This window comes from Lepisma saccharinum, chromosome 2, assembly GCF_977018435.1.
Source record: "Lepisma saccharinum chromosome 2, izLepSacc3.1, whole genome shotgun sequence".
Lineage (NCBI taxonomy): Eukaryota > Metazoa > Arthropoda > Insecta > Zygentoma > Lepismatidae > Lepisma > Lepisma saccharinum.
The window spans coordinates 41,420,466-41,564,644 of NC_139230.1; the positions used below are offsets into that span (position 1 = coordinate 41,420,466).

General features: G+C 37.4%; 1 protein-coding gene across 2 annotated transcripts; it reads left to right on the top strand.

Moving 5' to 3' along the window:
• Positions 1-12,751: 12,751 nt before the first annotated feature.
• Positions 12,752-113,958, top strand: LOC145984013 (cyclin-D-binding Myb-like transcription factor 1). Of its 2 annotated transcripts, none has more exons than XM_083117321.1 (14): positions 12,752-12,948; positions 47,695-47,883; positions 57,818-57,910; positions 63,576-63,727; positions 64,253-64,435; positions 66,738-66,865; positions 72,992-73,164; positions 81,585-81,813; positions 82,226-82,377; positions 85,797-86,000; positions 89,481-89,707; positions 94,503-94,623; positions 100,644-100,805; positions 109,597-113,958. In XM_083117321.1, exons 2-14 carry the CDS (start codon positions 47,703-47,705, stop codon positions 109,659-109,661), a joined length of 2,070 nt encoding a protein of 689 aa, XP_082973447.1. In that variant the 5' UTR covers positions 12,752-12,948; positions 47,695-47,702; the 3' UTR covers positions 109,662-113,958. The 2 variants fall into 2 exon arrangements, with proteins under 2 accessions (XP_082973447.1, XP_082973448.1); XM_083117322.1 differs by lacking the exon at positions 12,752-12,948 and adding an exon at positions 13,538-13,606.
• Positions 113,959-144,179: the final 30,221 nt, after the last annotated feature.

Here is a 144,179-nt window from a genome sequence, read left to right on the forward strand (position 1 = left end):
AAACCTATTTACAAAAAAAAAAAAAGTAAAGGTAAAGTGTTCCCCTGTGCTTAGCACCACGCCATGAAGGCGTATAGGGGGTGTGGGGTAATGCCCCACACTTTCTTCCCTTAAATACCTAAGCTTGCATTTATTGTCGAATAACATATAAAGCTGTATAATAGTTTTTTTTTTTTTTTACAGAAGCCTAACTGGGCAAATGAAATGCTTTGTGAACGTGACGTTGTGGTCAAGTCGGCATGATGTCGACCTCCGTGGCGGAGTGGTTAGCACAGCGCGCTACAACGCCAGGGGTTCCGGGTTCGCGTCCCGGGTAAGGCATGGGTATTTGTGTTTGTCCAAACGTGAAAAACTGAGAATACTGTAAAAATGGAAAAGTGTAAAAGTTGAAAAATGTGAATGGCGGGGAATACCACCGCGTAGGGATATTCCTTTTTGAAAAAAAAAAGTATGATAACTTCCCAACATGCCGATGGTCCTGGGTTCGCCTCTCGTCAAAGGCAGATTTTTCTACAGTGCAGTGCCAACTAGTAGGATAGAATTAATTACACATATCGGCACGACTGTTCTTGTTTATGTAATGGTGTCATCCCATATTGAACACTGTAATTGGACATGCGCCTTTGTGTCTCAATTAATTAATTAAATAAATGAATAAATATTTAAGCAATATATGTAAACTTTAGGTACTTTAGGCTCTCTTTCATGTTTTCTTACATAAAATGTACTGCTCAGGCTCACTGCTATTGTTACTGTACTGAACCTTATTCTTAACAGTTTGTCTACTTGATTAACCTTGTATTTATGCGAACAGCACGTCTCTCCTTTCCCAACCAATTCTAAAGGCATAAGAGGGGGTGTGGACACCCCTGATGCCCAGGCCGGGATTCGAACCTGCTTACATAACCACTCGGACAGGAGGTCGGCTATTATAAATATAATGTTGTTTATTGATGTTATACTTTTGGTTTCAAATCGGCAATCGTTTATTTGCAACTACAATGTGCAAAACTGTAAATATCAACAATGGTAACACTACTTTATCGGTCTAGGTTTGACATGAAAAATTCCGACCTCATTGTTTCATATCGAGGTTGTTGACCATTTCTTTTATTAGAAAGTTTCCGATACAACACATGACAAATATACGGCAGGTTGTAAGCCTAGTTTCAAGGACCCGATTGTTACGCACATTGTGTGAAACGTGGGAAAAAAATAGGGAGTAATTTTGTATCGTTTTCCGTAAAGGAAGAACAAGGTCGTTGTTAATCTTGATTCGGGGCTAGATATCAATAATGATTTTTCGGTAAAATTTTCATACCCGTCAAACGTATTTCTTCAGTTTTACAGGAGAAAGTACTTACCGAAATGAGTTTCTGTATACTTTACGAAGGTCTCGGAAGTGTTTTTCTCCTCGCTTAATTTATTTTGCCGGTAAATCATGTATTTTTCAACATTAATGTCTCTCCGATGCACGAAAGCTTTTTGATTTAAGGATTTTAATTGATGCAACGTGTTTGAAAAAGGTCGTTACAACTAGTGTTTATGGATCAAATTGTATTTGTGGTTAGTCTCCTATTTAATTTTTATTTCATTTGCTAATTGTAATTTGGTTGTCTTGGCCAGTTTTTTTTCTTAAATTTATTTTACTCGGTTTCATGAAATCGCATATTTTGATCAATGCTTTACAAGCAGAATTCGGAGGAAAATATTGTGGGATTTGTTTTGCTCAATCAATTTTATCATTACTTGCCTTTTTCTGTGTTTTAATAGGTCTTTGCCTTCTGACGGTTCATCTTCTACGCACAAAACTGGGTTACTCATCCTCTGCAACGGGGCTGAACTGAAGACTGCTACTGAACCGTATCAGACGTTCACATCAACGATCGAGCTTCGCAAAGTCAAGCTCCGCCCCCTCACGCTCCGGTCAAATATTCTTTCCATCCGATCGTGAGCGGACCCCGAGCTGAGCGCGATCCAACGAACCTTGACCGGAGCGCCAGGTGTGAAAGCTTCTCTTTAAAAAACATTCAACGATATTTGACCGAACCATTGGGGGAGGGTGATCCGAGCGTTACTGGAGCGTATCAAGCTTAACACATCTGGTGAGCTTTCCTCGGATCTTCCTCCCCTCTCGTCCCGGCTCATTAGTCGTGAAGGAGGAAGGTCCGTGAAGAGCCGACTGGGCTCTCCAGGATTGCCCTGTCTAGAAAAGTGTAAAATGAATTAATTAATTTTCGGGACGTTGATGCCGCAAATGAAAATATTATTCAGTGGTTCACTAGAAACATCCTTTCTTAGTATTCAGTTAAAATTGGATTCTTTTTTGTCGACTTGTTCTCGAGATAATCGTGACCAAAGTTACCCCCCAAAACCCCATAAGCTTACATGGAAAATGCTTAAACCTTCGCCGAGGTAGGAGATCGCCTTAAGCAGCCCCGAGCCCTTCCCCTGGCTACGTGCCTGTAGCAACAGGTCCACCAATCAGATTTTGTAGATACCCAGGCTAAAGGTCAAGGCCCTTCCTTCGCCTGCGCGCCCTAAAAACTACGCAGCAACCCTCTCAAGAATGGCTTGGCTTCATCTTGTTTGTGGTGGCCGCCGACAGGATGTCGGTTAGCCTTATGTACATATATCATGGAAAGGAAGCCAATTTTGCGAATGCGCCTTTCTTGTGCCGGAAGGGACCGCATAGAAAACCAGGCGCTTCTTTAAGACTTTTACCGCTAGACAAGGTCCAGTGTCGTCAATCGATTATACTACGAAAGACTCCTTCAAGTCATCTGCAATAAAACATATTACTAGGCGTGCGCAGACCCTCTGATTAAGGGGGGCAAAAGTCTTGAAGAAAGTTCAGTCGCAGATAGAAAAACCCCATTCCATCTCACTTATATTGTATTGATGGGTATATACAGGGGCGTATATAGTGTGTGTCCGGACCCACCGAAAATATAACTATTAGAATTCGAGCTTTCGTGGCATAAAAGTTCTCTGTTCGCCTTTATTTTCCTTCTCTGTGGTTCACACTAATTTACATATAAAAAACATGATTTCGTACAGCAACTACACATCATTTAATCATTTCCAATGTGTGACCAATTTATTCTGGACCACATAGGTTCAACACAACTAGGCTAACGAATAAAATACCTTAGTCTTAATAACAAGTAATTTGCTGGAGAACGAAGTAATTACATATGCCACCCCGATGGCGTAGTGGTAATGTCGTCGTCTTGTAACCAAGGGGTCCCGGGTTCGATACCCGGTGGAGGCACATGGCACAGTGGTTCCGGATCTCACTTTAAACTGTAGGTCCAGTCCCAATTAACCTTACTGTGCATAAAGTGGACTTAAAACACTAAATCAATCAATTAATCAAGAAAAGATTAAATGGGTAAAAATGTCGAAGCAAGTTATCGTGCTTTTTTGCGTAAATGTTTCACATGAGAAACACGGCGATAATTCTTACTTTCCTTCGGGCTTCCTTAGTCTTAGCAGGCCCGTAGCCAGGAAATCTTAGTAACGGGGGGCGAAGTCAATCCTAGAGGGGGCAAATTTTTAATATATTGTGTTGCATTGGCAGATATAGCAGGGTACAGAGGGACACTTGCCCCCCTCCTCCACAAGTGATAAGTAACAGGAAAGGGATTATATCTTGAAACACCAAAGAAAAATAACAAAATAACAATATTTTGATAATGACCTTTCGGATTGGACTACCAAAGAATACAAAGATAAAGTTTAACATAAATAGGCTAATCGGGACTGTATCTACTTTATATTTACAGGTCAATAATTTTAATAGACGATTAATATGTACCAACAGTTTTGGGCTTCTCTGCAAAACTGATTAAGGAAGTCTTTTATAAATCGTGCTTCCAGTATGCAAGAGTTTTACGCACAGAGGAATCTAACGAGAATCCTACAACACCATTGTGTTGTGTTATGCAAGAAAAATCGAAATAAATTAATAATAATGGTTACATATTATCTACACATTTTTTGTAGGCCTACTTGCTAAAACATTAAAACATGGGTCCCTTACTCCACCACGGATCCTATTTGCTTCAAATGGAAGACTCATGCATCACTACAGACAATGTTTGCCTACTGGTTACGTTAACCATTTTGCAACATATTGTATTGTTGAAATACATGTGTTTGACACCCTAAAAATAAATAGGAATCCCTTGATTGATCAATGACTTCTTAGATTACAGTGTCATCATTAATATTTCATATCAAGTTTTATAGAGGAAAATGTTGTATCCTCTTTACATTATGAAAAATTCCTTCCTTAATGACTATGGTACGAAATCGAACGATATAAGAGGGTCTTCGCCTTACCCCATTTCCAAAGCACGAGGTCTCTGGGCCGCTTATTGCTACCACTTTTTGAGCAGAAGCGTACAAACCCCAAATATCAGGGTTTTTTAATGCTGATACTGATTTCTGCCAGTCACAGAATGGCTTAAGATATATGAATAAAATTAGGAGAATCCACTTCATAGCAGAAGAGTTAACATAATTATTTGTCAAAAAATTAGGTTCTGCCTGAGGTACCTTAACAGGCAACGTCTACTACACACACACACACACACACACACACACACACACACACACACACACACACACACACACACACACACACACACACACACACACACACACACACACACAATGTAATATTATAAATATAAGAAAATAAATAGAATATAATTTGAGAGATTTTCAATCGTATTTATTTCACTGCAGCTTTTATCTACTTGTTATTTTCTTGAACCTATATTCATAGGGTTCCGCCTGATAATACCGACAACTTTCACAGTGTGTACAGGACATCAAGGCAAGCAACTTTTCTCAGTCACTATTTGCTCGTCTAATTATTCTTTCGATGTTACAAGCAATCGAAATATGGCATCTTCTGTCCTTAATGTATGCAATCCCATTGATAGCTTCCCAGTTGTAAATGTCATTTATTTTTATTGCCGTTTATAATTCTGAGAACAATATATAACATGCTATGGAAACTATATAATGCAAACAGTTACGGTTAAAACTTAACTTTTCCTTTATAAAATGGATATCATAACACACACCTACATATGTTGCTTATCACATTTGATGCGTTTGCATAGAGAAATGATTCCTAAGATTTGAAATTGATATTTACACTCCATAAGATGCTTAGTGTAACCCGTATCAAACTACACATTTTATCGCTTTCTAACCGAAATAATAAATGTGAAACACATTTATTATTTCACACTTTCATCGTGTTTGATAATAATTTGAGCCAGTAAGCTGTCCAGGGGAAGCGCCAGAAATTTCCGACCGGGTGGGCAGAAGCTCCTTATTGATAGATTAGGGTGGGCAGTATAAATGTAATACCATATATAGTATATATGTGTATGTAAGACGTATGTATCCCCTTCTCTCTTACACTCCCGATTTTCCTCTTACTTCTTTTCCCTTGCCTTTTCTTGTTTTCCTCTTTATTATTTTCTAATCTATTGTCGCATCTTGTTCCATTTCCTTTCGCTTCGTCTCTTATGGACACAATTATTTCAAGGAAGTGTTTACTCTTGCGCAGCCATACCCCAGCCATACATTCTAATCACATTATTTCATGCATGTTAATACAGTGAAATAAATGTGGATTAGGTTTAAGCTTGTGTTGCAAATACAAGGCACATACGTGATTTTATGTATTCGGCGACAATGATATAAAGTGCGATGGTAGACAATCGTGAAGTTTCTCGTAATTTAAATGCATGTTCCTGAGCATAGTATTTTCATCGTATGAGTTTTTAACTGAAAGAGTTTTCTTACTCCTTGGGGGTCACTTTTCTTAGCTTACAAGGTTTGTACAACTGAGAAATCTATCTGAATGTTTTTAGTAGCGGCGATTGAGTGCCAACATTTGAGGGGCAAGGACAATATACTTTTTCTTGGCAGAAAAGGCTTAGCATATAGAGGCCATAGTGCGGGGGCAAAAAGTGGCAAAATGTGGCGGGGGAACTGCATCCACCACTTGTTGGTCTTCCTAATCACCGCCACTGAATGTCTGGATTAAAATGAACGTCTTATTAGGAATGATTTAAATCACACACGGAAAACAAATTTTTTGTTCATTGTCCATGAAGTATTCCTAGGCTAATGAAAGGCTATTTTGACAAAATATCACTCATAAGTAATAAACAAGTAAGATTGAAAAATCTGTTCAGAATTGAAGAGATTATTAGCTAAGTTGCTATTCGTTTTCTGAACTGTCATGTTACTAATGCGGGAGAAGCAAAACACGTATGGTTACAGGAACATATTTTTTGAGGTAATAAAATTATTTAGGACACAAGGAATTAATTCATCGAAGTTGATCACCGTGCCAGTAATAATTCATCTAATTTTCATAGATGACTTGGGTTGTATGGCGTGGCCATTTCGAACACACTAGAATGTTAACCTCTATCCTGTGCAGCATACCCTTGAAACTTTTTTCTTTCAGGGCAACGAGTCCCTGGCGCTTGTTACCACTGTCGAAGTAATAATTTATGAGGGTTCGTATTTTGAGTGTCAGCATGTGTTTGTTTTCGTCCCTTCGTTACTTTCATCTAATCACCATTGAACCTTATCGTCGTCATTATCAAAATTAGGGGTCCCGGGTTCAATACCCGGTGGAGGCACAAGTGGTTCGGATCCCACTTTAAACTGTAGGTCCAGTCCCGATTAGCCTTACTGTGCATAAAGTGGACTTAAAACACCAACTCAACTCAACTCATTATCAAAATTAGCAGAAAAATGACTTTAAATAAAACAAATCAACCACAACTTACTCTTCCAAAAATGGAGTCCATAGCTCTTAGAAAGTCGAGGTAGTAGTTTCAATTGCACAGCGTTTCATTAGTGGATCAAGGCAGCTAATTCCGTGAACAATGACGTTGTTTTCCGAAAGTCTCAAATATTTGTCTCAGGCAATCAATCACCCTCTTAAAATGGACGCATGTTCTGTGGTGCCACGTTTGGTGCGAGTTCTTTCTGTATATTTTCCCCAATGGCATAACGCTGTCGCATTATAATGAAGAGGTCATGTGTTCGACTCCCCCCTCCTCTGTGGAAGCACGATGCACACTAATTCGGACTACACGTTAAACTGTATGTTTAGTCTCGAGTAGCCTATCTGAGCATAAAAGTGGGCTTAAGAACAAACTAACAAAATCGTCTTCTGGATACTTCGTGACATAACTTTTTTTTTCTTTACTTCAAGTGCATCTACAGATTCTGTTGACATTTTCGGCTGATTCATATGGCAAAATTTATGTGTGGGACTAGGATTTCTAAATAGGATAAGCCACTCATTAGCAATTGAATAATTCTGTAGCTTTTTCCATACATAACTGGTTTATTAAAATTTATTCACTTCAGTGTTGTAGTTATTATTGTGATTCCTTCTTATTACTAGAATGAATTTAAAGTTGATATTTCGCATGCCATATTGATATTTGAAGATAACAGGCATATAAAAATTGCAATGAAATAAAAAAAGGGACCCTTCTTGAATTTTAATGCAGAACTAATTAAAACTATATTATACTCTCTAGCATACTTAAACCCAAAAGTTTATGGTTGCAGCAACGGAAGCCTTCCATCTGTCCCTATTCGGGTCAAGATCAATCCAATCTTTCCGATCCTTGCCGATTTATTTTAAAGTCCGCCCCGTCTAAAGAATGAACTTGAGGAAAGCCAGGCTTCCCGCCTCCAGTTCAAGGGGAGAAAAGCAGTGTTGCTACCGGTTGCTACACGCCTGATTTTTGTCCAGTCGTACACAACACCTCTTCCTGTCAACATGCCCTCTTCGCTCGTATTTCAGGGAGAAGCAGGAAATCTGACACCTTTTCGCTTGCTGCGCTGCGGCAACCATTAGGCACCGCTATGCTTGGCCTTGTTGAGGATGCCACCTATTTCGAAAACGACTCGAAACGAAAAATTTGGCAACGCGTCACCACGGCAACTGGACAAAGCCGATTGGTTCAGCGGTCCATGTGACCCTCTTTGGCTTTCAACAGAAAATATAAAAATAGACTTTCCAAGTCCATTCTATAGCCGGAACAACTGTAGGTCCATCTCAACGTTATCCTTCCATCCTCGTCTTGGCCTTCGTACTGGTTTCTTACCATCAGGTTTCCCAACAAGAATCCTGTAAACTATTCTTTCCTCTGCCATTCGTGTCACATGGCCTGCCCATCTAAGTCCTCTTGATTAAATTATTCTAATAATAATAATTCAAAAGTCGAAATAATGTATTGTGTTGCCGGAGGAAGCAACGCTAAGATGATGTTTTTCTTTGTTTATTTTGAGATTATTTTAAGCATACCCAAGCCGGGATTTATGTACGTATGTGGAGGCCCAGAGCTGCAGTCCTCAAGTTCAACCTAAATTCTGGTCTAAACTTGATCATACCCTGCATAATTTTGAGTCTCTTAAGACTACTAGCAGTTTTTAATCATAGAAGTATTCATTTGATCACAGTTTTTGTTTCAATAGCTCTAGTAATTACTTTCACTTTTTAATGACAAATTTGGCTTTTTATGGGTTGATAATATGTGAACATTTCTAGTATATATAATATTCACAAGTAAATATACATGTTATGAACACCAGAATACATTTATTTATCGAACCATTGATATACCTCTAAGTATATGTACTTCTTGAACTTGATTGGGTGGGCACAGGAATTTTTGGGTTTGCGCTTGCCCAAGCGTGCCCACCCCTGTCGCCGTCCCTGAAGCTGTCCTACATCTTTCACTAGCCGATCTCCATGGTGGGATGGTTACACAACACACTACGAAGCCAGGGGTTCCAGGTTCGATCCTGGGCATGACTGTTCTCTGTGAGCAGAGGCGAAACCACAAATTTTTATCTGGAGAGGGGGTCAAGTACCAGGACAAAAGTGCCAATAATAATAATAGTAATGTAATGGTGGTAGTGGTAGAAATAATAGAAGCATTAAAATACGTTATTATCGTCGTAAATTATGCAAAAGGGGGTAGAAGTCAGTACTAAAGTATTTGTGTTTGAACAAATGATTTGAAATATTTTTCCAACACGTTCAATTTCATAGCTAATAATGGAAAACAAAGCACACAAACTGTATTTTTGAAAGACAGAATATGCATGACGAACATTATTATTTTTGTGTACATGTGACACGTATAACTTCCATGTACGTACAACAGATATTTTACACATATGCAACATGGAGCGACGTAAAATAAGAAAATACATATGCAACATGTTAACGCTAAATTGTGTACGTATTCAAAGTTTCTTTAATATATATATATATATATATATATATATATATATATATTATTTAAATACATTACATGATCAATTGATCCCCCAAGTTGTCTCTCAATGTGCGTATTCCTTTTCTTCAAAAGAATTGTTCATGCATTTAAGCAGCAACAATCTGAAGTATATATCTGGCCTTACTTCTCTCTCGGGTAATTTAGAATGCATTACAGAAAATAATCATATTGGGATCGAAGCGAGCAGAAAAATCTTTAGATCCAAATATTTGCAAACTGAAAACAATATTGATTTAATAGGGCGCAAATAATTTCACGGGGCGCCATGGCATTCTCTTTAACATTCTTTATTTTTCATTTAGTTCTTTCTGGCTCCCAGGGCTGACTCCCGCCCCCCCCCCCCCCGCCATGGCTCTGAACTTGGATTATAAGAATAGCAGATATTGCGTTTGCTAGCGAAGAGAGCAAGAACATTTTACGAAATGTACTTTTATTTGTATAATATTTGAAATTGAGGGGGCAATTGCCCTCTGTGCCCCTTGCAAGTGCCTTTAGCCTTCTGGAAGAAAAATGCAAGAAACACTTGAAAACTAATTCCATTTGTCCTGCTATTCTTAGATTCTGCTAGTCATGTTTCTTTATTTCAATTTTTGCCCCCCCCCCTAGATTGGACTTCCGCCCAAGATTGGGGGGGGACAATGTCCCTGCCCCCTCTGTGGTTGCAGTGCAGCACTGTTTGTGAGTGTCTTCATCAATTTCACATCATCTCTCATTGTCACGATTAGCTAGATGTGGCAGAAAAGCAACACTAAGTAACAAAAATAAAATATCCACTCCCTTTCTCTATCACATGAATCGCTATTACCTAAAGGTAGACTTGGGAAACAAAGAATTAAGCAGTTCAAACTTCATAGCAACACATCAAGAAGTCGTATCAAGAAAAACATCCAAACACATTAGGCACCTTTAATACAAGACTACTTAAAATGTCGCAACTGTTCTAGATACTGAAAATTGCGAAATCATTTCCCGAAGTCTGAATCTGGAAGGGAATTTTTCCCCCAAATCCTGATACGTCATTATACGGAATTCCCCACACATTCATAAATCACAAAATCAATAAATGTCTTTATTATGTTGCTAGAGTAATACAGGATATAATTGTAAAGATTAGTGAGAATTCCAGGTAGGAATGTGTTCTGTATTTTTTTCACAGGGGGGCAAGGCAGGCTCTCAGGGGAGTTGCCCCCCCTGCCCCCCTCTAGCTACGGGCCTGAGTCTTAGCCTGCCTGCCTGTATGTTACGCCCCTTATTTGAAGTATTCATTCAAATTATAACGTTTAAGTAGAATTTGAAACCAGATAAAAACAAAATGTTTCAATTTTATTGCCCACAAAAATTAGCCTTTTCCATATTTTTCTCAATTCTATTTATTACTCGTATATTACATTTATTTAAAAATATAATCCCCATGGAACGCAAGTCCCTGGGCCGTCGACCACTTCGCCCTCCCCTTGCTACGCCACTGTGTACTAATATTGAGTCTTCAAATTTCTCTGAGATTTTGGCATTTTTAATTGAATTTCCCTTTCAGCTTAAAATTCGGTCCCTGCAAAAATGGAAATTTCCCTTCGTGTGGCAACACTGGACCCGGGTTCGATACCCGGTGGAGGGATATAGTGGTTCGGATCCCACTTTAATATCTAGGTCCAGTCCCGTTTAGCCTCTCTGTGAATAAAGTGGACTTCAAAAAATAACTCAAACAAACAAAAACCCTGAAATTGTTCTCCTGTTCTCTCCCCATCCCAATTAACAATAAGAAATTTTATAAATCAACCCAGGACACATTTCTTACACTCAGCGACTAAGTGTGCCAAGGACACGCGCCCCACCTGCTCCGTCACGACGCCCGTGACAATAAAGCGGGCCATCCATTTGCAAGGAAGCTCATCAAGCTCATTCTCCCGCTCAAGGTCGCTGACCCTCGCGCCAGGCATGAGAACGGTTTATTGCTATCCCATGTGACAGTGGATGGGGGGTTGCGGTTGGGATAAAGTTCCAAGATCTCATCAGTTTTCCTTATTATCCATTTTGCCCTGACTCATCTCACTCAACAGGTCGCTAGGTGCCGTGGCTTGCCGCGAGTTGATAGCTTCCTGGAGATAAGGTTTATTATCCACAAAATTCATTCAGGCATTCCAAACATTTGGAAGTTTTGCACCAGTCTATTTAATTTATATTTCATTTGTATATAAGCTCTAGATGGTTATTATGCATATTTTATAAATATTGTAATACCGATTTTCAGTTATTATTATTATTAATTATTTGTTCCCATGCTTGTATTGAGTATATGAGCTAAGAATATACATTCTAAATCAAAATTATAAAAATAAGTAAATAAAGACCCTAATGCTTGATGCATATTTTATTTATACATCTTTACATCAACAGGGGCGACATGATTCTATAGGAGAGGTCCTTGTTTCTTGATTTCCCCATTTCTATTTACATCTTTATGTCATTACTAATTAGGTTTATCACGGCAATGGAAATATATAATAATGATTGAGAAAATTAATTAGCATCCTTATCCTTAATTATTTAATTAATCGTGTGCCATTGCATCACAAACAATTGGATGAATAATCTCGGGAAAATGCCATGCAATTTATTGTTATGTAAACAGAGTATTAGAAAGTGTGTTCATTACTTTCGCATTCACGTATTTTTCTAGACCTGTTATAGTCATAGGCGATTTTCCCGCGAAAGTCTATTCTAACCAATATTTACAACGCTTTTACATAAACAATATGTAAGAACTACCCTGTGGTCTACAGGGATTAACGCGCACAGCTAAAAACAAGGGCACTGGGTCCGAATCTGGGATAAGTAAAGGATCCTAATTAATTTTCTCAATCGTTTTAGGGCCTCCCGATGGCGCAGTGGTAGCGTCGTCGCCTTGTAATCAAGGGGTCCCGGGTTCGATACCCGGTGGAGGCACAAGTGGTTCGGATCCCACTTTAAACTGTAGGTCCAGTCCCGATTAGCCTTACTGTGCATAAAGTGGACTTAAAACAACAAATCAATCAATCTCAATCGTTATTATATATTTCCATTGCCGTGATAAACCTAATTAGTAATGACAATTTTGGAAACTTTCATTAGGTAAATTAAAGAGAATAAACTTTGTGATGGACAATTTGCTTGGCAATACTTACGTATCCTCCACTACAATAATTACATTTATTGGTAAACCTTGAAAATGAATGCAAAGCAAAGACTATCAAATAATTTCTTTAAAAAATAAACGTGTTCCTCTACCTATCACAATTCCCTTCTGGCTCCAACCTCCTCCCCCAAATATAATATTTATCTGTAGGTCGCCACTAGCTGCCACAGGGAAAACGCCACTTTTTACCCAAGTTCAGATGGACTACGTTAATTTAGCTCTGCATTTTGTTTCGCAAAGTAATGCAAACTGTTTGGCAAAACATATTAACTTAAGCTCATCCTTCGTTGCGATCAACCTTGTGGCATGTGACTTGACGTCGTGTTCGTCTCTATAACGACTACATCCTGGTGACAGCACATCCTGGCATTTTCAGAAAAACCCGGACGAAAATACTGACACGAGGTTAGATTAACACGTGATACCGAAATGTACATGTGATTATTGCCTAAAATAGATGCGTATATTTGTTTGAAGTAGTGCAATAGTCGTATAATTTATCTAAAAATTACTTGACATGTTCTGCTTGTGTGCTTCAAAACAGCACAAGCAAAATGGCGATCCCGTGTAAAATATAGATGTTAGGACAGTGGTGTTCCACAATTAATCACCAATAAATAAATTATCAGTGTGCAAACGATTAGGGGTTATTTTTCCTTATGTTTAATAAGTTATATAGCAGTCAGTGATGCCTAGAGTAACCTGAAGTCAACGCTGTAATGATGTGATGGTCAGATTTGAAGCGTAAATCGGGGAGTAGTTTTACATGGTTTCCTCGACAAAGTGATTTCTTTTCTGGTAACTTCAAAATTAACTACATTACCTCAGTGTTTATGTGCCGACAAATAGCTCATTAAAATGCAACGGAAAAACTATAACTGTGGCAAGAACTATATGCGATCTTTTTATAGGTGTGTTTGGGGCCGTTAACCCACTGTACTCCCTCGAGAATTATGTTCATTTTTTTTTTAATCGACATATTTCGAAGTTTTACGTAATATAAAATTTGTTCCAGCACGCGGAAAACACAAATAACGGAGATATGAACCAAAGTATGACCCGCGTAAGTAAACACCTGTCATTTCGGAGTACTTCCACCCCTTTTTATTTGTAAATACCGTTTGTATGCACACTCAAATAGCGAGAATACGTCGAAAATAAGTATCAGTCACAATCCTAACATAACAACGTAAAATATAGCTTCTGTTGTAAAATGCCCTGTTGGGTGCTATATTCGCTTCCGCGAAACCTTCGGGCTGTTCTGCTTCACGGTAAGGTAACAGACTTACTTTACTTCACAATAACACATTTCTGTGAACTAAAAATAACTGAAAACGTTCATAATCAAACCAAATCGGCCCAAGTTCTGATTGTTTAAATCAGATTTCATCATGGTACACAGGCATTTTTGTATTGTTCGATTCCTATGTATGTCTGTTAACACATATTTCGGAGTTTTAGCAATTACTTGTTGTGTGTTTGATTGAGAATGTTTTTTGTTTTTTTCCACTTTCTATACTCCTATACGATTCTTCTCTTGCAATCAAGCCATTTGTTTATTGTCGTCTTGATCACGGATTGCTGCTGCCATCTAGGTTCACTTGGATGGTGCGAAGGGGTTTCATAGTTAGGTTAGGTGAATCCCACTTAGAGCTATTAGCATTCAAATAACGTCTCTCAATGATTTTGTGGTTAGGTTAGATGTACCATGTTAGAGCTCCTAGCATTACAATAACTTACCTAAATACTTTCAATATCTTATCATGTTGGCGTTGGTCTCAAGCACGAAACCTCTTCGAGCCTCGCTGTGGCATTAGTTTGTACAATGCCTTGTTGATAGAAAGGTGGGTTATTTGTGTAAGGTACCTGCTACATCTTATTTATAAATATGACTTTTCAGTACTGCAAACAGTGCTAATTACTTTCAGAAAGCTTCAAATTTACTTCCACAATCATTTACACTATTCTGCGATACTTTATCTTTCTTCTATGAATGAAAAATGTCTTCTCAGTGGAAGTGCGGATGTATGCATATTTTTAAAGTCTTTTTCCATCAATAAATTGCACTTTTCCGAACTTCAAACAGTGGTAATTACTTTCACCTAGGTTCGAATTTACTGTAACAATCATTTATACAATTCTGCAACACTTCGTCTTTCTCCTATGAAACTTATTTTTTTAAAAAAATAATTAAACATTCGGAACCGATACCACAAAATCTTCATAAACCATGCAGAATATTTCACTTTCTCGAGGTGTTACAGAGGGTCAAGGGTACTAGTAGAGTTTCAGATGTTTAACTAAAATATAAAAGTATATCGAGTATAATGGATGTAATGAATTGGAGAATAAAGTATGTGTTTGTTGCATATTTTTAACAATATTTTTGATGGTTTTAAGTCTACATGCCTTTAAACCATTTTGTGAGGACATGATTATGTAACAACTGCTAACATACCAATAGGATTAATCATGATGTAACTGCTACTAGCATATCATTAGGATGAACATTTCTTGCGTGATGGTAGTTTATCTAAATTTTTGCTTGTGGTGGAACATAGAAGTTTATTTTTAAACACAAATTTAAATTTGAGTTAAATTTTATCCTAATATTAAATGCAAAATGAAATATCTTTAATAAGACTTTAGTACAAGGAAAATATTTGGTAACTATCCGATATCGCCCGAACAGTTTTCTTCAGATTTACAGGAGAAACTACTTACTGAATTCAGTTTCTGTAGCATTGTCGAAGTTTTCGCGGAGACTGAAAACTTCACCATAGAATGCTGCAGAACAAGAAATAATAACTTGTTACGTAAGGAACTTGCATCTTCTGTAACATTAAGCCGTTGTTTCCATTATGTATGTGCAGATGGCATGAGCGTCGAAAGTCATGCGGTCTCGCCAGTGTTTCCAAACATGCCTTTTTTTTTTACGAGATTTTTTTTTTAACTATGCTTACCTAACCTAACCTTGCTGGAAATGGTCCGTGGGGCTATCGTGAATGGTATTTGTGGCTATCCGTCAATGGTTTGTGAGGACATAATGAACACGGAAGAAGGTATTTTTCGGTTAAGAAGGTTGAAACTGCATACCCACTCCAAATCGACAAAACACAAGCACGACGCGCGATGATCCATAATGAGTACACACCATATTGTCTGTTACCCAAGCATAACAAGGAAGATAAATAATGACTCGTAATATGAAAAGTTCACACTATTTTATGGAAAAAGGCATAACTACACCTTAAAGAATCTTCCGCAATGCAGAATAGGTAAGTATCAATGCTAAAATTAAGGAAATAAACGAGTGAGAGGTGTTCGGGCCTTATCGGATAAGGCATATGAATGTACAAGGAGAGACCCAAGTTCCGATTGTTAAATTCTGAATTTGTCATGGTGTACAGGCTTTTTTTAATTATTTTTTTAACTTGTTTCGATCTCTAATTATGTATGTTAACATATACTTCAGAGTCTTCATGATTACTCACTGTGTGTTTTCTGGAGAACAACGTTTTCCTTCCGTATACTCCTATATGATTTTTGATTGTTTACTGTGATTCTTTGTTTGCGAGCGGCTATTCACTATACTTCCAAATGCATGGGGTGTGAAGGGGTATTTTGTGGCTAAATGCTTTCGTTGTTAGGTTAGGGGAGTCAGGTTTAAGACTTTCAGCATTAAAATAATGTCCCTAAATGCTTTAAACACACTATCACTTAATATTTGGTCTCGAACACGATAGCTGACATGAAAATCCACAAAAAATCATGTCCTGGTTGACCGAAACTAAGAACGCCTGCTTGATCAAGCTACATTTCAAATCATAATTTATCTGGAAACTGATACTTAGTGAAGCTTTTAACAGTACAAATTAGTTTCTAAATGCTTTGATCTTACTCTCACAATCATCTAAAGCACTTCTTAATACTCTATAAAACTTGGGAAAAATCATTACACAGTTGGAACTGTTACCCAAGGAAGAAATAGATCTGCAATTGAACTCTAGTTTCAGTAACGGGGTCAAAGTTCCGATGGTTTAATTCCAAAATAATCATGGTACACATGCATTTTGAATATTGTTTGATTTTTATTCATGTCTGTTAACACACAGGCCTACTTATTGACTTAGTGATTACTTACTGCTTATTTTTTAGAGACTGATTTTTCCCATCCATTTTTGTTTGCTAGCAGCCATTTGTTTAATGTTGTCTTGGGCTGCTGCTACTATGTCATGTAATGAGGTGGTACAAAGGCCTATTGTATCCCAAAGTTCACTTGTTGGTGCCGACCTTCGTGACGGAGTGGTTAGCACAGCACACTACAATGCCAGGAGTCTTGCGTTCGAATCCCGGCATGGGCGTTCATTGTGAGTGTTTCTTCATCAATTTCATTGTATCATCACTCATCCTCACCTTCGCTATTAGCCAAAAGTGGCTGAAAAATGAAAAATAAACCAGATCAATAAATTCTTCTATAGGTAGGTTATGTTTAGGGCATTCAAAGAACATCTATAAATGCTTCCAACACCTGATCTCATAACATCTCCTTCAAGCACTGTATTTAAATATGGCAGTACTTCATATCTGAGATGACCATAAGCCAAGGGCGGCAGACAGACTTGGGAATGGCTGCTTGCTGGAAAGCATGGATGCTCATGTAAATTATTTTTCAATCATAATTTCTCCGGTAAATAGCCTAATACTTAGTGAAGCTTTTAAGTGTGCTAATTAGTTTCTCCAATTTCAAAATTTACTTCTGCAAAGGTTTCAGTATTCTGAAACACTTCCTAATACTTGTATAAATTTTGCAAAATCTTGATGTGTCTGCAGAACCATTACCACAATGGATAATTGATTTCACAGACATATGTTTTCTGAGCAACTGTGGTACAGTTTAAATTTTAATACTTCATTTCACTTTGTGGAAATTTTCAATATGATAAAGGGAATGAGAATGCCCATAGAGTGTATTGATAATAGTGCACAAGTGCACTTCCCCTTGCACCTCACATGTGTAAAAGTCTTTTCACTTTTTACAACAAAGAAAAACTGTAGCATACAGCCCAAGTATTTATTGCCTTATTCTGGTATCATCATTATACACAGTACTGTTTTTTTTCTGGCACAATGTTTCACCATACCTGCACTTTTCCATAGATGGAATAAAATTAATAACCTTGTACTTTAATGAAAGAAATGTGTATGTGCATGTGTAACTACATTGATTCATGATCATTTATGAACACGTGACAATATTTTGAATATTTCTTATGATGAATTAAATAACAAATCAACTTGGAAGATTACTGGAACCTTGGCCCAAGTTCTTTTTGTTTAATTGCAATTTCATTGAGCTGTGGATGCATTTTTTGCATGGATTGATTTCTATTTATGTCTGTTAACACATACTTCTAAGTTTTAGTGTTTACTTACTGTGTGTTTAATTGAGAATGCTTTTTCACTCTGTATACTCCTACTCGTAATACTTTTCTTGCCACCAGCTATTCAATTACGGTCATCTTAGATACAGACTGCTGTTGCCATCTAGATCAAATGTGTGGGGTGTGAATGTTTTGTTCTGATTTGGTCCATTTTTATCATACGTTGAGCTATTGTGTAGTTTCCAATAGTCAAAAAGTCCCTGAATGTGTTTGTAGTTAGGTTAGGTGGATCAAATGCTCTTAGTATTAAATTTGCATCCCTAATACTTTCATAGCTAGTTTTCAAGCACGACACTTCTTCAAACATCATGTGGAGAGGCAGCAATAAGTAAATACGAGAATAGTCTATGGAATGCCTTGGCGGTTGCCAATTACCTTTTACATCATCATCTCGCCAATAAATAAGAATTTTTAGATTTACGAATAGTGCTATATACTTTCAGAAAGCTTCAAATTTGCTTTCACAATAATTATCAATATTCTGTGAAACCCTTTCTTCTGTTAACAAAAAAATGCGTTGTTGATGGGAAGCACGGATGCTTGCATTACATAGTTTTTTGGCTGATACATTTCACTTTTCTGAACTCCAAACAGTGGTAATCACTTTCACCAAGGTCGAAATTTATTGTAACAATCATTTCCACAAATCTGCGCTACTTTGTCTTTCTTCTATGAAACTTTGAAAAGATTGTTAAACATTCGGAACAGTTGCCAAAACCTTTCTTTCCTGAGGGGAAAAGAAAATACTGGTTACACACATGCAATTTCTACATCAGTTGAGATGCATACTTGTTTAGAGTGGAAGCATACTGATTTGTGATTGCATACTGTGCTACATCAGTCCCTGATTTCAATAGATTAGCTTACAATGTCACCATTGAAGGTTGCAGCTTTACCACCATAACATCAGATGTGAATGAAATAACAAATTGTCAGACCCACCACAAACAATAACAGCCAGCAGTGAGTGGGCTATTGAAAAATCATAAAGTTTGGTACCCTACTAAACTCACGTCCATGAAATTAGGCAGGTGGCAGAGGTTCATGCTGTTGCCACATCGGAGCACAACCCCATGTATTTGGAGTTTTAATAGCAGTCTGACGTGTAGATATGGGACTACATTTCTGGGGCCTGTAACAAACTTTCAATTCATACGATCACCAGCTCTGTATGAAATGAGACTCAGAGGTGGTCCGGAGAGAGATCAGTCTGATGCTCGAACTAGGCAATGCAACCCAGTTGACATTCGCACACAGTCCACGGAAAGCAGCAACTTTTGTCCCACTCTCGCTTTGCTTTTCTCATATGTGGCATCAGCGCAACTGCCCAGCTGCCTATTTTCATGGCCGAGCATTTAGGAAACCTTAATATTGAAATTAAAAATGTAAATAAATAAAACAAACAAAATAAAAGTAATGCACCCTTTGGATAATATTGAGTAACCCAAGCTGCCAATTTTTGACCACAATAATTGCTGTAGAATGAGAGGTTTAGATGAGCAAATTTTGTCAACTAGATTTCTTGGATGACTGATTTTTAATTGCATTTAATCCTGTTTTCTTATTGGGCAACTTTCGAACCACTTCACACACTTCTCACTTTTTTTAAAATGCATATTCCTTTTTGTTTATTACTGAAAAGTGTTGAAAGTAGTGTGTTCTTTGATGTTTTTGTGGAATCAGTAATAAATTCGGCCCAAGTTCTTATTGTTTAATTCAGAATTAATCGTGATACACAGGCTTTCTTTTTTTTAACATGTTTTGATTTCTATTTATATGATTACTTGCTGCATGTTGTTTGCAGAATAATTTTTCCCTTACATACACACCTGTATGATTATTTGTTTGCAAGCAGAGCCATCTATTTCTCTCGTCTTGCCAGACTGCTGCTTCTTGTATGCAGGGCACGAAGATGTATTATGTTGCTAAATACTATTTTGTTACATGAGGTGGGACAGGTTTAAGATTCTTAACATTAATACAACATCCATAAATGTTTTTGTTGTTAGGTGGGCCAGGTTGATTGCTTTTAGCATTAAAATAATGCTCTTAAACGCATCCAACACCTGATTACATAAAGCTGGTCTCGAGCACAAAACCCCCTTCAACCTCCCACTCAAATCTGCCAAAACCCTCTGAAACAACTGTAAACAAAGATTGCTCGCTGCAAAGCACAGACACTCCCATAAGTTACTTTTCAATCATAATTCCATCATAATCAATAAATAATATTTAGTGAAGCTCTTAACTGTATTAGTTAGCTACTCTAGGTTTCAAGCTTACTTCCACAGTCATTTCCAGTATTTGAAAGCTTGTCAAAAATAATTAAACATTCTGAACTCTTACCATGAATTCTTCAAACTGTCCTTCGTGGTTGACATTTTAAAAAATTGCATGAAAGGCAAGATCACATGGACATACCTTTGTGAAATGTAATGCAATTATAGCCCATTTTTCATTATTTCAACATATTTTTTTTAGAATAATGTTTATTAAGGACATAAAAGATTATATGCAATTATAGTTGTGTGTCATGTACTGCTCAACACACACAGTCATGATTAATAGAGTGTATAACCATTATATTTTTTTCTGGACATTTCCCTCATGTGGAATCTGCATTTGTTGTTTCTACAGTTTTCATACGTGGATCTAAATTTAGTAACAGTTTACTATATCGGAAACACATTTCTTCAATTTTACACAAGAAACTACTTACGGAAATGAGTTTCTCCAAGGTTTCGTCGAGGTATTTTCTTTCATCGTGGAATATATTTGACCAGGAAATCATGTATTTTTCAAGAGAAATATCTCACGGACGCACAATTGCCATTGCTTTCATTTGCTTGCCCTTTGACAACGTTTGATGACGTAAGCCCCTGTCAGTGTTTCCAACCCCCCCCTTTTTTACTATGCTTGCCTTACATAACCAAACCTAACCTAACCTTATCGGAAATGGTGTGTGGGGCTATCCGTGAATGGTTCGTGGGGCTATTGGTCAGCTACCATGCATATGGTACGTGGGGCTATCCGTCAGCTACCCGTGCATAATGTACAATTTGCACAAGTGACGAACACAATAGTAGGTATTTTTAAGTGAAGGAGGTTGGAAACACTGAATGCCCACTATGGTAGTCAAGATTTGCCTGCCATATTGTGTGTTATGGAAGCGAAAAAAGGAGTCAAAGAATTTACTCTCTATGTAAAAATTGCCTTTTTCATGTAAAAAGCATAATGGCAACTTGAACTATGTTTCGCAATACACAATTGGTAAGTACGAACAATGCGAAACACAAAATATTCAATTTTAATGTGTTTCCGATATAGTAAACTGTTACCCTAAATTTTTATTAATTTATGTTTTATTGTTTTCTTATCATTGTAGTATGTATTCCTATAATTCATATCGTTTGTCCCAAACTAGAACAGGTGCTTATCTGCTGTTGGATAAACAGTCCAAATTCAAATGATGCCAACCTTCATTGGATTTTACACAATAATGAAAATGTTCCTGATAGGTAAATTGTTACAGAATTTCAACAATTTCATTTCATATCTTAGGTGACCAGAGGACTCAGACAGTGTTCACATGAATGCAAGTAGACATGTGTGTGAATGAAGGACAGTTTCTAGCTGACTTGATTGTCGAATATGTTAGGTGGTCATATTTCGAACTTGCTACCTGAAGATATTAGATTCAAGTCCCGTCCTTTGTGAGTCCCATCATGAATTTCGTCTAATCATCACTCATCCTCAATGTCATGAGTAGCCAAAATTGACAGAAAAGTGACAATCCATAACACAATATATATGTGTGTTGTAAAAATCTAACACACATGATGTACACTATGATACAATGACAATATAGTGAAGGAAGGCACCCACCATAAGTTCATTTCATTATGTATATGATCATGTGTTATATTTGTAAATATGTAATTCCAGCATGTACTGTGTTTAATTTACATCCACAATTTCCCATTGGGTCGTTTTCGAGCCAACTTCCTATGGACACAATGCTGTCTGATTTCCAAATAATTTTCATTATTTTGTGATCTATAGTCGTTTTCACATTCAGAAGACACAATGGGCTCTTATGGACAATGCTTTTCTTATGGGAAATAGGAGCGCGATGTTGTGAAATTTCTCGATTTACAAATTTAGCTTACGTAAAATCGGTACCTGCAGTTTTGCAGGAAATTTTGTAGAGAATACGATGGTGAGCACAAAAAAGTGGTAACTTGTTTACATATTTTTAGATAAATTAAAAACTCAAATTTTCTGTGAAAACAAAATTTTTACATTGTTTTCATTCCTAACATTGAAACATGCCGTAAAATTGAAGCATTCATTATGAAAAAAATTGACACGGTTTTCTAATTGTCATAGGTGATGGTGGTGCTCAGAATTTATCAATACTTTAAAGCATATTCGCATTAAAAAATATTTAAATAAAGTATGTGGAGATTTTTTATATTCATGCAGTAGAAAATGTCGTCACTGGCCATTTTTTGTTCTGTAATTCCAAGTAAAAACTTCCAGTGACAAAGTTGTGAAGAAAATAATGAAATTATTTTTTATAACCACTCAAAGGTTCCCAGAAATATTACTTCCATGCATTTGGAGTTTCTTTTTAACCCGAACTGTGCACAAAGTAAAGGGACGTTGTCTGGTCATCTTGAGCCGACTCACCGCAGCATTCCGGCTAATCACCACCAAGTTTTTGAGTTGTTATTTTATTTCCATTCAGTAAAAATATTAACTTCATTCAGTTTGTCATAATAGAATTGCAATTACTTTAATTTAATAATTGACAATTATTTCCAATGCTGCTGTTGTGAGCAACATTAGTGCTGTCGCAAATACACGTTGTTTTGTTTACATTAAAAGTAAAAGGTAAAGTGCTCCCCTGTGCATAGCACCACGCCATGAAGGCATATAGGGGGTGTGGGGGTAACGCCCCACACTTTCTTGATCCGGTCGTGAGTGGGGGTGATGTGATCAGCATCATGCCCTGCCTGCCTTTACCCCCCAGGGTTTCCCCCAGGTACCCATGTTATTCAATGCTGGGTGGGCGCCGGGGCCGCTTCCATCGTTAGAAAAGTTCCCGGATTTGAGCCGGCCGGGGATTGAACCCGGGACCTTTAGCATGGTAGTCAGACGCGTTACCGACTGAGCCACCGCGGCCACTTTTGTTTACATTACTGTCTACATTAATACTGAAATGAAGATCACCTTTCAGTTTCCAACGTACACATAAATTCATAGACAACAATTTATATATATATGTGTAACACATTACCATATCTCAATGTTATTCTATGAAATAATTACAGAGAAAGGCGAATGAATATTAAATGTGCCTGTGTATTAAATTAAATCTAATGGGAAAATGACATGCTAATGAACTGTAATGTTCACAGTATAATATTAATATTAATAATTACATATAATTATCATTATATATATAAAATATGTAACACCTACATTGTGAAGGAAGCTCATCATTTCCCGGCGACATGAGCTAGCGCTGTATTGGCAACAATGTACGGTTTCTCCATAAGTGCCGTTGTGTCTTCTGAACGTGAAAACTACTTTAGAATAAATAATATTTTAAAATATATGCAAATATGATGAAAATTGTCAAAATGAAAAAAAATAAAAGAAAATTCAGGAACATATGGAACATAATCAGTGAACATAGAGTGTAGATGATTTGCTGAAGATTTTTATTTTATTTTATACCTCACCGGAATTCAAACTCCAAACTGATAGTTTCATATGACAGCTTGAGAGGTGCAAGTTAATATGAACTTGCACTGAATGTAAGCATATTGTCATGCTAAATGTCAAAGTAAGTATGCTATTCTCAATGTACAAGAAATACACGTTTCCTAACACATCAATAACTCGTGAACTACAAATGTACATCAAGATGTTTTTAGTAGAGCTGAGCCAATACCACATCGGTATCTGTAAGTATCGGTTGGAATTTTTCCACCGATACCATTGTTTTTGAAACCAAATCAATCAATCATTGTTTTTGTGTTGCTAAAACCACGGCCAAGAGTAATATTTGTCATTTTCCAAAGTTCGTTCAGCCATCTTTGTGACAGGTTGGAAGGCCAGCATAAGAAGTTCCTCATGTAGTTTTTTCGAGAAATACTGGACAAACCACCACCTCCTGGGAAGCAGATGATTGACAAGTTCAAAGGCATGGACAAAGTGCTGCGAACAAATGTCTTGAAGGCATGTAACTAACTGGTAAAGGCTATCTTGGAAATAAAATAATTCATTTCCAATTTCTGCTCCCAAACTCGTGGGGTAATGGACAGACAGTTTTGAAACCAGCATTGCTATCATGCTTGGCTGTCACTGGATTGCAGTGTTCTTGGGAAAGATTGGTAAAGGTCACTGTAGAATTAGTTGTGTTTTATCTACATTCAAGCTTGGAGGGAGGGTTGTGGATTCAACAATTTCTTGTAGTCTTCTCTTCTGCGTAAGTGACTGTTGGTATTGGCCGATACCACAGTGATTTGTTTCTATTGTAAATGACAGACAATGATGGACAGCATAGCATAAAGAGAGCAGGTCAGATGAGTGTTTTAATAACTGTATTTGCATATTTTTTACATATCTTTTCTCTCTATACAGGTTAATCCAAACAATTAGAATGAATAGTGTTTACTTGAAATTGAAGAAGACACACAATCCACAGATTTTTTTTTATTTTTGTACTGCAGTACTGTAAAAAGTCTTGTAACATTTCAAAAACCTCTTTCTTTGCATCCTCTGGGTCTAGAGAGAAGTTCACATAAAAAAGAAAATACCAAATGCGTCACAAGACATTTTGAAGTGTTATAATGCTACATGAAAATAATTTGGGAGTGATGTCAATGTCAATAAAGGAATGTGATGCAATGAGTTGGTTTGACTCGGTAATTAGCCTTTGTTATTTTAAACCGAAATTATACAAGTATCAATATTGGAATCGGTGAAAGTATTGGCATGGGTTGAAAGTGGTATTGGCTCAGCCTTAGTTTTAGATATATTTTGTAGCATATGCCCTACATTAATGTAGACTTCAAAAATTCTTCCATCACAATTACATGCTTAGATGGAAATATATGCATTTGATAAGTATAATAATAATGGTGCAGGAATCCTGTTTTGCAATTGAATTCCAGCTTTTAGATTTTTAGAATATAAATTGCCCCACAATTGTATTACTTATTCTTAATATGATATTTACATGGAATACAAATGTAAACATGGAAATCAATGTATGGACATAATCCCAAAATAAAATGTCTACTTTAACTGGTGAAAGGTTATTCCATATCAAATCATGCATTACCATTAAAAAGTAATTAAGTTTGGGCAGTGTTTAAATATTTATTTGTACATAACTTTCCTGGGACTGCCCATCATCCAACATGGTGCATGGAATTGTTTCCTTAGATAACTGTTTACGAAAACCGATAGTCCTGAAAACCTGAAATGAAATTAGTTTCGTTGCATTGATCTGTACTTTCTAAGATAATTGAGGAAGTTTTGCTAAAACAAATCACTTCTTCACTGCTAGAAGTTATGTAGAAATTTGGGTAATAATTGTTAAAATATTGAATTTTTAAGCCAGATTTTTAAAATGAAGGTGTCTTATACTCAGTAGTAGGTTAAAAGTATATATAAAAATTTATATCACAAAATACTTACGTTTCATGAGTATCTGTTTTACGAAAGAATGACGTTTCGGGGCCAACTGTTCCCTTCTTCAGGTTCTCATTCTAGACCAGTATGATCACTACAAAGCCACGTCAATTAAGACAAGGACAGAGGAAATAGGTAAAACAGTTTTGTCTTTGCCTTAATTGATGTGGCTTTGTAGTTATCATACTGGCCTAGAATGAGAACTTGAAGAAGGGAACAGTTGGATCCCGAAATGTTGTTCCTTCGTAAAACAGACACTTACGAAACGTTAGTATTTTATGATATATTTTTATATATACTTTTAATATACATAACGTGAATAAGTCGTACACGCCTTGAAAATGAGTCAGCAGTAGGGCTGAGCTGATACCAATGCCAATGTATCGGTATTAGAAAATGTCTGTTGGAATTTATTTACCTATCCTGGCCGATACGTTTCTGGCAATTTGGTCTTTGAAAGGGTCTGCTAAACTGCCGCGTGACACTTTTGTAGTACTCAAATTTTCGTGGGAATTGTGCAAAATTTAGAGTTTATTTTTATTTTGCACAAGTTGTGTGTCAAATAACAGGATTTGGTAATTACGTAAGATGTAATTTAAAGTCTGATGTAATTCTTGATATTTTAAGGAAAAACTTGGTAAATAGATGCATATGTTTGGAGTGGAATACTTACATGCCAATATTAATCAATACTTTGAACAACTTTTAATTATTACATTTTTCAACCTTCGGTATTGGTGGGAATCAGTGAGAGTATCGACATAGGTATGGGTATCAGTGGTAGGTTTGAATTTTTTGTCATGTGCATAACTACCGAAAGGGGCTTTGAAATGCATCCCTTTTTTTGAGCATGGACTTAATCATGGCCGTTTGTGGAATTTTAACAGTTTTTAGAGTTGAATATCTCGAGAGGTCCTAAAAAAAATAAATAAATTTGGCATAAAGGAAGCCTTACATGTACCTAATTATAAGTAAAAATCTAAACTTTTGGACTCAACCAGTTTGGTCAATATGGAGCATCACACGTGACTTAAATGTGAGTAATTTTTTCCAGTGGGGAAGCTGGCAAATATGTGATACTATGTTGCTTTTCATGATGTTGTTTAAGTCCACATCATGCTCAGTTATACTAATTAGTACTAGACCTACAATTTTAAGCGTGATCTGAACCACTGCACAATGTATCTACATCGGGCATTGAATCTGAGACTCTTTGATTGCATAGCAATGGAGTTACCACTCTGCCATCAGAGAATCCAGAATTTTCTACTTACATTTTGCCAGGGAAAGAATTTGCATAAATAGATATTAGCTGTTAACAGTAGAGGATTTGTACATGTTATAATCGGATGTTAATCATGCATTGACTGTGATTTGTATTTTTACTAAAAAAATTATATTTCACGGTGCAAAATTTGATGCTGAGTGTAGAGCAGCTGGCCTCTGAGCCAAGCATTGGGTGAATTTTGTTACGGATCTTTATTACATGGCAAAGCAAAGTCACACTAGCACAACATATTACGTAGCTCACTCTGTCCATGGAAATGTACCTTTGCACAAACTCAGAAACCAATTATAATATTAACTGATGAAATGAGGGGTTTGAAAACTTACAAGCTGAAATGTTTATATCAGTGGTTCCCAAAGTGTGCGCCGTGGCTGGCTTACAGGGGTACCTCGAAATGTTCCAATATTTTCACTGAAATGACACTTACTTCCAAATATGTACTAATTTAGTACTTTTTATATATATGATAAAATGTTTCTGAATTTGAAACCAGCGAGGGGAAACGGTCCCCCCCACCCCTGAGAGCCTGCTTTGCACCCCCTGTGAAAAATACAGAACACATTCCTACCTGGAATTCTCACAAATCTTCACAATTATATCCTGTATTAATATAGCAACATAACAAAAACACTTATTGATTTTTATGTGATGTATGAAGGTGTGTTGGATTCCGTATACTGTCCTATCAGGATTGGGGGAAAAGATTCCCTTCCAGATTCAGACTTCGGGAAATGATTTTGCAATTTTCAGTATCTAGAACAGTTGTGACATATTGAGTAGTCTTGTATTAAAGGTGCCTAATGTATTTGGATGTGTTGCTATGAAGTTTGAACTGCATAATTTTTTTGTTTCCCAAGTCTACCTTTTAGTAATAGTGATTCATGTGATAGAGGGAGTGGATATTTGATTTTTGTTACTTAGTGTTGCTTTTCTGCCACATCTAGCTAATCGTGACAATGAGTGATGATGTGAAATTGATGATGAGACACTGGCAAACAGGGGGGCAGGGGCATTGTCCCCCCACCAATCTTGGATGGAAGTCCAATCTAGGGGGCAAACATTGAAGTAAAGAAACATGACTAGCAGAATCTAAGAATAGCAGGACAAATGGATACTCAAGATGGAATTAGTTTTCAAGTGTTTCTTCCATTTTTCTTCCAGACGGCTAACGGCACTTGCCCCATTGATTTCTCTTTTCTTACAAATAAAAGTACATTTTGTAAAATTGGAGAACACAATATCTGCTATTCTTATAGTTCAAGTTCAGAGCCATAGCTAGGGTGCGGCGGGAGTCAACCCTGGGAGCCAAAACGATCTAAATGAAAAAAAAAACAAAAAAAAACATGGCAAAAAAAAAAGGTAAAGGTAAAGTGTTCCCCTGTGCATAGCACCACGCCATGAAGGCGTATAGGGGGTGTGGGGGTAACGCCCCACACTTTCTTGATCCGGTCGTGAGTGGGGGTGATGTGATCAGCATCACGCCCCTGACCGCCTTTACCCCCCAGGGTTTCCCCCAGGTACCCATGTTATTCGACGCTGGGTAGGCGCCGGGGCCGCTTCCACCGTTAGAAAAGTTCCCGGATTTGAACCGGCCGGGGATCGAACCCGGGACCTTGAGCATGGTAGTCAGACGCGTTACCGACTGAGCCACCGCGGCCACACTAAAAAACATGGCGCCCCATGAAATTATTTGCACTCTATTAAATCAATATTGTTTTCAGTTTGCAAATATTTGGATCTAAAGATTTTCTTGCTCGCTTCAATCCCAATATAATTCTTTTCTGTAATGCATTCTAAATTACCCGAGGGAGAAGTAAGGCCAGATATATACTTCAGATTGTTGCTGCTTAAATGCATGAACAATTCTTTTGAGGAAAAGCAGCGTGCACATTTGAGAGAGAATTTGGCAGATGCATTCATCATGTATAATAATGTATTTAGATAATATATATATATATATTAAAGAAACTTTGAATACGTACACAATTTAGTGTTAACATATTGCATACCTAGGTATGTATTTTCTTATTTTACGTCGCTCCATGTTGCATATGTGTAAAATATATGTTGTACATGAAAGTTATATGTGTCATATGTACTAAAGGAATAATGTTCGTCATGCATATTCTGTCTTTCAAACCCGGTGGAGGCACATAGTTTTTCGGATCCCACTTTAAACTCTAGGTCCAGTCCCGATTACCTTTACTGTGCTTGAAGTTGACTTAAAACACCAAATCAATCAACCAATGTCTTTCAAAAATACAGTTTGTGTGCTTGTTTTCCATTATTAGCTAATATGAAATTGAACATGTTGGAAAGATATTTAAAATCATTTGTTCAAACACAAATACTTTAGCCCAGACTTCTACCTCCTTTTGCTAGATTTACGACTATAATAATGTATTTTAACGCTACTATTATTACTACAACTACCACCACTATATTACTAGTATTATTATTGGCACCTTTGTCCTGGTACTTGACCCTCCTCTCCAGATAAAAATTTATGGTTTCGCCTGTGCTCACAAAGAACACTCATGACCAGGCTCGAACCTGGAACCCCTGGCTTCGTAGTGTGTTATGTAACCATCCCACCATGGAAGTCTGCTAGTGAAAGATGTAAGTCAGATTACTGGCTCAAATTATTATCAAACACGATGAAAATGTGATAGTGTTTCACATTTATTATTTCGGTTAGAAAGAGATAAAATTTGTAGTTTGATACGGGTTACACTAAGCATCTTATGGAGCGTAAATATCAATTTCAAATCTTATGAAACATTCTCTATGCAAACACATCAAATATGATAAGCTACATAGGTGTGTGTTATGATATCCATTTTATAATGGAAATGTGAAGTTTTAACCCTGATTGTTTGCATGATATAGTTTCCATAGCATGTTATATATTGCTCTCAGAATTTTAAACGGCAATAAAAATAAATGACATTTCCAACTGCAAAGCTATCAATGGGATTGCATACATTAAGGACAGAAGATGCGATATTTCGATTACTTGTAACGTCGAAAGAATAATTAGACGAGCAAATAGTGACTGAGAAAAGTTGCTTGCCTTGATGTCCTGTACACACTGTGAAAGTTGTCGGTATTATCAGGCGGAAACCTATGAATATAGGTTCAAGAAAATAACAAGTAGAAAAAAGCTGCAGTGAAATAAATATGATTGAGAATCTCTCAAATTATATTCTATTTACTTTCTTATATTCATATTACATTGTGTCTGTAGCAGACGTTGTCTGTTAAAGTATCTCGGGCACAACCTAATTTTTTGACAAATAATTATGTCAACTCTTCTGCTATGGAGTGGATTCTCCTAATTTTATCCATATATCTTAAGCCATTCTGTGACTGGCAGAAATCAGTATCAGCATTAAAAAACCCTGATATTTGGGGTTTGTATGCTTCTGCTCAAAAAGTGGTAGCAATAAGCGGCCCAGAGACCTCATGCCGTTGAAATGGGGTAAGGCAAAGGAGGCCCCTTATATCATTAGGTTTCATACCATAGTCATTAAGGAAGGTATGGGTATGGATACAACATTTCTCTCTATAAAACTTGATATGAAATATTAATGATGACACTGTAATCTAAGAAGTCATTGATCAATCAAGGGATTCCTATTTGTTTGTCGGGTCTCAAACACATGTATTTCAACAACACGATATTTTGCAAAATGGTTAACGTAACCAGTAGGCAAACATTGTCTGTAGTGATACAAAGGTCTTTCATTTGAAGCAAATAGAATGTGTTGTGGAGTAAGGGACCCATGTTTTAATGTTTTAGCAAGTAGGCCTACAAAAAATGTATTATAAATTTTTACACAATTCATCAAAGTGTAGATAATATGTAACCATTATTATTTAATTAATTCAATTTTTCTTGCATAACACAACACAATGGTGGTGTTGGATAATCGTTAGATTCCTTTGTGCATAAAAATCTTGCATACTGGAAACTAGAGGGAAACTTTATGAAGCACGATTTATAAAGGACTTTCTTAATCAGTTCTGCAGAGAAGCCAAAAGCTGGTGTTACATATTAATCGTATTTTAACATTATTGATCTGTAAATACGTATAAAGTAGATACAGTCCCGATTAGCCTATTTATGTTAAACTTTATCTGTGTATTCTTTGGTAGTCCGAAAGGTAATTATCGAAATATTGTTACTTGATGTTGCTCGAACTTTATTTGTTCGTTGGAGTTTCAAGATATCATCCCTTTCCTGTTACTTATCACTTTTGGAGGAGGGGGACAAGTGCCCCTCTGTACTCTGCTATACCTGCTAATGCAAGACAATATATTAAAAAATTGGCCCCCTCTAAGATTGACTTCACCCCCCCCCCCCCTATTAAGAATTCCTGGCTATGGGTCTGTTTGAAACCTAACCAACCACACTAACTGAGCATTGCAAGTGTTAGATAGGCCTACATTCTGACTTAGGTGCTGTGGAAGAATCTTGAAACATTAAGGGTGCTATGAAACGAAAATGTTTGGGAAACCTTGGTTTATATTATAATTACAGGTTTATGAATACTACAAATTAAAGAAAATATATGGAAAGAGCCATTTTGCCAATAGTGAATATTAATCATTTCAAACTTGAAAAGATATATTTTTCATAATGGACTGCATGGATGGATATGAATCCATTATGAAATGGCAAATATAGAACCCTTACAGTTCATTCCCCTGTCATTTAATGTATGTGACCATGACTTGGGTGGTTTTACCCCATTGAAAAACAGCATAGTTAGAGACATTTCTTTTACAAAAACATTGTACAATAACAGGGTGGCTACTCACTGGGAATTCATTGAATTCCAGGAATTATGCATGAATTCTGCTTAAATGTTTCTCCATAGACGTGAAAAATTGCAACTTTTATTAATCCAGGTCCCATTGAATTTATACATATTTATGAATGCCTTGAGGCGAGTTTTTCACAGTTCAACTTTTATTTTTGTTGAGGAAGGAAAGGAAAACACTGTGGAAAATAAAACAGAATTCTTTCAGTCTGTTTACTTTGTTGGTGTCCATTGCAGAACAATCTTATCTGACAGACGGAACATTATTGCAAGATATCTGAAAGTTGATTAGGTAAATTTGAGTTTGAAATTCTTATACAATTAATTATTTGTCATAGATTAGTATGTTCTGTAACATTTGTGTCTTGTTTTTGTAGATGTACAATTCGAGTCTGAGTATGTGAAATGACAAATGTCAACTCCAAACTTTAAATTAAGTATTTTAAATTTATATATATATATATATACCATTTAATTGAATTGAATTAGAATTTTTGGATACATTGGAATCATGCAGACACTTTGTGTTGTATGTTGTTAATATATTTGTGTATGTGTGTGGGTGGTGAGATGCGGTAATACATAAGGTTGAACTATAGTGGAACCACAAGCAAAAAAGCCTGCACAGACCCGCGACTCCTGTGCACCGTACTCCCCCATGGAGGGGAGGGGCAGAGTGGAGCATGCTTCCTTATGACCCGAGTTGAACGGAAGAAGGGGGAGGTGCACGGAGACTTTTTGCTGAAGATTCTTTTGTTTGTGGTCGCTCTATGGAGAAAACATGTGCTGCTTGTAGAGTAAAGGTAAAGTTCCTCGTGAATATGGCATTGTATCATGAAGGCACATTAAGGGGATGTGGGGATAGAGCCCCACACATTCTCGATCTCTGCCATTTTGGAGGTGATGTGATCAGCACCATGCAACAGCCACCTTCCGGTTAAAGTGGACTCCTTTCCAAACTATTTATAATATCAGATCAGCAGTTATACTTATGAAATGATTCATCACTGTTAGTATTGATAGTGCACCCGTTAATAGGTTTATACCTATGTTTTTTCTTAATTATTGGCTACGATAAACTCTTCACCTCATCAATCATTATTTCTTGTATTACTTTTCTAATTATTGTGTGTAATTAGAATAATAAAGCTTTGATGCAATAGGGAAATTATATATTTTCCCTTTATCTTGAAATTTGTGTATCATTTTCTTCCTCGATATCTCTTTTATTCATGGACAGATAAGTAAAATATGCCTGCCCAGTTATATTTGCTGTAATATTTAATTGGAACAGCAAGAAAACATTTAATTATAACATTTAGCCACTAGTAAGATTTTTTTTTCTTTATGGTAGTCTCATTCATTTTTAGTTGTTAATTGCAGAGCATTTAAGGAGAATATGAATTATATTTCCCTATTTCCTACAATGTCACGCACCGTGGCTTTGCGGTCTAAGGCATCATGCTTTCGCATCTGGTTACGGCAGGTTTGAGTCGCCTGGGGGAAGCTTAACAAATTTTATTCTTGAGATTTCGGCCTGTGTATGGGACCAGTTGCCACCCACCATTGTGAGGAAATTGGGGAGTTACGAATGAGTAGCTAACCTGGTCATGGAAACCTACAACAACAACTGGGAGTTCATCATGCTGACCACATGTCACCCGGTAACTGGTTGGATAATTTCCTACCTCAGCAGTCAGTAGGTGGGCCGTGCGGCTGTTGTGTCACATGATATTATTTCCTACAACAGATGTTCCTACCAGATGTAGTGCAGGTTCATCCCAGTGTCAGGCTGTGTCAAGGAAATTGTGTCCAACCAAGTAGATGCTGTACGCAAGAATATCAGTGTAGATTCAACAAATGCCTGTCTTCTGCTTTAAACATGTCTGTCATTGGTTAGCACGCGCCACATGATCATACACCACACCATACACCACTCTGGAATGTAGTGCAAACAGTGCAGACACCAAATACATTACATGTCACCAAATTGACAAAGTAGATGTCTTGGTGTTGCACTTTGGAACCAACTAGATGTGAGAGTGCAAAGAGAGTAAAAAAAGTGCAGTGAACTAAACAGAGCTAGTGTAACATGATCTGGACTCCACTCCTGGTATTTCTTTCTTTGAGCTTCTGCTGTAATTAATTCATGTGATTAATCAGCATTCAATTATTATCAGCAGATATTGGAATATTTGTAAATTTACCGTTATGTCCAGAAAGGAAATGTGCTGTGGCCAAATCTAGAATTAAGTAATTGTTTGGGACATGTAATAATGACACTTCGCATTTACAATAGATACAATATGCTACATTAGAGTAGGGGGGGGGGGTGATAATTTGTTACCAGAGAACTTTAGTTCAGAGTTGCATACTTCAAAGTCTATTCAAGCTTGTAAAATAAACTAGTGAGAAACAGCAGATAGGTTTAACCAAATTTGCAAGATTACTGATGACACTTAAGACAAAGTTTTAACTTCAGGCCGAATCACAATGAACTGGATTTCCAGTAAGAATGTCCTAGTTGGTGCTGGATTGGCTATCTGGCTGAAAATGATGGCTGCCAGGCTGGCTGCTAGACTAGTTTTGATGACTAGACCATGTTCTAATTGCAACTGGCTTCTTTTTCTAGATTCTGTGGTAACAGCCAATCAGTGTGTAAGTTTGCTCATGTATAAATAATCTGTAAGTGTGGCAAAGAAGAGGTTTTTTGTCTGTGGTTTCCGAGTGTTGGTTGTTTTTGTTTGCTGCTTGAAGAAAGAAAAACGTAACAGAGATGAGATACATTCATGTTCATTAATATTTAGGAATTTTATCCAAATCGATGAGATTTGCACACAACAGATGTAATTAGCTGATAATGAAAATCTTCATTATTACCAGTGTATTAAAGGTTTAACATGTTTAATTCAACAGAATATTTTTTTATGAATGAATCCTTTGAATCTCTCTTTATTTTTTAATAATGACAGCATTAGCTATTCTCCTACGACATTCTTCATAAAGTGGCTCGTCCATCTTTTTAGCTTGTCTGCTCTGTGCAATGCCTTGTGGGAACAAAAGTAAAATGACAAGTATGGTAACGAGTTTCATGTGAGGTGAAAAAAGAGACAAAATAGGAAGACTAATCTTTTGGTAAATCTTGGAATCTGTTTTTCCATGCAGCTTCTCCAATACTAAATTAGTTTCTACAGGAAAGAATAAGGTGGAGAGAGATATTTGTGAAAATCAAAACCCTCTGTAGTCCAGCTGAAGGTAAAACATGGGTAGACTTTTTTTTAAAACCATAACAGCTCTTTATGTTCATATTCATAACCCTCCCTTTAGAAATTCTTGGGTGGGCATGCCACTGCAAATGTAAGTGAACTGAGAATGACATCACACTGCTGATAGAACCTTCACATTGACTGAAAATTGTAGTCACACACACACATATATCACCAGCTTGCGAACCACAGACTGCACCGAGAATGCTCAGTTCACAGTCTTCTGTAGGTACATTGTTGAATCACAGGCAGAATTCTACCTGAATTCTTACATTTCCTCGTTTTAAATACTAGGTTCGCCCATGAAAAAAACCGAACTTTTTTTTTAGGAAAGAAAACAAGTAATTACCTTCAAATGACTTTATCACCTTCAAAATAATCACCAGAGGAGGCAATACACTTTGGCCAGCGTTTGCACAGGTCTTGGAAACACTGTTGATAGTCATTCACAGTAAATGTTTGCAAAATACGCATAACATTTAATTTAATGTCCACTATGTCGTAAAATCTTCGCCCTTTCATAGCCATCTTAAGCTTGGGAAAAAGGAAACAATCAGCAGGCGATAAGTCCAGAGAATATGGAGGGTGATTGATCACTGTCACGAATGCTTAGCAAGATATTGTTGTACAGACAATGCACTATGAGGCCGAGCATTATCGTATAACAGTAACCATTGGCCAGAATCACAGAGGTTCTTCCTAACTCACTTCATCCTGTTTCTGAGTTGACCAAGCACTTCCTTGTAATACCACTGATTGATTGATTGGTTTTCAGGAACAAATTCATGGTGGATCAGTCCTTGGGAATCAAAAAATGTGATCAGCAGCACCTTTGTCTTTGATTTCGACATCCATGCTTTTTTCTTTACGGGCGAGCTGTCCTTTCCACTGCACACTGTCTTTTTTGTTTCGGGGTCCTATTGTAAACACCAGGTTTCATCTCCCACCATCTCCTGTAAGGTTTCGGTAAACGATTTATCCAATTTGTAACAAAACTTTATGTTGTAACGTTGTTCCATCTTGGTGCACATGTAAATAAAGTAGTGGCAATACTATCAGGAAAAGGTAATGACACAGTGCATGTCAGTTTGGAACCATGCTGATGTGTGGAGTGTCAAAAGTGATTGGTGCAGTGAGTGCTGTTGTGTATGTGGGAGGTTGAGATGAACACCATTTTCTGTACTGCTCTAAAACATGTTTATGAAGGTAGAGCAGTGATTGTGGATCAAAATCCAGGTTTGATCATGTCAAAACTGCACAAGAATGTGATCAAAACTTGCATGAGGCCTGAAGCAACAATAACTAGCCTTACCTGATGGTTGCATAATGGTGACAATATCAGGAACCCAGCATGATGCAATTTTCCTCATGTTGAGGTTGTTCTCACGGATGCATCCCAACCTCATAAAGAAATGCACTTACCCATTATGCAACCATCAGATACGGCTAGGTATTGTTGCCACAGGCTTCATGTAAGTCTTGCTGACATTGTCCTGCATATTTTCCACAGGCAACCTGGATTTTGATTCACAATCAATGTTCTACCTTTGTAAACATGTTTTAGAGCAGTACAGAAAATGGTGTTCATTTCAACCTCCTACATACACCACAGCACTTGCTCTACCGACCACTTTTGGCACTCCACACATCGACATGGGCCCAAACTGACATTGCTCACTGCCTGATAGTACATGCACGGTGTTATCACCTTTTCCTGACAGTGTTGCCACTACTTTATTTACAACCCACGTATTTTGTATGCCGCCTGCACACAACCTGCATCTGATGCATGCTTGCCCTGATACCGACTGCCCGTAACAGGTTGAAACATCCACTGACGGGAAGCTTAGATATAGCTCTTTGCAGTGTTGCCAGAATGAGGTACCTTTTTATTTGGTTTGGTTCTTTATTTTTGACAGTTCGGTTTCTTTATGGGCAGACCTTGTATGTTTCCTAATTTCGAAAAACTCAAATTTAAATGCAATATGCTAATGACTACAGTCTGAAATACTGTCTATGAATAGCAGATAAAGTAGTGCAGTATGGTTTCAACACAACTACAAATGGGTAAGATCATACAAACACTTGAGAAAAAAAGGAAGTTGGGGTCCAGTGAGTATGATGTCCGTATGGGGTCCCCGGTTCGAATCTCTCCTGAAGCATTTTTTTTTAAAGAGTAGAATGCCCACTAACTTAACTCTGTGAAATATTTATTGCATATTCGTGGACAAATGTTTATTTTTTTAATAATAATGACCTGTGGCACAACAGCCCATGAGGGCCAGGGCCTTTCACACCATAGTGACAACTGTCAAGAGCACCACCAGTCTCTGAAAGAGAATTAACTCGCTGGTAGAACATACTACCAGATAGTGCAACACAATGCACACTATCGAGAAAACGATGTAATACATGCAACACATAAGTAATATGTGACATGTGAAGCTTATTGTGTCTTTTCGGTATGAAAGATTGCATGTATTTCTGTGGATTTGTTTCCAAGTGATAAATGTTGCTTGTATAGTGGAACCATAGGCACAGACCCTCGACTCATGTGCATCATACTCCCTCATGGATGGGAGGGGCAGAGTGGAACATGCTTCCTTCTGGCCCTAGTTGAACGGATGAAGGGAAAGCGTGGAAGTTTTTGGTCAAAGGTTCTTTTGTTTGTGGTCGCTCTATAGCTTGTCACCTGTTGTGTGTTGCTTCAGTCTGAAGCTCCCTAAGAATGCTTTGTTTCTGGTCAGTAGATATAAGATGAAATTCATAGTAATAGTAATTCTTATCATAAGAAATTCAAGATGTTTTACAAATTTATGTAATCCGTGAAATTATTGATTTAAAAAGAGGACATATTTAAGGTATAACTAATACATTAACTATTCAAGAATCTATATACTTACGTAAAAAAAAAAATATTGGTCTGTCACATTGTGGGTTTGAAAGGATACATATTGGAAATCTCTGGCAAGTGAAAAAAAAAGCAACTTTCTTGCAGCTACAGCTCCTAATCTATGCAGCATTGTTTACAATTTTTTAAAGTTGCTTCAATTGTTTTAAAATTGGCAATGTGTATTTCTTCTCTCTCATTTCCTTTCAGCCTCTTTAAATGTCGTAGTGGTAGCGTCGTTGTCTTGTAATGAAGGGGTCCCAGGTTCGATACCTGGTGGAGACACACAGTGGTTCGGATTATGCTTTAAACTGTAGGTCCAGTCCCGATTAGCCATTCTGTGCATAAAGTGGACTTAACAAATCAATCAATTAATCATTTCCTTTCAGATGTAGTTGTTTTTCCAGACCGCTATAACTTTTTACCTTCTGCCACCCTCGGAAATCCTTCTGGAATACATCATTATTATAAAACTATGTTTTATAGATGGAAATGCTTAGGAAAACAGTATAGAAGACTAGGACAATGCTCCTTAAACAATGGAGCATGTTTGCTGGTGAACCCATGAAGTAAGGACATGTTGTCAGTGGGAAATTTAAACTTCTGCGTGCTTTTAAATAAAATTTTACATCTCTAGAACTAAAAATGCTAGTTACAAATTATACTTCCTTTTCCTCAGTACACATTGGCCTGCAGTAGAAAAAACAAATTTTCTGTAATCAGTTATAAGAAGAAGAAGAAAGAGAGAAAACATTTTTTTTCATGAAATTTGAAATTCATTGAGTCCCACACAAGCAAAACCAGGATGTGAAGGTACAAAATTGTACCTGCATATTGCTTGATATGTTTTCCATTTTCATGGATAAAATTGCACACATATTACTTTCCCTTGGTTAAAGTGTGTTTCCAAACACGAGAATTGAAAAAGAGCGATGTCAGAATCAAGAAAAATATGCACATAATTTTCAGGTCATCAACCCCCCCCCAAATATAGCAAGAATAAAATTAAACTTTACTAACTGCTAATTACATAGTTACTAACTGCTAATTACATAGCTTAAGACTCCTACAGAACTCAAAACATGTATCACCGACTATTATCGAGTCACAGTATGTCCTAAAAGGCACATATTAGGGGAAAAGATTCCTTGTTCCATTATGGAACAAGCCATAGTTAATGGAAATACTTGTGGACACGTTATGGAACAAGACATAGTTTAAGGGTTAAGAGCATATTGGTGATTTCAGATACACAAAATGTATATTCATACATAGGGACATAAATAATTATTTTATAATGCTTTTCTACTGATTAAGGTTAATCATACTGGTGAGGATTATTCAATGAAATGGATGAAAGAAGATAACGAAATAATGAGTTTTCTGTCCTTACTTACTCTTAGTCATTTGTACTCGCTGCAGAACTTGAGTGACATAATTTCCAAGTTTTTCAGTATATAATTGCTTGGGACTTCAAAACTTTGTTAATTAAAATAAAATAAAATTTAAATATTTTTCAAAGAACACTTTCGATTTAAAATCTGATTTATGGTCAGGAATAAATGTGTGCCATTTTGTACCTTCATAGCAAGATTAATGCAGGGTGGCTACTCACTGGAAATTCCTTGAATTCCAGGAATTGTGCTTGAATTATTGGCTCCACAAATTCTGCATGAACGTTTTCTCCATAGACGTGAAAAATTACAACATTTATTTTATTAATCCAAATCCTATTGAATTTATACATGTATTTATACATTCCATGAGGCAAGTTTTTCAAAGCATACCTTTCATTTTTATCAATGAAGGAAGAGCAAGCTGTGTGAAAAATAAAACAATTCTCTCAATTCATTTACTTTGTTAGTGTCTTCTCTAGAACAATCTGACAGACGGAAGATTATTTTAAGATATCTGGAAGTGATTAGGTAAATTTAAGTTTGACAATTAACAATTTTTCATAGATTAGTATATCCCGTAACATCTGAGACTTGTGTTTATAAATGTATTTGAAGTCTGATTGTGTGAATGGTAAATGGAAACTCCAACACCTTAAATTGAATATTTTAATTACATATACCATTTAATTGAATTAGAATTTTTGGATATGTTGGAATCTTATTGTTATATTGTTAACATATTTGTGTGTGTATGTGTGTGGGTGGTGAGGTGGTAATATGTAAGGTTGATAGTTGCCTTGTAATCAAGGGGTCCTGGGTTCGATACCCGTTGGAGGCACATAGTGGTTCGGATCCCACTTTAAACTGCAGGTCCAGTCCCGATTAGCCTTTCTCTGCATAAATTGGACTATCAACTCAATCAACTGAACGTAAGGTTGAAATAGAGAAAACTCCCACTTGAATTTTTGAGAAGTTTGCCTGGAAAACCAGGAATTATACCTGAATTTTATTATGGTCCTAGAGTAGCCATCCTGTAATGGGAAAAGGATAGTTAGCCAACTAATGAATTTGGAATTAGATTCACAAATGAGGAATGCAGTTGAACCAATTGAGAATTACATTTTCAAGTACTTTGAACAACTTGTACTCTTAAAGAGATTAAAAATAGTACAGTTAAAGAAATGGAAGGTACCAATATATGGCAAGCAACCCTGCACAAAAAATGAAACAAGGCTGCAAGAATGCAAGCAGTAAATTTCCAATTTTCACAGTATTTTCACAACCTATATGCAAAAACTGCAGATTGGACTGTTAAATTAGGGCCTCCTTGATGGTGTAGTGGTAGTGTTGTCACGTTGTAATCAAAGGGTCTCGGGTTTGATTCTGGTGGAGGCACATAGTGGTTCGGATCCCACTTTAAACTGTAGGTCCAGTCAAAATTAGCCTTACTGTGCATAAAGTGGACTTAAAACACCAATTCAATCAATCAATCAATCCATCAATGGATTATCAGCATAGTAACAGACCATAGGCTATGTATGATGATGTTACTTATTTATTTATTTACTTATTTATTTATTTATTTATTACTAAACACAACAGGCGAATGCCCAATTACAGTGTTCTACATTTCTTATTTATCTTTACACTCAGTATTTCAGATCTTTACCACCATGTACAATATATATAAGATACTGATATAATATATTATAAATTACATAAAATATGGAAATAAAATAAACAAGGATAAATCAAGGATAGAAGTTATTTACATTAAAGAAATATATTAATTATGTGTGTAATAAATGACCTGTAAATAATTGACACACTAGAAAGGACGTACATATATGTAATTGAGTATAAACTATGAAAGAAATATATATTTACAAATATTGCGTTTATGTTTACATTGTTGACATTTATTCTTCCATTCATTGAATAACATTTTTGAATGTCCCAATAGGCATGTGAAATATGTCCCTTTATTTTGGACAAAGGACCAAAAGTGTCTATAATCGAGTTTTATATAATTTTCTGTTTCTGCTATGTAATTCCTGTAAGCTTTTTCAATTTGCCTTTTGGTTATTTTGCGGAGAGTTTCAAACTGTGCACGATGAAAGTTGGTATTACCAATTCCACGTTTCCATTTCTTATGGTGGTGGGATTTGCTTTTAATGTTTTTAATTATGCCACTGGTGAACCAACTAGGATATCGTGATGTTATGGATTTCTTTCTGTACGGGACGGTGACTTCGAAAACTTTATCAAGATTTTCGTAAAAGAAATCAAGCGCGTCATTTACATTCTTTTGATTGGATATTTCTTCCCAGTTGATGGTAGCTATTTTACGGTACATTACTTCAAAGTTTGCTTTTTGGAAATTACGCATGCTAATTCGTTGCTAAGTTGGGGGTGATGTTCATCCTCCGGTACTAACGTTTCAGTTTCTTTACAGACCGACACGTTTTGGATGTTAGTCAGAACTAAATCTAGTGTTTTGTTGTTGATGTTTAACACATTGTTTACACTACCTAAATTGTAGTAAGACATAAAGTTGGAGAGAGTTTTAGATTTTTGCGAGCGTTTGCTGAAATCATAATTAGAACCTGTTAATTCTGGCAAGTTAAAATCACCTACGAGGAGTATGCGTGAACTGGGAAGACATACAGAATAAATCGCTTCATAAAACGCTTCATAAATTGAAATAGTACACGATGGTGGGAAATATACTATGCATATATACAGAGACATAATATCGTTAATTACAGTTTTTTCGAGGACACATTCAATTGGTAGGTCAGCTAATTCTATGGTGGTTGATCTGAATTTGTTTTGTATTCCTAAAATAACCCCCTCCATCCTTTTTTCCCAAGGTTTTCATTTTCCGGTCACATCTAGTTACGCCATATCTGTCATCAATCAGTTCACAGTCCCTGATGCCAGGTACCAGCCAGCTTTCAACTACAGCCACTGCAGCATAGTTGTTGAGAGAAAGTCCTGATTTTTGTACGGAGTCCTCAGGTATTTTGAAATGCTAGATTAAATAATGCTTTACTCACCGTCTCTTTCCCTTTTTCTGGGGATGACCGTTGACTGCCTCTCCATCATTGGGTGGAATGACCTCTCTCCGTATTGTTGTTCCTCACCCTCGGGTCCCGACGGGAGGAGAGGGTGGATGTGGATGGCGAACGTTGCTTCGGTCCCTACCCTCCTGCTGCTCCAGCTGCCGTCGCGGCCTCTGACGGTGTGGAAGGGGTAGGTGGAATTCCTTTGTCACGTTGACGAGAGACAGGTACTTCGTCTGGTTGCATACTCTCCAGGTCGCCGAGTGTGTAACGCCTCCCGTCGATGAACACATACCGAAACTGCAGGTACGCATACTTTCCTTGTTTCCTGGCCATGATCATGTGGTACTGCAGCTTCTTCCATTCTTCTCGAACCTTTGCATAGTAGTCCTGCTCCAAATAAACACGGCTTCCTTTCAGTTCTTTGCTGGTGCGTAACACTTCTTCTTTTTGTCCGACAGAAATTTGCATATCACAGGTCTGTTCTTGTTTCCTTGCTTCTTCCCTAGACGATGCACACGATCGAGATCGAGCTCACCGAGGGACACTTTGAGCTTTCCTTCAATCAGTTCCCGGATTTTTGCCTCGGTCATGGCATACGATTCGCAATCTTCTTCCTCGAAACCATGAAACATGAGATTTTGCCTTCTCGACCTGTTCTCTTGGTCCTCAACATGCCATTGTAAAAACTTACAATATCCCTGCAAGTCACTCACTTCGTCTGTCAACTTATCCATATCCTGTTCCATGCTTGTGACTCTGTCCACCAGCTTGGTGACAGTATCTTTCATTTCCTTGATTTCCTTGATTTCATTCATAATAGCGTCGTTCGAACTTTGGAGAGACTTGAGGATATCACGGATTTCACTTAACTCGCTTCTGTCTACTTTCGTAGGACCGAGGTTTAGCTCGATGCCGCCAACAATTAATATCGTCAGTAACACCAAGCCGTAAGCTTGATAACATTTCGACGGTTTAACACTGTCACTGGAGGATTCTTGTCGTGTCTTGAGGAAAGATCTCGATGCACAGAAGAGTCCGATCCGTGCTCGGTACATGGCCAACGACACACCCATTTCCGCCAATGTCAGGTAGTGCACCCTGCAGCTAGGACCTCAAGAAAACACATCCGCACTCTTCGAAGTCGGTTCGGTACATTGGTGCATTACTGATTGCTGTTATATCAGTGTTCAAAATATTGATTAATGTTAGTGGGTTGAGTATTCCACCCCAATTTTAAGCATCAATTACCAGAGTTTTGCTTTAAAATATTAAAAAATTACATTAGAATATAAGAGATACCTGCTGTGTAATCAGAAAATCAGTTGTTTTCTTTTCACATAATATTGGTACAAAATCAATGGAAACTTCAAAATTTGTAAATTCTAAGATAATTTGACTCCGTGAAAGTATCTCGTGCCATTTTTGCAGACTCTGTGAAAGACTAAAATGCCGGAAAAGTATTGGCTGGTATTGGTAAATAAGTTCAAACCGATGCTTTCTGGTACTGATACATAGGCATCAGTATCAGCTGAGCCCTAATGTTGAGTAATGTTACTCAATCAAACTTTGATCTGTATGGCAAGAATGCAAGTCGATGTGATTGACTTGCAGCCTCCTCAATAGCAGAGAATGTTCAGTGAAAACTTGCGATCTCGGATAGTACATTAAACTGCATATCAGCCCTTTTCTGGTAGTCCTATGTTTTGTTTATCATCAGCATATGAAGTGGAAAAAAAAAGCAGTACACATTGTTTGACAGTCAGTGGTGTGCCCCTCCCCTTTGGTCCAGTATTTCTAAAAAAGGCACGAAAATATGGCAAAATGAGGACTGACTACTTAAAAAATGTACACATAACCCCTCCCTTTCGAAAATCCTGGGCACGACACTGGACACAGTGTCATATTTAACCTGGATTACCACATATTTATTATATATCAATTAAATATAACTAAAACACCAATGCAGGCATGCAAGTAAAATGAAAACAGAAGTTGGACAACTTCAAATTTTCTGGCAATTTCTATGTATGGGAAAAAGTTGGTTTACCGTAAATGCAGTAAACCAGATAACATGGGAGAATACGCCACTGGTTTGACAGTACTTTCTTGTTCTTGATTGATTTGGTTTTATTTTACTTCACTTTTCTGCCACATTTTGCTAATTGCGAAGTGATGATATGATGAAATTGATGAATGGAGACTTACAAACACTCATGCCGAGGCTGGGATTCGAACCCAGGACCCCTGACATCATAGCATGTTGTGCTAAGAACTTTGCCATGGAGGCCGGCACTTTTCTTGTTCTGAAGCTTTGATTTCTCTCTCTCTCTAATGCAAAAAAAAACCCTTTTTTTTAAATTTTAATACAACTTGCAATTAATTCATAGCTAAACAAACATAAGGAATAATGGCATCAAGAAATAAACCCTGAACAGACAACTGTCTGTCCTATGAAATCTTGATTTTATTTAAAAAATTGTATTTCAACCAATCAAAACTAGGGACCTGTAATCCATATCCCTAGTTTTGTAAAATAAATATGTAAATACACAGTATCTTCTTTAGAACATAACTCATTACAGTCATGCATTTATTACTGAATCATTCATGCTCTTCAAATAACATTTGAATTTTATATCATATTTGTAGAATATTGGTTATTGTTATTGGTAAATTTTATATTGGGACTGTGTTGCTATCAGAAAAAATATCATATTGGTCCATCCCTTTATATAACTAAGTTTTATTTACTACCAGTGTCATTTATTATTTCACTGTGAAAAGCATTGTGAATCACATTTTTTAAAACATAAAATGGATAGTGATTTTGTATTCTGAAGTGTTGCTATCAACATCAGGACATTATTAACCTTTTAAGTCCCGTTTGGTCATGTGCTGACCGATGGCATTTTTGGCCACAGTCCGGGTCAGTCATACCTTGACTGATGGAACAGAACCTTTTTTCGTCCCCTTGCAACCCTGTTCATTTTCTATGCTCATGACTCAAAGTGCGTGGAACTTGAGACCAAGAGTTGATATGCATCGACAGCGACACTGGTGCTCTTCAACTGCCTAATGACGTCAGCAGCAGCTGCTAAATTTACACCTCCTCCTTGTTTGGTTTGAGTTGGTGTTATAAGTCCACTTTATGCACAGTAAGGCTAATTGGGACTGGACCTATGGTTTAAAGTGGGATCCGAGCCACTCTGCCATGTGCCTCCACCGTATATCAAACCTGGGACCCCTTGATTGCAAGGCGACCTCCTCCTTGTTGATGCATTAAAAGAGCCATCGAATGACAAAGCTTACAGAAGTGAGTTGGTGCCATTGTAAATGCTTGGTTACAATGGTTCTTTACAATCTCATGTCTTGCAGGAAAATGACGTATGAGGAAATGGTTTGTCTATTGTTTTTCTTCTCAACATGCTGAAGCAGGTCATGGTTGGAGGGGGAGGGGGGCCATTGTTGTCAAAAGTGTTTGCGGCGATAACTTTTCAGCGGGTGAAATGGACTTTGCACAATGCTTGCTTCAGAAGACAATCACTTCTTCTTTGGAAGGAAAATGAAAAGGGGGGGGAGGAGTATGAGGTAGGATCGGGGCTAAAAGTAACTCGTGCAATTCTTCCAGCTGACTATCCCTTTTATTTTGAAAAGGAGTTCACAGAGTCATTGCAGTAATGTCGTGTGCATAATTTTTGCATGTTTGTGAGTGGAGTGAGGTATTTTTTCATGTTTTGATCATCGTGGGAGTGTAGTGAGAGGTATTTTTTTACTTAATTTGCGTGTGTGTGTGTGTGTGTGTGTTGCGCGAATATGAGTTCGACTATACGGCTAGAGGATTTGGAGTGGGAGATAAACAATATACTAGACGGTTTTGACACAGATGTGGAATTGGAAAGCGACGAGGAATTGCGGGAAATTGTACATGATCGGGGTGAACGTGTTAGTGACTCAAGTGAAAGTGAATCAAGCGATTCAACTTCTTCCAGAGACATGGCAGTGGCCAGGCTTTTTCTAAAAAATATATTGTGCATGTTGCCAACCCTTGTCGAAAATAACTCATGCACTTCATTTCTTTTTCATTTTTTCTTTGGGTGGCAAAAGGCATTAGGAACAAAATATATATTGAATTATAATGTAGACATGTGGTTGCAAATAGGAGATAGAATTTGTTCCTGTCCCATGTCTCAACAGGGAGGCGGGGGTCAAAATTTTCTCTTTTCTTTTTTTCAATTTTCACATTTGAAGCCACGAATAATAACAAATACATACAGATAGCAACACGTCGTCTTTTCTATATCAAATACATTTTATTCTTAGTAAAATGTTTCCTGTTTCACTTAGTTATCTGCCATAGGAAGGAAGCTATAATGATTTTTCCAAAACCTTACAAAACACGTTTAAATGGCCTGGGACAGAGGTAAAAACTGCATAAGCGCCATGGGACTTTAAAGGTTAAAAGTAGAGCAAGAACATATCAGTAATTTGCACATATACTAACTTCAACCACTAAGTACATGATATTCTTGTAATAGCAGCCATGATAAACATTGAGGATGGACTGATATGAACTTTTGTAAATACCAATAACGTTCCAGTACCCACACCAATACAAACTGGCAAAATTGCATGACGGATGTTAATAATTACTTTGCCTCCTTATTTAATTAAAGTGTTCAATGATTTTTGTCTGAAAGTCAGGGTACATGCTACATGATTCATATAAAATAATAGAATATCAGATTTTTCATTAAATTGTAGACTTATAAAAGCATTGGATTGGTAAAATTGTTGGTAATTTTACAAATAAACTCATTTTATCGATATGCCTATATCAGCTGATACTGATACATTCTTAACAATTGTTTTGCAGAAAAGCAACATAAGATAAGAAAAATACAAAATAAAATATGCTGAATTTGGATTGGCTCAAATGTAATAAAAACTTGATTTATGTGTGGGTCCAAACTTTTGTTTCATGTTTTTGTAAAAGCTAAGGAAAGTTAGATAATAGTTATTGAAGTATAGAATGACCACAAACAAAAGAACCTTTGGCCAGAAGCCTGCTCCACTCTTTCCCTCCCTTCCATGTGCAAGTATGATGCATGCGGTTCTGTGCAGGTTCTTTTGCCTGTGGTCCCACTATAGCACTTGTGTGAAGGCACCCTAAAATATGTTAAGTATATTACATCACAGCTAGAACATAAATTCTTTTTTTTTGTTTGTTAATAATACAGTACAAATTGTTTATATTTATTTCAGATAAGGTAATGGACTGCTCGGATGAGGGTCCGGACATATTGGCTGATGATTCTGATGACTTCTCTCTTGCCTCTGATGATGTGAAGAAAGAAACTATTGTATCCGACTTCTCACTTGCCTCTGATGATGTGAAGAAAGGAACTATTGTATCCCACAATGTTGTAGAGCAGTTCTCAAGAAAATTATCAGGTACTTGCATTTTGTGTGGACCTCTTTGTTTGCTATAATTGTATGGTGTAAAGGCAATGATAGTTTCTAAAGAAATAATATTGTTTTGGAGTATTTGTAAATTACAAACAAATAGCGAAATGTATCTGAATTATGTTGAAACTAAGACCAAGTTTTCAAGCTACACATCCATACTAAAGTCCACTATCAATCTATTGGTCTCCTCTGAAAGCATATCTATTAATGCTACGAGGCCCATCCAGAAAGTAAGTTTCCCTGGGGCTGTCTACAGAAAGAAAGACAATTGCAATGGGAATTTTTATTGGAACAGATACAGCAATTGTTCAGCTATTTTTCAACATACTCCCCACCGGAATTGAGACATTTGTCGTACCGTGGGATCAAATTTTGTTACCCTGTCGTAGAAGTCTGCCGCCTAGGATTTGTTATAAACAGTATTTGTTTTTTTTGTTTCTTTTTTGTGATTGTGTATGAATTTGTATGCTTGGGTTTCTTCCATGGTTCTGTGTAGCTTATAAGAGCCAATAAGGTTTGAACTTTCAGCCCTCCCCCATGCGACGCGGGAGGAAGTATAAATATGGTCTGTGTCAGAGGACAGGGAGAGTGTGTTTTTGAACTGGATAGCAGAAGGGAGAGCGATCTTCGGTCTCCAGTGGCCTCCCTTGAGAAAAAGCATCCCGAGGCAGTTCTGCCGAGGCTCAGCTTTCCACTTGGCAGTTCTGCCGTGGGGCTCACGTTAGAGGAATGTAATTAATGTAACTTAGAGAATTATTGGAAGAATCCGAGCCTTGTTTTGTTAAATTGTAAATAAATGTATAAAGCCCATTTCTGCGAGTTTTCAGCAATCACCCTGCAACATTAATTTCAGTAAGTTCTTGCCTGTGATTTATTCTTTGGTTCCGAGCGCTCTGGTGAGGAACGGGATGGGAACCCAGGACTAATGAGCCTATTTAGTTGTTTATTTGGGTTTTTCCTGCCAGAAGCAGCCCGGTAAGGGTGGAGTGTTGCGGAACAGAGTGTTATTGGGGTCTCGTCCTTGGATTTTTTGTGTGAAAGGACACAGGCAAAGAAAGGGAGACGGTTGCTGTAAAAGGGTCGAAATGTTGACAAGGGCTCAATCTGCGTTGTCGTCAGTTAATGGGGAAACAAGTTCGACGCGAACAATGGGTACAGAAAATAATGCAAGAGTAACAAACAGGCCGAGGATTTTTCCAGATGACATTAGAGTACAGTTACCGACTTTTAATGGGGAAACAAAAGGGATGGAAATTTATAGCTTTTTGGATGAACTGGATGCATACAGGGATCTTTTGGGCATAAATGAAGAGGAATTATTGCTTTATCATCTTCCGTTAGCGTTGAAAGGAGAAGTGAAGGAATTCTTTCATTTTGCAAGCCCGTTTGAAGGATATGTGCAATTCAGGGATTTGTTGCTCAAGAATTTTCATGGGTTGGACCACGAACGAGAATTTGAGCGATTCTTGGATTCTCGCTTTCAGCTAAAGAGAGAGTCATTGGCAGTCTATATTCGCAAGATAGCTAGATGGTTCGAGAGGGCAAAATTCACCACTACAGTCGAAGAGAAGGTTGATTTTATTTGGCGTAAATGTAACCCTGTGTATCGTGAGAGATTAAGATGTGAGAATTTTAACAGCATGAAAGATCTTCACGCGTATGCTTTGAATCTACGGGGAGAGATGTTGGAAAACGCTACGTTTCGTCAGTATGAAACAGAACAGGAAATCATTAACTTTGCCTTGAGAGGCGCCACACCTCCTCAGTCCGAGGGACTGGTGGCCGTTAGAGGGGCAAGTAGCGCTGCGGGGGATGATCTGTTATGTGTGCTCGATCCTGCGAAATATTCTAGGTTAGGGAAGGAACCCCCTGCTGTTTCGAGGGAGACAAAAGCGACTGACCACCCAAGAATGTCTGGCAAAGAACGCAAGTGTTACGTTTGTCAATCAACTGCACATCTGGCAAGCTTTCACAAAGTTGCAAGGAAAGATAATGTTTCAGAGTCAAGAGAACGTCATGGACAGGGCATGACAGTGAGACGCGCCTGTAATTCGACAATAAAGATGTCAAATAGTAAATTTCAGGAACCTTTCGTTTTTGGAGAAATAAATGGAATTCAGATCCCTATGTATATGGATACCGGGGCTAATATATCCTGCATGAGTTTGTCTTTATTTCGGAAATTGGAAGGAAAGGGGGCGAAATTACGTCATAGCAAGCTGAATGTACAGTTAGCTGAAGGGAAAACAACCACTGTGGGACACGTCTTTTTCAATGTAACTTTCTATGGTAAACGGGTCCGAGAGAAATTCTTTGTTTTGGAGAATCCCCAGAATGACCTGATCGCCGGTAGAAGTTTTATGGCGAGGGCGAAGATTTTAATTGCACCCGCGTTGAACGGTTGGGCTTTTCTGAATGAAAGGGACGATATTATTCCTTTTGACACAATTGGGAAGAAAGAGAAGAAAACTAGTAACCTCCTGTCTTCCACTGTCATTCACGTAGAAGAGAACCACGACAAAGAAGTGTTGCAAACCCCCAGAGCCGAAAAAGTCAGGAAAAAGAAAGGGTTACCGCGGAGGAAAGCAAATGGAAAAAAAGATCATATTCCTATTAGCGACCTGAAGGATGTGAATGAGAAATTCAGTAAGTTCCAGAAAAAAAGGAAGAGGAAAAAACCTACTTACCTGGGAAGAGAGGACTCTGGTTCGAGTCCCGGTACTTCGGCTGCGCAGGGAGCGGAACGAAAGAAAGTAACCTTACGTCTTTTGAGAGACAACCCTGACACCGCTTCTGTTGAACTACTTGGTGATGTAACACCTGAGCCTCGTGGCGAAATCAACAGTTGCACTCAATCAGCAATAGAACCTAATGCAAAGAAGTTTGAACTAAACGAAATAACAACCGGAAATATAAACATGGAAGATAAGCGATTATGGGCAAGAGAGCAACAGAAGGACCCATATTTGACTTTGTTAATTGCGTGCCTTAAGGGAGAGGAAGTTCAATTGGATGAGAAATTGAACAGGAAAGTTTTCGATTTTCATCTGAGTACTTCTTACCTGGATGAAGATGGAATTCTCTACAGAAACATAGAAGAAGGGAAGGGGATGTTTCCCGTGTTTGGACAGCAGCAAAAGATTTGGACACCGGATTCGATGAAACCGGAAGTGCTGCGAATATCCCATGATGAAGTTCACGACGCACATCCAGGAGCAGCTAAGACTCTGTTCAAGATTTTGGAACAGTTTACGTGGAAAAATGTCTACTCTGATGTTAGAGATTACTGCAGATCATGCCTCAAATGTTTGAGATACAATCCAGATGCTTGTAAAAAGATGGGATTCATGAGAAGTCGCAATCAGCCACGCCTAGGAGCGAAATTGTACGGAGATTTGTTTGGACCATTTCCGACCAGCTCTAGGGAGCGTTATCGCTACGTATTTCTCATTGAAGATTCTTTCACAAGGCAGATATTTTTGGCACCCTTGACAACAGTGACAGATAGGACTATTTCCAATGCATTACTGAAATATTATCACCTTTACGGCTTTCCATCGATATTTACCAGTGATAATCGAAGTGTGTTTCGTAGCTGCCTGTTTCGTCAAGTACTGAAGACTATCAACTGCAAACCCGTGTACATTACTCCATACCACCCACAAGCAAATCTCGCAGAAGCAGCAATTATGACAGTAAAGAGAGCGATAGCCAAGTTTTGCACGGAGCACAGCAAGTGGTCAGAGAACTTGGATTTGATCGCATTAGCAGTGAACAACCAGGTGAAAAGATGCCCGAAGCGTGACGTACAGTTTCTGGTGGAAACGAAAGATGCCGGGAAGAACGGTCAGCTGACCCAGAGACACCCCATGGAGTTTCGGGGGAAACAGCTGGGTAGACCATAACAAACCAGTCTTCTCTCCTTTGCCGATCCCTTACAAAATAGTTTCTTTAAAGGGACAGTTCTAATTGAAATCTCCATTAGTTAAAAGTTTCTTTTTATTCGGAGGCACATATTTACTCGCGAGTGTTTGCACTTTCTGTAGTAATTAAGCAGAGAAGTGCCGCGAATTCACGTGCTGGATATTACTCCTACCCTAGGAGTGGATGGGAAGAGGTTCGATCCCAGAAACTCACAAGAAGGAAGCAGCCTGGAAGAGGACGTTCTTGCCATGGATGTCAAACAGCCCACACCTGGAAATGGACTTTACGACGATGAATTAGGATGTTACCGGTTCCAGAGATCACAGGATGCAGTGAGGAACATTCGGAGAGACTTATTCCGGAAAGTGTAAAGTCAGTGAAGTGAAGTGAAGTGGACGGTGTTAGTGTTTATTTTTATTTTCAGGCAAACCTCACCAGGACATTGGACTTACAGACTTACCTGGGGTAAGCCTTTTTTTCGGTGATGGGAATATAATACTGTTACAAACAGTATTTGTTTTTTTCGTTTCTTTTTTGTGATTGTGTATGAATTTGTATGCTTGGGTTTCTTCCGTGGTTCTGTGTAGCTTATAAGAGCCAATAAGGTTTGAACTTTCAGCCCTCCCCCATGCGACGCGGGAGGAAGTATAAATATGGCCTGTGTCAGAGGACAGGGAGAGTGTGTTTTTGAACTGGATAGCAGAAGGGAGAGCGATCTTCGGTCTCCAGTGGCCTCCCTTGAGAAAAAGCATCCCGAGGCAGTTCTGCCGAGGCTCAGCTTTCCACTTGGCAGTTCTGCCGTGGGGCTCACGTTAGAGGAATGTAATTAATGTAACTTAGAGAATTATTGGAAGAATCCGAGCCTTGTTTTGTTAAATTGTAAATAAATGTATAAAGCCCATTTCTGCGAGTTTTCAGCAATCACCCTGCAACATTAATTTCAGTAAGTTCTTGCCTGTGATTTATTCTTTGGTTCCGAGCGCTCTGGTGAGGAACGGGATGGGAACCCAGGACTAACGAGCCTATTTAGTTGTTTATTTGGGTTTTTCCTGCCAGAAGCAGCCCGGTAAGGGTGGAGTGTTGCGGAACAGATTGGAACCAGTGTGTGACAGCTGTCTTCACCTCCTCATATTTTGCCGACCTCCTGCAAATTGCCTGCACCAGCGACGCACCATCTGCTTGCTTATGATGTATGTCCCATGTCCCATACACCTGACACAGCTGACGATGAATTTCGATCGGTGCTATGCCTCGTGTGTTCAAAAACTTTATCACCGACCGAACCACAGTCGGCAGGGGCTGGAATAAGAGCCGCTATATTCAACCACTACTATGGTGCTACTGCGAATTGTCAGGGAGGGCTGCTTGTTGCATCCGATTGCCACGTCAAGCATCTCTCACACTGCACACTAACCTCTCGCAATGCATGGCCTGCTATCTGTTGTGGCCATTCGGGACACTTACTTTCTGGATCCACCTCATATCAAGTGTTCCTAAGTTCAATTATCACTGGGGATACAATTTGGTGGTTCAAATTCCAACTTACACTGTAGATCAAGTTTCAATTAATAAATCTTTGTAGAAAGTGTACTTCATGTTTGTTGTAGTAAACATGGTACTGTGTAGGTAAAGTTCCATATTTGTGGTGTTCATAATTTTCCAGTTTTCATAGAATATTTTAATGTATTTTCTGTTTCCTGCATGTTCTATGGGAGGATAGCATGTTTTGAAAATCTAAAGCCAAGATTTCACAGTAACTTAGAATGCTTTCATACTCACTTTTTGACTGCGCTGGTTCTCTGCAGAAGAGACATGTTTGTTTGCTCCTGTGTTAATTCTCTGTTCATTTTGCCCTGTACTTACACTGTGACCTATTGACGAGCGAAAGGAGGCATGGCCTTCATTAATTTGTTTCCAGTATTGCATTCAGTCGGTGATTAGTTGGAGCTGTGTTGGCCATTAGCATCTGTGTTTCCTGGTAAGCAACGGTCTCTATCCAAGATACGAGGTTCAGCGAGGGAGAGTTTCGTCCAAAGTGCAAAAAGCAAATATAAGTTACAGGCAGTGGAGAGGTTTTGTCATGTATGGAAAATGAGAGAAATTTACATCTCTCACATTGATGCATTCATTTATGTTATCTGTCCAAGTACCTGGCTGCTGCTATTTTTGTGATCTAGCTGGTGTATTGTTTTGGTGAACAATTGCATGGAACAGTGAGATAGGAGCAAGGAATTGATGAAAATTGGCAAAGTTATTACAATATTAATCAATTCACTGGTATAAAATGTATATTATACTGAAGTCTGAACATACTTTTTAAATGCTACCATTTACTTTGTGGTTCTAAGTTGAACGAAACACAGATTGACAATGAACCAGAAAGTAATACTACACATTGAACTTCCTGGTATTTAGTGTTTGATAGCAACTTCCTTCCTTGCATAGTAAAATATTCATTTATGAGACTCATTATATTGTACCACCTTGATTAAATTCCAATGAATTTCAACCCACTATCTAAAGTAATGACTACCACACTCAACATAAAACAAGAATATTATTTATAACTACGAGGGGTGTCCCATAAGTAGTGAGCCTGATAGGGTTCCCATAGTTCAATCTGAATATAATTTGGGGATTTGAAAAAGCAATTTTTGTAAGTGTATATGCAAAGCAGTGTCCAGTTCGAACCATCCTATTCGTCTTTGCAGGAACTAGAAGTGTGCTAAGTGCGTAACGTCAGAAAAATTAAGATAGAAGAGATACGAGCAATGATCAATTATCTGTTGAAAAAGAGGTTGAGTCTCAAGGAAATCCATGAGGATATGGTGACAACATTAGGAGAGGATGCTCCCTCCATCCTCTGCCACAGTGAAGAGATGGGTAGCCGAATTTAAGCGGGGGAGAGTGAGTGTGGAAGATGGCCCTTGCCCAGGCAGGCCAGTGGAGATAGTGACATAAGAAAATGTAGAGAAAGGGCACAAGATTATTTTTGCAGACAGACGTATGACTATGCAATATATTGCAGAGGAACTGAAGATGTCCAAATCAACAGTGGAGCGCATTGTGGATGACCAGTTGGGGATGAAAAACGTTTCTTCGCGTTGGGTTCCAAAAACTTCTGACAAGTGAACAAAAGTTGACAAGACGCATGATCTCAGAAGAAATCTTGAGCTTTTCCAGGCTGATCCAGACGGATTTGTTGAACGACTTGTGACTGTTGACAAAACTTGGGCTCATCACTATGTACTCGAGCCAAAACAGGCACCAAAACAGTGGAAACACCCCAGCTTCCCCACCCCAAAGATGGCAAAGTCCGGTCCCTCTGCTGGGAAAGTGATGACGACAGTCTCCTGAGACTCTAAGGGTGTTTTGTTGGTCGTTCATCTCCGAAAGGGAAACACCATGACAGGAGAGCATTATGCTTCCCTGGTGAGGCAATTACGGGGTATTATGAGGACTAAGCGATGGGGAAAGCTCTCTAAAGGTGTGATTCTGCATCAGGACAATGCACGTGTTCACACATCACTTGTTTTGCGATGGCAACCATCCGTGATTGTGAGTTCGAATTGTTGGAACATCCCCCTTATTCACCCGATCTTGCTCCATCAGACTTTTTTCTCCTCCACTGAAAAAATCTTTGTGCGGTGTGCATTATCAGTGTGATGATGACGTCATCAGTGCTGTGGTTGACTATTTTACAAGCCTTCAGGAAAGCTTTTATGAGACTGGGATAAAAGCACTGCAGAAGCATTGTCAAAAGTGTGTGGACCTGCAGGAAGACTATGTAGAAAATTAGGCTGCTATTGTGGTCCCATCCTGTTCCCTTCTAGGTTAGACTTGCTACTTATGGGACACCCCTCGTATTATGTCTAATTACATTTTATGTAATGACATACAAATAAACAATTCCCTGTTTCTTCATGTTTGTTTATGTCAAAATTGACAGGCAGACAGATCGGCACATTCTATGAAAATAACAAACCAGAAGGCCATTCATTTCGTGATAATTTCCACTCTTTAACATTTGTATGGATATCAAACTTCAGATACTAATTAAATTAACTTCCAGACTATAAATAGAGTAACATTCCTTGAAACTGTTTTATTTTATGAAATTGTTGCTGTTTCTCCCCAAATGTCCATACATGTTATCCTTGTTTGGAAGCTTGCAATTTCTACCACTTGGTGGCACCACCATATATTTCTCTGATCAATCTCTCTTGCACTTATGGTGTTTTTCCATGTCTCACTCAGTAGGTTTATGCAGGATGAAGGAAACCAAATAAACAGCGAGGAAATCATTTTAGCACTTTTGACTGTATGTACTTTTCACAGACTGTGAATAATTCATACCAGCACCATTTATCTTACTTGTGCACTGAATGAATAATGGAAGTCTTCTAGCAATGGTTGAATAAAGATATATAATACATTTTGCATTGGTTCCATTCATGAATACAAGTTCTTTAGTTCCAGTGGGCAGGGAATTAGAGTATGCAACACTGCAGTAGGGTAATGTGGCCTTTGAATGGCTTTTGCATACAGTTTTCTTTGTTATTTTCGAATATTACACTACTGTCTGACAACTTCTGGTACAAATTCAAATTGCATATGTGAAACATGACTATTTGCAGCAGTAAAAGGAGTAATTACAATTTCTAGAGAGATATTATTGACCATGCAGAGAATCAAACCTAGGACTTCAACTTTGAAAACTGACACTGATCACACTTGGCCACACAGCTGTGCCAACAAAGTGATATTGGAGTGATATCTTTTGGTGTGTGAATCCCATGAATCTACCTTGTGAGTTATAACTTCTCTTGTTAAATCCCTTGATTTGCAAGATGTATATGCTTGATCGGCATCACTCTATATTATATGCACAGTGTGTTTATGTTACAGAAGCAAAGATTATGCATGCATTGCTGTGTAACAGTTAGAATGTCTTGCAATTGTCATATTATTCTTTCCAACCCTATATATTCATTAGAATACAAGTTCCATTCACAAGAGCAGGTTTTGTACTCATCTCAAGTACAATGTTTTATTCTTCAAGTATTTTTTTTCATGAACTTCCCACCACCCCTTACATTACTTCATGCATGGCATTCAGAACTCAAGTGCATTGAGTTTTACAGTGCACAAGATTTACCAAGGCAACAATTATTCACTCTCCATAATAGAGTTGGGTTTGGTTTGAGTTGGTGTTTTAAGTCCACTTTATGCACAGTAAGGGTAATCGGGACTGGACCTACAGTTTAAAGTGGGATCCAAACCACTTGTGCCTCCACCGGGTATCGAACCCGGGACCCCTCGATTACAAGGTAATGACGCTACCACTGCACCATGGGGGAGGCCCTCCATAATAGACACCGTCCCCATACACACCATGTGTCCAGGGACTGAACTATGATCACTACGCTGAAGACGGAGGCAGAATCAGCCTCTGAAACATAGGTAATTAAAGATTTAATACAATACAAAACTCAGAATGACTGTACATGACATATAGCGGAAAGCCCAACCTACCAATCATCACACACCAGCCCTGCCAGATGATGGAAATCGGAACAACTGCCAACTGAGAGCACAGCAGATGATTCAATCCATCAAACAACATTCACCAGTGCCACCAGATGGGAGAAATAGGAACTATCATCAACCTGGAGCAAACAAAGCAGTGACGTAATACCATCTCCATCTTAGACTCGGTAACATTTGTTAATGAAAGCAATGGTCCTTCGAAATTAATAAGAAAGCCTATAATAATGCAACATTGAAATACAGAACTTTACCTATCAAAAAAAAAAAAAGAAAGAAAACAGAATCAAATTTTACTAATATATTCAGCTATGGCAGTTGACTGGCATATCACTTGCTCTTAAATTCAGGAATGACTAACTATGCTTCCTTGCAACATTATATGCTTCTTAGTAAAGACATTATAATTATTAATTGCCTTGTTTTTTATACATTTATTGTTTTACAGTTGACATTTTGCCAGAGGAAACAGATTCTAAAGATGGAATTCCCAAAGATTCCTCAAGGACTGTAGTTGTATTTGATGAAGACGGCAATGCAAGTAAGTGTAGTAAATATCTTCATGTATGATTTTTTAAAGGAGACACACAGTAGCTAGATATTATGGATTGATGCTCATAATTTATTCTGTTTTGCTGCTAAGAAGATGATGGAGGTGGAGCAAATTACAATTTGCTATTGTACTTTGGTTTCATGAAGGGAAACTTGTGGAAGTATATTTGTTATTCACTAACTAAATCTACTTAAAGCCTATTATTTCTTTTAGGGATGGGACAGATTAATTGGTACTCTATTGGTATCGTCTGATATAGGCATATCGGTGTATTGGTTTATCAGTAAAATTACTGGTTATTTTACCGATCTGATATGTCTATAAATATCTTATAATTTACTACAAAAATTCTCCCATTTTGTTGTAATTTCTAAGGATAATCTCCATGCCCTACTTTTTTAAAAAGTAAATGTATAATGTGCAACTTCTTTGCACTGGAGTCACCTCAAAACACACATTTATTTACGAGGTCAGTGGTCCATTCAGGTTCTTCAACGACCATTTCGAATTTTATATCAGATCGGTAGAATATCGGTTATCGGTATTGTTAAATTTTACATTGGTACTTTATTGGTATCGGCCAAAATTTCATATCAGCCCATCCCTAATTTCTTTCATGCTCCAATGTTTCTTGCTTTCACCACATTTTCTCTCCCCTTTGGCATGATTAGTTTTGGCTTTAGTCTTTTGAGAGAGAGATAAAATTGTTTTTTCCTTTTGCGGAATGACAGGTCTCTTAGTGGAGGTGAAATTTATAGGGTAAAGTGCCCAAATACCGTCCCCCTAAACCAAATCTTCAATTCTGAAAATTTGTTTAAAGTTAAAAATAATTCAACAACTGATTGAAGCAACTCAACTCCATACCTACTAGAGCTGCTGGTGTGATTCTACTAAATAAATCTTTCTTAACCAAAAAAAAATAAATAATCAAAGGAATGCAAATTTTGATTTTTCAAAAAAGATGTCCTAATCCGTCCCCCCTTTTCAGTTATTATCTACTCATTTATTTTATGGGAAATTTGATTAAAACAGTGTTAAAATTTCTTTTAATAAATGTATTGAGATGAAAACATGTTTATACATTTTTATACTTAAGTTACATCTTTTTACCCATCCAGACAAAAATCGCAAACAAAGGTTTTGTTTACGATGAACACATCTCGTGGCACCACTAGAAGCATTTCAAACACTTTGCCCATTTCTCTCCTCGCTTGTCTTGGGAAAAATGCTTTCAACAAATAGGACATCACGCATCTTCATCGCTTGAACTATCCTCGTCATTTGCGGACACCAGTGGAACTTGCGTTTCATCCTCATGGTCTCTTGAATTTGAGTCATATTTCTTTGTTTTCTTTTTGGGAGGTTTTATTGATGATGTTCCAAGCTGATCTTTATCTTCAATGATGAGACGTTTGATTGGGATTGTTTCTTCTGATGCTCTTCCGGATTGGGATTGTTTCTTCTGACACTCTTCCGCCATTTGTTTCTTTTCCATAGAGGCTTTTAGAGACAGCTTATGTGGACTTCCTGTTACCAAGAATGAGGTCCCGGCTCTAGAAGATGTGGAAGGCTGGATTACTGGAACTTCCTGGATGTCTCTTGGACTGACCACTTGAGGTGGAGCTAGAGTATTCTGGTTGTCATCATTCCCTCCATTGTCAGGCACCTCTGGCTCTTCAAGTTGTCTAGCTATGAAGTCATGCTCTTGAAAGACATCAGGATCAAAGGATGAATTCCAGATTTCCTAAATCCATTGACAGCAGTTTCAAGAGTAGCAGCACGAAGGTACACTTCACAGAACAAACTGGATACTTGTAGTTTCCTCACAATTCTGTTTGGGTTAGAGGCCAACCATTGCTCTATAGCCTTTGCATATAGAGTTTTCAGAGGAAACATAAATGCTACATCCAAAGGCTGTAGCTTGTCTATTGAGTGAGGAGGAAGGCATGTGCCCCCTCAAACCCCCCGCTGGCACCACCCTTGATGTCAATCTTAAATTTGTTATTTTCTTCATATAACTTTAAGTTTAATATATACTTTTTATTAATTAGCATTAAAATAAAAAGTGAAAATATGTCATAAATAATAAAAATATGTCATAAATAATAAAAATATGTCATAAATAATAAAAATATGTCAGAAAATGCCAAAAAATATCGTGAGGTTTACTGCAATCATCCTAAGTTTCATTTACTATTGTCAAATTTACACGTTTGTGGAAACTAAAGCATAATAGGCAGCTTGCTACAGCTCTGGTAAATCTAGGCAATCAATACACAAACGTAAGTTTTTTAGGCAGATTTTAACTACAGTAAAACCTCGTTAATCTGGACTTCGCTTAATTCGGACAGGCAAAAGGAAAAAAAGAGAAAAAAAAGCAGAATGCGAGGTTTTAAATGTGGCTACAAGTCAACAAGAGAACTTCCCCCAAAAAAAAGGCAGTCAACTACTGATGAAATTCTGTTTCAAACAGACTTTGTACTGTACTGTATAGTGTATTTAGGCCTATGCCTTTTAAATACACCATAATAATCATGCTTTGTTGCTATAAACTTGAGTTTTAATGCACTTTCTACTGTTCTGTTAGGTTATTTCAGTTAATCCGGACTTTCGTTAAACCCGCCAACTTATCCCCCCATTAGTCCAGATTAATGAGGTTTTACTGTACATAGAATCTGAAAAACAGCTTGTAAGATTCTTGTTAGAACAAATTACACTAAATACGTTTCTGATCCATAATGCATTTACAAAGAGTGAAGCAGTACATGCTGCTGCGAAGACTGGTAACCGCAGTCTCTTTTCCCCCTCCATGCAATCCCGTTTCCTCTCACGTGTTCATTGGTGCAGCCGTCTCGCATCACTTCTTGTGCAGAGACTTGTTTTCGTTCGCCTGCTCCAGAGATACCCGGGACAGAGTATACACACTGATTATAACACCATTAAGCCTTGTTTCCATGATTATGAAAAACTAAATATGCTGACCAAGGCAGTAATTTATTTTATTAAAAACATAAACTAAACGTAACGTTTCAACCTTCTAGCAAGGTCTTCTTCAGACTCTGTATCAAGTACAAAAGTAACAAGATAAAAAACAGGGCATTATATATACACAAACATTACTCCCTCCAGACTATTTAGAAAGTTGTTTGGAACTTTCTAGCAGGTGACTTTCACTTTCCAACTTTACTTTCACCTAAAAGGCTAAACACAATTACTTCCATATAGAATGTGGTTGGACTTTTAATCTCATGCTCTTTTCCCTTCATCTTTCTTCCTTCTCCTCTCCTCTTTCTCTCTTGTCCTTCCACTCTTTCTAACATCTTCTTCCATTCTTTGTTTTTTACACACTGATATGTGTATGGGTCAAACGACACGTGATCTTGCAACTCCCGTACTCGATTGCCAATGGAGTTGGGGCTGTAATGCACCGAATGTTATTGTTACGTTTGTCTGATTGTTGTGAGAAGCGGGGAAAAGGTATTTACCTTAAGGAAATTAGAACAATTGAAACTTGTTTACGGTGATTCTCGTGCTCGCACAACAATGGCGGAGAACATTTTTCCTGAATAATGTTCACACTGCTATCAATTGTCAGCGGGTTAAAAAGGGAGGGGGTATTATTGTTCTACACTAGTTGGTAAGAAAAGATGGCGCCTGCTTTTTGTTTCATCGTCTGTAATTTCCTTATCGATGGCAGGATAATATAAACTATCTGTTGTGCTAAAGGTACGAAAAATATATTATAAAATAACCGGCAAGACAATTACGAAATTATACAGAAATATGTCTTATTACGAGAAAATTTAAGAAAAATGTTGCAAAAACGCAAAAGTGGAAAATATATGTCAAAACATGCCTTATCAAGTTCGTCTATTTCGGCTTATTTTCATCAGATACGTCAAGATCTCACCCCAGTATTCGATCCGATGCCAAATAAGAAATATGTTATAACATGAAGTCCCTGGCCCTATTGATCATACATCTATCGAAACTAGTCTAAGTGTTCAGGAAAAAAAAATATATATCACAAGAAAGATACATAATGGGGGTCCTAAGTCCGTCCCCTGGACGGATTTAGAATCTCAAAGGGGACAGATTTAGGACTCCAGTTATAACAACAATGGTGACTGCTCCTGGCCAAACGACTACAGCTGCATGTCTGTGACAGCTGGAATTCAATATTCAAGTACTGATCTATAATTATCAATCACTAAATGATGAAAAACTTACCATGAGGCGTCAATATAACTGTTTCAAGTTGATTTCACACTGTAGCAAGCTTTCACACAAACTATTTTTGAAAAATTAATGTGTGAATGAACAGAACAGAGCAACTATGTCACTGCCAGTAGGCAACCAAATGGTTCTGAAGATTTTCGTGCTGCTCTCACAAGATGGCAACACTTTTTATGGAAGTTAAAGAGGGGAGCTTATTTAGGGCAGGGGATGTATTTCGGACACTTTACCTTACATTTTTTTCACCCAATAATGAAAGTTAAAAAAAAAAAAAAAGTTGAAATTTTACACAAAAAATTTGTATTCAGCATCACTTATGGACTCCACAATAGACCAAAGCGACCAGAAAAATGTAGTATGAAGCAGAGGTATATTCCTACAGCTGTGCTAAGTTGCATTGAAAATAGATACTTCTAGGGAAATAATATAATGACGATGTATAAGAAAAGCAGCATAGCCATCTTACAGAAAATTGGTCATCTTCCATCTTCTGGAAAATTTGTTCTAGCATCAGCCTTATGGATGTTGGATGCACCAAATTTTCAGGGAATAAACCACTCTTCGAGAACATGTATTCCCATCCCCCAATTTTGAAAAGAAAAAGAATGGAAAATACGCATGTACTTTTTAAAAAAAATCATATTTTTCAGGTAATTTTGAAAATTGGAGGTCTCCCTTAATTGTTGCACCCAGAAAAAACAGTTCTCATAGTATGTATAGCTGAATTCAATTAAGCAATGTATTGCCATTAACCCATGAATTATAAAGTGTACACAGTGAATATGATAAACTATTGCAGTTACAGAAAAAAAGCAATTTAAATCTATGAAAAGATGTAATACACATCCCCCAATTTTGAAAAAGGAAACACATTGCTTGGGTTTTCACCCACTCACAGATGATTTCCTCTCCACATAAGCTATTACAAGTGATGCAAGTATTTACAAAACTTGCAAGAAAAATGTTGTTGTCATATAAATATGAAAAAGATAATTTACAAAAAAACAATAAGTACATTGTGAACATTTTTTCATTTTTGTCATTACTACATGTTAAAGTAAAACATATAAGCAAAAAAAAACTGTGTTTGAAAAGTAATACCTCATTCATATGTTACATTTTAAATAATATTGGATAATTTTTCTTACAAAAAATTGACATTTTTCTAAGATGATATTGATCCGATGGAAACATTCTTTACACAAACAAGCAATAAAAATGGTAGAGTTTCTCTTTGAGATTGTAAATTTCAAGGTCATGATTTTTTTAAAACTTCTCTCACAGACAGCCTGTATGTCTCAGAAAAATTAATTAATTCAGGAAACTTATCACTGTTCTCTTGCACTCAAATTATATTATTCAGTATGATTTCAGTCTTAAATGTAACTTATTAGCACAAATGTACTTATTGTTTCAGCTGCAGTCCAAGTTGATGGCTTGGTTCTGGAAAATGTTGAACCAAGTTTGAAGAGAATGCTGGTTGAAGATAATGGGCACACCTTGGTTGTGAAACTTAATGCAAGTGGAGAGTTAGAACTTGATCCATTGGCTGTAACAGCTGTTCAAGGCGTAAGTATGTTGGGCAGAGAATGTGTAAAATAAATTAATGGTTAGTAATTAAAGCAATTTTATGCCACCTTGGTGGCCAAGTACATTGAGGGTGATTTACAATCTTACCATCAGTTTCTGGCTTTGAGTTCCAGTTTGTGTATGCACTTCCATCAGTGTCATATAATCAATATTCACCCACATCATTGTAGCTAGGCTAAAGAGGCAGAAAAGAAAATATGGAAAATACAAAAATAATACAGTTTTATGTTTTATTTAATGGGGAACTATGGATGATTTGTAACAAATTAATTGTTATTGATGTGAATTATTGATAGCATTGAACGAATATTTTTCTGAAGAAGAGATATCGTGTAAGTTATGATAAAATATGTAAAGTATATGGGTATTTTTATTATAAATGTGCATCTTTAAAAGTGGTAGGTTTTATTTATATATTGAGATCATTGCATTGAGATGTACTCTAGATGTTTTGATGTCCTTACTTAAGATAATGTGTGTATTATGTGTGTAATGTATTTTCAGGAAGGAGATGTATTATCTGTGAAAAGCAACAATGAAGAAAATGTAGGAACAGTAAATCAAAATTGGTTCACAAGTCGGGAAGATAAGTCAAGCCTTCAAAGCAAAGGTCATACATGGAGACAAGGAATGTGGAGCAAAGACGAAATAGAATTACTTCAATGTAATATCAATAAATATTGTGAGGTAATTTATTTATATGTTATATATTATATTGTGAATATGAGAGCCGTGGTTCACTATTGCTTGTATGACCATTAGGCTCTTATAGTGGAACCCTGATTTTAAATTTTCCCACATTATGCATTCAACGTACGCGGTTCCAATGAAGCAAATTGCTACAAAATTTTCCCAGATCTTACATTTTCCCACATTTTAAGTTCTTTCAACTTGGTCCCCTAAAAAACCTAAAATCGAGGTTCCACCGTATATCTCCTGTGTGCACTAATGATTGATTGATTTGGTACTTTAAGTCCACTTTATGTACAGTAAGGCTAATCGGGACTGGGCCTACAGTTTAAAGTGGGATCCGAACCACTATGTGCTTCCACCGGGTATTGAACCCGGGACCCCTTGATTACAAGGCAACGAAGCTACCACTGTGCCATCGGGGAGGCCTGTGTATACTAAATTGTAAGGTAATTTACAACTCTATGCTTGGAGAAACTAGGCACTGTTGACGTCATCAGTGTTTCAAAGGCAACAGATCCCATTGCGGTAGCACTCACAGTGACAATTCCACACAGGTAAAAAACAGTGACATTAGAATCAGGCAAAACTAGGGTTGGTTCAGTAGCTCAGTTGGTAGAGAATAATGGTACGCTATGCCAGAAATGTGGGTTCGATTCGTCGTGAAGCCTGCATTTTTGGCATAGTACATCTCCTGTTGTGTCAAATCATAAGGTCAACATTCATTGTTTATCTGTCTTTTCATAATCTTTCTCATCTTCTGCGATTCACATTCTTTTCCATTTTCTTTCCAAATTCAAACACTTTCCTTCATGATACAACAAATTATAGCTTCCGACTTTTTTTTCTAATTCCTCTATTCCTTCACATTTCTGTTTCACCCACTCTTCTTTTTAATCTTATCATTTTCTCTTTCTTAGTTATTGAGAGTCTTGTACGTTTCCTTCCATCTCATCATCTTCCTTTCTTTATCTTTGGTAGCATAGTTATTTCCTGTGCTCTAGGGTTTTTAGTATTCTTCCTTTCTTTGTGACTTTTTGTTTACTTACTTCTGTCTTTTTGTAAATACATTTTTACGCCATCTCAAATCTTATTGCTATTCTAGAGGAGTCTTTTAATTTAGAGACCTTCCCTGTGAATTTTTTTTTAAATTTCTGTATATTTTCTTCCTCCTTCACTCCTTAACTCCTACAGTGTGAAGCTCTTTCATTGCATGGTCTCTTCTGTCTTCGTCAAATGGATGCTTATTTTTGCCCATCACATGATCTGAAAATGTCAGCTCCTGAAATTGTCTTGGTATTTTCCAGACAATTTCAAAATTTCTCCTGTACCAATATATACTTATTTTATATAATTTATTGTCACTTTGGCATGTCACTGTTCTTTCATCATGGTCTGCTCCTTTGTTTCCACTTCCACCCAACTTCTGACATTCCCATTATTTTTGTTATTCTGATATTCTTCTCATTTCCACCTTTCAAGTGCCTCTCCGATGGCATAGCGGTAGCATCATCACCTTGTAACCAAGGGCTCCCAGTTTCGATACTGTGTGGAGGCTCATAGTGGTTCAGATCCCACTTTAAACTGTAGGTCCAGTCCCAATTAGCCTTAGTGTACATAAAGTGGACTTTAAACACCAACTAAATCAATCAAACCACCTTTCAAGTTTTCCAATTTCCTCACTTGCAAAAGATCTAATGATCTAATTCCTTGCCTTTGAGGGGCTAGTGCATGTGGAATTTTTTGCCTTTGAAGGGTTCATTGTGGCATGATCACAGTTTTTCTAGGAAAGCAATATCCCATAGCTTCCTGTTACTTTCTATGTTACAGTTTCTTTGACGTCTTGAAAGATTCTAGGAGGCCATGGTGGTGAGGAGAGCAGATTTGACTAAATTGGATCCTCTGTCCCTTATCAAAATTCATTGCACCAAGCTCTTGGGGTCTGAGTATAGTTTGAATATAATTTTTGTCAGAGTTTTTTTTACCTTCGTCTTTTGTAGCAGGCAATCATTTTCCCATTAAACAATTAATGAAATTATTATCATATGCTCTCAACAAATAAACTGTGAGTAGAAATGCATGTTTTATTGTCATCCGTTACAGTTTTGAAATTTGAGTTGGTGTTTTAAGTCCACTTTTTGCACAGTAAGGCTAATCAGGACTGGACCTATGGTTTAAAGTGGGATCCGAACCACTGTGCCATGTGCCTCCACCGGGTATCGAACCTGGGACCTCTTGATTAGTTTTGAAATTTGAAACTGATGAAATGTTGAATGATAAAATTCTCTTATTATTTTAGGACCATGGTTTTATGGAACCTTCAGAAATAATTTTTGACATGAGTAAGGACCAAAGAAAAGATTTCTATCGTGTAGTAGCCAAAGGAATAAACAGACCTCTTTTTTCAGTCTATAGACGGGTAATAAGGTAATTAATTTTCTTATAAATATGAATTTTAAAAATGAGTTTTAAAATTATCTATATGCAGACATTACATATAACTTTTAAAAAGAATCAATTTGAAATGAAGCTTTGCTTGATAGATGTGATAATGACAATGCTATTGATAAAAGAACAATTATACATCCATACATACCCTACCCTGGAATCAAATGTAGGACTTGTTTTGCAACACATTACACTGACAGACCAGGAAAATGATTTGTGGTGCTTTTGTCTAGGGCTGAACTAGTACCACTTTGAACATTTGAACCAACACCCATACTAATGTTATTACTCTTACCAATTCCCACCAATATTAATACTTGAAAATTGTAGCAATTTAAATTTGTTCAAACTATTTTAATATTAGCAGCTGAGTCACTCCAATTATAAGCATCAATTTACCATAGTGTAGCTTCAAAATATTCAAGAATTACAATGGAATATTAAAATAGAGTTACATAGGGATGTGATGAACTGATTATTGATATATGAATATCGACTGAAATTGCCATCGGCATCACCTTTTTAAAAAAGTAATATTTTAATTTTGTAAGATGAATTGACAATTAAGCCAGAGTGAAGTAAATCTGTGAATGGGGATATAATCAACAGACCCCCAACTAAAAGTAAGTACAATACTGTTGCTGGACATATACAAAACTTATAAGAAAATTATGCTGTGACATGCTTCTATGTACTGTTCCTCCTTCCACTTTAATTTCATTAATGTATTTTCAGTTGGACTATCAGCAACTTCTAAGCAAAACTTTATTCATAGTGAGTATTGAAATCTATTTGTCATGATTTGAGTGACATATTCCAATATTGACATACACTATGGCCTACCTAGGTAAATGCTGAAAGAAGCAAAAGGATAATGAAAGAGTAGTTCATAAGCAGTGTTACTAACTTGCATGGAAGTTACCACTGGTGCCAGATAAACTACAGTATCAGCACTTTTCTTACAATATTGATCAGTGTGAGTGTGAAGGATCCCAAAAAGTTGGTACAGGGATCAGGAAAAAATTTCCAGCCTATCTGATTTTCAGGTAATAATTTCCCAATATTTCGGGATCCGAAATAGTTTGAAATTTTCAATTGACCATGTTCAGAAACAGTTAATTCTCAATGTTTTGTGCACCATGAGTGTAGTCAGGGCCGGATTAACCTTTGGACAACTGGGGCAATAGCCCCAGGGCCCCCCACCAAAAGGAAGCTGTGAAGGGCCTCCACCAAAAAAATCTTTTAACCAGCTGGCTATGCTTGTGAAAATTACATAAGAAGCTGTATTTTAAAAATAAAAATAAAACTTCAATATTGTCGTATGTCTACACTCTTCTGGATCCAATTGTTGCACAGCTCTCAGTCTATCTCTTTGTAGATATCTGAAGCTCAGTATACTTTATACCTTGGATTGATTTGATGTGGTGTGGAAATAAGGCACACTTATTCAAACAATCAATTCTCAGATACGATTAAAATAATAAATAATCCTATGAAGTACATAACTTTCTCTCATTAATAACATCGTTTTAGAACCATGAGTTTTTCTAGGGAAGGAAATTGTGGAAATACTAGCGCTCTCTCTCGGTGCATAAGTGAACTACGGGACACCTAACTTTAAGCAGCGCTTTTGTGAACCACGCTAACATAAGCTAACGGACGGCGGAATGAGTTGATTGTTTCCTTTCAGCTAAATAAACTAGCACAGCTAGTACCATTTTGTGCCCACTCTTTGAATCGGGTAGGGAAAGCAGCGGCTAATGCATGTCCTGCAGCTGTTCATTTCTTCAATTTTGTACAACGGCTTGATGTGTTCTTCACAGCATCGCCTCACCGTTATCAAACATTGGTGGATCAGTTAAGACAAGCAGAAGGGAAATGCTATGTTCCCAAGAGTTTAAGTGAGACTCGGTGGGCATGTAGAGCAGATGCCACAAAAACCATAGTCCAACGTTATGGAAAATGTAAGGAAGCTCTTGTCGAAATAGGCAATGACAAAAAAGAGAAGGGTATTGTAAGAAGTGAAGCAAATGGGCTCTCACGGCAGATGTCGTCCTTGAAAATCGCATTGTTAGCCATCTTTTGGAATGACATTTTAGAGAGATTTGATGCTGCAAGCAAAACACTCCAGGATCCAAGGTGAGTTCTTTAGTCTGCCATTGACATTTTGAGATCTTTAAAGAAGTTCGTAGAATCAAAAAGAAACTCGTTTTCTGAATATAAGGAGATAGCCAGAAGAAGAAGTGGCACAGAAGAGTACAATATGGAACACTCACGTCAGCGGGTGAGAAACGTCTGACTGAATCCTCTTGACTATGAAAACGATCCTCAAATCCACCTCTCGCCTAGTGAACATTTCAGAGTGGAACGTTTTCTACGAGTGATTGATCAAATCACCTCATCACTCGCAGACAGGATTTTTTCCTATGAAGCTGTCACAAAGAGGTTCAGTATTCTAAATGAACTTGCAGTGGCAACTCCATCACAAATTACATCTGCAGCTCGCGAGCATCTTCGAGGAGGATCTGGAACCCTTGCTAGAGAATGAGCTGATACAGTTTGCACACCTAGTAAGCAGTAGCAATGTCAAACATCAGGAAGATGTCCCAATGGAACTGTCTATGTATAATATTGTATGTAAGGACCCATTCCACAGTACATTTCCCAATGTCGAAATTGTCTTCAGAATGTATTTGGTCTTAATGGAAACAAACTGCAGCGAAGAAAGATCTTTCTCAAAAATGAAATTAGTGAAAAACAGACTTCGTGCTGCCATTGGACAGGATCGCTTATCCAATCTTTGTTTATTAAACATTGAACATGAACTTCTTCGTGAATTGTACTTCGATGATATAGTAGATGAATTTTCAGTGAAAAAGGCAAGAAAAGTGTGTGTACTATAAGACTTTGAGAATTTTCTTGAAGAAAGTGTAGTTACTACAATTTCCACAATGAACTTGTCGGTAATTGTCCAGTAGATGGACCATGCATATGTAGTGACATGTTTACCCTTAATTGAAAATAATATCATTTATAATATATTATGTACGTAAGTACAGTCTACTGCTCAGTTCTCTGTTTCCATCTGAACTCCCTTAGTATTTACCATATATTGTAGTTACGGTGTTCACTCTTCATAATATACTGTAGATATTTAAACACAGAATTTTACTGCTGCTATAGCGCTACAATTTTAGTCCTGTAACTTTATTTTACTGTGCTATTCTCCCTGCAAACCTATCTGCGATATGTTCGATTGTGAATGAGTACTGATTCTAAAATCAGGTCTATAGAGGAACCACAAGCAAAAAGACCTGCGCAGAAGCACATCGTGCCGGCAGGTGTGGGAAAGGACAGGGGGAAGGAACATTCAGGGAGGCCAACGTCAGTGTTGCCAGGCCTATTGATTTCTCGGGAGAATTCCTTAATAAACTATTGCTATGGAACCTCCAGGGGCCTGCTCAAAAATACGTTTCCTGCTCATCTTACTTGAACATGGAGGGGAGAGGTAGAGTGGAACTCCACTCAGCCGTGAAAAGTGCTGTTGCTACTCAATTGTGGTAGGACATAATTATTATTACTTTTACTACATTACTATTTTCAGATGGCTGTATTTTATCTCACCCCAAACTCTATTTCTATTTTAGTTATTTTACGTCGCTTTTGTGCCTCTACGGGTAAGTACGACAACAAGGGTGAATGAAGAAGTGATGAAATTATTATTATTTTTTTTCTGAGCATTGTTATTGTTTTCTTCTGAGCATTGAGTCTTTTGTTATATGTAACTTGACTCTGCCATATACTATTGTCTCGATATTGTTAGAAGGGCTGTCCAACAATAATTCAAGGCCAAACGCACAATCGGAAAACTTGAAAACTGTTCATGAGTGAAAATGTTTTTTTGGTTTACTTGTCAGATTTAAGCAGTGACGTGCGGTGACGTCGACACTTGGGGTAGCAATCAGTGGTGTGCCCAAGAGGGGTTGATGGGGGTCAACCACTCCCTCTTTAGGGCCCAGTATTCCTAGATAAAATCATTAAAAGGCGGGAAAAGATTGCAAATTGCGGAAAAAAAGTACATGTAACTCCCCCACCCCTTTCGAAAATCAAAAAAGATTTGATTTGGCTACTAAGCCAGAAATCCCAGGTTCGAATCCCAGCCTAGCCATGGGTGTTCTTTGTGTGTGTCCCTTCATCAATTTTATCATATAATCTTCACGATTAGCCAAAAGTGGCAGAAAATCTAAGTAAAGTAAACCAAATCAAACAATCAGTCAATGATTTGATTTTTGTTACTTAGCGTTGCTTTTAGCCACATTTGGTTAATCGCGAAGATGATATGATAAAATTGATGAAAGGACACACACAAAGAACACCCATTCCCAGGTCGGCGTTCGAACCCGTGCTGTCGTAGCATCAGTGATAACCACTCCCCCACTGACGTCTGCCGACAGCAAAGATGAGAGAAAAGTGCCAACCATTTTATACACTACTAAGACGAGAGTGAGAGGGAGTGTGAGTAAATATTTGTTATTTAATCATTATATCTTCCATATTTGAAAAATAAAATTAAAGAAAGCATAACATTTCCAAGTATTTTTGTCTGCACATAATACGTTTTCATTTCATAAACAATAAAACTATATTTTTACATCCCACATTATATATACATACTATACAACTTGTATAAAGTTGTGGTGTAAATACAGAGAACCTAAGTACTGCAGAAATTTCTGGATTTAAGTGAAATTTAAAGGCAATAATAAATATAAAAGAAGTTAATGTACATCTATTCATCCATGCTTTTTATATTGTTTGTATTAATTGTAACAATAACAGCATCACTAAATAAGATATATTCTCCCCCAAGTTCTTCAGAGGATTTATAAAGGATCTGAGGGGAAACCAATCCCCTATGTGTTCCTATAGCAGGTAGACCGGGGTACCATAAACCATTCAACCATTGCAGCGGGGGGTGAGGAGGCGAAGGAGGTAGAGGCAGAAATCTCCCTTTCCATTCTGGTGGCCGTTTCTACCTGAAACTGGTGAGGTGGAGGGAAAGCCAGCTAGAGCAGCCCTTTCCAGTCTTTCCCGCTGATCTCACCGAGGGACGATAAGTGCATGAAAAAAGAAGTGTTGTGGCTTCAACAAGACAATAAATATTGTGATTTGAATATATTTGGAGATGTGAGATTGATTGATCTATCTCTGCTAGAGTAGCTATCTACTCCTCAGTGAACGTCACTGGATTTAAGTGAAATTTAAAGGCAATAATAAATATAAAAGAAGTTAATGTACATCTATTCATCCACGCTTTTTATATTGTTTGTATTAATTGTAACAATAACAGCATCACTAAATAAGATATATTCACAAATCATCTGCAAAATTTTGCCCACAGTGCATGGTAGCATGAGTTGCCGGTGCACCATGAGGCTCTTAAGGTAAAGAGACATGTGAGTTAAATATGCTTCACAAGGCCCGAGGTGTAAAACTAGTGAGAGTTAAATATAACTCACATGGCAGTCAACGTGTTAATTCCACAAATGAAAGAATCACTTGAAAATTACACAGTGTGTACAATTCAAGATTTTCACAGTGTCTGTAAATTTCAAACATTTTCCATCCTCAAAATTTCATGACTGAGTTGGGAAATGGTGAATTTTCCCAGCCCAAAGATCAAGGTTTTAAAAATTGTCCATCCTGATCAAAGATTTTCCATCTCATGCACTCCTAGTCACAGTAGTGATCAGTAACAGATAAAGTTCCCCATGAATATAGCACTGTGCCATGAAGACACATTTAGGGGGTGTGGGGGTAGGGCCCCACACATTCTCAATCTCGGCCAATTTGGCAGTGATGTGATCAGAACCACACTCCAGCCACCTTTACCCATTTCTCACCATTTGTGTCACTAGAGCAAACTGACTTAAGAAAGTACAGAAATATTTTTTACAAGAAAAAGGCACTGTTTGTAACCCTAGCCCCTTTGCATAAATGAAATCAAAATTTATATTCCTAAACAGAGAAAGAGAAAAATGCTTTAAAATTTACATTGCTACCAGAATGTTCATCACTATTTATCATTCTTTTTTTATTTTTCAGGATGTATGATAATAAAAATCACATAGGAAAATACAACCAATGTGAGTTGCAGAAATTAAGAGAACTGAGGGCAAAGCATGGTAATGATTGGCAGAAAATAGGAGTTGCATTAGGAAGATCAGCTTCTTCTATAAGAGATCGATGTAGGCTTATGAAAGAGAATTGCAATACAGGTATGTTATGGTATTTACAGGTAACATTTTAGGAATAAGGCAGATTAATCACTATCTGTATTGGCCACTATATGCATATTGGTGTATCAGTAAAGTACCCAATAATTTTACTGATCGAATTGTATAAATAACTTGTAATTTTGTACAAAAATCTGCCATTTTGTTACTATTTTTATGAATATAAATTGATAATTCACTTGCCTTGATTTTGTAAAGTAAAATTTTAAATTCCCCTTTTCTTTCAAAAGTAAAACCCATTACAGTTACCCAGTTATAAACATTATGTAATGAGGTTAATGAAACATTAATGTTCTTCATGGGATATTTGCATTTTTATCTCTGATCTGTAGAATATCAGTTTCCTGGTGGATGCATATTGCACAGTGGATTGGATCAGGGGCCACACAAGGCCATGACACACACACCCCAAAAAGGTAGAACATTTGCCCCCCCTGGTTTATGCCAAATTAATTACTCAAATTATTTTTGTCAGACAAAATTGGTGGAAAAGTATAATACCAGAGGTGCAACCATGAATTTTTGTTTGGGGGAGGGGCAAGTACCAGGATAAATGTACCAATAATAATAATAACATTAATAATGGCTTTATTATTATTATTACTACTACTACTATAGTAGTATCAAAGATGTTATTATCCTCATAAATTATGCAAAGAAGGGGGTAGAAGTTTGTGCTAAAGCATTTGTTTGGAACAAACGATTTGAAATATTTTTTCAACACCGTCAATTTCACATTAGCTAATAATGGAAATCAAGCACACAAACTGTATTTTTGAATGGCAGAAAATGAATGATAAATGTATTCTGAAGATACATGTGTAACTTTCATGCACAACATATGTTTTACACATATGCAACATGGAGCAACATAAAATAAGAGAATACATATGCAACACTAAATTGTGTATGTATTCAAAGCTTATTCAATACAAATATATAACACATATTATTTAAATACATTACATTCCAGAAAATAAGTAGATTGCGAGCAAAGCGAGCAACAAAATTTTTAGATCCAATTTTTGCAATTGAAAACAATATTGATTTAATAGGGTGCAAATAATTTCACTGGACGCCATGGCATTCTCTCTTTTACAACTTTTTTTTAGATCATTCGGTGCCCATGGCCGACTCCCGCTGCCCCTAGTTACAGCTCTGAAGTTGACGAAAACGAGAGAAGCAGATAATGCGATCGAGGCAAGCAAGAAAATTTTACAAAATTAATTTTGATTTGCATTTGAAATCGAAGGGGTAATTGCTCCTTTGTGCCCCCTCCCCTGCAGGTGCCCTTGGCCATCAATGCCCCCCTTGCCCCCTAGAATTGACTTCCATCGAAGGTTGTGGGGGGGGCAATGACCCCCCTGCATCCCTGTGGTTGTGTCACTGTTGTATAATACAGACATATTTAAGCAATATATGTTTACTTTAGATACTTTAGTTTCACTGCGATTGTTAGTCAACCTTATTCTGCACAGTTTGTATGCTCGACTAACCTTGTATTAATGTGAATACCCCCCTTCCATCCAAACTGATTCTAAAGGCATAAGAGGTAGTGTTTCAATTCAACCCTATCGCCGTGATCACCCACAGGTAGATAGAAAACTATACATAATAACCAAAACTAAAAATCAGTAACAAGTCAATCAAACGATATGACCCCCCCATTTTTGTGTGAAGATATATAGAATTTGTATAAAATTTTGTCCCTCCCCCAAATTCCCATGATGCAGGCGCATCCTGACACCCCCCTCCCCTTCCGTGTAGGGTGACCAGACACACACATTCAAAAAAGAGGACAGAGCATGGTGAAAAAGGAGGACAAAGTCACAGAAAGAGAGGACACCGCAAAAATCACAACACATTTTGCCATAACTCATAATTTAATCAATATATATATATAAAAAAAAACTACCAACACTTTACTCACAGATAATTCTGATGAGTTTTTCAATAAATTCCTCCTACTTTTAATCTATTGCTTAACATGGCAATCATAACTAAGAATATCTATAGTTTGAAGCACGGAATTTTACTCATTTTTCCAATTCTTGGATATTAGAATGCAATATCCCCATATGTGAATGCAAATGTTAGAAGTAAGCTTTACTTTAACTTATTTCCAAAAACCGAATTTAAATTTTAGGTAGTTTAGATTGTGTCAGGAAATATGATTTTAATGCCACGAACATTTTTGCACTCTTTCAACAGCAAGGGAAAGTGACAGTCACCTTACACTTTACCTCATATTTGTTTCATCCATCTTTTCTTGCAAGATCATTGATGAATTTACACTTTCGCTTCGTTATTTCATAAATGTAAATATGACTTAATAATCAAAATTCTCACTACACGTTTCTGTATCGTGTATGTTTGGCTCTAAAATGAACTGGCCGACCTCTGTGGTGGAGTGGTTAGCACACTGTGCCACAACGCCAGAGGTCCTGGGTTCGAATCCCAGCCTGAGCAAGAGCATTCTTTGTGAGTGTCCCTTCATCAAAATCATCATATCATCGCTCATCCTCATCTTTGCGATTAGCGAAAAGAGGCAGAAAAGCAAAATAAATCATATCAATCAATCAAAAATGAACTTCTCAGATTACATCTGTTTCAGAAGTCTCAGAATGCGAAGCAACGACTTAGAATAATATGTACTAATGACCAGGGTTGTTAAAGGTCCAGGAACCTATAAATTCTAATGGGTTCCGCTGCAGGTCTGGCACCTTTTATCTCGCACAATTTAAATTTGGTCCAAATTGCATATTGTTTCATTGAGAAAAGGTTCCTAGACTGTATTTTAATTGATCCTGAAAAAAGGTTCCTACACTGTATTTATATTGATCTGGGGAAAAAGGTTACTGGAACAAATTTAAATTGTTCCGGAAAAAAGGTTCCTAAATCGAATTTAAATTGATCCTGGACCGAATTTAAATTCATCCCAAAAAAAGGTTCCTGAACCAAATTGAAATACTTCACAGATAGAAAGGTTCTTTATGGTCCAGAACCCATTCATGCATGCTGATTTTCTCTCCGGGACTGGAGTTCGGAGACTGAGGCTGCGTGAGGCCAGAGGCCAACCTTCAACTCGGAGCCCAGGCCTCACGAGGCTGAAGTCAAATGGCCATCTGGACGGGAAATTCTTTTTACCGCACTCGGTACTGGCTATTCTGGATCCTGCACACCCCTACTAATGACTCAGTCGGGAAAATGATCGTGTTTAGCTCCCAGATGCTAGGTGAGCATTACTCGAACACTTAATGCACCCCAAGTGATATGATGATCGTTATGTGTGGAAACATTCTTGATGTAGCACATGTGCTATGGTCGATGCTAAACTCTTTCCAAAAAAGGAGGACATTTACCGATTTCTAAAAAAAATCTGCCTGGACATCGGACAGACACCTAAAAAGGAGGACATGTCTGGATAAAAGAGGACGTTTGGTCACTCTACCTCTGTGGGCACCCCTGGTTTGGATCCCACTTTAAACTCTGGACATGTCTGGATAAAAGAGGACGTTTGGTCACTCTGCCCCTGGTTTGGATCCCACTTTAAACTCTATGTCCAATCTTGATTAGCCTATCTGAGGATAAAATGATCTTTTAAACAGACTGACATATGGCTTAGTCAGTCTTACATTGAATCCTCCATCTTTGAGAAACCTACCTCCTTCTTCTGGAACCAATTAATAAACATTCTTACCCTCTGCCAGCATTAACACACTACTCAAAACAATTTACGGAGCATGGGAAATATGTATTTTAATGACATAATGTGCTGTACTTGCCTGAGATTGAATTAAGTAGAAAAGGCAAGGTCAGTGATGCATAGACACCTGAATTTTGGATATGTGATGTCAGATTGCATGACTCACATGTGCTGTGTAAGTTTCAGTAGTGTGCAGTGGATAGAGTGAGTATTCATTTATTGGAGAGTAGTGAAGTGTTGAATTGGAAAAAAATCTGGAACTGTAGGATTCACTGAAAACTATGACATGGATGGCCATAGGCAGAATGTAGGCAGCCCAGACTCAGTGAGCTGTGGCATTAGCCCTTGTATTGTCATGTAGTGCCATTGCTCATTGTGGACTGGCTTCCAAATAACAGGAAATGTTCAGAGGAAGTCAGGCCAGGTGACTACAGCTGGTGATGACTCTTACGTAGTGTTAACAACTCATCGGAAGAGATGGCAAAATGCAACTGAACTGCAACATGTGTTTTGTAGTTGTCTTCATGCAGGTGGTCTCTATGTAAGTAGGCCAGTGATATTTGTGCCTTTAACTGCACAACACCATTTAGCCCGTAGATACTGGGCTGAGGGTAATTGGGGTGGGAGCTCACCAAGTGGAGTTGGTTTCTGCTCACTAATGAGCCAAGATTCTGTTTGCAGTTCAACAATTGACTAGGGAAAGTGGTACACAATATAATCGAGCTTTCCTGCAAGAAACATCCCACTATGATGGAGGTGGACTGATGGTGTGGGCTGGAATCAGTTTTGGTGCACATACAGATCTGTACATCATCCGGAACAGCAGTTGGACAGTTCAGAAGTATGGAGACAAGATCATCCTATCCATTGTCATGCTGTATGCATTAGTGAGACATTTCCCATTGTGGACAATAAAGTTTGCCCTCACAAAGTTTTGGTAGGTGGGCAATATGCCTCAGGAAGAGGGCATTGAACATATGGTTCAATGCTCTTCGTAGACTTACTGCAATTAGGTTGGCACCATCCTCAACTCCACAGAACCTAGAGATTGCCCTCATTGAGGAATGGTGAAGATCTGATCGACTACCTCATCAATTCCATGTCACACAGGTGAGTAGTTATGTTAGCTGCTGAGGGAGATCAAACACTAGGGTGTATCAAAAAAGGCTCCAAAATTTTTTTTTCAGAAATTCAAAAACATCTTACAATTTTTTTTAGCCAAATTGAAGAATTTCTAGCCACGCCTCCTGAGGGGTCTAGTTAGTCAAGTTGGGCACAATTCCCAATGGAAGAAAGTGCACTCTTCGCTTGATGCAAACTGCAACTTTTATAACGAAATGTAGTTACAAAAAAACAACAAATATAGCAATGAAACCAAAATATATTCATGTGCTCGCAAGTGCGTGAGCGCATGTCTGGTCTAGTGTAGTATAATGCTGCAGGTTGCACCAACCCAGAACTCACCGCATGGAGGTGGCTGCCAGCGAGTTCCATCGCACTTTCCCTCCATCCACTTTTCCCTCCCCATAACTGCTACTTTAATTTCAGTTTTACTTCTTTCTTTGCTCAAAATAATCAGATTTCTTCTCATATGTTGGTAATTGCTTTCTTGCATCAAGTTTAGTTTTGATATAAGCATCTCTTTCTCTTTCACCACAAACAGATGCTGAAGCCTCACTCACTATTTTAACCAGTCTCTCAACTGCTTGAGTGTGACACGGGAAGGATGCAATTGTTGTTTCTGCAATATTCTGGTCATCCACCATCTTCTCAATGTTCTCTGAATTCAAATGGGCAACTAAGGGAGGCTCTGTTACAAGGCACACATCCCAGTCTATCATGTTGATGTAGTCCTCTGCCATGAAATTTATTTCTGGCACCTTGAACTGACCCTTCACTGGATGTTTTCCTTTCCCAAGCATCTAAAATCCTTCTCACAGATATTTCTCTGACTTCACGCCTATCATCTGTCAGCATACTGAGCAACAAATTCTCTGGATGAGCAAGAAACGAATTCCTGGCGATCACCTTATTCACTACAGTTTTCAAAGGTTCCTCAAGGTACCTTGAGAGCTTAATTGCCAGATACAAGTGCCTAGCACCATCTTTGCATGTCGGGTTTGATTTCAAAGAACCAAAGAGGGGCATAAACATACACAACGAACTTAGCAAGAATCTTCAGTTCTTCTGTTGGGTTTTCTGTGGAAATGTAAAGGCTGTAGTAAGCCATCTAGCATGAGATAATGTTCTGGACTTCTTGTTTCCTAAACGTGTGTCACACTTGCCACTGATTACAGCTAAACATATTTGCAGAAGCTGCTGATCTGAGCTTAAATCTTTTATATCTAAGGCTGGCATTTCGGCAGGTATAGCCTCGTAGTTCGTAACTGGCCTGTCCTCACAATTATGGATCATTTTTCCTACAGGGCTCGAAAATGTATAAGGTCCTGTTGTGTGTCCATCAATTGTCTTCAGCATGTGTCGAAGTGGTAATTCATTGAAATGCAGGAGGCAAATTAACCACTGCAAAGGTCTTTGAACGTGGTTCTCAAGAAATTTTATGAGTCCCCTCCCCGAACTCCGACGTTAATATTAGTTCCATCACAACCAACTGCCCTCAGATCTATCAAGTCCACATTATTATCTTTCAGCTTCTCAATTATCGAACTTCCAATGTTAATAACAGTGGATGATCCTGACACCGATGCATGGCCAAGGTATCAACTGTTTGGTTCTTCAACTAACACGCAGTGTTCCTCATTTGCAGTTTTTTTGTGTTTTTGATCACCAATCTTCTTTAACATTACAGTCTTATCCTTCTTACCATCAAAATATAAACTTTGAGGTTTAATGCCTTCATTAAGTTCTCTTTGCACAAAACTACGTTTTTTTTGCAACCTCTCTTTGAACCTTACTTTTGTCTTATCACTTTCTGTTGATCCTTGTGTGAAATTATGTTCAAATCTTCTAAAACGGCAGAAGCGATAGCAGCGACCTTTCTTAAAGTCACACCAGTTTTATCCTTTACTTTAGCTAAAGGTGGAAGTGATGCCCTCATCTGTGTTGAAGATTGTCTTTTTCGTCTCTTTGGTCGAGACTCTAGGGGATAAGCACTTGAAGTCACTGTCACGGTTTCCACTTCTGACAAACTGTCTGAATCACATGCTGTCACTTGCATCCGACTGGTAGATGGTTCTTGCAAGTCATCTTCTATGGCAGCACGTTTACTTACTCTCCTTTCTTCTCTTTTCAGAAGAGTTTTAGTTTCCAGTACATCGACTTTTAGCACAACCGTGTGAACCACTTTGCCAGCAACCCTTCGCCCATGCAGTAGCATGTAGTGACCACAGTCTCTGGCCTCTGCTCCACCTCCCCCTTCCCATTCCCAACCCTATAGACCCAAAATTTTCTATTCTCACTGGTTCATTGTGCTTCATAGATAAACACAAAGCTATTTTCTTCACCTTTTCCCATGAATTTAATTACACAATACATTGTAAATCCACCAAGTGCACTCTTAATGATATCATTGAAGAAGTAAAAGTTCAAGCCCAAAGAAGCGGCTAGAAATCTTTCAATTTGGTTAATTTTTTTTGTGTGATGTATTGGTACAATAATGCAACTTTTGCGCACTATATGTTTTTGAATTTCGAAAAAAAAAAAAATTCGATACACCCTATCATACACCCTTCTAGAGGTCTGTTCACAATATCATGATGTCCAATTTGTTCTTCTGATGTACACATTTCCCTTCAGTGTAGCATGTACTGTGACCCTTGCATAATCATTCATACAGTCCTTTCTGTACCTATATTCCAGTGTCTTCTGTATCTGATATCAGAATGATAATGAGTGTTACATAATTACTAATATTGTTACTACTGTTCCCCACAGTGTAGTACTGTATTTTAGACACAGTTCTATCCTTCAGTGACTTCTTGCAAATGGTCCACTTCACCACATTCAAGGAAGATACAAGTGGATTGAATTACTTTGACGGTAATATTTTAGGAATCCCCATATGGTGGGGAGCAATACAGTCACAAATCTTATTACACATTCTGATAGACAGAAAGAGAATCTGTGCATCAACTTCTAAACAGGTATCTTTATATTACATGTAACCCATCTGATCCACCTAATTAACAACAAACCCTCCATCCAAAGTTCCAAAATAATTAAGGAAGCAAGATCAGGAATTAAAGAGTATATTTGCCCCTGCAAGTTCTTTAATTACAAGTGATCTATTCCCAGATTCACACAGTGTTCCAAGACGATAGCATTGGATCTTATTTCAATCTTCTCGATACAGAGATAGGACTACATCTCAGAGGAACCATGAACATTAGAGATAAATCTCAGGTTTGAACAGACAGCACTCGTGAGAAATAATACCACCACAAAGGCTTGGTTTCCATCTGCCACTTTTGGGCTGTGTGCAAATGGATCAAGAAAAAGAAATGTCCTAACTGCAAGAATGTATTTTTATATGTCACTGCCTGGTGCACTGCACTACTTTGGCAATGACTTTAAATTTGTTGGATCTGTTACTTGAATAGTAGGCTTATCTCAACTCATCTGTTGAAGGAAGAATAGTTGACACTATTAATTGAATGTTTATTCAGTTCTTTTATCTTGTTCATGTTGCATTCAGAAAATAAAATCAAAACAGCTAATGTATCCTTTTGTTTTGTAGGAAAATGGCTACCAGATGAAGAAGAACGTTTGGCTCGAGCTGTGTATGATTTGACAAATGCAATTCCTGGTGAGCAGGTGACTTCAGGAATATCGTGGTCTCTTGTAGCTGACCGTGTGATGAGTAGATCTGAAAAACAATGCCGCACCAAGTGGCTAAATTACCTGAACTGGAAACATGCAGGTGGTTCAGAGTGGACACGGGAAGATGACACCAAACTTATAGCAAGGTAAGATATAAACATGCATTAGATATGCAATTCAAGCTATATTGCCTGTTATTATAACTAATAAGAATTTTCGAGTGCTCACATCCATCACTAGACTACTAGAGCACACTTCTATTGATTATTCTCTAGATGTTCACATGGATTTATGTAGCCAAAGAGCAGTAGCACATGGAGGCAAGACAGAGAAACTATCACTTCCATAAATTTTTCCAAAATATCATTAAATTTTCTCATGTATTTGATGTTTCCTGCTAGCTATATGTTCTGAAAATTTGAAGCCACAATTCCCTTCCTGCAGAATGTTTTCATGATAAATATTGAAACCACTGTATTAACTCAGATAATCAAATTTAATGTCATTATTATATGTTGTGCATTAAAAAGAGTATAGGTGAGAACTGATCTGTTTCAGGCTTATGTGCTTGGAAGTTATAGAAGAAAATGAAATAGACTGGGCAGAATTGGCTAAAGGATGGTTGTCTGTGAGATCACCTCAGTGGTTGCGGGGAAAATGGTGGAATTTAAAACGGCATCTACAAGGACACCAAAATCTTCCTTTTAAAGGTAAGTTCTCAACATTTTGTAAAGCTGTTTTGTATTTTGTTTTATCCTCATAAATAGAGCCACTTTATGCCAGAAAATATGAGATACTATTTCTAGTGAACCATTGTAAATCATTATAAATCAATTGTAAACACCAGCAGGGTTTAGGTATACACACAGTGGAACCTTGGTTCTATGTTTCATTGATGATTCTATGGGACAGTTGCTATTAACAGCTTGACCAAGAAGAGAAAACCCTTCGGCACTGTCATATAATTTTTAACTGTGAGTGAGTGGAGTGCACTTGTGCAATGCAATCAGCTGTTTACCATGTACTTCTGCCTTTGCATTTCCAAAATGTGCAACATTCCTCAACACATCATTGTCACCATTATTCAGTCAGTGCCAACTGCTTGTATCATCGTGAAGGTAAAAAGTGCATACAGTGAAAGCAAGGGGTGAAAGCTAACGGCAACATGGGGACACTCGGGCACAATCGAAGGGAAAGTGTGAGTTTGTGACTTTGCCAGGTTTTTCTCATCTAGGTTGAACTGTGCTCTTTTGTTCTTGTTCTATCTAATGTTCTATTGTTACTTGAATGTCTAAGGAGAATATACGCTGAAAGTGGTGATTGGCATTGAGACTTTCATTAAAATTTTAGACAAGACAGGTGAAGTGATTGCTTAATTTTGGATACCACGGAGGTTAGGAAGATATTTTAGATTCCCAAGACCCAGGAGTGTCATTGATAGAGGCATGCATATTTCGTTTTTGACGAAAACACGAAATGTGAAATAACACATTGTAATGTTAATTTTTCACTTTCTGAAAGATGAGAGGTGCATTTTCCCACCCTGTTTTGTCACGAAATAATGAGAAATGAGCTGCAAAATGCAAAATAGACTCTTAAACACGAAATCAATGCGACACTTTCTGAAGTCAGAATTTTCCTGAAAGTTATGCAATTCACGGAATATTTGTTAATTCTGCTGTAAATATTTGAGAAGCAAAAATGGACCTCTTTATACAGGAATAGACTTAATATTCTGGTGGCCTCCCCGATGGCACAGTGCTAGTGTCGTCGCTTGTAATCAAGGGGTCCCGGGTTCGATACCCGGTGGAGGCACAAGTGGTTCGGATCTTACTTTAAACTGTAGGTCCAGTCCCGATTAGCCTTACTGTGCATAAAGTGGACTTAAAACACCAAATCAATCAATCATTAATATTCTGGTAATGACATAAATGTACTATTAGAAGGGATACGTTTATTTTGTGTAGTAAGTGCAGTTTTTAAATTAAATAGTAGGTATGAATTAATTCTCATTACAATAATTGTTATTATTTGTTGCTTTGAGAACCTGGAATTACACTTGAGTTTTATCTAAGTCTTGGTTTCAATCAAGAAGTAAAAGGCAACAAGAATACAATAAATTGCTTCTAACTCAATATTCCAACTGTGTTTACCACAATAAAATCTTAAAATATCACAACTTTGCTTTTTGATGCACTGTAGTACAGATGTGATGCCATGCAGAAAAGTAGATGAAAAATCTCTGGTAGGTATCACCACCCTCGATTCCTTTGAGGAAAACTTCCGGAAGGAATCGAGGCTGATGTGTTCGCGCAGTGGAGCGTACATAGAGAGTCCTATGTGTCTCGAGGAAGTTCATTGGAAATTAAGAAGTTAATATTATTACCAGAATGCTTCAAGGAAAACTGATAAATAGATATATTAACATGGCTTTTATTACACATCTTGTGAAAACAAATTGCAAAATATACTAATGGTAACAGAAATCCTTTGGAACCCTTCTCCCGTTCCATTAAACACACAGGTTAACTTAAATACACAGACTAACTCTACTGTTTTACAAATTAGATCTAATGAACTTTACATGAATGGCGTTAGTGTACGTGCAGTGTATCTGATTGGCATGCTACCCAGAACTCGAGTGTTCCAGCCTTCCTTGTCACTCTTGAACACTTGAGCTAGTATTGTGCAGCACCAATCAGATCACGCCTAACGTCATATCTACTTCGTATTTGTAACCCTAGAGTTTGCTAGTGTACACAAGTATTTTAAGACCACTTAATAAAACATGGAGTGGTCTTATAGGTTTTCAAGTTGCTAAAAATCATCCTTTAAAGTCAAAGATGAAATCCTTGTTGCATTTAGTACTTATTCACATACCAGGTGTGCCGGTTAATAATTCTTAATTGATCCGAAAGAAAACAAGTGTATCTGGGGAGAAAGGTAACAAATGCTTTATTCAAAGTATGCGCCATCGCTAGCTATAAATTTTGCCCATCTGTCCGTCAAATTGTGGATGCCCTAACAGAAAGATCGTTCACATTTTGAGGTGATCCAGTCAGCAAGCCATTGTTCGACATCTTCGTAATTGTTGAAGTGTTGCTGGGAAAGTGAGCGAGACATTGATGAAAACAAGTGGTAGTAGAAGGGGCTAAGTCTGGTGTGTATGGCAGGTGGGGCAAGAATTTCCAGCCAAGTGCAGAAATGGTGTCTCTGACGCCTTTCACTCTGTGTGATGAGGCATTGTCGTGCTGCAAAATCACTTTTCTGTGTCTTGTTGCCCAATCTGGATCTTTGCCATGGCATAAAGACGATCAGATATGGTTTGGCGACCAACATTTAACTACTCTGCCAGTTGTTGTTGCGTTTGCGTATCGTCTTGTCTAACAGTGCTTGCAATTTGGCATCTTGGAATCTTTTCGGCTGGCCCAGGCGATCTTTGTGTTTCAATTCGAAATCACCACTTTTGAATCGTCGAAACCAACGCACACACGCGTGTTGCATTAGGACATTGTCACCGTACGTTTCCACAAGGATACGATGGCTTTCACTCGCGTTTTTCTTTTGATTGAACAAGAAAAGCAGGACACATGCTTCTTATTTGGTTTGAAGGTCGACATGTTTACCACACTCTGTTGCACATCCACGGTGCTTTGATAGGTACTGTCCTGGCAACACACTGACGTAACAGTTGAGACTATGCACCAACCCTTGCTTCCAGCGCCATCCAGCGATGAAATTAAGAATTATTAACCCGCACACCTGGTAGTAATGTACATATTATTCATTAACGTAGCTTTTATACTTACCACTTCATCATCATAAAATAACACTAACTGCATCTCTTCATGTGAAAAGAAAGAAGCAGCAAGTGTGTCTATAAATACACAAGTTTGCATGATGGCAAGAGCACATGTATAGCAACTAGGCACAAGATGCACAGCTCTGAATGGCTTAATGCACATCAGTGTTACATTTGATGAAAAGCAATCATTCTCCCTGCCAAACCACACAGAATATTTGTATTGGACCACCAAAATAGTTTTATTAACATACAGTTGGATACATGTGTAATATTTTTGCTTCATTTATTGCATATTGGTAAATATTTTATTTATTTATTTTTTAGAGATTTGTCGCCAGTTGTATCTAACACAACCTCAAATACTAGGAAAGACCTCGGATGCAGACATTTCTACTGTGAATCTTCCAGTTACTGTTGACACTGGAGTGCAAACACCATCAGCATTAGATATTGCAAATGTTACACCAACAGCATTAATTGTTCCACATCTTGGAATTGTAACTACACCTGTGATATTAGATACTCAAGGTATGGGTAGAAATGAGATAAGATTTAAAACTTTTTACTATTAATCCATTGAAACTGTTTAATATTAATTTATTTCCAATAGTTCAGGTGCAGTAAAGGTAAGATATTTTGTACACACACTCACTCTCACTCACTCACTCACTCACTCACTCACTCACTCACTCACTCTCTCTCTCTCTCTCTCTCTCTCTCTCTCTCTCTCTCCTCCCCCCTCCCCCCTCCCTCCCTCCCTCCCCAGCTGTTTAGTTACTAGCCAGAGCATTCCAGGTAGCACTTGAGATCTATGCCCCGTACAGATGCAATCTACTTCTGTATTAACTATCACACTTAGAACCTTCATATATCTTATCTTTTGTGCACAAATAATATAAAAGAGAAGCTTCAAATTTCATCCTTTTCTTATTAAATGTGCAGGTATTCCATTATGTAAAATTACCATGTAACAAAATAAATTTTGTAAATTGAATACTGGGCACTTTCTACAGCATTTTTCTTTTCACACATTTTTTACAAAGTGAATTAAAATACTGAATAGTAAAAGTCCTTTTGTACTATTATTCTCAAGAAATGAACCTTAACATTGGATTGTTACCATATGTTATTGACAGTTGTCCTTGTTGCTGCAGTAAATAGATCATAAAGAGACAAAGAGCTACACATTTGATTGGATATATTTTTATTTGTATCAGAGTAGTGGCCCATCTGATATGAACTCATGGTTCCTCAAGGCCATTTTATTAACTAAAAGATGAACAAGTTAAAATGGATTGAAGGAAAAGCTTACAAAAAGTTAGTCCATCGATCACCTGATTATGGTTTGTGTTAACATCATCTCTATTTTTTAAATTTGTTCACCTTTTTAGAAAAGAACTTGGCCTCTAGGAACTCCAAAGGAATTTCACATGCACATACAAATATGCCATAGGCTCATAGCAAACTTTTTAAACTTGAGTAAAATTTTATTAACACAGAGTAGAATTGCTACCATTACACAGTCAATCAGAATACTATGCAGATAATTTCTTGATCAGAAATAAAGCCAACTGACAGGTTTCTCTTGCTTATTATAAAATATTACTTTGCTGCAGCTTGTTCTAAAGCAAAATAATCAAGATGGGAGACATGTTCACCTTTCGCCAGTCAGAGATCTTACTCCTCCTTATTGTCCCTGACTGATTGATGTGGAAGGGGACCGGGAAACTGATTAAACTCTTAATGCATTTAAAAGAAGATGGACCTTATCACATCTGGATTCATTGGATCTTATATCATTTTGCATTTTTCTTCAAGAGGCACACTTGAATACTCCAACTTTCTATTAATATACTGAAATAAAGTACTCAGTTATCCTTGAAACTAGTTTTTATTATTCTCAATTAATTTTGGTAACCACCACCATTATTTTAGAGAGATCATTGTAAAAAACAGTCTTGGGCAGAAGTAGTACTTCATTTCAGTATAGTCAGTCATTGCTACCATGTCTTGCTTTCCCTGGCACATGAATCACCTTCCTATGTTTTGAAGTTCATAGGTTAGATAGTCACTCTCAGTTACTCTTGTAGTGATGCAGCTATCATTGTTGTGGTTAGTCCCTACTCTTGTTTGGTTAACATAACAAACTTCTTACAAGCAGTAGCTGTTTACATCTATATGGGCTACTTGTTACTTTATGTGCAATTTTTATATTAAATGCTTTGAGTGACTCTTATTTCGATCTTGAAGAACACCCTGCATCACTCCTGTGCTATTCCATGCCTACCATTGTCTATGTCTTCATCTGCATCTGTCTTCATGGAGCCCGGGGAGACCATGAGTTTGAAAAGTTTTTGGACAGTGGCTTGGTGCAAACGAACTCAGGATATCCTGGATATTTTAATAATCACTAAAGCACATTGTCCTGTATCAACCTTTCCTTTATTTCTCACTCATTGCCTTCTGGCATTTGCTGAAAATGCCTCATTGCCAATTTTACTTTCCGATCATTTTTCTTCTGATCTGTCTACTCGGTGGAGAATTTGTGAAGTGAACTGGTGTACTTTTGGAGCCTCTTAGATCACATACTAGGGCTTAGTAAAGAGGATGGAATGGACGTATTTGCAACCAGCATTTTGCATGTGTGACATCTCCCCATCCCAAAGGCACATGCCCCATTTGGGAGTGTATTGCCTTGCATGTCATCTCTCTTATCCATTAGATTTATTATTGTTGCTGCAATAACAAAAAGTGCACAAAAAATGCAAGTGTGGGAGATGGTTCATTGTGTCCAGTGATTTTCCCACCCCTCTGAAGTGTGCCATTGGGGTGGAGGGTCAGCTTCACATTGACTCCCAGCTTGTTGTGAATAGTGTTTGGTGGTATATCACGATATTGAAAAAATATCCCGGTGATATCAACTAGATGATATATCATCATCATCATGATATTTTTGTGATATATATTGTGTTGGCGATATATTATCATGATATTTTGGTGATATATATCATGTTGGCAATATATCATCATGATAATTGGCAATATATATCATGTTGACAGTATATTGTCATGATATTTTAGCGATATACAGGGTTTCTATAAATTAGTTATACAAAAGTAACCGTTAATTTTGAAGAAAGTGTATGTGTAACAGAAATGGTTTATACATCAATGAATACAGCATATCTTCAAGTTTATTGTCCCACATTGTTAGTATCAGATGCTGCCACTGGAGGTGTGAGTGTTTGTTTATCTGACACAAGTACTGACTTGGATTGGTTGTGGTGGAACAATTCCATGGCCACCTCGTCGATGTTGCGTAGAAGAGGGGGACAAACACACGTTCTTTAATGTAACCCCAGATAGAGAAATCCATGGGCGACCAATCAGGCAAATGAGGTGGCCATGGAATCGTCCCCCACGACCAATCCAAGTTGGTACTTGTGTCAGATAAAGAAATGCTCATGCCTCCAGTGGTGGCATCTGAAACTAACAACGTGCGACAATAAACTTAGAGATATGCTGTATTCATTGATGTATAAACCATTTCTGTTACACATACACTTTCTTCACAATTAACAGTTACTTTTGTATAACTAATTTATAGAAACTCTGTATATTGCATCAGCAATATATCATCATGATATTTGGCAATATATATCATGGAGATGATATATTGCTGATATCACGATATGGAAAAAAAATATCATATCATATCATCTGTGATGATATTTTCTTGACAATATATCACAATATCAAATTTCCGATATCATCCATCCCTAGTTGTAAACTCCATTGCTTCAGCATTTGACAAAGTTTGCCATTATTTCCTTATGCAACAACCTTTGAGGGAAGCTAGATGTTCCTTTATACATATGAAAGTTGTGGCGTTTGCTTCATGCAGCTTAAAATATCCTGTATTTTTAACCTACCATCATAAAATACACTTTTGACGTATTACATTACTGTGTTGTCAATATTTAAGATTTCCTTTACACTTTAATCTAGTGACTCCAATAGTTACTTCTGCCCTTACAAGCCAAATAGTAGAGGATGATAGTGGAACTAGTGTGACAACTGTGAGTAATCCAACCTGTCAGGTTACATCTGCAGTGGAAGTTTTACCACACAATCTGGTAACCTCAACTCCAACAATTTTAATTGGATGTCCAGTAACTACAAGTTTAGCAACAGATCAGGCATCAAGCCAGGGAGTCTTCATTCACACAGTTCCGGTTAGTATTATGCTCACTTTCATTTAATACAGTGACCCATAAAATAACATCTATTGATAGGATATTTCTTGCATGTCAATAGTAACACAACAGAATAAGGTCTTACCTGGATTAAAATCAGGATACAAATATAGCACACAAGACGACATGAAAATGAAGGGCTACAAAGGGCCTTTTATATTGTGTTGTTGTGCACCATATTTGCTTCAAAATTAGAGCTGAGCTAATACTGATGTATTGGTCTCGGAAAGTATTGGTTGGAATTCATCTACCGATACCAGCCAATACTATTCTGTCATATTGGTCTTTCACGGGGTCCGCAAAAATTCTGTAAGAAACTTTTGCGGAGTCTAATTATCCTGTAAATTATGCAAAATTCAAACTTCATTTTTATTTTGCACCAATTCTGCATGAAAAATTGTATTTTGTGATTACTTAACATCTATTTTTATATTCTGAGGTAATTCTTAAATATTCTAAATTGATGCATATAATTGGAGAAGAGTGTTTACCTATCAATATTGATTAATATTTTGAACAACTTTTAATTATTGCAAATTTCGAGTATCAGTATCAGTATTGGTGGGAATTGGCAAGAGTATCAGCATCGGTATCAGTTCAAAGTTGTATCTGCTTAACCCTATTTTAAATGTATAGAAGTGTCAAAATATTTCATTTTCCTGCAAACACATATCTGTTTTCTTTATGCAATGTAACATTCTGATCTGCTTAATTGTCAAGATATATTATTTTCCTTTCAATTATATTGTTATACTGTTTGTTTTTAAAGAAGAGTAGGTATTCATATTTTTAAATAAATATGTTTTTGTGCTTCATGTATATGTAATGCCAGAAATAACGAACACATATGAGAGACAAATATGTGATTACATGGTATGTCTTTTGTATGTGAAGTTTATTTTCAGTAGCAAGCTTTTGATATAAGATTTTGTCAAAGGCTACTACATTGTTTACTTGCATTTGTCATATGACTTTTGAAAGGAAGTTTTTGTCAAAAGTTGTATTATTGAATACTTTTTCTATAATTATTTTAGTGTAAAGTGAAATTTAATCTACCATGTTAGGGGGAAAATAGTACATATGAAGATATTAGTATACAGTAGAGCGCTGCAGCAAGAGGATTTCACTCAAGTGCGAAATAGTTTGCATGCATGACACTAGATAGTGTACAAAATTTAGAGCTGCTTCGCTTGAGCAAATAACACTCGAACAGGCAAAACAAGCAGTATACACTTGAAGCCCAATAGTACACATATAACCATACTTTCTCTGTGATAGCGGGTCTTCAAATATGGATCGTAGCTCAGCTGGACCTTTGCCCGATGCCAGGGCAGCTTTTTCCAATTTTCTTCTTTCAAGAAACCGTTATGATATTACAGAATCTGAAAAATTACATCAGCTTAGAATTCCTTCTAGAGCATTCATGTGGTTTACATTCGCTGTTGTTTAGATATTATTCATTCATTGTTTTCTGCCTAATTGGCAGGTTTTTCACTGCAATCTCCAGCTTTCCCTGTTCTCTGCCTTACGCTTCGTAATAGCATATGACCCAGTTAATTTAATATCATCCATAAGCTGATATCTCTTTCTTCCACGGACTATCTCTTTCTTCCACGGACTTTTCTTCCTTCAACCATTCCCTCCAAGGCATCTCTTAGCAGGCAGTTTCTTCTTAGACAGTGTCCTAACCAGTTTCTTTTCCTCTTCTTGATGGTCTCCAGTATAGATCTTTTTTCACCAACTCTTTTCAGTACGGCTTCGTTTCTTACCTTGTCCGTCCATTTTACACGCTCCATTTTTCGCCATGTCCACATTTCAAAAGCTTCGAGTCGTTTCTCTTCATTTCTTCTCAACGTCCAGGTTTCTGCACCATATAGTGCTACACTCCACACAAAACATTTCACTAATCTCTTCCTTAGACCTATGTCCATGGGTCCACAAAAAACATTTTTTCTTCTATTCAAAGCTTCTTTTGCTATTGCGATTCTCATTTTCACTTCTTGGTTGCAGCTCATGTCACTGCTTATAGTGCATCCGAGGTACTTGAAGCTATCCACTTGCTGGATTCTTTCACTGTTTGCTCTCACATTAATATTCCTTGGTTTCCGTCCTATAACCATTGCCTTTGTCTTCTTTACATTAATCTTCATCCCATACTGCTCACAGCTGCTGTTTAACTCTTCTAACATACTATTTATGGTTATTTCATCCTCAGCGAATAATGCCATGTCATCAGCAAATCTTATGCAGTTTATTCTTCTTCCTCCTAATTTGACACCTCCTGTGCCCTGGAAACAAGTTTTCACTATATCTTCTAAATAAATATTAAACAAAGTAGGCGATAGGCAGCATCCTTGTCGTACTCCTCTTCCAATTTCACAGCCTTCTGTCATTTCGTCTCCTGTTCTCACTTTAACTCGTTGATTCATGTATAAGTTGCTTAGAAGTCTTCTCTCTTTCCAATCTACACCAATTTTCTTCAGAATTTCTAAAAGTTTAACCCAATTCACTCTATCAAAGGCTTTCTCCAGGTCTACAAATACTACAAACACCTCCTTTCCTTTCTCTAAATATCTTTCCCCAATGGTCCTCAGTAAACCAATTGCATCCCTTGTACCTCTTCCTTTCCTGAAACCAAACTGTTCTTCCTCTAACTCGCCACTGACCTTCGAGTATAGGCGTCTGTTCAGAATTCTTAGAAGAATTTTTGCCGAGTGAGATATCAAACTGATTGTCCTGTACTCAGAACATTTTCTGGCATTGCTTTTCTTCTGCAGAGGTACCAAAACAGTCTCCGTGAAATCTTGTGGCCAATCCCCTTTCTCATAGATTTCATTGCATAAGTGCAGTATTTCTCTTTTTCCGTCTCCCAGGCATTTGATAAGTTCAACAGGAATTTCATCAGTGCCCGTTGCTTTCCCATTCCTCATTTCTTTGAGTGCTTGCTCAAATTCTTCATTCAGGATATAGTATCCTTTCTCATCGTCAGGCACGTCGTCTTCATTTTCTACATTCAGACTGTCTGGGCGATTCTCTTTCTGGTAGAGCTCTTCAACGTACTTTCCCCACACATTCGATATTCAATAGTTTAATAGACTTACGTGGCCATGAAACTGTCATCTCCATGTTAAAATGTAGTTCAGTCTATCTTACCAGTACACAGTAATATATGAAAATGAAATACATGAGTGTGAGCTGAAACTAACAAGTCAGATATTTACATATATGTGTCTACGATTGTTGCCACATTCCAAGTGATATTCTATTGTATGCACTCGAGTGTAACACCCTTGAGGGTTGGACACTCAATCAAATATAAGTGAGTGAAAGTGGTTCCATGCACAGACATATTTAATTTTACTGTTTGTTGGGGCATTTTATATTCAAAGATTGAAATGGAAAGTGCAGATCAGTTATAAAATAGAGAATAGTGAATGGTTAGAAGCAGAAGTGGGTAATTTTGAATATCATAACTTTGAGGTCTGAAACCTTGAGCTCATAATGAACTTTCTATATAAAAAGAGGTTTTCACATGCTGGATACAACTTGAGCCAGAATGTACCGCATTAGCGAAATTTTCTATTCTATTCATATCTCTCATTATTTAGTATACATATTTTAAGAACATTTCCCATCAAGGGCGAATGTTTTCAGAAAAGTTGTAGAACTGTGTTAATGTGTGACGTGATTACACCAAAGTTGTCCCATTCTTTCTATTCAGTGTTGGGACATGTGGTCTAAATCTACACATCCTTGAAAGTTAGTTTAGTGGAATTCTTCCAGATAGTAGGCAGACCCTTATAATATGTTGTGTGTGTGAGCAGTGGTTTATTGTTGACAATGGGTGACAATGGAAAGAGAGCAGAGGGCAAATACAGTGGAACCCTAATTTTACATACCTTAATTTTACATTTTCCTAGATTTTACATTTTCCTGCATTTTAATTTTTTTCAGCGTGGTCCCCAGAAAAACGTGTAATCAAGATTCCACTGTATCATGGATTGTGTTAAAACTGTAGAAGATAGTCGCTGAAAACTGAAAGCTTTTACAAGCCTATTGATACCAAGCATTATCACAAACTTTTGAATGGCTCAAGGAGCTTGTTAAGAGCACAGTGCCAGTGGATTACACTCAAATATCTGAGTGGCCTTTAGCCATATATGCATACTCTTTGCAATGTGGCTTGCATGAGGAACAGACTATGATAAAACTCTCATGTAACAGTACACATGTCGTGATGAACTCAATATCTCTTATCATGCAGAAAATTTTATGGAAGATTTGGGAAAGAGAAGACTGAATTTCTGGCCACACATTGCTCTCACAGTGCATGAATTTCTTGCTAAGCACAAAGTAAAGAGCACTCCATATGATTTCCTTTTGTTTCCCCAACTGAAAAATACACTGATAGAAGGTGGGAAGGTGACATTTCAGCAACCCAAATGACAACAATGAATGAGGTGATAAGCACTCTGAAAGAAGTGTTCTCCAGCTGCTTCCAAAAGCTTCAGACACACTGGTGGCAGTATGTTGACTGTGGAGTGGGCAGGGGTCATTATTTAATAAGTTATTTTCATTATTGGCAATCCTAGAACCTTTCTGACAAAGGATGTATTTTTAAAAAAATTGCATTTGTTAGAGGGTCCTATCAGTATATAGTATATATGTCAAAAGTGTTTCATTTTGTCAGTGTTAATTAATGCATTTATTTGGTTGAATATGTAACTTTGGAGACACATAAAGAACTGTATGTAATTTATTTTCTCATTTTCAGGCTGAATCCTTAGCAAGTAATGAGAATGTAACAGTGCAGGTAAATCCATCAGCCCAGCTTATAATTTCAAGTGCAGAAGCAACATCTCTCTTTCATTCGGATGCTGCAGATGTTGTTGGAGGTAACTTTTGTGTATAATTTTTTTTGTGTTATGATAAGCTATATTATAAAAATTCCATTTCTTCATTCATTCTATGTAGAGAATTCTCAGCACTAGCAAAACTTAATTTGTCCTAAATCATATATTTTAACACTTAACCAGTTAAGCTTTACTCCATTTCAATTTATATGAACTTCTTCAGCTCTTCTTCATTCTGAAGAAAAGCCAACAGTAGTTCATTTGCATGTTGATTTAGTCTTGCAATCAAGAGTCATGGGTTCAATCCATAGTGGAGGGACATTGCACAGTAATTTACTCTCTACAGAGTTCATATTTCATTTTTCCATTTTTCGTCCCTTTCTCAGTAAATGCCTGACAAAGCCACCAGACAGGTGGCGAAATCAATCACGTAGTTTTTCTATGCGAACATGAACTTTTTAGAGTAAATTACTTATCTCTGCATAACCACCAAACAGATATCTTTAGATACGTTGCACAGTGGTTTTAATTGCTTTTAAACTGTTGGTCTAGTGGACTTCAAAACAACAAACAATCAAAAAATATTGGCTGAAATTTAGTCACCGATACCTGCAGATATGTTTCTAGAATCTGTATATTTCACAGTCTGCAAAATTCTGTGCAACATTTTCACAGTCTAAATATGCTGTAAATTATGCAATATTCTAAATTTACATTGGTTTTGCACCAGTAATTGTGAAAATATGAATTTTGTGATTAAACAGTGATTGTAATATTCTGATTATCTAGTATGTTTGAACTTGTGAATACTGTATTTTAAAGTGAAATAATCTCCAGTAGATTGTATAGTTCCAACATAATTTTTGTAAATATTCTGAACAAATTTAAATCATTACAATGTTCCAATATTGGTGTTGGAATCAGTAGGAATGGGAAAATCTATGTAACAATGTTGGTATTGGTCCAAAGTAGTATCAGTTCAGTTCTGCTTCTTATGCTACATAACCTTTTTAACTCTTTCGCTGCGGGAAGCGACTTGAGTCGCTTTGGTTCAATATGCGTAACTTACGGAAAGCGACTGCAGTCGATTTGAAATATTCTCGTCGCTGCCGGTGTCGAGTGAAGTCATTACTGGATGATGCTGCCATCTAGCGGCTTTCATTTCAATTAGTTTTCAAGGACAAATCGTGCTTCTTTTCTGAACAAATGAACTTCGTGTACCACCGTGCGTATGTAAACAAGAATGGCAGCGCGTAAGACGTGACAGAGCTTTTGGATGTTATTTCGGACTGTGAATTTAGTAGATCAGATGTAATTAGTGGTGAAGAAGATGGAGAAAGTGACTGTGTTGACGATGAGTTAGTGAGTGGCACAGATTCGTGTTCAGAATGTGAAGTGATTCTGTAAATGGTGGTGTTCATAGTTGGTCTATGATGGATGGTAGTACCCGCTCAAAAAATCTCACCTTATGTGATGGTGATTCTTTCGACTTGCAGGTTAGTGGTGATCTTACCAATTTTGAAACTCCATACAAATCATTCCAGCAGTTTATGCCAGACCACTTATTTGATATTGTTGCAAATGAAACAAATCACTATGCATATCAATTCCTGGACAAGACGTATGACTTTCCTCCTCGTTCAAGATATCATTCTTGGCATGGGTGCTCTGCAGATGACATTCGGGCATGGTTGCCATCGACATTAGCATGGGACTTTGTAAAAAACCAACAGTAAACATGTACTTTGCTCAAAAAGATGGGCTTTGTGCTACACCAAACTTTTGATCAGTTATGGCACGAGATGATTATTGTTTACTAAGATCATTTATCCACTTCAATAATAACGACAATCTAATACCAAAGGGGACTCCCGGATATGACCTTTTGTTCAAAGTGAGGCCCATAATAGATGAATTGGAAAGCATTTACTTACATAATGTACAACCAGGGAAGTGTTTGTCGGTAGATGAATCTATGCTGAAATTTACAGGAAGACTATGGTTCAAACAATACCTTCCTTCAAAACCTTGTACCAAGTGGGGAGTGAAATTATGGTCTCTGTGTGATAGTAAAACTGGTTATCTTTGCTGGTTTGATACATATGTTGGGGAACAATACGATGATAATGGTGCTGGAGGAAGTTTAGGGGAGAGGGTTGTAAAACACTTGCTTGAAGGTTTTGAAGACCGTGGTAGAATAGTGTATGTAGACAATTTTTTTTCAAGCCCTTCACTTTTTGAACATTTATCCTTGGCAGGAATTGGTGCATGTGGAACAGTGAGATCTAACAGAAAAGGACTACCCCTTGAAATGAGGAATATGAAAATGAAGAAAGGTGACAGCCCTAAATTTTGGTACAGTAGTTCACAAAAAATGTTGGCTTGTGCCTGGCAAGATACAGGTCGTGTAAATATGCTTTCTACGTTTCACACTTCTGAATGTCAGTTAGGAAAATAACCAAGAAATCACCTACAGGATATGAAACTGTCATGAAACCACAGCTGGTTGTCAATTATAATCACTGCATGAATGGAGTGGACAAATTTGACCAGTTATGCACCAATTACAGTTACTCTCACAAAAAAAGTAAATGGTATCAAGTTTTATGGTACTTTTTTATTGAGGTGGCTCTGGTAAATGGAAGAATTACGTTCAATCATGCTAACAAGAAGAATATGATAGCAAGTGAATACAGGCATGCAGTTGTAGATGGACTTTTGCAGAACTATTCCCGTCCAGCTCCAAAAAAAAGTGGGTCGTAGATTGTCTGATGTCATTCCTACAGCAAGACTGACTGAGAGACATTTCATTGAAATGCAGGCTGATAAAAAGCATAAGCCTAACTGTGTAGTTTGCTCAATTTTGCCAGTGCAGTGTGTGAAAAAAGGGAAGGGGACATGCAAGAGGAAACAAACCATTTACTGTTGCAAGAACTGCCCAGGAAATGTCCCTTTGTGTCATTTTCCTTGTTTTGAGATCTACCACACAAAAAAGAACTTCAAAGCTACCTGTCAGTGCTAGACTGTAACATAAGCATAATTTTTTCATTAAAATCTACCTTAAAGTGTACTTATATAGAAAACTGATTTACTTTTGTAGACGTAGTATACGTAGTAGGGTTTTAGAATAATTATTTACAATTTTTTAAAATTTTGAAAAATCCTCAAAAAAACTACGCAGCGAAGGTCACATTCGCTTGAAAAAGTCCGCAGCGAAAGAGTTAATATGATTGCTTGTATTTTTGTGCAAAATTTCTGTACTGTCATTTTGTCAGTACTGGGCAGCAACAGGGCTATACTGATTTTCTGACCACTTGTGGTGCAAGGAACCTATGGCTAAAAAGCTTACAATGCAGGAACATAAAATCAAGATTTCCATAATAGCACTAGAACTAAGGAGGTGATTATTTACCAGCAATTTCCTGCATTTTAATTTTTTCGGCTTGGTCCCCTGAGAAATGTATATTTGAGGTTCCACTGTATTGTAGAGATAAAATCATTTGGGGGGGATGACATGACTGTCAGTGGAATAGATTATTTCCCAGTAATGAAAGCTAGCAAAAGAAAAATAAAAAGTTAATGTCACGACAATAAACTGAAGTGAATGAGAAATAATTATTGTTGTATGTAGCACTGTATTCTCCTACAGTCATGCAAAGTTGTGTTGAAAATAGTTCAATACTATGGCAAGGGGGTGGGGGGTAATTAATATTGACATGCAGATTTCATTTTTGATGGAAACACGAAATGTGAAATAACACATTGTAATGTTAATTTTTCATGATTCTGAAAGGTGAGAGTTGCATTTTCCTACCCTGTTTTGTCACGAAATGATGCAAAATGAACTGCAAAATGTGAAATAGACTCTCAAACATGAAATTTAGAGTTTATTTACAGATGCGACACTTCCTGAAATTTGCAAGTCACGGAAAATTTATTAATTCTGTTGTAAATATTTGAGAAGCATATTTACCAAAAATATGTGCCTCTAATAATAATGCATCCATGGAAAAGCATTTTTCAAAAAGGAAAATCTGCTGAGCAAATTTGGTTATTGCATCATCCCTATGGATGCTAATCACTTGAGATTTGCGAGAAGTCACTACAAAACACCCACCTTTGACATCATGTGGCCCCCATCAAAATATTTTGAAAAAATAAATAATGTTTGGGAAATTTTGGAATTCGTCATGTGATGTTGAAAGCAGGTCTGTTGCAATGATTCCATGCAAATCTCATGTGATTAGTATCCATAGGCCTGATGCAACAACTGAACAATGCTTCTCAGATTGAAACTGTTCATTTTTCTAATTACCAAGTAATATATGTTTTTACTGCTATACAAAGGTAGGGGCCAAATCTTGAGTGGTTTGTATTTGCATGTTCATAATATGAGAAACAATTTTTTTTTTAATGTGTAGTGTTAGGGGCCTGGTGGAACCTGAATTCCAAAATTTCCCGAAATTTAAAATTTTGTAAAGGCTTTTTAAAAAATATTGTAATATAAAAAGAAACAACATAATGTCAAAAGTGGGCCTTTCGTAGTGATTGACTGCATATTTCAAGCAATTAGAGGGTGGCTACTCACCGGGAATTCCTTGAATCCCAGGAATTATGCATGAATTATGCTTGAATTCTGCATGAATTTTTCTCCATAGACGTGAAAATTTGAAACTTTTATTAATCAAAATGCCATTGAAGTTTTTCACAATTTAGGTTGTATCGAGGAAGGAAAAGAAAGCTGTGTGGAAAATAAAACAGAACTCTCTCAATCTGTTTATTTTGTTAGTGTTCTTTACAGAACAATTTATCTGACAGAGGAAAGAATTTTGCAAGATAAGATATCTTGAAGTTGATTAGATACATTTGAGTTTGAAATTCTTATACAATTGAATTAACAATTTTTCATATATTAGTATATCCCATAACATTTGTGACTTGTTTTAGTAGATGTATTCTGAATCTGGGTATGCGAAATGATTGCATCTTAAATTAAATATTTTAAATATATACACCATTCAATTGAATTGAATTAGAATTTTTGGATACATTGAAATGATTACATGGACCCTTTATGTTGTTAATATATTTTTGTTTGTTTGTTTGTGTGTGTGTGTGTGGGGGGGGGGGGGGTTGAGAGATTGTAATATGTAAGGTTGAAATAGAGAAAACATCTGCATGTACCCTTGAATTTTTGGAAAGTTTGCCTTGAAAATCGGGAATTATACTTGAATTTTATCATAATCCTGGATACTGTCCACCCTGAATTGTCCCATAGGATTGATGCGGCAACAATGTTTCTCAGTGCATACTTTTACACTGGAAAAAAAATTAACTTTTTGCAAAACTGCCCATAAAGAATACTAGCTCCAAGTGAATTGATTTGATATTTGTGTGTACCATACCTTCCTATGCATTAAAGAACAACACATAACTAAAAAATCCTAGGGCAGCTGTTTTTAGCCATGAAACTATTGAAAATATCTAGGCACCAACAAAAGCAAACTACATGAATATTTGTGTGAACGCTGTAGGAGGAATTCTAAGCACATGTAATTTTGCAGATTTTTAAATATTTTTGCGGCTTTTCAAAAGAAGAGGAAAATGTGAAAACAGCTGCCCTGGCATCAGTCAGAGGTCCAGCACAGCCTTAGTGATGTCGCCTGTTACTGTCCTCAAGGGGACAGACACTGGGATAGCAGTTGTCCCAGCTGGCTCCCAGAGATTAAGTTCTGGTTTAGCCTGTATTTAGGCTAAGTTTTTGATGAAAATTTTTGTTAGAGTTTTGTTATAACTAGAAACTTTAGCGACTTGAGTATATTGAGTTATTTGCTCAAGAATTTGCCTCCAAAGAGTCTGTGCTTTGAGTGCAGGAGTTTCTTCTGTATCATCAGTTTGTCACAATTCATCCAAAGAGATAGAAAAGAGATGCATAAAAAAAAACAGAATATTAAATTTTTAGTGATAAAATATTAATCCAAATACTCTTATTAATGTGTTTTTGTTTCACATGTAGTGCATATCCTTTTTATTAATTAGATTTATCTTTCTCTTACATTAAGCTGAACTCACAACTTCATCATGTGAGGCAGTGTCTTCCACTCAACACAAAGGAACGGAAACAGATGCAGAATTGGAAGATGGTTTAACAGTGTTGGATGCATCTTCAGATGCAGAAATAGAAACTGCTGAGGCAACTGTAAATACTGATATTATGCTCAATGGTGAGAACAGTTTACATTGATTAAATTTTTAAAACTTTTGTGTGTTGACAACAAAATTGCATTTTTCTTATAGTTTCTGGTATAAACAATATTGAATTCACTTCTAGTTTTTCATGTGTTTTCACAGATATCACTTCAGTACCAGTACTTGTACATTTTTTTAAAACTGCATATTTTAGTGTATTTTTAGTACATTTTTTTGTTATACACTAAAATACTGAGTATATGATCTGTTTTAAATTAACCATAGGTCTTTAGCAGATACTATGAATTTCCTATTGGACTAATCTCCAACTGCACCATACAGTCAACTCTTGATACTACATACAACCTTTCACAGTTCCTGGGAAAAGGGTCATTATTTCGAAGGGGTCATTGTTGGACCAATTTTTGTACCAATTTTGATCCACCCCAGACCACCCACATGCCAAAAAAAAGTGTTACAATTGTGCTTAGGCTTTTCTTTTTAATGACTCTTGTGCAAAATTACACATTACATAATTTTAATACAGTGAAATCGCAATTATACTTTCGTGCTAGTACGTTTTTCTCTCATTAGTATGTTCTTGTTTCTTTCTGTCAGTCCCTGCCAATTCCCCTAAGGGTGTGTACTAGTATTATATTTCAGTTATGCAGATCACACTTTAAACTGCATAGGTATCCAGTGTCGATTAGCCCAACAGCATAAACTGAACTCAAAACAAGATTTGTCAAACTTACGAATTTTTATGTGTTCAATAGGGGGATTGTTATTTAAATTCACGTTAATCAATGTTTTTGATTGATTGATTGATTGATTTGGTGTTTTAAGTCCACTTTAAGCACAGGACTGGACCTACAGTTTAAAGTGGGATCCGAACCACTATGTGCCTCCACCGGGAATCGAACTCGTGACCCCTTGATTACAAGGCAACTAACGACACTACCACTGTGCCATCGGGGAGGCCGAATCAATGTTTTTTGTTGCCTTTAGGAACAGGGCTAACTTCCCTTTTCCACTAACAATCTCCCCATAAATAACGTTTCTTTTGGTTTTTATTTGTCTCTGCATTCTTTCCTATGTTGAACATTTTGTGACTTATTTTCAGCACATGAATGCTTCTGAAGAAAAGCACCGATTATATTATATTACATTATACTTAGAACCTGCATTCTTCTTGCACTGCTCTGAGTATTCAAAATGTTTATTATAGTGTTAGCTGCAAGATAAGAGTTATGGTTTTGTTTTTCAGAAAGCAGCATAAGAACAGAGACTGGCTTGTCTTTTAACTCCTCGCTTTGTGTCCGGTGTTCATATTTCGTAATCATCAAAGCAAAACAGTCTTGTGAAGCCGCAGATTCAAAACAATATCGTTTGTCTTCCAAATGAGTCATTGTGGTTATTAGCTGATAAGGGCAGGCGATGTTTGCCTTGAATGGAAGGGAGGGGGAAACAGGTGGTTGAATGAGTTTTAAAGGACAACACACTGCATGTGTTGAAGAAGAGAAGTCTTATCAGGATAGTGTGCTAATTTTCGAAGCAAGCTGCAGAAAGAAATAAAAAAGGAGGTTGAATTACTGCTTTATGCTTTCCCATGTTGTCAATTTTATGGACACACAAGCAATATTTCAGATGCAGAACCTAAATAAAAACCAGCACGTGCCTTATATATGCATAAATACAGTATATGGTACCCTTTTGTCAGTTTTGTCAGTTGTCACAGTTTGTCCTTGATGAAATTCACTGAATCATCCCCCAACTACTTCCTAACGAAGTCCATTATTGATGACAGTTTCTTCTTTGTTTGTTCTACAAGGTCTTTCACTTTCTAAAAGTGGGACCACATCTCTTTACTAGCACCCCGGTGTTTTAAGTATGCTTGCATACACATCCCCGCTTTCAGAATATCTTTCATAGTGAGGACATTTTCAGTCTCATCTTCCATTTCTTCCTCCACCTCTTCATCACTAGACTCCTGCTGCTCTCTGACTATATCGGCATCATTGAGGGTGCCCCAGACAGCAATGTCATTGTCTGCTGTTATGTACTCCTCATATGTGCAGTCTGGGGCCAAACTGCCACATTTCTTCATCGCACGAACGAGAGAAAGTTGGGGTGCGGGGGGAGTAGGGGGGCAGATGTAGGAGCTGTCGATTGGGCAGACTGCAGTATCGTGGAGGGGCCTGGCTGGGGCTTGGCATCCACTGGCAGCAGGCTGTCTGAGTCTTTGGCGGCAGAGGAAGGTACACGGAAGGCAGCCTCTTTGCTGACTGGTGGGACGAAGTGGGCATATTGGAAGCAGTTTGCGATCACTTCAGGCCTCACTGCCCTCCAACTGGCAACGATTCCTCCCTTGGCCCTGAACACATTCCACTTCTTGACCTCCTGGGTCATGTCAAGTTTCTACACCATACCACGTACAAGCATCTCATGGTACTTCACCTTCACCTGTTGGCCCCTTGTCCAGAGGCTGAAGCACACTTGTAGGGCAGGAAAACCAGCTCGATGTTCCAGAGATTGTTGAGAGAAGGGTGTGCAGGGCAATTGTCGATGACGAGCACGACTTTCCTGTTTGCCACACCCATCCTCGAGTTGAAGTCTTGAAGCCCTGAGGTCATCCATGCCTTCTTCTTGAAGTCATAATTACAAGGCAGGATGTTGCCCTTGAAACCTAGGGGATTCTTGAACTTCCCGATCATAGTGGGCTTCATTTTATCACTGCCATCCATATTGCAGCACAGAAGGACCATGATAATCTCTGTACTCCTCTTCACACCCTTGCACTTATCCCCTTTCACTGCAAGAGTGCGAGCTGGCATCAGGTTGTAGAACATCCCCAGCTCATCAGCGTTATACACATCTTGAGGCTGATAGTGGGTGAGAATTTTTTGGAGCAATGGCAGCCACTCACTCACTGATTGCGGTTTGACCGATGCACTTTCACTTTGTGGCTGGATATTTCATGATGCACTTTGAAACACTCCAGCCACCTGCTTGAACATTTAAAGTTTTCTATCCCCAACTTCAGGGCAAATTTGTTCGCCTTCTTCTGCATCATTGGTCCACTAATAGGCACGTTTCATGCTCTATGGTGGCCAAACCACTCCAGCACATCCTTTTCCAGGTTTGAATGCGTCGTGTCCTTCAAATTTTTAGATCTTACATTGTGGCCTTCCTTTTACACTGCATTCACGATTTCATCTCTCATTTTGAGAGATGTGAAAAGTGTCGACTTCGGGATGACATGCCACTGTGCAATCTCTGTCTTTACCATTTTCTTTTCATCCAGTTCCTGGATGATCTCATACTACTTTATCAGTATCAAGAATGTCCTCTTTCCACTTATTGTTCCGAAATCAACAAATCTGTAAAAAAATAGCGTGGGTCATCAAAAATCGTTCACAAAATCAAATCAAAAAATGCAAGCAAATCGAAATTGTGAAAAGTGTAAGTTGTCAACAAGCCGTAATTAAAACCAAGAGAAATCCAAAATCAAAATAAAAAAATGCAATGCACAAATCCAAGTTGTAATAGCACAAGTACAAAGAGAGGGTAACGTATCCAAGATCAAGCAAAATCACAATGGCAAAACAAGCCTGGCACGTAAGTAGTGGCCGTCATGTGCGAGGTAAAATTGGCACACTTGGGAGAGGGTAGGACAGAGGTCAAGTTCTATTGGATATCACTTAAGTGTGGTGTGGTGGTGTCTATATTTAGATCAGACCCACTTGTGGGCCGTAGAGTGCTCTTGAAGGGAGTGGCAACACAGCAAATAAAATGAATGCAACAAATGTATTTTTTTTGGCTAATTTCCTTCAATTTTTCAACTTTTATTTTTTACAAATTTTTCACGGTTCCCTGGAAAAGGGTTGTTACTTCAAGAGGGTTGTTATATCTGGGGTTGTAGAATCGAGAGCCGACTGTACCTTTACCTTTGTTGTTTCCTAGTATTCCTATTGTGGGATATTAAGTGATGGCAATAAAAAATATTCTTCTGTATATGAAAGATTTAGGACCTCTTTTGATGTGATTATGAAGTTTTCTACAGTTCAAAATCGTTGGTTCTAAGTTTCCTCACAATCTTATTTGCCTTGTGTGTTCTTTATTCTAGTATCCCTTCAATTTTTGCTGATTGCAAAATGTAAATGCATGTATGTCAAATTGAATCTACATCATTATGTGTAGAACATGCTGTAGATGAGGAATACATACAAATTTAACAACATTATGGTAAAAGTAAAGAAAAAAAAAAGTAGAGTGCTCCCCTGTGCTTTGCATCATGCCATGAAGGCATATAGGGGGTGTGGAGTTAGGGCCCCACACCTTCTTGATCTCGGCCAAAGGTGGGGGTGATGTTATCAGCACCATGCTCCTGTCTGCCTTTACCTCCCAGAGTTTCCTCCAAGTACCCACTTTTTACGATGCTGGGTGGGTGCCAGAGCTGCTCAAACAGGTGGAACAAATTCCAGTTCTCTGGCATGGTAGTCAGACTCCCTAACAACGGAGATTTTTTGGAATATGCTTATGAAGCTTACTTGGGAGAAAATGTAAACCAAAATAGTGTAATTATCAGACGTTGGAGGTTCATGCATGTTAACTTTTTATTAGTAATGGGCCGATATGAAATTTTGACCGATACCAATATAAAATTTACTGATACTGATAACCGATATTGTACTGATCCAAATGGTCCTTGAAGAAACTGAATAGTTCATTGACCTTTTTGATAAATGTTTGTTTTCATGTGACTGCAGTGCAAAAGAAGTTGCATATTTAGACATTTACTTTTTTAAAAAAATAGGGCATGTAGATTGCCCATAATAATTATAACAAAATGGCAGAATTTTGCACTAAATTATAAGATATTTATAGATATATCAGATCAGTAAAATAATCGGTAATTTTACCAATAAACCCATACACCAATATGCCTATATCAGCTGATTCCGATAGAGTACTGATTAATCTGTGGGATCCGTACTTTTTATTAAAAGTGCATATCAGTGAAGAAGTTGATTTGTAACACAAGTGCTCAATTTCTTGTGACACAAAAGTGTAGAAAATGGTTGTTATACTTCCTTGATTTGCTTTTGTGACTAGTGCATGAGATTTTGAAATTTCATTTGATTCTACACAAAATATCATAATTGTTTTCTGCAGCGAGTTAAAATTTCACCAAGCCATGAACAGGTAGTAATTCTGTTCTTCTCTTGGAAGAGGTGGTGATTGAATAGTTGCTTGTTTAGGTCCTTACACAACTTCAATCCTTTCAGCACAACTGCTTGTTTCTCGGTCTCCTTTTGTGTGTGTGTGTATTCATTGTGTGCATGCGTGTGTGTGAAGAATGTGCCAATCTCACAGTCAGTGCTTGCAAATCAAAGTTTCTTCAAGAGTGCTCTCACAGTCCTTGCAACGTGCTTCTTTTCCTTTGGTCATAAAACTCAACTCTGGATCAGTACAAGGTTTTTATTATGGTCCTGCACCGTGGCCATGCAGTCTCAGGCTTCAGGCTACGGGATGCATGCTGGTTCAAGTCTCCTTGAACTTTTCAACTGAGATTTCAGCCAGTGTATGGGCCTTGTGGGCACCCATCATCATGAGGAAATTGGGGAGCTACAAATGAGTAGCATAACCCTGTCATGGAAACCTACAACCACACATTATGGCCGTATTTAGAGGGTTTTTTTAGGTTGATTTGTTTGATTTGTTGTTTTAAGTCCACTTTATGCACAGTAACGCTAATGGGACTGGACCTACAGTTTAAAGTGGGATCCGAACCACTTGTGCCTCCACTGGGTATCGAACCCGGGACCCCTTGATTACAAGGCGACGATGCTACCATTGCGCCATCGGGAGGCCCTGGTTTTTTTAGGTTTCAACCCTCCCTCCCCCCCCCCCCAACTTCTGGCATGTTGGATTAATGGAAGTTCAGAATCCAAAATTTGTAACACATTTTCAAAAATTTATTCGCAGTTTCACAAGAATTCAACAGGGAGACAATGCTGAAATGATCGAGCTAGAATTTTCAAGCATTTTGAATTCTGAAATTTGAGTGAAATGCATTTAATTCTTGCAGCTCACCAGCAACCCCTTCATTTTCACTTCTGCTGTCCTCTTTCCAGCGCTGTTCCTGGATCAGACTGAAAATTCCCTTGTGATTGTCCCAAAATTCCCTATGACAACACTGTTAAGACTTGTTTCCATGTTAATAAAACATTGAAATGCTGACCAAGGCAAATTTATTGTATAAAAAAATATAAACTAAACGAAGATCTCTTTCAATTTATTGTGAATCTTCGTCTGAAGAAGACCCTGTTAGAGGGTGGAAACCTTTAGTTTTTAGTGTATACTTTTTTATACAGTTCCTTGGTCAGCATTTGAATGTTTTTTTTTTTTTTTACCAAAATTCCCGTTCCAACTTTTTAATTTCCTGTTCAATATGGATTTAAAATCCCCTTGTTAAGAGTTCAAACTTAGGATATCCAGCTTCAAAGCACATTACGTTCACTATCCTTCACCCAGAGGTCAGTATAGTACATACATTTAACCCATATATGGTCCTATAAAACACATACTTGTATAGTGCATAGTGGTTTTATATAATGCTGTTTGGTAAGCATGGTCGGAAAGTGGGATCGAACTGGCCCATAGAACCCCTCCCCCTTTCCCCAAATTGATATAGTTTATTGCAAATTACAAATAGCAGAACGTTTGTTAGTTTTATTGTTAATAACGGAAATAAAGTCCTGTTAGTTAGTATTCGAACAGAATAACAAAAAAAAAAACAGCGTTAGATTGAAAAATTGAGGTTACTACAGGCACCAGGTTATGTTTTACCATTTAATCCAAAGAATAACTGGTTCCACAATTTCCAAAATTCCAAAAATGAAGTTTTGTGAATGGTCAAACAACATAAACTTTATGACTAAAATTTCTCTTACTTTTAAAGCTTCTTCCTGAAGGTGTCTAAAATTTAATAACAAAATATAATAACTATGCATTTCAGTTCACACTGCATGAAATGTACAAAAATAATAATAAAAACAGTTGTGCTGCATATTCTTACATCTGATGGATAGAATTGAAAAGTCTCCTCAAGGATATAAGGACAGCAATAATAATAATAATAATAATAATACATTTGGAATAAATTAGTTTATTATTATGAAATTTTAATTGTTATTATTTATATTATTCAAATTTCTTGCGACTCACATATGGGAACAATTATGAGTGAACCCCCCCAAAATTTATCCTGCCTACGGCCATACCACACAGAAACCAAATAAGCCTCAATCTAATATCTGGGAATCCACAACTAGAGCCTAAAAAAAATTCAAAATTTCTGGGTATCATTCTGGATGAACACCTTAGCTATACAGAACACATAAACACGCTACAATCAAAATTAAGTAGTGTGTGCTATGCCCTTCGAGAAATGGTAGACATCTCAAGCACCCAAACTGTCAAGTGCCTTTATATGGCAAACTTTGATGCTTTATTAAGATACGGTATTATGGTTTGGGGTAACAAGGGCCACTCCAATGTCCTTTTTATGCTTCAAAAGAGAGCTATAAGAATCATAGCTGGAGTAAAGAAAACTTATTCATGTAGAACTCTTTTCCGTAAACTTAATGTGTTAACTCTTCCCTGCATATATATTTATGAATGCTTAATTTATGTTAAGCAAAATATTTCCAACTTTGCCACAAATGAGGAAATACATGGCCTAAACACAAGAAATAAAGACAAACCTCACATAAAACACTGCCGCCTTAACTTATGTAAGAAAGGTCCCTTAAACTCTTCCATAGACCTCTACAATAAACTACCACAAGATGTGAGGAAAGAACCAAAATTGATGATATTCAAGCACAAGGTAAAATCAATGCTTCTGAAGCATGTTTTTTATTCTATAGCTGAATACATGGAAGCTACTTTTACATAAGACAAATGTACATAATGCAGTATAATCACATATTATTCTTGTAAAATCAAATGTCAAATGAAAGTGGATAATTAGTATCACCTAGAAGTAGGCTGCAATGTTCTATATCTTCTCATGTTATTTTTTTTTTGTGATTTTGACATAATATGAGAGTAAGACCCAATTTTTTACAATTTTTGGCTATATATTTTGTATTTGTAAAATCTATTAATGTAGTATTGTATTGTAATGTAAGTATTGACATGTCCTATATTACCATGTACTGTAATTTGTACACACCGGTAGTCCTGGGACGCAAATAAACTAAACTAAACAACCTGTAACTGATTGAATGATCACCCACCTCTGCTGAGCCATGTGGGAGTGGCATCAAAGGGCCCCCTATAAAGATAAATGATGCTCAGTACCCATTTCCTGCTGTGATCCTGAAAGAGAGTCCACACAGTGCATAAAATGTAGTGCTGCAAGAAGGGTAAGAAAAATATTTATTTTTTCTGTCCAGGGCTTGGTAACCTGTTTGGTGCTGAAATGGTTCCATCATGCAAAGAACATAGAATTAGAAAAATAGTATTTTCAGAGATTATTCCATTTTGATGACCAATAATGAATGAAATATTTGAAGGAATATGAATGTAAGGTTTGCATAGCATGTCATTCAAAATGAATGCCTGTTATGATATGAATTTTTGCAATGTTTAGTGCCTAAAAGTCTGGGCTCTAGTCATAATAAGTGGCATGTTTTTAAAATTGTTGTTGGAAATCCAAACTCAAGTTGAAACGCTGAAGAATACATGTAACTAAACTTTAAATAGCAATTATGTTTTTGCAACAGTAAATTGTAACCGAATTTAATTGTTTTTCAGATCCTATACTTGCCAACCCAAGCAGCCCTCTTGTCCTAGATGTCAAAACAGAGAAAAGTAGTTAGCATAGGAAAAATGCAAGCAATATTAAATTCTAGACCTAAATGAAATAACCATGACCCATGTTACAGGTAGACAGTTATATTTTGTTCATATGTGAATGTGGTGGGAGAGAGTGTTCTACTGTGTATTGTTTACTTGCGTGTAAAACTTCAAGATGGGAAGATAATGAGTTTCATTTTGTGTAATTATTACTGTAAAATTTCAAGGCTATCATAAAATAAATTATATGATGACAAAAATCTTTGCAAATTTGTACGAGGTTTAATCCATATGCATAATGTTTTTGCTGTAGGAGTATTACTATCTATATTTTGTTGACAAGTTAATCTTGATAATCAAGGTAATGAACTTTTTCCATCACCGTGTTATGCTGTGTTTATTTATCTATTATTTGACATATATTTGTTGACAAAAATATTTATATCTACAAGATTGTTTTCTGCTTATAATGTTGCAATGCTTGCCATTATATGTGTTGTTTTTAAGAAATAAATTTGCATATAAATGCTAGTAATGTAACTACACTACAGCATACTTCACAAACAAACTCCATTTCTTATGAACCAACTTGCATGTAAGTGTGAATGATACTAAAATTGAGCCATGTTAGAAGCATTAGAAATGTTGAAATTTTTGTAGTTGACATTGATGTAATTTGAACTCTGTATAAGAATTTCTGTAAACATTTAATTTACACAAGTGACATTATGTGAATATATTATGTAACTATTGTTACTTGACAAATTTCTAAATTTGTATGATAAGTAACTTCTGTGATCTTATCATTTAGGAAGCTAATTTCAATTCCATAAGCAGGGCTGGTCTTAGGTGGGTGTGGTGCCTAGAGGATACAATACATGTAGGGCCTTAATCAAAGTTTTTCAGAGTTATGAAATAGTGAGATCCTTATTCTGAAGTACAGGTGTCCTACACAGTAAAAATTAAATGTTATCACAATTAATGAACAATTAATTTATTTATATTAATTTATATATTATCTATCTTAACCTAAGGGAGATTTCACACCAAAGGGACAGGCGGCAAGCTGTAAGTGACATGTGTCACAAAGAGACTTATCAAGATTAGACAGACCTACAGTTTAAAGTGGGGTCTGCACTACTATATGCCCAGGATCAACTGTTTACGATGTAATACGTTACCTCTACGCCAGTAATATTTCTATATTTGTCATCAAGCCTAGACAAAATTAAATTATTACTCTTTATGATTATGCCAGAATTTATTTATCAGTATTTAATTTCAAGGGTATATGTTAATTTTTGTATAAAATTTTAAATACTGCAAAGACAGTATTTACGAGGGAAATTCTTGCGATTCGGGCATTTTCTTTTAAATAGAGAATTTACTGGGCCATGGTTTCACAAAAGGTTGAAAACTACTGCTGTAGTGTCTTTGCTTTATCCAGGCAGGAAATAAAGCGAAAAGTCTGGCATATACAATTTGAGGTCAGTGCATGTGATTTCTCAGTTTTATCAAGGACAACATGCCTCTCCCAAGTTTAAATAACTTGCACAAATTTTTACATGATTTACATATTACAATGTCACTTCTTACGTTTTTTTCTGGTGACTAATGAACTGATTAGTGCAATTATATTGGTATCATCATGTGAACTGAGCAGAGAAACAAGTGTCGCTTGCTGTGGATCACTTACAGCTAGTTGCTTTGGTGTGAAACTCTCGTGTCGCTTGTTGTCTGTCACTTGAATGTGAAATCTCCCTAAGAGCAATAAGCAGAATATGTTGAAGGTTAAAATCAAGAACTATGGGAGGCTAATAAAATGTCTCGAAACTATTGTTTCTTTTTGTTTCCAATACGCCACAGCTGCCAAGTTCATTGTATTTGATTACAAAACTGGGCATGACCAATATCAAATTATTATTTTATCTTTCAAAGTGACAATTTTTAATCATATCTAATAACAATCATTGGGGGATCCAAAAGAAAACAGAATTTTGTAATGAAAAATTGTGTAATTATTTTTAGATGTTACAAATTTAATCTCGTTCAAAGTAGGGTCCATTTGATGCAATGCACCCATCTAAACATGCTTTCCACTTTTTGAAGCAGTCCTGAAACTCTTGCAAATAGATGCCTTTTAATGCCTCCGTCGTTTTTTTCTTCACCTTCTCCACATCCACAAAACGTTTTTCTTTGAGGACTTTCTTCATTCAGGCAGTAGCGGCTCGTGCCTAAAATAACAGGTGAAGAGGTACATTTATAGGCAATGAAAAACAAATAGTAAGTGTCAGTGGGCCCCCCACAATTTAAAACGTCTTTTTTGTCTTCATCCGTCCATCTGGAAAATGGTGTCTGCAACAAATTACACACTAAGTCATTTACTGATTTACTGGGTTCATTGTACAAACCACAGCTCAACACATGAACACAACACATGATAGGAAACTCGAAACACACATGCGAAACAAGATCTCGCGAGAATGCAACGATTTTGCCACAACCACTGGATGCAATGTTTTCTGTTGACGAGAGAACTGCTGCACCTAGATTGCGACACTTGTTCAATTCCAATGCTAGGTGACATCAACGTTGCCATGACAACAGGCTAAAGTCTTCCGCAACCTGGCGGCGTCTGCTCTTGGTTTGTTTATGCTACAACGAACTCTTCACATGCGTAGCGCCGAGCGGCGTATTATTTGAGTATTATCGTGTGCGTTCTGCTGGGCAATAGTTTAATTTAACAAGCAAATGAAAAATGTCAATATTAATTTGAAAATTAGGTGAAAACATCTGCAGTTGTTGCACTTGGCCTGCCGCCACTGCATTCGGGGGAATAAAAAGAAGTTGCACGGAGTAAGATCGGTTGAACATGGCAGGAAGATAAGCTGGATCATGCTGTTTTTGGTTAAAAATTGTGTCACACTTGAGGCTTGATGTGCTGGCACGTTGTCATGGTGAAGCCACCCCTCCACACTTTACAACAACTTGGGATGTTTTCATCTCATCGTTCCTAACAGCCAACAGAAAACAAGAGTTTCACAACCGCACGTTGTTCAAACTTTTCAGACATCACAAAAATCGACCAACAAGCAAGAGGCGCTTAACAAAATTAAATACTACATTGCACCACGACTTCACTCGATGATGTCGCTCGGTAGACTGATACAGAAGGGTCCCTGCAAAAGACATCTAGCGGTGGAAGCATCTACATTGTAGTACCTGCCCACCAAAAAACAATTCTGGTTTCTTTTGGGTCCCCCGATGTACTGTATTATAATTCTCTTTTGTTTACTTTTTGAATGTTGATGCTGTAATGAATCTCATTGTTTGATATGAAACAATAATTTCACTACATGATTTCATTTCATAATTAAACAGTAATGGATATTTCGCTGAAAATCTACATAGTAATGGCATGATTGACATATTTGAACGTTATCTTTTATGTAGTACTTTATTTGGAATATGATTTCAGTGGTGTGTGATTTATCTGGTGTAGGCCCCCTGGGCCTTTTTTGTGAGTGCCCAAGTTGCCTTTCTCTAGGGCCGGCTCTGTCCATAAGTGAACAAATTTAATATCAGAGTGACAATTCATTTATATATTCTGTAAGTAAATGAAAAATGTAAAAAACTTGCTTTTTGTATGAAAGACTTTTCCAAATATCAAGCCGGAAATAAAGAATGCCAGCAAGAATATACAGTATTATAAAAGATCCAATGATGGCAGGAAGCACGTCGTTGCCTTGTAATCAAGGGGTCCCGGGTTCAATACCCGGGGTAGGCACATAGTGGTTCGGATCCCACTTTAAACTGTAGGTCCAGTCCCGATTAGCCTTACTGTGCATAATGTGGACTTAAAACACTAACTCGTAGCTCGTAGATGGCAGGAAGCAGACCTATTCAACTTGTAGCAGTGTTTGATCTACTTTCAATAAATTCCTGTATCACTTTTATTTATTTGTAGAAGCTTAATAGAGTAGCATTCCAGTACATATGTATTAAGTTTCCTCTACATAACATCAGTAATTATTTTGCTGTTGTCAAGTTACTGTTTCTTTGTTTTGTTACCATTTGAAATTGATGATTAATATTTATTATTTGTACCTGGCTCTCAACAATAAAATGTGACAAATTACATGTACTCTAAAGGAGTTAAAATATCATGGGATTGGTAATGTCTAGATATTTACACAATACATTCATTATTTCATTTATTTGATATATTCACCTCCTTAATAGCTATTATTATTAGATCCAAACACTGTTCAGTAATTGAAAATTATATTTTGCTTTTTTTATTGTATGTATGAATCGATAAATAAAATGTGCATTTTTCAGTTCCTAAAAAACTGCATATTTGATTTCCTAAATTGTGTACTTGGTTTCCAAGCAATTATTTTGTAATGTTGCTATACTGTGCGAGGATACACTAAATTTAATTTCTTACTGTTAAGTAATTTTAGTGAAGACAAATACAGATGTTTTATGTGCATCATAGACAGACACTTTTTGCAGCAACATTTTAGCTCATTTAACTTTGTTTCAGTAAAAGTTTAAATATTTGAGAAATTTGCAGCTCGTAATTGTAATGAATGGTGGTAACAGTAGGTCACAGCAACCAATTTAATATGACATGCAATATGTAAACTAATTTACAGAAATACCTTAAATGCGGATTTTCTACAGCCTTGTAACCAGCAGTTTGAAAATAAACACCATAATTAGATGGGTGATAAATGCTGTGGTGGTCTAGTCAGTAGGGTGTCTGACTGCCATGCAGGAGACCCAGGTTCGATTCCCAAAGTGGGTGATCTAAGGTTGGAATTTTTCCAGCCATGTCCCCGTATAAAGTGGCTCTGGGACCCACCCAGCCCAATGGGTACCTGCGGGGTAAAGGCCGGCATGATGCTGGTTACAACACCTCCAACATGGCTGAGACCTAGAATATGTGGAGCCCTACCCCCACATCCCCTAATGTGCCTTCATGGCAGGCTGCTATATGCACAGGGAAACTTACCTTTACTTTATTAGATGGGTGTCTGATGTGATTCCAAAAAAAAACTGCATATCTTATCTCAAGCTCACACCATTTGCCCTCCTTGGGTATTTCAAATACAGTAATTCAAATGGTGCTTCTCTTGTAGACATTTGCCAAATGAGATTTGAATAAAAAGTTCGGTAGAGAATCCAACAACACATTTTCATTTCAGTATCCTACAATGCAGCAGAGCAGAGCTTCCATTTGTTCAGTATTATAAGAATCATATTCTGTGCCACCAAACACATGCAGTAGTGCATTATAAATAAATGCACATTACACCTTTGCCATGTAAGCACATGCAGGAGATGTAGAGGTACACATTGTAAGCATAAGAGTAATTTGCACATCTTCCCTGCTGTTTTGTATCTGATGCATGGCTCGTATTATTTTATTAACTTATTGAAAACATTTCAGATACAGCATGAATGGCAATTTTATGCTCAAGTTGTCAACGAGGAAAATTACAAACAACAAAACAACACATAAAAGATTAACAAAAGTAAGATATTAGTTCTGAGGGAATAGAATAGAATATAAAAGTATTTTTATTTACTTCAGAGTGAGGTTCAGCCTTAGGCTGCTCTACCACCTAACTCTGGAAATTAATATTACAATATATATATTTACAACATAAAAATCAAATGTATTGCATGAATGAATTTAACATAAATGAGAAATATAATTCATGTTAAGGGGAATAAATAATGTGGTTGATAATATAAAATATAAGCGAGTTACTAAAGTTATATCCGCGAAACTTACTTGTAAACTAGTAACTCGCTTATGTCTTATATAGAAATATAATGTTAAGAGAAAGGTGAAAGACACATTAACACACACACACACCCACACCCACACACATGCTTGCACATATACACACGTGTACATACACACTTTCCAAAATGACACTAAAATAATTTATACACAAAATTCATGGTTTTACTTTACTTGGTTCTTGTTGCTTAGCCATATGAGCTAATGCTCAATTGTTGTTTTTGCAATAAAAATAATTGAACTTGTTCTTTGAAGTTTTTGGGTGATGTAGAAACGTAATCTGGAAGAACATTCCAAACCTTTGCAAACTAGAGGAAAAAGGATCCTTCGAAACTGACAGCAGGATGGTGCGGAATGTAAATTTTTCACCAACATCTCATATTGTATGAATGTATTGAATTTCTAAATTTCACTTTGGAGATAGCTAGGTGTTTGTAATTTTAATACCTTATATATTAAGGAACATTGATGCAGAAGACGTTGTCTAGACGTGTTAAGAATTTCGTATGCATTGAGCAAGGGTAAGATATGCTCATTTCTCCTGATCGAGAGAACGTAACGAATGCAGGAATTCTGTATTTCTTGTATTCTGTTTGATATTTTACATTGTAAAATCACAATCACCACATCGCAATAATCAAAAATATGATATATGAAAGTTTTGATGAGATATAATTTTGTTTGTCTAGTGAAAAAGTCTCATTATTTGTGCAATGCGTTGAGATATGCTCTGACCAGGAAAGATTTGGATCGAAAGCAAGACCTAGATTTTTGATTGTTGATGCATAATTTCTGTTTTGGTTAATTTTGATGTTAATTGTGTCATAATTTACTTGTTCAAGATAATAATTAGAGCCTAGAATTGTGTATACGCATTTATTCAGTTAATTGATAGCCCATTTGCAGTGAGCCACTTGTTAAGGGCATATAAATCATTGTTTAGATTCTCTACCTTATTTAATAAATCTGATGGTGATGACCAGAGTTAGGATTTTTAGGTGTGCACCTTTTTTTCGTAGTGAAAGTGAGACCTCTCTGGAAGGACTCAGTGTGAGAAATGTTGCCTCAATGTGAGAATGGAGCTAATTTTCCAGCATCTTTTTTTCCCCTTTTTTGGTAACCTTTCCCCTTCCCTCTTTTCTGGGACATTTATATATTTTCCCCTTTTTCGTGTTCTTAATCGCTTTTCCTCCCCTTTTTGTGTCCTTTTACTGGTGTTGTTAAATATATATCCTCAGCAAATCATTGAATTTTTGTTTTCTTTTTTCACGACACTTTTCTCTTTAAGATGTTTTCACATTGTTAACTGAAATTGAATGTATTTAAACTGTGCTTGATTGTTGCCTATTTGAAATCAACAATGGAAAGACCGCTACTGATATGCACCAGATCGCCGTTATTTTTTTTAAGATAGAAGGAAGAAGGAAACACAGTTTGGTCTTGGAAGCAGTGAAGCAACAATGTGTTTCTGAAGTGGTGGGTTTCATGTGTGCACAGTGGACAGATATTGTTTGTGGATGTAAGTTCCTTACCTGCTTTTTCACTCTGTTAGATCCTGTTAGTGCATGTACTTTACCATGCCGAAAGTGCCCAGATCCCGATTTCTCAGTCTGGCTCAAGACTTTAAGCACGAGTTCATAGAAAGTGATGGAACTGTTATTCGATGCACGGTTTGTGATACGGGAATCACATTAGATGAAAAACACCAGAGAGATCGCATCCAGCAACATATTTCCAGCTCTAAGCATCAAAAGAACAAGAATCTGCAAGGAAGTAAATCTCAGCAGCCTCTCTTACGCAATGCATTTGAGCAGTGTTCTTCCAAGAACCAAAATTTAAAGGAATTTAATGTTGACTTGTGTGCATCTTTTACACAGGTGAACAAGGTGAACAAGGTGAACCATCCGGTCTTGAAAGGGTTCCTTGAAAAGTACACATGGTTGTCAGTGCCCGATGAGAGTACATTAAGGAAAAACTATATTGAACCTGTGTATGAAGAAACTGTTCATAAAATTAAGGTGAAAGTGTCAGATTGCGATATAGGTGTCATTCTGGATGAGACGACAGACTCAATGCAACGATATGTTTTGAACATTTTGGTTTTTCCTCTGACAGGTGAGGAAGTTAAGCCCATGTTACTAAACATGTATGAGTTGCAGAAAACCAATGCCAGTACAGTGATGCAGTCATTTATGGATTTCTGTCAAAACTGTGGCCCGGTGGAATTCAGTTCGAAAAGGTTGTTCTTGTAGTTACTGACCAGGCTCCCTACATGCTTTCGGCATTTAACCAATTGAAGCCGTTGTTCCCTAACTTAAAGCATGTAACCTGTTTGGCTCATGCCCTTCACATGGTTTCTGAATCTATTAGGAACGAATACAACATTGTAAATGAGTTCAAATCTGATCTGAAGAAAATACTCCTTAAGGGCCCGAGTCGCATTCTTGCCTACAGAGAAACTACCTGCCTGCCCCTGCCACATTTCCCCATCATTACTCGCTGGGGATCATGGATTGAGTGTGCTGCATTTCTGTGTGAAAATTTTGAAAAAATTAAGGAGTTTGTGCTTTCCCTGGATTCAACCGACGCAGGTGCAATTTCCAAGGCACAGCAACTTCTCCTCCCAGACAATATAGATGATTTGCAAAGAGAACTATTTTGTGTACATTCCTACAAGTACCTGTCGACAGCCATCAAAAGCTTAGAAGAACAAGGCGTCGAAAAGGAAAAACAATGGGATATCTTTACTACTGTGAGGGGGCAGTTAGATGGTTTTGCCAGAGACAAACTTGAGGCCAGTCTTGACAAGAATCCGGGTGTTGTGGAATTTGCCACTTCCACAGAGTTACCATTCCGAGTGAATACTAAGTTTGCCCCACTTGTTTCTGTGGATGTAGAGAGAAGCTTCAGATTATATAAAGACATTTTATCTCCAAAAAGAAACAAACTCACTTTTAAAAATTTAGAAATGCTTAATGTTGTAAGATACAACAGCTTCGTGTTTTTCCCCGACTCTTGTGAATAACTGTAACACAACCTATGTGTGTGATGTGTACACAGCTTCGAGTGAATAGCTTAGACTAAAAAAATAGGAGGGAAAGTTTTAATAAGTAGTATAATTATCAGCACCTTTTTTTTGCCCCAATCAACACCTTTTTTGCCCCTTTTTGGGTCTTATTTTAGCACCTTTTCCCTTCCTTTTTCCCAATGAAATTTTCCCCTAAAAATCCTAACTCTGGTGATGACGATATCATCAACTTCGTGTCATCCACATAACAAAGTACCGTGCGTCCATTTCGATCTGCAGCCGAGAGATTGGGAGAAGCGTGGCGGGCGGCGCTGGCGGAGATGCCGACATTTGCGGCCTGTAATGCTCGCTTATTTTTACGGACATATCCAGACATTTATATAAATATTGCAAAACGAGCACTAACCTGGGTTATAATTCATCATCTGTAATTCATCCAAGTTCTGCAATTATATACACAAAAAAATACGCTTTAGAAGTGACGATAAGAGTCCCAGATAATAAAACATTTTAATCATAGTTTTGACCAGCAACGTCCTGCTTAAGTTTATATCCTTGAAAGAGTTTTGTGTCGATGGGGATCGTTTGGAGGTTTCGAATGTGCAACACTGTATCAAGATTACGCTGCCGACGAAACCATTAAAAGTCAATGGTTTTCGTGAGCTTCCTCGATGAACTCTATGAAATTGGGGCAGCGTTAGAAAGTTATCCAAACAAACCTCTACGCCGTGTTTCACAGGAGATGGGAGTGTCAAAATCATCAGCACATACAGCCACTAAGCTACTAAAATTAAAACCATACTCTTATAACACAGGTTAGTGCTCGTTTTGCAATATTTATATAAATGTCTGCATATGTCCATAAAAACAAGCGGGCATTTCAGGCCGCAAATGTCGGCATCTCCGCCAGCGCCGCCCGCCACGCTTCTCCCGATCTCTCGGCTGCAGATCGAAATGGACGCACTGTATATTACAATGGTAGATGGTTTTTCGATATTTCAGCAACATATAAGTGTGTATAAAAGGGACGGCCAGAATGGAGCCTTGTGGGACTTCTCCATTTAATGTTATTGGTGATGATACAGTGTCGGCAGGGTAAAAACTCTGTCTTCTTTTATGTAGATATGATTAAAGCCAGTTTATTACAGGCTTTGAAAAACTGTAGTATTTCATTTTTGCTAGAAGGTTATGATGGACAAGATCGAAAGCTTAAGAAAGGTCTAATAATACCAGTATAGTTAGCTTTTTTTATATAGGGTTACCAGAGGTCCAGTATTTCCCGGACATGTCCTACATTTTAGCCTTATGTCCTGTGTCTGGGAGGAATTTCAAGAACATCATTTTGAGCATCACATAATATTAATTAGGAAAATATGTGTTTCAGTCAAACAAAAAGAAATCATGCAAGTTACAAGACCATGGACTACACTCCTAAGCTCAATAGTGCAATTTATTTTGATTCAGTCATTACTCAAAAAGAAAATATAAAAGATTCTGCTAGAACAAAAACGGAAGCAATGGGCCTAGTCAATGAAATGTATTGTAGGTGGCAGCACTCCTGTTGTGTCCCAAGGCTTTTGATGGGCATTTGTTCTCCCATTTAAATACATGGATAATGTGTTGTTGAACGTACTGCTATTATATTAAATTGCAAGTTTGATTTTATCTTAACCTCAGAAAATATATCTGAACAATCAGTGCTGAAAAACTAAAATTTTAAGATGATCGTCAACTACAGAAAAGATATTGGAACTCAAAAACCTAAAAATGTGCACAGCATTCGATTACGTCAATTGCAATTTTCACAATTTAAGTGTTTTATTGTTGTGAATCTGTTAAAAATGATACATAATAAAAATTCCGCGCGACTGTACTTTTATTTTTATAGTTGTTATTAATAACTGACTTTTTTTTATACATGATATCATACTTGAGATGCGCTCGCCATTGCAGAAGCCAGCAAAAAAGCTCTAGTGTGCCAGCAGGGAAAGGCCATAACATGCAGCGGGCGTTGTTGACTTTATCAACAAGGGTATGGCAAGCCTTGGCATCGGTGACGGCCGGTTCGTCGACGTGGTTGGTTTTCGTGACTGCAATATTTTGGCGGGAAGGCAACAGTCATGCCTCTCACCCTATAGATTGTATGAATAAAACTGAACATCTCGTTTCTCAACGTTTTTAGAACACGTGTCCCATTTCGTGTGAATACAAAGGCTGAGATCCTCTTACACAAGGAGCACCTTGACTCTGTCCTGGGAATCTCTGGAGCGAGCGAACAAAAGCAAGTCCCTGTGCAAGTAGTTACTCGAGAGCAGGGCCGGCGCTAGTCATTTTGCCGCCCTGGGGAGTGGCGGCAGATGCTGCTCCCCTTCGAACGCCCCCCCCCCCAGCAACGGGAAATTGAAAATTATAATATATTCCTAAGTAAAACATCAAACTATAAAATAAATAATGAGACTTGTTATACGCTATTTCAATACTATTAAGTACAAAAGGATATCTCGCTCGACCACAGTTAAACTTTAAGAAATGCGACACTAATTTTGTGTTATTGTTATATTTTATGAAAACTCGTTCTCTCTTAAACTTATCTTAAATGTAACAAGTATTAGGAAAGAAATGAAGGCTTGACTACATATGTTTACTGTTGTAGGTCTGTGATATATGATTGGATTTTTAAAATGTGGGTGATCTAACGTCTGAATTCTTTCCTGCGTTGTCCCCGCATAAAGCGGCTCTGGGGTTCACCCAGCCTCAAATTAATGGGTGCACCATAGGCCACCCTGGGAGGTAAAGGCGGCCGGAGAGTGGTGCTGATCACATCACCTCTAAAATGACCGAGATCGAGAATGTGTGTGGCCCTACCCCCGCATCCCCTAAACGTGCCTTCATGACATGGTGCTATATGCACAGGGAACTTTACCTTTACCTTCGCATGTAATATTCTTTTTCGTATAAAGCTATCTAGCATAAAATGGAAACAAGCGTGTTTCAGACATGATTGACCGAAGATAGTATTTTTATTAGCCTTAATTTCCAAAAAGAAACTTTGTTCGACACTTGCACGGTTACCGACAAAGTTAATAAATTCGAAGTTCTACACTCACATTAGGTGCAAAATCGTGACCCTTTATCGGTTTAAGGCCTCCTTTGGTGTAATTGTTTTAATATAGCCGAAAGCACTTTAAGTTCATCTTTTAATTCAGTAGCCTTCATGTGTTAACATTCCGGCAAGTTTTCTACACTTTTCAGACAAAAGACAAGATGGAATGTCTTTATGCTTACTAACATCATAAAATACATTGAAAAATTCACTATGATGTTTAACCTGTTCAATTCTTTCTCTTAAGAGCTAAAATAATCGCCTAGGACCTGTTAATAAAAATCAACTTTGTACCGTTTTTGTGGATCTTCAACAGTTTCATCATATTGAAACTGCTTCTTCTTTCGATTTCGGCCCTGTACAGTGTTGCCTATCTTAGGATCATCTATATCTAAATTCGATGCCAATTCTTTATCATCAACCGGGACTCAAAGGTCACCGCCCCCACCCCCAACGCCTCCACGAGTGGAGGGAGAGAGGCTCTGCTAGGCTGCCAAATGGCATCTAAGAAACTGTGAAATTTTCAGCACTCTTGCTTTTCTCAAAACGCCGATATGTTTGCAAGAAATCATCAAACACATCGTAGATTAATGTTTTGAAGGCATTTGTCCATTACATTACATGGAATAAGAAGTCATACGTACCATATAACTAGTGAGCAAAGGAATGTAAAGCCGCACAACTGGTTTGCAATACACCGAGCCTCATGTGCGACCATCTGGACAGTGTTATTGTCGCCAATTATTTGAAGGAGCACATCATACGCGTAGACCTCTCACACTTGATATCTCAACGGAGTTAAGGCATCGAATCTGCTTTCCCACCTTGTGGCACTCAGTGGTTTTAAAGTGACTACTGATATGTTCCTTCAAAACTGTGGGTTGGCATATATTAACTTCCAAGTTATATATAATAAAATATAATATTATAACTTTCAAGTTTTCGATAGGCTTATTTTTCTCTTCAAATTTTGCCGCCCTGAAAATTTGCCGCTCTGGGCGGCCGCACGGTTCACCCCCTCCCTTCCGTCGGCCCTGCTCGAGAGGGCTCGACAAATGAATGCGTGCGAGGGAACGGGATTACGTGGAGAGGGAAAAGCGACTGCAGCTACTAGCCGTTTGCAGGAGCGTATATAGCTTCCCTCCGTCCGTTCGCTTTCTCCTCTTCTGCGCCGTTATGCGTGGCCTTGCTCCAGAGATTCCCTGGATAGAGTATACTTATCGATTACCTGCTCCAGTGCATGTGCTCGTATTCTGAAGCGAATAATAAAGAGCACGTTCCCACGCGCGCGCGTGATGTAGCACTTGCCCACTTCCTGAGCACGTACGGTCAGGGACACTTCCGGATTGTAACGATTCGATTCAAAGTAAATTGGACCATTACAACCCAGAAGTGTCATCGACTGTACTCCACTACCGCTGAGGTACGTGACCATGGGCACCAGTGGCGTATGTTGGTTTTAATGAGTGGGCTAATCTCCGACCCGCGATTCACACACAGTGAAATAATATTTGGATGCATATGCTGGTAAAAAAAATGTTAATTGCAACTTACTCCCCGTTACTTGTTCGTGAAATGAACGCCTCAATAACAGCTTCATGAAACTGATAGCAGCGTTCTGTATCTCGTGTCATGATTATCATTTTACGTTTACTTTCCATTTATGTGGCTTCATATATGGTTGTCATTCTGCTCTACGATTTGAAACTTCTCGTGAAATGATCTCACTTCAAATGGTTTCACACTCAAATCTTCTATTGTATCCATTTTATTTAAATACTTTTTACTTTCGTAAACAGAGCACTAACAGGACTTCATCCAAACTCAATAAAGCACTAGCACCTAACAAATAATGAACACCTGAATTGTTAATAAGAAATGCCAAGTCATCGGCCACACATTCATTTCCTCGCGCCAGTAATCTTCGATGGTGTTTGATACAGAATGAAATTCCCTACAGATGAGAAAAATACATTTCACACCTGAGTTGTGGCTTTCGTGGTGTAATAGTTAATGCATTGCGTTCGAATCTTGGGAAATGTTCGAAATGAGTGGAAATGCGGGGGATGATAACATTTTAGAAATGTTATAAAAGCTTCAAGGCTCTACCAACCCTAAAAGTGAGTGTTTTTATGTGCTTTCCGCACTCTTTCTCCATTCCCGAGAATCTGGCATATCTCTGTTAAACAGCGGGATGGGGAGCATACTCTTTACCCTTTGTGTATAAAATATCTGAAGCCAGCCTCTGCGACAGAGTGATTGGCCTGAAGAGCTACGAAGCCGGAGGTGCTAGGTTCGAATCATGGTCGGGCCATTAACGTGTAATATACGGCATTAGGCATAACTCTATCCATTCAGTACTTGGATTAAGTTGCAGAATGCGAAAACATTAAGTTCTGATCTGGTTCATGCATTTTTCAACAATTTTTCCCGTCTAAAACAATTTTTTATTATTATTCTTGTGGAATACGAATTAAATCAACTTATTTCGGAGTCCCGGGTTCGATACCCGGAGGAGGCACAGGGCACAGTGGCCCATATCGCACTTTAAACTGTAGGTCGAGTCTCGATTAGCCTTTCTATGCATATTTCGAACATTAAACTAGATAACATCTACAACAATTTAATCAATCTATCAACTTATTTCGGTTATTAACCAGAACAATAATAAGTTTTTTGCTTCTTCTTCTAATTTGAAATGAAGGATGCCAATTACCAGGTCGACGGACCGGTTCGATCCCCCTCCAGACACCCCAACAACAACAATACAAACAGCAACAGCCAGCTTTGGCGGCAAAGCTTTCAGGGTCCGGGTGAGCTCATGAACGTGCTTTCAGCTATTTCATCTACTCTCAGTTCATCGTTATCGTCGCGACTAACCTAAATAGGCAGATGAGCGACCTACCATAACCAAAATACAATGATTACTGTACCATTATTCATGTAAATAAATGGAAGTTTGATCTTTAGTTGTTGCTGTTTCCACAGTTATGTGTATATAGTTTTTTAATGTGTTAAGAGTAATTAAAATTTTCCCTGAAGTAAGTTTAGAAAGCGTCCAACAGAGAGCATCAATTGTTTATGAGCGATGCTGCATTAGGACCTCGGTGTCGAGATAAGAAAAGGTTACCGCTCCTTTGGCCAGCCCTGACTCCAAAAATCCGCAAATAAATTATCCTTCTGTTGGGAAGTCGCATAATGAATATTCAGATGCGAACCAGATAATAAATTTACAACTTTTCTCATTAATGCCTTGCAAATTCGCATTCCAGTGGTCTAAAGAATGAAGGACTCGCGGAGCAAATGTAAGTTCCAAGCCCCCTTCAATGTCCCCCCCCCAAAGTGCTCCCTCTCCGCCCCCACCCATTCTCCACTAGCTCCTCGCAACTCAAGTGTCAGTGTGTGTCTTTGAGCGTGGAACTCTAAACGAGTATTTCAAGTGTGTATCGTACAAATTGTTTGTCGGGTGAAAAGCTTATTGAGAAATTTAATTAATCTTTTTGATGCCTACAAACATATAGCCACCGTATACAGTTACCGCGGTACATCAAGTGCGTTTGTAAACCGGGGAAGCCAAGGATCATGAATTTCCTGAGAGCATATTTCAAACCTTTTCCTCTCGTACCAGAATTTCGTTTTAAACAAAGAGGAGGTTTACGAGCCTACAGCACACAGAGAAAGAAAATAGACTCGTGTTTTTTCCCGTAGAAATATAGTACTTTATATTTGCCTCGATGTTTGCAAATTACAGCATCACATGGCGCCAAGTACGAATTACATTAATAATTTTATACATATTTTGTCAATTTATGCATTTTTGGAGAACTTATATTCGTAGCTCCGCCATTAATTAATTTCCACACAACCCTGTATGCACATTGAAAACTTACCAGCTTGGAGGTGGGATTCAATTAACTGCTCTTGAAGCATCTTTGGGTCTTGTACTGAATAATTTCTCTCAAGAGCTAAAAATTAGGTAGGAATTCGCTCTTATCCCCCTTTCAAATAGCACTGTCTGTACGAATGGTAAATGATGTAAAAATATATCAATGAATGTGATAATGGTTATGGATATATTTCTTTTCCAAACAAACACTTTTAAAACAATCTGTATTGTTCAGTTACTTTTATTACAATATTAATGAAATTATAACAATATAATGATGGAATAGTAACCTTCCTCTATTTGTTTAGTTTCAGTAAATATTTTTGTAAAGTCTGCGCATGAGCGTGTTGCTAAAAAAGAAGGGATTCTTGTGGTTGTAATGGTGCAAGATTATCTGACCATAACGCAAAGTGTGTCAATTCTCTTCTCCAAAATGCATAAACAACTCGACTCCAATAACGCGTGAGTTTTTAAAAAATCACATAAAATGTGATATTTGAATAATTTCTTAGATATAAGATGTTATGAAAATATTTAAGTTGTTATAAATAGAATGCATCAACATAAAATTGAGAGGAGAAACGATAGAGAGAGAAATATGAGTTTATTAGTTGCTAGATGAAAAAGTCCATCAACTCTGTTCATCGCGAACTATCATTTCCAATTGTTGGGCGAAAAGTGCACAAAGTTTGATTCTAAGGCATGTATTTTAGTGCGAGATATCAGGAGGATCCTATTTATTATTATTATACTATTTACATATAGGTTAAGCAAAGATCACTTTCCATTAAACAATGCTTGTGTTTTCGGATCTACATTCATACAGTTAATTAACCGTGTCCTCGCTGTTTCGCCTACATTTTCTCCTTCGTTTAATTACATTACTTGTACCTTCTTCAACGTAAACAAGGACTCACGACATGCTATTTTGGGGCTAATGGTTTCTCAGGTTTAACTTTTCCCCTGCCTAACAGTCCTTTGAAAGCGAATGTAATCTTATCTTTTGCCAAGGGACGTTCGATGTTTGTGATTTTCCTGTTCACTTAACTTAATGAGTCCAGAATTTCTATGCTCTTCACTCGTTTACCCAAAGTTCATTTGGAATTGGTTTTCTTTAAAGGCAGCCCTATACAAAGGTAACAGAATTCTCTTCATTCTTCAGACATAGGTACACATCAATCTAAGAAAACCAGGTTCCATAAATTCAATTCACAAGTATTACAATAGGGTGGGAATCTCCTCTTATAAGCATTTGGCAACAACGGCTTGCCTAGTGTCAGGGGTGGCTTGGCAGATGCAATACCACCCCCTTTAGCAAAACACTCGTAAAATATATGAACACCAGATATATAGAAATATGGTAAAAATATAGAACTGAATATTAAAAACGAAACTCAAATCCCCTTCATGGTCTAAACTGCCGCCTTTCTAAATTCCTGATCTTTCTATTGATTGATTTGATTTATTTTACTTCGCATTTCTGTCACTTTTGGCTAATCGCGAAGATGAGGATGAGTGATGATGATATAATGAAATTGAAGACTAAAATTGGTAAACGTTGTAAGTGCCACAATAATTCAAACACCGTTTTCCACGTTAAACTGTGAAATGTGCCATGCTTTATAATGTGGTAAACGTGAAAAGTGGCTGGTAGCCCTCTAAGTAGTTCAAAGGGCGTGTAAAGACGTCACTACTGTGAACGTTCTTACGGGCTGATGTGCGGAACGATGCAATTTCCCAACACTTTCGCATTTGGCACTTACAACGTTTACCACTTTTAGTCCTCAATTGATGAATGGGCACTCATAAAGAACAACCATGCCCAGTCCGAAATCGAACCCGGGACCCCTGGCGTAGTAGCGCGCTGTGCTAACCACCGCGTCACGGAGGCAGGCTCCTGATCTTTCTAGAAATATATTTTATGATGATAAACAGCTGAAGAGTTAATTCCATGATATATTTAGTTAATTTAAAAAAGTTAAGGCTCTTCTCCCCTGTACACTGCACCGTACTATGTTTACACGTAAGTGGTGTGGTCTCGGCCATAGTTGAGGTGCGGTGATCAACTTAAACTATGGCTACCTTTACTGCCCCGGGAATAGAATCCAAGTCTCCCGAGTGGCAGTCAAACGCCCTGCCGACTGGCTCTTCTTTAGGAAAAAAAATAATGTCAAAACTGTCGGGCCTTGGCACAACGTTGGATTCGAATGCAAGTATCAAAGTTGGGTGCCTTCATCAACGTCGAAGAATGAAAACGTAAGCGTTTGATGTGAAATCTGGTTCCCATACATAGTCTTTAGAATACCGACATACGAAGTGCGATACAATTCAAGAGGTTTCTTAAAAACCTCAAGTGATAATAAAGTATTCACATGCATTAGGTGGGATAGAATTGGGCAAAAAAATGTTACCTTCTTTTGCTGGAACCGAACACAGGTTGTTTGGTACATTTTGACACGATAAACAAGAAGCGCTCTCTCAAATAGTCGACTGAAACGCAAGTTTATTTTCAAGGAATCGATGGTAAGGTTCAGTTATCTAATCATAATCTTAATGCAGATATTACTCTGCAAAAGATGCCACGTTGAAATATATCCTGTTCTGATGTTTGTTCCCTAAGCTGTATTCCACTGTTGGTATTGTTAATTCCCGTGATATCAGGTAAAATGTATGAATAGGTTTGCCTTGTATTTCTTGGGGGGTCGCTCTGTTTCCTCCTTAGGTTAATCGCGACGATGATGATGAATGATGAAGGGATGCACAAGAAATAAACACCTACGCAAAAAAAAACAGAACTCGAGCCTGTAACCTTCGGTGCGATATGTTTTTTGTTCTCTCAGAGGAAAAATGTTCCCTTTGTGTGTGTGTTTGTCAGATTTACGATGTTTCGTGAGTTTGTTTGAACACACAAAGTAAATAGAGCCTACAGGTAGAGGGGAGTGGAGAATCGTAGCTATGGGACCTCTCGAGAAGATATCCTCCTCTCCACCAGAGAATCAATATGTCCTTTTCGATCGAGGACCTATTAAAAGAACGAGTGCACACATAAAATAATCAAGTTTGAAGTTTGATGTGTGTCCTTTCTTCAAAATACCTGGAAATCAATATTACACACTTATTCACTGAAAGAAAAGAAGAAAAGCTTTTGCCTTTGGTTGGCATCGAGCCTAATTCTCCATAACGAAAGCTCTCTACTCTAACGAACGCCTTATCAATAACACTACACTCTCTAGCTTCCAGTCAATTTTCTTCCTCAATATCTTCATTTCTCTCATAGTTGTTTCATTGTTCATCAACGTAAATCACGTACATACGTCACAATTAGAAACATTCTAACTATGAAAAATCCCATGTTTTACATATCGTACTTTCCATTTAATGCTCTTGACACAGTCGTTTGGAAATCAAAACTTAGTTTTGTGTGTTTGTTTTTATGTTCGCGTGTGTGAGAAGAGTGGTGTACAAGTGTGTTGATTTTTGTTCTCTGTATTACTTTCCTCCAATACAGTAATATAATTGAAGGGCTCGGTGAAAAACATGGTAAGAGACATTTTGGTCATTTTTGAGTTACAAAGTAAAATGTGCCATCATTCAATTTTCGAATTAAATTGCCATGTAATACGATTTGCATTGGACTCAGTGAAGTCTTCTGAAATTGGTAAACACAACACGAAAACAATTTATCTACAGCATAGCTTCTAATAACCTTTTATTCTTAATGAACTCAAAAATAACCAAAATGTCACTCACCATATTTTACACCCGAGTCCTTCAATTGTAAAATATAGAGCAAATACAGGGCGTGGCAGAAATCGGTTTACCTGTTCGTTTGTTGTAGGTTACTGACATACTATGTAAAGACTAGAGGGTGAAAGTCATTTTACTGGTGGGCTAGCGAAGCTACCGAGAGACGGCTGCGGCATTCAACGGCGACATCCAGAGAGAGACAATCACCCATAATGTCGTTAGTGGCGCGATTGAAGGAGACTGGTGCTTTGCACGACAGACCGGGTTCTGGAAGACCACGAACAGCCACAAATGAAATGAGCAATCGTGGTTCTAGCCGCCGCCATAGTGTGGTATTTTCGTGATCTAGCTGGACAAAATTATTTAGCCTTCAATATGTAAGTTATATATGCTGTATAGTGTTGTAGATGAAATACAAAAGCACTGCCAAGGGTTGAGACATATATTTCAAGAAAATATCTCATACTAATAATAAAATATATGACGATGATTGGCGTTAATTACATCCACTGTTTCCTTGGCAAACACAAACTTGATGGGACGACAATATCTAGTAGAAGATGGGGAAGGGTTTTGCCATATGACGAGTTTAAGGTTTTGGCTATTCACTGAATACAATTGAATAGTCACCATTGATAGTCTAAACAAACTTTCGTCAGTGGAATTTTTATCAGAAAATTTTTGCTTATATCTATTTTGTTCGGCCCCATCGCAACCCCACTTCACAATTAGTTCAGTACAGCTTCAAGTCTGTAATACAATTCAAGACATCTTCTTGCACTTTGCACAAACGAGTAATAGTGTAATCCAGAAGAGATTGCAGTTTTATTTCTGCGAACGTTTCTGTTACAGTAATGTCACTAGGTTAGCACAACTGTCTTGCCGCTTGGACTTTCTTATAACTAGGATAAATATTTTACTTTAATTGCGTTATATTGATGTGTCGAGAGATTCGCATCGACCATTAATGCCAGGGCTTGGTCTTCTGACAGTACACTTTGTTTTGGGCTTACCAAACACTTCCGCGCTATTTTTATCTTTGTCCCTCTTCTGGGCGAAAATTGACAAAGCTCTTTTACAATTGCTGCTGAATTTCTTTTGCCTTCCTTCCGAAGCTGTAATTCGGCTGCTAATGATATATATCTCTTCCTGATTCGATGTTTCGAGGATGTGTTGAATTCGCCTATCTTCTGTTTTATCACTAGCACTCTCAAAGTATTTTTGCGGTCTTCCGACCCTTCTACTTGGTCCAGGTAGTGAAACACTTTCGACACTTTCAATAATAATATCAGGAAGTGATATATATTGTTCTAACAGCAAAGAATTCGTTTTTAAAAAGCGTTCGCTATGTCTTCCGGACTTCAACCACTTTTGTTCTATTTTTTGGCTAACACTTCTGATTGTTACTTTTAAACGTTTTATAATATCTTCCGAAAAGGACGAGGCACCACATTATTCCATTATATAATCTAACAAAGCATCCGTTCTTGATTCTTTGGCGTTGGTATACCATACGTCGAAAACATTCAACCGTGAAATTTTCGTAGTCATTATGTAATTTTAAAAAAAGTGTATGAGTGTCGCAAACATTCGCAAACAAATTAACATCATTTGTGTAGGTAAAAAGTAACTCTTTCAGAAAACTAGGATAACAGATCTGTATAATGCGATATAATGTACTAAAACTCTAGTCCAAACTGACTTATACGTTTCTCATACAGAAATAAACGTGACTTTTTCTGATGGTGCTCATGCTTAAACTCAAACATATAATAATACACCAACAAATGTAACCTTACGTTGAAACACGAAAGAAAATAAGAACACCACACAATCACCACTAGCACACAGAAACAGACCGTAATCATCGAGCAATCTCAGACGAATGACACGATCACTTGCAGCACTTGGCAGGTGGAACTCAGGTGGTCGGCTAGTGAGATCCTTTTTTCTATTGTTCAGTGTGATTTCTTGGAATACAGAGCCTAGTTTTATGTAATATGGTTCAACTCCTTTGCAAATTAACAAGTATTTAACCCATGTAGCCAAATGCGAAAATTGACTTTTGTCCAGCTAGATTACGAAAATGCCACACTGTGCGCCGTCAGCAAGAGTCCTCGGAAAAGCTCTCAACGTGTGTTAACATCATCCAAAGAAATTAGCTCCGTGTTATGCACTCATATCGATGGTATCCGTACATGTAGTAGATGCTACAAAGATGACCCGGGCCGCAGACTGGAATTTTACGAGCGGAGAGGTGAACAAATCAGACAGGACTCCACTGATTCCGTCTTCCATTCTGTTCAGCAAAGAAGCTAATTTTTGCATTAATGGCGAAGCCAATAAACAAAATTGGTGATATAGGAATGATATCAACCCCTATTGGATTGATCTGTCGAATATGCAGAGGGCAAAACGGTTCATGGTTTGGTGTGGCATATGGAAATCACCAATAGTCGGATCTTTGTACATCGAAGGCAATCTCAGTGCTGACTGGTTCAGCCAACGGCAAAGATAACAGTAGTCAAATTGTCCATGGGTGTTTTCATTCTTTTCTATTCTGTGTTGTTTTAAAGAATTTAATTCTGTTGATGCGAAGCAGAGTTTTTATTTCAGTTTATGATCATCACATTGTGGATAACAGATTGAATGAAAATAGTGATGGACAATTCGTCTACTGTTTCTTTTTCCGTTGGGTGTACAAGGAATGTTTGAAGAGAGCGTACTGAATGAAGAATGGAATTTTTCCAACAGTTTCCAACAAGACGGTTTCTCACCCCATTACGGTCTCCAGGTTCGTTCGTTGTTAGACGAACAGTTTGCAGGAAGATGGATAGATCGTCGAGGTTCTGTTGAATGGCCACCACGGTCGCTAGACGTAGCACTCCTGGATTTATAGTAGTGAGGACACGTAAAGGTCATCATGTACGCTAAGAAAATTAAGAAAAGGATCACAGGCGCATCTGCAAAATCACCCCCCCCCCCAACATTACTAGACGGCTTTGCAACTGAGAGCGTTGAATTGAAGCATGCATTCAAGTAGATGGTGCGCAAGCTGAACATGTGCTGTAACTGTAACCATTACGTATCTATCATGCGTATGATTGAATGCACGTATTTGTGACTTTGTCTCACCCTGTATAAAGCAAGTTCGTTAGGTTCGTTCCCAAACAACATTAAATAATCAAACATACCGTTGAACTAAGCATTACTGTCGAAAACACGAGTCATTATGTCCGACAATAATAACCAGTGGCGCAACAGCCTGTGAGGGCCAGGGCCTATCTAACGACTGTCGTTCTCACTCCCACCTGCTGAGATGGGGGATCATCCAACCAGTTACGGAGTGACGTGTGGTCAGCACGACGAACCCCCAGTCGTTGTTGTAGGTTTCCATGACCGGGTTACGCTACTCACAAGTAGCTCACCAATTTCCTCACGATGGTGGGTGGTCACCGATCCCATACACAGGCCGAAATCTCAGGAGAAAAGTTATTACGCTTCCTCCAGTCCAGGAGAAGGAAGAAAATTCAGTGATATGAATATTATACTGCCAAAATGGGGGAGGGGGAGCTAGGATCAGTACTCTCAGGGAAGAAAGTTAACCTAGAGATATTTTGCTGCAAGGGGGAAAATATTGATATCCATTCAGCCTAAATCTTCTTACAATTTTGAATATTTAAAGATACATACCAACACGTCAAGTCACGTGAACGTCATTCATCTCGGAACAAAATGATAACATTTATCCACTGTTCAGAATCGCTTCCGTGACCTTTAAGAGTGAACACGTGACAGACTGACAGCAGGGGGTGATCTCCACGTCATCTCCAGAAGATCTGCGACGAAGCCGACATCAATTTTGATCTCTTCGACTTAATCTCATTTTCTTCTCGTCGCGAGCGGTGTTGGGGGGGGGGGGGAGAAAGGCCCGCTTTAAACGGACATTGTCTCAGAAATTCTCCCGTCCACCGTTTCCCGAGCAAAGATTCATTATGTTGTGACAGAGGTGAGGCGATGTGTTTGTCTTTCGGGATAATCCCATTCTATCCCGGCAGGAACAGGCGAAAACCCTGAGGGAAGAAAGATTTGATTTATACGGACAATGCCTTGAAATCTCTCCCCCCCCCCAACTCTCGATCAGATTCATTGTGTGCCATGACGGTGAAGGTGAGGCTCGATATTTGTCTACCACGAAAATCCTTATCTTCTCCCTGAGCCCTGGGTGTTTGTTTTGCAGATCCGACAACGACGTATGACGTGTTTGTCGTATTAGAGAATGATAAGTGCCTCGGGCGTTCCCTGCGAACGTTCGACTAAACCTTATCCTTTTTTTTTTTTTTGCATAAATCTACGATAACCGAGAAACGCGTTGCGGGAAGCTACCACCACCAGCTCGTACGTTGCGAATTTGTAAAGAATTTGCATTCGTATCCAGTGGCGGATCCAAGGGTTGCCACAGTGAGCCATAGCACACCCAAAATCAGTCTCGCCCACCTGCTGGCTCAACCTGTCCTAATGTAACAGACTAATTACGTGAAAAAATAAAATGAAAGTGTATACATAATGATGCATATGATAGGAACCATAATTGTCTGGTTTCACATAATAACAATATCAAAATACATTTTGATTTGAATATGTGGCCCACACAAAATTTAAACACTCATCCAGTGGCCTACATACACCAGAAAGTCTGGCGCCTACACTGTTTGTATATTTCTGACTCTTTAGGCTATCGCGACGATGAGGATGAATGAAAATCAGATGAAATTGGTGAAATGACGCCCATAAAGGAACACTGATACCCATGCCGGAACTTGAACCCAGAACCTTCAGTGGTGAGGTTCTGAGCCTATCACCATGAATATAACGTGTTCAGTCATGGGCTGCATCAGGATTTAGACTGATTTATTTGGCTTATTTTCCTTCTCTTTTCTACTACTTTTGGCTAATCGCGAACATGAGGATGAGTGATGATATGAAATTGGTGAAGGAACACTCACAAATAACGCCCATGCCGGGATTCGAACCTTGGACATCAGGATTTAGATTATATTACATTTAGTTTATTTAACGTTTCATTTCTTCCACTTTTGGCTAATCCCAACGAACGTGAGGATTTAGAGTCTAGGGGTGCGGAAATTCCAATGATGTTTATATGATTGAAAAACACCTCTATTTAATTAGTTTTAAGAGAGCTATTCAGATTATTCTTATTATTGGTGGTATTAGTAGTAGTATTTCTTGTTTGCAGTAAGCTACTCTATGTTTATACGATTGCTTTTACATATTTTATAACTACGTGTAATAACGTTTTGTTCTGTACACATAAAAGCCAAATGTTAAAACATTACATGATAATAGTGTGAAACCAAAATGTATATAATGAAACCAGATAGTAAAACTAGATCACAACAAGTATAATACAAGAATAAATCAGAAAGAAGAAAAGAATGAAATTGGCCTTGAATTGTTTTTGAATGGTGGTTAATGAACGATAGTTTTTACAAAACAGATCCTAATCGGGACCGCACCTACACTTTGGACATGAATATTGCCACTGCAAATGGAGGAGCAGATTAATTTATTGGGGAAAGTACTAAACTGAGTTTGATATATTTTTATTATTATTTCTGTGATTATTATTATTATAAAATGAAAATTCGTGGTGCTGAAAGGAGCGCGGACCTGACAACAGGAGGTGCGCAAACATCCGCTCGCACCCTTCTGGCGCCGCCTATGTATACAGTAGTTCAGAAATTTCTCACTTTAAAGAAATTCTCTTTGGTATAAAATTTAAAGTATCGTTATGAGATGAAGAAGAATCTTTCAGAAATATATATATTAAGATGTAATGTTAGCAATGAGCCAAGTTATATGTAGGTACACTATAACTTTTGAAACTTGAACGAAACTCAGCACGCACTTGAATTTACTCAACAATGCATTCTTTTGATACCCAGCATGCAGCAGCGTAGGAACGGGATATGCAGGCTTATATTGCAACCTTCAAATTATTGGCAAGGGCACAGCACCACCCCTAAATATTTTTATTCAGATTCTACCCCTTGTACAGTCACGGACAATTGTAGCTTTTAACGACACCACTGATGTTCAATGGTTTCGTTACAACCCAGAACTGTCTGTGCCTGTACCTCTCTTTAAATAATTTGGAAAACGAAAGATGCTGTCGATCAAAGGATCTAATTTTTAATAGCTAAACGCAGAAAGTCTCTCTTGTCTACATTATCTCCCTATTCAAAATAATCAAAACTACAAGAACCTATTATTCTACATTGTGGCATGCTCTTGAAACACTGTATAAACAAGTAAAAACTGGTCAAAATGAGTATAAAAGGATAGAATGGAGCATCGAGCTTATCTAGCTTGTAATGCTTTTAAAACTTGTTAAAACTATCTTAAAAATAGCATATTTTTTTCTAAAATTCAAACTTATTTTGTGAGTATAAACGAGTGAACATCTGCACTGCCTATATCAAGATTTGATTTGATTTGATTGATTTAGTTTATTTTACTTCGCGTTTTGTGCCTCTTGGCTAATTTGCGAAGATGGGGATGAGTGATGAAATGATGAAATGGATGAAAATAGACATTCAAAAACAACCATACCCGATCGGGATTCGAACCCGGGACCCTTGGCGTCGCAGCGCGATGTGCTAACCACTTTTTTTTTTATTTTTTTTTCTTAACAAAATTTTATTTTATCAGCATATATACAAAATATGTCTGTTTTCTTACATGAATTCTGTTAAAGTATTGTATAGAATTTTTAACATAGTAAGTATTATAGTAAGAGTCCCATTTTGGCTATCTGATACAATATTTTTGGCGTAAACATGCATTTGTACCTGTAATATAAATATACATTTCTTCATATATTTAATACCTGTTTACACTTTCACACCACAAGTACAAAATTATTGTTTTCTAAACAACACTGAGGTAGTTTCCAAAATACTCATACATTTTTGGATATTGTAACATTTTCCATCTAGTTCTTTTTAAATACTGTGTGAACAAAATGCTATTGCTCTCATACTTTTTACAAAATACATAATATATTGTATTAGCTATTAACCAAATTACTGCATTGTTTTTCTTTTCTGGAAAATATTTGAAATCTGGTCTTGTACACATCGACGGTTGAAAGTATTGGGGTGATGTTCGACATATTTGTCCTAGATATGTCGTTAGGCATTTCCAAATTTCCTGTACTCCATTACATGTTACTATTCTATGCTCAGTGGTGTCTATCTCTCCACATATGTGGCATTTATTAGTTGTTTGTCTCTTGATATTATGTAAGCGTTCATTAGTTGGTATAATATCATGTATTACATTGTACCAAACACTATACACTGATGTATCCAAAAATTTCTTATTTAAATTTTTCCAAATATTTTGCCATCTGTTATTGGGAAAATGTTTTTCAATGCGGTGAGTCGGTATCTGCAACTGTTTGTGAAACAGTGTATATAAGTATTGAGAGAGTTTTACATCTTCACCTTTTGGCGGAAGCACCACATAACTGAATTCTTGCATCAAACTTCGTAGATATATCGGTCCGTTTTGCAATCTGCGTAGATCTGGCGGATTTTGGGGTGGAAATTCCTCCGTCCATAACTGTATCCATAATGATGTAATGGAATGTTCAATGCCATAGAGCGTATAGGATCTTGCCAAGAATAGGGATTTGCATTTGATCTCAATATTTGTGAGCTCCAATCCTCCTTTTAGTTTCATTTGCCATAGATTGGATAGTGGTATTCGAAAAAAATGGCCATACCACATAAACCAACCAATTGCTGAATTCATTATTCTGAGGTATTTTTGATTGATTGGGATCACTTGGGCCGTATAGTTTAATTTACTAAACATATATGTTTGCAAAAACCACACTCGTTGTATCATGTTCAACTGTCTGCTTCGCATTTTATAACATTGTATGCGAATGTCTCTCGCTATCTTTTGCCAATTGGATTCTAACATTTGTTCCTCGTCCCTGTGAAAAATTATTCCTAATATTTTAATTTCCTGTACATATGGGATCCCTATATCTGGATATTTTTGATCCCATGTGCCAAAAGGGTAACGCCTTTGATTTTTCCATATTTATTTTGGCCCCACTAGCACGGCAGTATATATGTATCGCTGCCATCATTTTTTCCATTTGCTCGTTTGTGGTGATACAAGCGGATAAATCATCTGCAAAAGCAAACACTTGGTTTTCCTTAAAGGCGTGTATCTCGTCGGGAGTAGTTTTCCTGGTAATGTTGCAGCAAAGGATCCAGGGTTAAAGCAAACAAGAGCATACTTAGTGGACATCCTTGCCGAATTGATCTTGTTATATTTATTGGGGACGACAGGAATCCATTGACCATTATCCGAGATGTTGCCTGTTGATAGAAACCTTTCAAAATATTAATAAATTTATCACTGAATCTATATGCCTTTAGCACCTCAAACAGGTAGTCATGCGACACTAAATCAAACGCTTTTTTGAAATCAAAAGCAAGCACACATGCATCAAGTTTCTGCACCAGATAATAGGATATCAGATCGCGAATCCCTCCAACTGCACTGAATATGTTATGCTTTTTGCCAATGCATGTTTGTTTCTCGCTGAGTATCCGTGGTAAAATTAACTTTAACCTATTTGCTAAGATCTTTGCCATTATTTTATAGTCACAATTTAGTAATGTTATTGGTCTGTAGTCGTCTACTTGTTTTGCATGTGTTTTTTTCGGTATCAATATGATGATGCCTTCATTTTGTAAAACTTTTCCATTTTTAAAGGCATCTTGTATGATTTTGATTAGTTCATATTTTATAATCTCAAAAAACTGCTAATAAAACTTGTAACCAATACCATCTTTTTCTGGTGCTCCTTTAAGATTGCATGTTTGTAACGCTTCATATACTTCTTCTATTGTTACTTAAGTATCTAAAAGTTGTCTATCCTCTTCTTGCAAACCATTAGTTAAAGAATTCAGTATTGTCTCTCTTGCTTCTGATTCCCCCTCCCCGGTTTGATAAAGCTCCCCATAATAGTCATAAAATGTTTGCATGATTCCTGGCTGACTCGCATGCGATTCTCCACCTGAATCCACAAGATTGTTTATCATGAGTGTTTTTTGTTGTTTTTGCATCTGTACATAGTGATACAGCGAAGTTCTTTCATCTTGAATTAAATTCTTGGAATTTGTTCTTATTGTTATGCCTTCCATTTGTTGCCTCTGCAGTGTTAAGATTTTGGCTTTACTGCTGTATGGCTTGGTAATTTTTGGTGACATCTCTCCCTTGACATGCCTCGTGTAAACACTGGTAATAAAAGTTGATCAATCCGTTTCTGTCTTTTGCATTTTCTTTTCCATACCAGCAGAAAAATGTTTTTAATTTTGGTTTTACATATCGAACCCACCAGTCATTATGATTACTGTAATACTTTTGTTGTTTACACCAGTCGGCCCATTTTTGTGCAAATATTTCATTGATATGTGGAAGCTCTAATAACTGTATATTTAGCTTCCAATATGAAGGACCCCTGACTAGTTTTGTTTCTTCCAGGTTAATTGCCATTTTTACTGCCATATGATCAGTAAAGGGCGCTGGCAATGTTTCTATGGATGTAATATTTTTTATTTGATCTGTATTTGTATATAACCTATCGATTCTCGATCCAGATTTATTATTAAAATATGTAAATATTATATCCTGTCTCTTCTGTAACCAAATATCTTTCAAATGCAATTCTTCAATTAATGTTGCAAGGGCTGGACTCTTTTGATAAGCTCCTAAACAATCGGTGGGATTTAATACCTGATTAAAATCACCCCCAAATATTATTTTAGATTCATTTAACGGTAGCAAATATAAAATGTCCTGATTATAAAATTGTTCACGTAACTGTCTATTTTGATTGCCTCATGGGGCATAAATATTCACAAAAGTATAGTTCTTACTTTGAAAGCTAATGCCTATCCCATCTACTAACTTTTTTACATTAGTAATGGTTAGGCCGTTTCTAACAAGTGTTGCTGTCCCACGGCCATTGATACCAGTATTAACTATCGCTTCGTAACCATATATTGATGGAAAGTCACACATACAAACTTCCTGCAAAAACAATACGTCTATGGAGTGTACCCGTACAAATTCTTCTAACATTTTACATTTTACAGGCGAAAAGATTCCATTAATATTAATAGTACATATTCTAGTGGTATATACCATTAATAAATGAATAATATAGCACACAGTTAATAGTACTTTCCGATCGTCCCTCATAACGTTGAAAAAAGAAATGCAAACAACAAATGAAATATCAAATTAAATTTCCCTTTTTAGGGTTTACTTCTTCTGTTCATTACTCTATTCATACCTCCTACCTCTCTCACTGATCTCCTCTTCGCTACTGTGTTCTCGCTACCTTTCGAAGTATTTTTCGTCCGTTTTTTTGCACCCACCTGCTGAGATTTTTTCCACTTTAACACTGAAGTGACACTTTCGTCACTTTCTTCTTCTGTATTCAATTCACTTTCCAGCTCACAGTCTTTTGATGGCCCCTTGTCCTCCTCTTTTGGGACGTTGTCCTTTGCAGCTGGGATGGGAGGAAGATCAACTGAGTTTCCTTCGTCCTGCATCTGGGCATCCTGCATTTCTTCACTTCCTTTTTCCTCTTGTTTGTCTAGGTGGGAAGTTCCCGGTTGTTTTGTGTCCATCGGTAATATTTTCTGGTTGTGTTCTTCCTTTGTGGTCTCCGTATTTACCGGTAGGAACATTTCCACCGGGCGGGTGTCACTTGGCACATTCTTTATCCCCTTATCTTTCATTTGTTCTTTTATCACATTTTGTAGACCTTCCGACCTGTTTTGATTATTATCTGGTTGGAACTGATTTTTCACGTTCGAGGAACTCCCCCTTTCCACTACTATATCACTATAATTTCTCTCTCGGTTTTTATTCACACGAAGCGTTGTTATCTGACGACTATCACATTGCCAGCTATCGTGTCCTTCTTTTCCACACACTCTGCACGTTCTCGGCTGTCCGTCGTATATCACATGGCATTGATGAGATTTTACTGTAATGAACGACGGAATCGGTTTTTTCAGTTCCATTTTCACTATTCTCACCCCGTTGTAAACTTGATATTTAAAGTTTTCAGACCACGTTTCTTTGTCTATACATTCCACCTTCCCAAATTCCGTCATTTTTTCTTGCACACAGTCATCATCTAGTTCTAGTGGTAAGTTGAACACTCTTACCGCTTTTCTTTCCCTCCCTGCATCACTCAAAAGCACTTTTACAGTTTCACCATTATCATAACAAAAGTTTGTTTCCGGACCACATTTCTCTAATATTCGCGTCATTATAACTTCTCTGATACATTTTACGAAAACACATCGAAAATGCGTAGGTATTTGTATTCCCAAGATCTCATCTACGTGGAGTTGAAATTGTCCATGAATAAAGTCATGAATTTCTCGCGCCGACGGCCTCGGTGCCCCGAACGGAAAACGTATCTGGATGGTATTTTGTCTAATAATATTCATCTTTTTACTATTCTAAAGTACTTTTCCAATTCTACTTACTCGCCAGCCAACTGCAACAAACGCCACAAACAACACGCACACGGCACTCCCGCTCGTTGTTTCCTGAAGGCAACTTTTCACTGACCTTCACGGAGCAACTAGTTTCCGCGTCCGCTCTCTCTGAAGGCTTCCACGGAACTCCACCACTCGGCCACAGGGTCGGGCGCCTATATCAAGACTGTAATGAGATATTTCAATATTATTTTCAAACTTTTAAGTGTTATTTTTCTTTTTTTTATTTCTTTTTATGCTTAGGTAGGTCAATCGGGACTGGACCTACAGTTTAAAGTGGGACACAAAGCACTGTGTAATATGGCTTCACCGTGGATCCCTCGATTACAAGGCGACATACTTACAACTGCTTAATTTTTATTTATTTATTTATTGAAACGAACTAAAACAGGCGTAGGGATGTGACGACCTCATCGCCCAGTGACTTGTTCACTGCAGTTAGTCAACCAACAGAGTAAAATGGTCAACATTTTGCTCTGTTGGGATTTACAGAGCTGTCCTATCATGGCTCTATGAGCGTCCCACAATCGGCTGAAGTGGAGTATGGTTGGTGGACTACAATGTCATCCTCCCAGCTAGATCCGAAGGATCCGTTGACCAACGACAGGTGCGGTCCTCCATTCATATTGGGGGTTAGGCGTAGAGCTGACAACTCTGCACTGTAAAAGGACATGTCAAGAAACAGCAATATGAGGGAGGCCATGGATGTTCCCAAGGTAAAATATTTCTGAGGTAAAATAGTCTCCCATTCGGATCTCCGGGCGGAGACTACTTCGGGTGGTCCCTGGACTAAGGATAAGATCTACATTAGGAATAAGGGTATTAAATTAGGCACCTGGAATGTTCTGAGCCTTTTCCGGCCTGGGACATTTCAGTGTACAGTTAATGAGATAGTTAAGTATAAATTAGATGTAGTAGCTGTTCAGGAAGTTAGGTGGCCAGGAGAAGGGAATTGTAAAACTAAAAATTATACTTTTTTCTATGGTGGTACTGAAAATCATAATTTTGGAACAGGCTTCTTCATAAATAAAATAATTATCTCGGCTCTTAAAACAGTAGAACTTATGAATGCTAGGATATCATATGCAGTTTTACAGGGTAGGTGGGGTAAAATTATTTTAATAAACATACATGCACCAACAGAAGATAAAGATGATAATACTAAGGATGATTTTTATCCAGAGTTAGAACAGGTCTTTGATAAATTTTCCCAGTATGATATGAAAATTCTGTTAGGTGACTGTAATGCACAGATTGGTAAAGAAGAGACATTTAAACCCACGATTGGTAAAGAAAGTCTTCATGAATTAAGTAATGATAATGGTATAAAATGGATTACTTTTGCAACCTCAAAGAATTTAATTGTGAAAAGTACCACTTTTAAACATAAAGATATCCATAAATATACCTGGTCTTCTCCAGATGGTGAAACTCATAATCAGATACATCATATTCTCATTGATAAGAGAAGGCATACTACTATAATTGACGTTCGTACACATAGAGGTGCTGATTGTGCCAGTGACCATTATTTATTAATTGCTTAATTAAGAGAAAGACTCGCAGTGATAAATCATAAGCAACAAAATCTAAAAGTTCTAAAATTTAATACAGGAAAATTTGCTGATGAAAGAATTAAGATAGATTACCAAATTAAACTGTCAAATAGATTTGATGTTTTGCAGGATTTAAATGATGATGAAAATATAAATGAAACAGACGTAAATAAGAATTGGGAGCACATACGTAATGCAATAGAATCAGCAGCTAAAGAAAGAATAGGATACCAAAAACCAAGAAAAAGTAAGCCATGGTTTGATAATGAATGTCATAATCTAATAGAAATAAGAAATCAGGCTAGACTTAGGTGGTTAAATATCTCTGATGATACAAATCTAAACAATTATAATAGAATAAAGCGAGAAGTTAACCGCACGTTTTGAAGTAAAAAAAGAGATTACTTGAAAAGCAAAATTAACGAAATTAACAAACAGCAAAAACAAAAATATCAGAGATTTATATAAAGGTGTAAATGAATTTAGAAAGGGGTGGCAACCTAAAGTAAACTTGATAAAATATAAAGACGGTGATTTTCTAGCTGACCCAAACGATATTCTAAATAGATGCTTTAATGACCTTTTAAATGTTCATATAGGAGATAAATCAGAAGTAAACGAAGTGCACACAGCAGAATTTTTAATTCCAGAACCTAACTTGACTGAAGTTAAAGATGCTATTAAAAGGCTAAAGAATAACAAAGCACCTGGCATAGATTTAATACCAGCTGAGTTAATTAAATATGGTGGAAATTCGTTAATATGTCAAATTCATAAATTAATTTGTTTAATATGGAATAAAGAAGAAATCCCTCAACAGTGGAAAGAATCCATAATTGTTCCTGTGTTTAAGAAAGGTGATAAAATGAACTGCAATAACTACCGTGGAATTCCTCTACTCTCAACAACATATAAAATATTATCTAACATTCTTCTAACAAGACTAACCCCATATGTCAATGAAATTATAGGTGATTATCAATGTGGATTTAAACGTAACAGATCAACTACAGATCAAATTTTTCACATCAGACAGACACTCGAAAAAAAGTGGGAATATAATCAAAATGTCCATCAGCTATTCATTGATTTAAAAAAACCATATGATTCGGTCAAAAGAGATAAATTATATAATATATTAGTAGAGTTTGGAATACCTAAGAAGCTTGTTAGTATGATAAAAGTATGCACCAGTGAAACAGAAAGTCAAATTCGTGTGGGTATTAATATGTCTGACAAATTTACAATTCATGATGGGTTAAAACAAGGAGATGCATTATCTCCATTGCTCTTTAATTTTGCCTTAGAATATGCTGTTTGGAAGGTAAAAGAAACTAAAGAAGGACTAAAATTAAATGGTGTGACTCAGTTGTTAGCATATGCAGATGATGTAGACTTATTAGGGGATGATGTAAATACAATTAAGAATAATGCTAAAATATTTTTCAAAACTGCTAAAGAGATAGGTTTGGAAGTTAACAAAGAGAAAACTAAATATATGCTTACAGGCCGAAACCAAGTGTTAGGTAATAATCAAAATCTAATTATTGATAACAACTCGTTTGAACCAGTTTCCAAATTCAAATACTTAGGACTAATATTAACAAGTGAAAATTATATTAAAGAGGAAATAAAAAGTAGGCTCAATTCAGGAAATGCATGTTACTTCTCTCTTCATAAACTTTTGTCTTCTCGTTTAATATCTAAGAAACTAAAAGTTAAGATATACGAAACAATAATTTTGTCTGTAGTATTATATGGGTGTGAAACTTG

Bases quoted from the DNA above. Each gene is read 5' to 3' on its own strand.
- LOC145984013 (XM_083117321.1), top strand. From the start codon at position 47,703: ATGGACTGCTCGGATGAGGGTCCGGACATATTGGCTGATGATTCTGAT. The intron at 94,624-100,643 runs GTAACTTTTGTG...TCTTACATTAAG, and splicing joins TGCTGCAGATGTTGTTGGAG to CTGAACTCACAACTTCATCA. The intron at 100,806-109,596 runs GTGAGAACAGTT...ATTGTTTTTCAG, and splicing joins TACTGATATTATGCTCAATG to ATCCTATACTTGCCAACCCA.